Here is a 131,089-nt window from a genome sequence, read left to right as displayed (position 1 = left end):
TGGCTATAGTTTTAAATTCTGGACTGTTTTAGACTTAACCACCTTAAATCACAGATACGTCCAAACTACATGTACGCCAATAACGTGTACGGTGTTGAACAAATCGTCATAACTCCCCTTATTGTTAGGTGCTAGCCGAGATATGGATTAATATCTGCTAATAACTAGATGATAACAAGTAATATTTTGCTGTTCGTATATAATGTTGTCATTAAACAAGCTTGTCCTTCATGGAGCGTTTTATTGAGTTTATAAAAAAGATGCAGACTGAAAAACGGAAAACATTTCTAAATTTGGCATGGTCTGTCGGCCCTTTCTGTCACAGGCGTATAACATTCAAGTCGCACGGACCCGATATGGAATCACTTGCCTCAATCAAAAAGTACCGAAAAAATAAAGCTTGAACATAATACTGTTGATAAAATTAGTATTTCCCAATTTTATATTTTATCTTGCCAATATCTACAAACATTTTTTCAAAAACAAAAAATTCATCTAAAAAGTACGTGTGATTGAGCGGTTTTACGCGATACATAGCATTAATCGATGGTCAGTTTTTAACAATTTTCTCTCACACAAACTGGCATAAACATATTGATACGAAGGATAAGTCATGAAATAACCTGAACTATTACTACACAAAAATGATCCTTCATAACATACCATAATAACAATACAGTACAACGACAGCCATAAATCAAACATGATGCAATCCACGTAAAATTGATCGCTTCCCTCGACTTGACGTTGATTCGGTTTTCACAAAGTCTACCTAGTGTCGAAACCGTATCGGCGAGATTTTATCCAGAACTCACCAGGATAATTGGGTCATCTCAATTTTACAGATTAAACGCAAATCTCTACACTACTTACGCAAAAATGTCAAAGAAACACTGTTTACAGTGATTTCCCCTTTTGACTATATTCAAAAATTACATTAATTCCGCAATATAAATCTTGACGACGACAGATTATAAAACTATTTATAGTAAGCGGGATTTTCCCCGGATATTCTTTTTCTAAAAGTTACATGTATTGAAGCACACGTGTCCGTCGGCCGATTATTTTTCTATAGAGGCCCGCAATGTTTATAGCAAAAATTGTTAGTATTAATTGACTAGGACATCTTAAAGAGGTGACACTGTCATAATCACTGAGGACCTAAAGTATCAATGCGTATGTGTTATCATGCCGATAATAACATGTATACTCTCTACTTGTAGTCGGACGATGAAACATGTACATGAACAAAGTGCCCTTCGTTTCAGAATGCCGGACACGATTGCGAAGTTTCCTGGAACACACAAAAACAAAACATACATTGTACCCTCATATGCCGTAACCTAAGTCGTAAATATTAATTTGTTATCAATCGCCATTAGAACTAACACAGCAGCCCGACAGTCTTCCATAATAGTACATAAGCTTCAGTGGACACTCCATTGCCGTGTAAATTAAAAAAACATTGATACGATATATATACACCATACGCATAATTTTGTGGATGTGGAACACTAGAAATTAACTTCAAATACTGACTATGGATATCTTTATCTTTATTTTGAATATTAATAGATTTTTGTTTGATATTTAGAAAAATTACTGAATTTACCTCTATAATGGGAAATAAAACATTCATACAAGTGTCAATGACAACAATATATTAGATAATTCTATAATGTTATTTAAGTATCCATACACCTATTTGTATAACGCTCTTTGTTCTGGGATTCTCTGTGTTTGCGCATATATATTTTTTTTATAAAATATGATTTTTTTTCCAAATTTTACTATAATGAATTTGTTCTCACATACAAACTCAGAAATGTCCTCCATGAGAGGAGGTCAAACTAATTAAATCAGTACAGTTAGCAAAAAAATAGTCTAGTAGACATGATAAAAAAAAACTATAAGAGAAAGAAAACAAAGGCAATCTATAGTTTTTTTATCTAGTTTAGAGTGGGCGATCCGGACACTAACACCAAAGTTCTACTACATTTTTTCTACAATTCTCAAAAAAGTGTTTCCAATTTGGATAGATCATGTTAACTTATGTATTGAGAATGTTGCAGAGATACAATCATTTAAAGTATAATGACACCTTTCATATACATACCGCTATACATGTACTTCATGTATTTGTACAGATACTAAATTCATGTGTCAATAAAATTCTGGCTGTTAATCTCAATCAAAAAGAGTTTTACCAATGCAATGTTAGCTATTTGCAACTAAAAAACATCAAAAATGCAGATTGTCTGATCTTACAAAGAAGATCATCTGAAATCTTTATACATTCATCTTCTTTATACTGGCATATTGCATTTACATTTAATCCAAATTTTGGTTTTTCTTCTGGTGGAAGTGACAGGGCAACCTTGTAGCATAGATAACATAATTTATAAACAGATTTTGCCTGTAAAGTTATTTCAGCTTCAATTGACCCACAAGATGCAAAATATTTTGCTTTGTGATAAGTGAGAGAGTTACTTATTGATATTTGTCTCAGAAGAAAGATTAGGCTATAATTGTACATATATGATCACACAAATGTCGGGAATTAAATTTTAAAATTACAATTTGGAAATGGAGATTGTATTTTTAACATAACCCGGGTAGTGAGGACTCTAGCTTTTTTTCTTCATGGTCTTTCCTGCTTTCATTATTAACATAATCATATCTGAATTTTTGAATTGTTTCTTGTCTTTGAAATAATAGCATGTTTGTTTTATCTTATGCAAATCATTTTGGTAAAAAAGAAGCATATGTCCAGAAAACAATGTTTCAGATACATTGTTTACATGATTTATTCATAGCTATATCAAATGTTAGTGAAAAAGAAGTCAGTTCTTTCGGAATTGTTATCAACACATGTATGACTACATATAGACCAACATTACGTGTCATAGACAATGACCAAAACATGTCTAACAGTATATGTAAGACACTGCTGTTTTTTGTCTACAATATGAATAAGACATTAGTACAAGCTATGCACATGCTTATGTAGATCTACTGTATATGGACGCAAGACATAACATTCATATATGGCAAAGAAGATGAATCATATATGTACGACACTGTAGCGTATCAATTTATGTGTAGACTCAACAGCAGTTTATCTACAATATGGTCAAGGCATAAAACATACTACAAGGTATATAAACACAGTGATAACTAGCAAAGATGAGTCAGTAACATGAACAACACATTTATCTGTTTTTGTAAACTGCAGATTCTCCTACAATATGGTCGGTACATTAAAACTCACATAAATCTGTTTGACACTGCTGGGAGTATCTACAATATGGTCAAGGCATTAGCCTTATACATGTGTAGTACACAGCAGTGTATTACTACAATATGGTCAGTAACATAGCACACATTTATCTGTTGACAATGCAATTGTTATCTTCAATTTGGTCAAGTACATATGACATATACATAGTGTAGTCATTGACAGTGCATCCTACACAATCTCAGAATTTTGGTAAATACTTTTATAACCAGACACATTGTTATAGACACGGCATTGTACATGTATCTACTCTTTTGTCAATACATAATTTAACACATATAACGATATGCAATAGTATTGTTGACATGGCATTTGTATAACCAATATGGTCAAGAGATAACACACTATATATATGTAGACCACCACAGTGTGCTACAATTTGGTCAAGAAATAATCACTTATACATGTATGTACATGTCTGTACTGCAGTTTAATCTTGCAATATAGTTCAGAGTCCATTAACGAACAAGCTATGTTGCTTTTCACGTATTCCGCTAAACCTTCCCATATTATTAGGTCTTTTTTTTTTATATCTTGCTCAAATATTTAGACAAAATAAAATATTTTATAAAGCTTAACAATATAACAGGTTTTAGCGAACTACATTACATTGGTATCGTAACACATATGGAACAAGGTATACAATCAACCATATACACATAAATGTACGATTCATTTTGTTTGCTAATGAATATTGTTGTATTTGGGCGAAAAGTGAGGGGCTATCTTCCATAATACATTTATAGTATCTTAGAGGTTGTCTTTTTGTGGTCACCAAGCAACTAGTAGAACTGGACATAGAACACACAAATGATGATTGGTTAATAGAGATGGTTTGTATTTCCTATCCATATATAGAATATGTATAATTGCGTTTATGTCAACCCCTAAAAATAAATAAAAAATGCAAAATTATCTATGAGATACATGTACATGTAGCATTACAAATATGTTTTGTCAAGAAAAAACAAAGCTGTCTGACGTGTCTTTTAGCTCTGTATTCATTTATTATCTTGATGGATATTTGATACTTTTGTGGTGGATAAACTATGAATCTGGCATTTTACAATGTTGGTAAGTTACAAAATTACTGCAGTATACTCTGAGAGTATACCGCATTGCATTCTGATTTGTGTTACAGATTTTTATTTAGATTTATTATCTAAACAGTCTCGATAAAGATTTTGTAAGCCAGCTTGACTACATATGGAAATACAGATTATGAATGTAAGTTTTTTGGCGTTCAAAAAATTGAAAATGATCTGAGTATGAATATAAAAATTTAATTATTATAAAACAGTAACATGTCAAACTACAACGATTTTGCAAAACACATTACCTTTTCTTTTTTCGATTATTTTAGTCAATCTGGAAGACCCGTGAAAAATGGTTCAAACAGTGTAAAATTCTGCATTTTTTCCGTAGTTTCATTATTTGGTTAGCCTTGGTAAACATTTTTATCTGCAAAGGGATTAATGATTTGATACCAATTCTGGCCACGTTTCTCTCTCTTTTGAAATTGACATAACGAAAGGCGTAAGTAGATTCGACCATGCCTGTTAAATATTAGAACAAACTTTCTCAAGATGAAGCAACTGGACAGGTGAAACACTAAGTTTAAAAGCATTTTCAAAATTCATTGTTTTTTATTTTGTTGGTATCCCATGTTATTATTCAAACTTAAATTGAAATAATGGCATACGGATAAAATTTTTTATCCATTCTGCGCAATAATATACTTTCTTGTTAGGTTGATCAATTGAAATATAAATAAGGAAGCCATGCAGGCTAAAATATTGAATAAATAAACTATTTTCGTGATTACCAAATAAAAATTGATCACAGGGGTTTCGAGATCCAAAACAACTTGGGTAAAGTACAATTTACCGTCAATTAGTCCCATCATCCGGTGATTATGACGTCATCATTTGACATGATTTTGTGACGTCATTATCAACAAAAGGTGGGACTAATCGACGGTAAATCGTAAATCCACGTCGTTTTGAGATCTCGAAAGCCCCCGTCCTTATATATATATCCCAAGTTCGATTTCGTCTTTCATTTCCCCATAAATCAAAATTCCCATTAGCAAAATTGTGAAAATCCCTGCACTTGACCATTGCAGTCCCTATCTATCATTTATTTTCATATTTATTGTCACAAAGGTAAGTAACTCGTAACATTATCTATACCGTCTTGTCAGAATATACTTTCACAACCTCCAATCTAGGGTAAGTGTAGTCCGCTAAACCTGCCTATATTATTAGGCTCCCCCCCCCCCCTAATATATAGACTAAATATTAATGGGGAAAAAATCCTAATAATATAGACAGGTTAAGCGGACTAGGTTCAGTAAAGTTATATGCTACACGGCGCCGGGCTTCATTAATGATAGTAGATCCTATACTGTTACATGTACGTACCCCTCTGGTCAGTATATATTCAGTGTATATTTCATTGTAGGTAAGTAAAGTTAAAATGATATGTACACAGGAACTAAAACGCCTCGCTAAGTGACATTTTTATCACCGCTGACCAATTCAACCCTGGACACTAAATTCCGGACCCAGTAATTACTCTCCACTGGACACGAGCCAGATCTAATGGCTATTTATATACTGACCGTGGCTAGTCTATTGCCTCGATTATAGTAGATGTTCTCAGTTCATTTCACATTCAATGCCGGACCAAATTAAGTATGTCTTTAAGGATAGCCCGGGAACACCAATGCTGTCCAATTCACAAATTAATCGACACTCTATACATTCTTTGTGAAAAAGTCACCGTCCCAAATCGACAATAAAGGCTCTATATACAGTAGTGGTCAAAAGATGACCATAGATCATCAAAGGGCTACACTGACCAATCACTGACCAATTATTGGGCAATGAAAATAAAGGTGTCAAAACCTGGACATGTCGACGCATGCTGAAAAAGAGCAGCTCTACGGGCAAGCAATCCTCGCATATTGCGTTCTACGTGTATAGTTACTTATAATTCAATTTAATTCTTTTATTACACTCATATACACATTGCGTATAACAAGAGGTCATACACTGATAATTCAGTTTTAAGGCATAACAGGTAAAATTAGATGTATTTTTTGCATAATGGCTTGTTATAAATATAGTATATCATATAAGATCTAAATCCTTCTAACTCATTTATAATACACATCCTTACCGAAATTTGTGTCTTTATGAAACAATTACCTAATCCAAGAATATGACATGATAACGAGAATTATGTACATGTGTTAAGTGATATGTCTTCGATACTGGTATAATATGTGTTCGTGTCCTTTGCCTTTCACCACAGACCGTATACCTTTTTTCTCGACTGTCTTTAACTTTCGAGACAATGCTGACTTTTTTCCTCCATTGTCTTTTAACTTTCGAGACAGTGCTGACTTTTAATAAAACGACAGGTAATCGTCTGTATCTAAATCGTTTTAGAGAATGACAATTTAGGATGTTTTCTTCGCTGTCGTCTCGACTGGTCGTTCCTGTGGATTTATTCTGATGCAAAGCGATAGTAGGTACATAATATAGCGATAATAACAATCTTCTAGCTTGTTTAATAGGACAAATTCTCTTCTGACATCTTCACCAATCGTTTAGATACGTGTGGGACATCAATTAATGCAGCGACTTTGTATTCTGTCATTTTTAATGCGCCTCATATCAACATTTTATTTACATTTTTCTTATCGGTACACGTGTAAGTTCAGATAGAAAAAGAGCTGTCCAGGCTCATTAGATATAATATCAGTTTCTATCCCATTATAAATCCTTTGTGACATTTCTGTCCGTGAATAGTCGAATATTTGTGGCGGTAATGCGACATATGCATTGCGATTTTCGTTGTTAATACAAGATTCTTACATCGCAGTGGTTTCTCCGGCTTCTCACAATGCTTGATGTCTAATGTACAATTAATGTCCTTCGATTTGGTTAACATTGTGTTATATTAACCTGATACAATATACAAATGTTACATTGGTTGACTCTGATTAAGTGGATAAGTAACCAGAAAAATACACATATATACTGATAAACAATTATTTAAGTATCAGATGTTTTATATCTAATTTTAAGGCCCACTACCTTTCCAAAACAAAAAGAAAAAAATGTTATAACAATACAAACAAGAGCATTTATTTCATGGCCTAAGATAAGGTTACAACACCAAACAATTGCAATATTTTCTGCGTAATTTATGTAAACAACGAATATTTATTCGTCTGGTGCATTGAGAGTCAACTAGTGCGCGGTAATTAGGATGACAGCGGAAACATAAGACGACTCCCGATATAAATATCAACGGTAAGTTAAATAACATTTTCGAATCTACAAAATTATTAATCTTGTTTTACATTTATCATAAAGCCGTTTCGGAAAGGACGTGGGCGTTTCTATTAATCAAGTTACATGTCCGAATGATCGAGATTGTTCCCGAAGTTTGTATTGTCACTGGGAATGTGTATTCCCTGCGTAGTGCAATATCGTATGGTAATTTTTAGTTGAACTGTAATGTCTACGTAAATGCATAGCTATGTTATGCTGTGTTCGGGTTTGTTGTTATTCCTTTGTGTAGCTTTATTTAGAAATACATTGTTGTAGATTGCGTTCTCATATAATTTTAATATTCGACTGCTGCATTAGTTGAACAAGATTATAATTTGAGATCGAACAGCACAACTGGTTTTACCATTTTCAGTTTCCTACTAAATTAAAATAAATTTTAGTGTCAGCTCAGTTACGTGTTTTTTAAGTATTTGTATGTGTTGTGTTACTGTTTGCGCAATATATGAACATTAAAATTCCAATTTCAGTGCACATTTATTTATCGTTTATATGTAAACATATGTAGTTATAGATTATCCCCATATCCCGGGGTTATAGTCGTTAATTAGTGGGAACTGACAAAATTAAAATTAACCACCTTCACCTTATACGTTTTCATGATAATTACGTCATTAAGATCTCGTAGTAGCACCTGTTACAGTAGTTTCGTCACGTCGGTCGATACGTCATCACCTTTTGTCACAGCCTTGTTTGTTTCTCACACCTACGTGTGGCATACTACAATTATTAATAAGGTGTCGGGGATAAATATGGTGTCCGGGTTAAATTTGAAAGAGAAAATGCAAAATGATATTTGTTTATTATGAATAGTTTATTACAAATGTACTTATTACTTGACAGTCTAAATTTCTATAAGTAGTTCGAATTGAAAAGATTGCGTCTTACATTGAAATTAATTAATTTTCATCTATTGCAATTTTTGACAATAAATTCATCTCAAAAATTCCTTTTTATATTAAGGTTATCAATTAATAAATTATTCTATTTTTCCTTATTAGAGTACTTGACCTTGTATAAAATATTTTTCTCTTGAGGGCGAGATATGTACGAAAGCAATGTGGTTTTTTTAAGAATCACTCAATATTCAAGATCTTGAATCTTTAAATCTTGAAAATAAGAGTTACTACAATATCTAGATAAGTATATGTCTTTTATTTGTATATACATAATGTTCTTACAATACTAGCGAAACATTAACTGACCGATGATGTTCATCTTGACACGCGCATACAATATTCCACTTTCTGATTGCAAATCACACTTATTTAATTAAGTGAGCTTTGGAAAACATAAAAAAAGGTTTATATACCCAAGATTTTTTTTCCATTCGAGTGCAAAGATATAAAAATACGAAACTAAAGTTACAACTGAGATCAAATAATGAACAAATTATGATATGACAATACGTTTTATTTCTTAAAATCTATTTGAAATATTCAACAATCAAATATGATAAAAAATCACTCCGCATATTTTTTTCTGAAAGCTTTTGATTAAATTCAACATTTATTTGTTGTGATTTTATTGCAAGTTTTTAGATTTTTGTTACAATTGTCTTTAGATATAACGCGTTCACATATTTATTTAACAGCCAAAACCGGGTTAATAGCCAAATATCTCAGGATTTAATTTCATACATTTTATACATAAACACATATGAACCGCAATACGGGCTTATTCTACATAGTTGACACTTTGATATAAACATTTTATATATCAACATCTCAAACTCTGTATTACATAAATGTAGTAGTCGAGGAGTTAATTAGTAAATGTAGTAGTCGAGGAGTTAATTAGTGCCGTACCCGGGAAGCCTCGGGTCTTATTACCCTTATGTAGTGGACAAAGTCACACTTGGTTTGACGACTATGGAATAATTAATTACGGAAACGGAGTCGAGACAATGGTTCCGGACAGTACCCTGATGTTTTTCACACCATGGGTGTGACAATTGTCTAATTTTGTCACGCGCTGATCAGGAAATGACTGGTTTAGCATGAAAGCAAGGGATTAGCTGCTAAATTAACTTACCGACAGATTAACTTTTCGTATTTGAAATTACATTTTCACATTGCACATTTATTTATTCAAACATTTGCTTTCTTTCGAATAAAAGTGTTTACCTTGTGTAAGCGGGAATAGTTGGGATCTTTAATTACCTAACATGTTTAATTTTACTGTGAATTGAAAAAGAATTACAATTGGTAATTAATCAGCTCTGATTAACAGATTATGGAAAGATGTAAAAAAAACCAGCAGAAAATAATTTGATATAAATACAAATAATGTGTGTTAAAGATGCTCCACCGCTGACGTATGGCATGTTTCTCTATCAGAAACAGGAGCAGACGAATTAGTATTTTTCTTCAATACAACAGTTGCTAATTTTACACCACTACCATTATTGAAAAGTTTAAGCTTTTTATTCTCATTATAATTCAAGATAAAAATAGTATAAATAACTAATTGCATCCGAAAAAAATCAGTGGCACTATGTCCCATATGAAAGTACTGATTGCGCATGCACCAAAAGCAAATTTATTATCTAATAGTAATTTTTACGTTAATTCGACATATTAACATCTTAAATTATTTAATATAAACTACATGTATGTATCACATGGCTGTATCTTCTTTCAGTGCGAACACATTGGAAAGCTGTTGAATTCAAGTTGAAGCAAACTTTTTTTTATTTAGATTTGTCCCTCATTTGAAAATTATGGTAGGCATCTGAATCTGACAAAATTTTTTTTACAAAGCCATCAACGTACATAATATATATAACTTAAATATATACACTGTACGCTGTGCATACATCCGATTTACGTATTAACGTGTCCATAGTGTGAAATCGGTGTCAATGACTTTGGTTGGTAAGTAAAATAGTAAATAGTAGCTATCATAAAGCCCCTGGAATTATTCTCTTAATTATAACAAACAGAAACTAGTTCATGAGAAAAATCTCATTAAAAAGGGTGTCGACTATTTCGACAGAGTTAGGCGTGTTGGAAAGTGAACGAATTAATTCCCCTATAGAAAAATATACGTTCTTATTAATTCACGAGCTATAATTGAACTGTGAAATAGATTCAATAGTATCGTAAAATTGGCGAAGAAAAACAAATTAGCGGTTCGTCATTGTGGGTAACGTTATACATTACGGACAATAGCTTAACACCTAAAGCGGCTGTGAAATGCCAAGCAATTGTGTTGGCCACGCCCCTCCAACCATCCCCGGACCAATCAATAGAGCGACCCTGTTTAATTAACCGGGTCATGTGACTCGTGGCATCGCCCGGTACAGTCGTATAAATGTCATCTTATGTTCGGATAAACTCACTCTATCTTAGACTTCATGGAAATATCCTGACGTCCTGTCTTCAGATAAGCCATTGTCTTACATATTGGATAGTCATACTTGGACAGTTATCACGCAAAAACATTCTTCCGTATTAGACTCCGTACCTAAATTGTGACATCGCATATATATAGTGACATCTTTATTATGACATTTTTCATTATACTGGATTAGTTAAAAAGATTGTGATGATGATATTTCTTTCTGTTTGATTATACGTTTTAAAGTATAGTCTAATACACATTTAAAACAGAAACTTGATTGAAGTGAAGAAGACAATATGAACACCACAGCGGCTTACACCCCGTACCAATTCTCTCACGGATTCTGGCCATTTTCCGGATGCAACATGAAACCTTTGGAACTCCCGATCCACCCAGCTTTTATACATACACCGTATCCAAATTACAATACACAATGTGTAAATTCAGAAACATTGCCGGGCACGTTAGTCCGGAACAAATCTGACTCTTTTACTATAGACGCCATCCTGAGTCGGGATAGAGTGGACGATGTCCAACATTCTCCGGACGCAAAACCCGGACAATACTCACCGGAAAATCGTCATGGAAATAAAGACAGTTCGGCAGCGTCTCGGAGACACGCGCGTCTCCATGACAACTCCCATCCTTATCGGTCACCAAACGACAGAAACCTGGTCACTTCAGCTTCACATCCGATAAAGAAACAGCAACCCGTCAGCAACCCCGCCAAAGGTAAGGATAGTAGATCAAGTTAAGTCTGGTATGGTAATTTAGGTCGTTATTGGCATTTTCAACGAAGAAATAACGTTGGAATCAGTTCACCAAAATTGGTTGAAACAAATGAAACGGTGCCAACATTTAATCCTAATTACATATACTATCTGTCATTAAATATTGCATAAAAAACAATTATCATCTTTATTTGATCTTTGTGATATTATTTCGAAGCAAAGACAATGAATCACGAACGATACATACACAATGTATGTAATTTTTCAGGATTAATTAAGTAATAACATTTTTTTTTGGGGAAAGTGCGACAACTTGTGTCATATCCTTATTTTTACCATGAACAATAAAATTATAAGTAAATAACAATCAGAAACCAATGTCTTTTGTTTTCATCTTAAAATAATATGGTTTTAATTTATATAAATGAATTCTTTTGAGAAAATACAACTTGACTAATTACAAAAACATGTTTTTGCCAAGAATATTCCTCTGGCTCCTGGAAAATTATTCTATTGCGAAGAAATACTTCCTGTGATCGTTATGGTTAAACTAAACTACTGCTGAAAAAAAATTATATGAATTTGTATTCCATATGCTATAGAAACGATAAGATACATGTACAAACAAAGGTTGACATGATTTTTGTGCTCAAAATTCCCTGTATTATGTATAGTATTGTCCCTAAAATAATTTCAAATAATTTCCGAAAACTATTCATATATTCATAAACCGTGAATTATTTTGTATCGCCTTAAAATCTGTAATGAGTCTTAAATCTGTTTACAATTATAACCCGGACTCAACTTTACCTTTAGCAAGTCAGTTGGGAGGGTTGTAAGGCGGATTTTGTGAGATGTTAGGGTTCCAATAAATACATATATGATTAATACGTAAGACAAAATAAATTTGGCTGTGACATATGGATATTTGTCTGATCAATAGAAGTCTTAAATCCCAATTTCTTTACATCATACACAATCGGGATTGTGCGCGGTGTTTAATTAAGTCTAAAAAACATGTAAATTCTTTAGTCGTTCTCGTTTCATTGGATTCACATTATATGTAAAATGTCATTAAGTTAGAGATAATTAGTATAAATCCGTAAGAAAATTACAACCTAACTAGCTAATTAAATGATACCATTATAATTATGTGTAAAAGTTGCGCAATTGATAGTCAAATAAAATTAAAATTCAAATGGTGCAGGAATGTCTTTTCACAAAAACTAACGGTATTATTTATCTTAATAATACAGGGAGACCAACGAGATGAGTATAATAACGTTGAATGCATAAACTTTTGTAAATACATATACAAGTAACCGATGTTAAAGACGTGTAGCTTATAATTAGTTGTTCATTAAATTAATCTAACATGTCAAACAGTTAAATTTATATTGATCTTTAGTGGAACAGAATATAATTATTAATTTATTCCGTAATTACACGCTTAACAAAACAACATCATATATTACGACAATTTAATTAGCTTTTATTAAATTTTTAATATTTTTTATGAAGAAACTTTTTTTTTTCATTATGGATCAAATGTCCTTTTACACTCTATAAAGTTCGAATTATAGCTTAAGGGGACTACAAGTTATCTTAGGACTAAGGACATCAATCTCGCATGTATGAACTTCGCACATTCTGAAGTAATAAGTTTGGCACCACAATTAACCGTCACTAGTGCTAGCTGTTTGAGTAAGTATACTTGGAGTTGGTATCCGGACTTTTGATAAGCTTGAGCTAGATTTTTCATCGTTCGTTTCGAAATGTTGTTGGACCGTTCTCATTTATGCATATCTGTAATTTTTGCAGTTTGTGTTTGGCTGTTTAGGGAATACTTAGTGAATTCGGCGATAAAACGTGAATAGCGAAAGAATAAGCATGCTGGGATTTGTTTTGTTTAATCAAAATCCATACAAAGGGAAACAATATCCACATACCTTGTTAAGAAAAATGGTTTGATTCACATATGTCAGTATATGAAAAAATTAGCATTTAACTTGAAAAACTCACATATTTAAAAAAATACAAACCAATGGTTTTTTCGTCGTTTATCAGATGCTACACCGCTAAGCGCATAAATTGCAAAAAATGACAATAATTGGTGTTTAATCGTGTATATATATGTCAAATTAACACAAAAAATAACACAATATTATTCTTAGTTTGCCTTAGGCTAATTTTTCATTAAATATAGGATATAGTGCCCAAGGAATTTTTTCGGGATTTGGCAATAATTTTTTCCGCGTTTATGGCTATTAAGTAAATAGAGAAAATATTTGAAGATTTCTGTAAAAATGTCCACTACAATAATCCTTATTTAATCTGAAACATCCAGTGTTTATAAAAGAATTGTGTGTTCAAATAAAATTTTGTAGTTGTTCTCAATCACCGCAAATAAAAAAAAAAACACCACAACAGTATTTTTTTTTTTAGCTTAAAATATTCTTTGCCGGATTTACGATTAATCGTAAAGTTATCAGGGGTTGACGGTTGACAGTAAATTACACCCGTAAAGATCTCGATTTTGTGTAGAAATGGCTGACAATAGATACATAAGAAATACAATTTACCGCAGTATATCTCTGGGCCAGTAATTAAAGACTACACTGACCCCCTGCGAGGATAAACAGATCACAATAATTCCGGAACAACGGGACGCCGGCCCTTTCAGAATTTAATATGTCATTTGTAAAGCGGGTGTTGTTGGGCCACCCACCCTTCTCAGGACCAGAGAAGTGCCAATAGCTATTTATTGTGTCAGAGCAGTAGCGGGGTGCCCACGGGATCCAGATTAATAAGTAAACCAGTATCATGCTTCATGTTTGCACTAGTTTATACAGGGTAAATCAAGAATAGCGAAATAAATAAATAGAAAAACTTGACCTTTTGATAGGACCCTTTCTACGATGTAAACTGAAATATATCTAATGCTTTTCTCGTTATTGTAAATTGTATATTTGTCAAAAAATCAATAATGGGAACTATTTTTTTTAAATCAATTAATTCATTGATATAATATTTTGTTGTTGCATCAGAGTATATCTTATGTAACTGCATATTGAGGACTTACACGTGTAACATACATTATATCCCCGGAATATTGCAGAATGGATTCAACTGATAGGAATGTAGTAACTCTTTGATATGTTAATTAAACATTTTAATGAAAACACACGCAAAAAGAAAATAACCCCGACCAACCATTGTTCAATAGAAAACAGATTTGCTCTGGATGACAACCAATGGTTGATTACGTTGAGCATGCCGATGGGAACTCGACGGATACCCGTAGTGACCCTCATTGCTTGCTCACTTTATTTGGTGTGAAATGAAATCGAGTGTCATTTAATTTCGGATTGAATTAATCAATTTTGTAATTATTCCGAGATGTAAGGTCCCGTAACAAACCCCTTAGAGCACTACTTCTCAACGCGCAGGTGTGGGGTCGCGATCGGGCGATTCTCTCTTTATTAGTACGCACAGTTTATATGTGAATAGAAAACTTCGATGAGAGAACATTCACACCTGTAAATAATACATGTGTAGGACATTTCGCGGATTGTCGTAATCACAAAAATTAAACAAATAAAAAAAGGCGCTAGAAATGAAATACATGTAAGGTTATATTGAAATTATGACTTCATCGTGATTCAGGGTGGTTTATTCAAATGCCATGTTAAACATTTTATTTCTAATTCCAGGAGAGAAAGTTCAAAGATTTAATTTCACATATCAGAGGATAATAGCAATTAACAAATAACTGCACCGTATGATGCGCATAGTTTTTTATAGCAAATAATAAATTATACATATATATCAACTTGAAGCAATACATTGCTTTTTTATTCATCGGAATCTTCAGACAAAGCCCAAAACTACTTTTCACGAAAATATAATATCCCATATCACTGTATATGTATCATGGCTTAAACTCTACCCATTGATTCTACACATTGATCCAGGATAGTCTATTCCGGTATATATCCTTTATTTGTCTCTCTAAAACTACTATAGGTTTCTCGAACAAGATAGAGTACTACTACTGCAGCTCTAAAACATATGTTCATACACTGTAACACCTTGCACACATGGACGCCGTCCTTGCACGACCCTGGCTGTTAATAGGACATTAATGTTATAACAAACCAAACCATTATCAGATGTCTGAGGACGTTCTGAATCAGCGTCCAGCTCGACAATAATGTCATACTCACTCATTACTTATACAACAACAGATCAAAATCATCTGCATGCAAAAATAAACTCATTACAGCAAGCAAGAGGTCGCTTTTCTTGAAATATTGACATTATTTAATTTCTTTCATAAATAATTCATAAGAAATATTGGATTTACGTTTTTTTCTTCATTTTATTCTTTGCACATGTCACGAAAAATATCGCGAGACAATGGAACGATTGTATCTTAGAGAAGTGTCATTAAAAACAAGAGAAAGACAATTTACGTATCTCAAGACTGAACATTTTGTATGAGATAACTCGCTGGACATTACAGTATTCTGATATAGTTTATCCTCTGGAAAACAAAGTTGATATTTTCTTATCCCAATTCAGTTTAATATGCAAGCCGAAGTCGATTTTAACATATTGAAGTTTATTATCGTCAAAATGTTAGACATCCTCTAAAATGAATGATTTTAGATAACCCAAATGTGTCTACAGTTTGCAGAAGGCGGTCTTAATTTGATGTGTAATTTCATAAAACAAATTACATTGTATACACTTCTATAAGGATAAAATGAAATAGTCTAAAATTTAGTTATTACAATAAAAATGTCGTTGTCTGTATGCATTATATACTACTTGGCACCTTTGACGTTTGTCAATGTGAAGTTGGCAAGTGTTATCTCTACCAGAGTTTCCGCTATCACAAAAGGACACATTTGAGTTTTCCAGTCTTGCATTAAAACACATTAATACCATCTGCGTTGATAGGAACTTATTCAGCAAAATATAAGCAGAGCAAGTAATTAACACTCATTTACATCTGTTAATAACTTTGCTATTTTTCTTTAACAATTAATTGTAATAAATTATATTTTTTTGACAATAAAATAGCTTGAAACGAGATGAAATGTTCCAACGTAGGACGTCATCGATAACCCGACGACATCATGATATCGTTCTACTAGATTTTATTTTCTGATTCATTTCAATATTAGCGTTGCTGTTTGTTTAAACAAAACTTAATATCACTGATTTATTCCCACGATATTTAAGCCAGGCCATGTAATATTCACACGAAAATTGTCTTTATTTTTATGGATCCGTGGTGAGTGAAAAGTTTTTTTTCATAAATAGGTGTTTTTGTATTTTACAAATTAAATAAGTACATTATGTACATTTCTCAGCACTCTATTTAGCAAAGTGACACAGGGAAAACGTCATTCTGTGTTCGTACCATATAATTTTCACTTTACTTAACTTCATTATTGGTTGAAAAACATAAAAAGGATTTTATTTTCTTTGGATATTCGTAAAGGTTATTTTTTTGTAATAGACAATTTATTTCTGTAAAACCTATACAGAAAGCAATGCGATAAATATATGGTTGCATCGACATGGTTGTTCGACAAATACCCAACATTGTATTGTATTTATATCTTGTTACGAAAAGACACCCCATGATTCTGTCATTTGTAGAATAGAACATTGACACGAGTGGCATTTAAGTATTTACAAAAACACAAAGAAAGCTATTCATAGACATCTGCGAACACTTTGAGTTATAATTGTAGGTGAAAATATTGACAGATATGTACTGGAGAGGGCACTTATTGCTAAAATGCCGGATAAAGCTCCTCAATGGAAAGTAAACACGAAATACATATAATTATTCAACTATAGACCCGTAATTATATTTGTAATTATATTAAAATCCCACACTAACGTGCATGAAATCTCTTTATTGAACATACCGCATAATGATACATTCCGGATAACGATGACCGGACACCAGCGGATTTTTACTCTATTCCCAAACCCGCGATAAAAACACGTGCTATGTTGGAACTTTGATTCATTCATATTTGATCAATACGTTATAGAATAGGTCCATGGTTTGTAATGAGGGACCCGTATAATTAGTTAGATCATAAAAACGCTTTTGAGAGCAAATAGGCGTGGTGGGGTGGGGCTGAACATTTAACAGCAGAGACAGAAAAGGCCTCGCTAATACATTTTCAGGTGTTCTGTGGACAATTCTTTACAAATGGACAGAGTTTATTTGAAGACTATATTGTCAATCTTTTTATCCAGTGTGAGCAGACCGGATACAATAAAACTACAATGTGTAATAAGTGTGGTTTTAATAAATCTATGATAATAGCTCAACGAGTGAAGTGGCGAAAATTGAAAAGCGCTTCATTGTTCTCTCGGCATTGTAGATACTCATTATAGCATCATTGATTCACGGCGTCGGTAATGTGTAACTGTTTTTGTTTCACTACGAGCACTAATGTGTTTTGTATTTGGCTAATTGTTTAAAAAAAGAGCAAATATCAGCGTTTTAAAACGTGTTAATACAGACACACGAGCATCTACACGTGCTTAAGGGCTATGTCAGCGCTTTCTGATACATGTACAATGTACTTTCAAGGCAAATTTAATATTAAACTTCATATTTCAATTTCAGGTAAAATATGAAATATGGACACATAACATTCTTAAACACAATATAAGCGAAGTAGCATTTTACTAATGTACCATCAATATCATCCTTCTAACCGATTGTTTTATTGTTTTCCCAGATAAACCGGAAGCCACCAAGGAATCCAATCTAAAAACGGACTGGAAAACCGGAAAGGGCAAACGTATCCGGACAATCTTTACACCTGACCAGCTGGAGAGAATGGAGGCGGAGTTTGAAAAACAGCAATACATGGTCGGCACTGAACGGTGAGTGAGAAATGTCATATTAGAATTATTTTGTTCGACTATTAAAAGTACTTTATTATATAAAGCTAAACACAAATAAAGACTACTAACATTCAGTACAATTTTGTAATGGAAACTAATTTTATTGATGGGACTATTTTCTATCAGAAATTACAGCGCTATACTAACCGCAGATAAATAACTTAGCCAAATTAAGTATTTTTGCGAGTTTGGCCAAAAAACAACTTGTTTACTAAACATGAAATATAATCAAAATAGTTGTAGAATACCGTTAAATATTTAAAACCAATTAGTACTGAGGTTTTAAGTATTTGATTAATTGTCAAATCATGTACATTTGGAAAATTTATAATCATTCCTACATTTATCTATTGTTCTTGGTTATACTTCATCCTGGTTTGACTATAACCGTTCCATGTTGTCATTACAGGTATTACCTAGCCTGTTCTCTCAGTCTGACAGAGGCCCAGGTCAAGGTCTGGTTCCAGAACAGACGTATCAAATGGAGGAAGATGAACTTGGAGAAACAGCAAGCCAAGTTGGCGTCGTTTGACTTATTTCGGGGTGTGGATGTTGAGACAGACTCAATCGGCAGCGACGAAGAGGATAATAGGCTCCACGATAGTCAATGACCTTTAACCTTCAACCTCTGAAATTATATTATCGTGACAATGATCTCTGACCTCACTATGGATATAGGTTGTAAACTTCATCAGTAACACAGTACCATGGCTGTTGTTGTCGTGACTACCAGTTCAGTATGTTAACATTTGCTACAGAAGAAAACGTTGTTTAACGATTTTATAAATGTAGAGCTTAATTCCCGTCAGTCCGCAACTGTGTACATGGACATTGACGTTGGCCGTGACCCATGAACACTACGTCGAAGACGACGTAAACGTAGTACTAAAGGATACAACACATACAGATTCCAACGTTTAAAGTATCTGTGGGGACTGGGTTCGAATCTGTCCCCATGTTGTATCCGGTGTCTGTGGTATAGAAACATTTGTGTGTGTTTGGAAGGAGCAATACTGATACTCCTAAATTAACGCATAGTGCTGCAATAAAACTACAACAAAGAGACGCTTACATTTATTGATGTTTATTGTGTATAGATTATTGTAATTATATATTTATGAAAAAATACTTCATATTTGTTGTCTTTATTTTGCATTTTGTCCAAATGACCTCTTGCTCAAGGCAAAATAAAACTGCGACATACATGCATAGTACCAACATAAGATAAATCAAACGTCGATGTTATTTTAATTCTTTAGTCATTTATTGAACACTGTCGATTTCATATTTCATTAGCATACTGTTGCGTTTAAAACTAGATAGATACCAAATCATCATAAATGTAAGCACCAGAGCACGAAAAGAATTAAATGGTGTATTCCGCAATGCTTCGTAACTATTTACAAAAACGGTATGAGAAAATTACGAAATTTATAACTCCGTTTCACAAACTAAAGGTGTTTATAAGTCTAAATTTTCTGATAATTTACGAAAGTCAGATCCTCCTTCCCACTTACATATATTTCCGGTGTATAACTCTCCAACGTAGATGTAAAACAAAGGTACTAAGATGTGCAAAAGGCTTTCAGCTTCGTAAGCAAATATAGAAATATATACAGATCCTAATTCGAACGTCTTATATTTATCTGCATTTTGCTCCAGCTTAGCGCTCAGCATTGATTGATACGATTGGCTAGCCATTTGTCTGTAAATTGTGACAGGCCTGGATGTGCTGATCGGTGTCTCCGTCACTATGTTTCACCGAGATAGCACTATAATAGTTCCGCTATCACATGGAGACACAACACTGATATAGCGCAGTCATAACACATCGCACAATATCATGTTATATTAAGCTTATTGCCAGAGGTACCGAACAGCACGTCCCATCTACTGGTGACATATATACTGGGCCATAAAATGCGACTCAGCCAGAGAAATTAACCCAAGGCTTTCTTCATAGGGCGAACACAACTAAGAGCTGGTTAGAAAAAGACAAGTACGAAAATTTAGTCAACTCTTATAAACATGTAATAGGACAGCAGATGTGATGTGCAGGGCAACTGCAGAAGTCTGAAAAAATACCACATTTATCAACAAAATACCAATCTCAATGTACAAAACAATTGTCTTAAAGATGCGTCATAGCCGACAAAACATAAATTACACTCATAATATGAACAATAATTGATGTTTAATAGTCATACATATTTATGACTAATTCACACAAAAACAAAAATAGAAATAATTTATTATGCTTTTGGTTCATAGATATAGTGCCACATAATTTTTTGGGATGCAATTAATGACTTTTAATATTTTTATCTTGAAATAAAATTTAAAGCTCAAACTTTTCAATGGTGGTAATGGTGTAAATAAAGTAACTTTTGTAACTGAAGATAAATACTAATTTATCTGCTCTTGTTTTTTTCCTGAGAAAAAATACTATTTGTCAGCGGGTGAGAATCTTTAAATTAGTTTCCAAACAAGTGTTTGTGGATTTAAAGTGATTTTGTATATTTATCAGGTTGCTCCAACACAGCCTTATTATTACTGCAAATATCCACGATACATGTACATGTAAAATCTATATTTGTTTCATACATATTTCGCAATAGGTTTTCATTCTTTTATATATCAGAGAATTTATTTCTACATATATTATGAGACGGTATATTAAAGCTTGAGTCGCTACAAACAAATAAATACACAAAGTTACCTTTTGGTCCAAAAATATTTGAGAAGAAATATAATAGTTGTTTGGGGTTTCTTTGTTTATAAACAAATAGTCACTGTAAATATGTGCTATGGGTCTAGGCCCTACAGGTAGGGCATAAGAATTGTACCTGCTGCCCCTATTGCATAATCGTAAAAGGCGACTAAATTTAGGATCTCATCTTTTCTCTTCTTCATAACTAACTTTGTCATTCCTAAAGTTTACCTGCCTCACTTTTGGCCTGCTGATGAGTGTTTGCCCCTGTGTTGCAGGCTCTGGGTTCTGTTCCCTGGCTGAGACACACCAAAGTCTATAAAAGTGGTAGTTTCCGCTCCTGCTTAGGCTAGCGCAGGGCGACTGGTTCACCCGTTGTCAGTATAATGTGACCGGGTGGGGTATTTTGCTTGGTGTCTTCGGTAGCACACTTCAGTGGGATATTTTGCTTGGTGTCTTTGGCAGCGTGCTTCAATGATATAGCACTACAACAAGAGGCACAAGGGCCTTAACGGTCATCTGAATACCTTGCCAATAATCATATAGGAAATTAATAAGATATAGTGTCATGGTAGCCATCTTCGATTTGGGACCAATCAGAGATGTAACAACCCTTTATCTGGACCATGTCAGGATCATTTCATGCAAGTTTCAGCCAAATAGCACCGGTAGAACTTGAAAAGAAGTTCAAAATGTGTTTTCAAGATGGCGACTGTGGTGGCCATCTTGGATGTCGGATCGACCCAAATAATAACAACACTTTGTCGTGACCATGTCAGGATCTTTTCATGCAAGTTTCAGCCAAATCGCACCGGTAGAACTTGAAAAGAAGTTCAAAATATGTTTTCAAGATGGCGTCTGTGGGGACAATCTTGGATTTCAGATCGACCCGAAAAATAACAACACTTTGTCGGGACCATGTCAGGATCATTTCAAGCAAGTTTCAGCCAAATGGCACCAGTAGAACACGACAAGAAGTTCAAAATGTGTTTTCAAAAGGGCGGCTGTGGCGGCTATCTTGGATTTCGGATCGACCCGAAAAATAACAACACTTTGTATTGACCATGTTAGGATCATTTCATGCAAGTTTCAGCCAAATCGCACCGGTAGAACTTGTAAAGAAGTTCAAAATGGGAAAAGTTGGCGGACGGTGGACGACGACGGACGAAACATGACGACTACAGGTCACCCTGACCCTTCGGGGTAGATGACCTAAAAAGGGCAAGAGTTTCACAATACAAGAAGATACAACACGAATATAAAGCCATCTCCCAAAACACGCATAGCACAATACATACACGCTACACACCACGATAATTGGTGCATTTGTGGAAGCGCTATGAATAGAATAAAATATTTTTCCTTTCACATTTCCTTTCAATGTTAACCAGTAATTACTAATTTGATTTTTTTCAAACAAATTACTTTGATTTATAAGCGATTAAAATCCTTCACTGCAACAGCAATAACCCTCTCACTTTCTTAACACTGATTTTATCTCTTTTTACATGACATAATACTCAATACGACTTAGTCGTTAGAGCAACTATCAATGGGTGAATTAATAAACATTACAATCCCAGTTAATTACTGGTATTTAACATGCATTGGTATCATAACGATAGCGTTATAAAGGCCATGTTACCAGTTGCTAAAAGTGTGATTTGGATGGTCAATAAAGAGAAACATATAAACGATTTCAATTAAATCTTTTATCAGCCATTCGAAACCAGCGGCGGACAATAACGTCCGTTGATGTTTATAAATGTTTCGTAAATAAGTACAAGCAAAGACACACAATCTAATTAAGACAGCGCGTGAAGATGTAAACATGTTCTCCTCCTCTCCATAGTGACAGCTTCTCTAGTTAGATCTTGTGTAGGAAACAATAATGTCTCCCTCTGTCGTGTGTTGTTTTGTCTCCTTCCATTCTAGACTGGGATAAATTAATACACCATATAACGTTTTAATGATAGATACTCAATATCGCGAGACTTCTGCTTCATAATGATGAGGGTGTATTAAAGTGCCGACACTCTTAGCCTTGTAACAACACAATACTGCCTCGTCCTCACACCAATAATGTCAGAAAAAAACTCTCCTATAATACCAACACTGACACTAGAATGTGATTTAGTGCGGCCATCCTTTCATTTAAATTGTGAAATATTCTCATCACATTTCCATATTTGACTGAGACCGTGCGCGTGCTAACGTTCCTGTTTAATGCAGTTGAAATTATTAATTATATCATTTACATATCTCCCCTCACTAACTTATACGGGATCTTGTCTAATACAGTTGGCCATATTGATTTTGAGTTCCCTAACGATAAAAATAAAGTACAGCCTCTACCAGCAAGTTTATAAATAAATTAACCGCTTAATTGATTTGGACTCGTGTTTGAATGTCTGTCAGAATTGTACAGATTAGGGGGTGACCACTCATGGCTTCATTCTGGCTGGAAACGCCATACATGAGCGCCTTAGTCTTGGAGCGGGTACTGGACAGGAAACTCCGGATTTTTCTATGGAGTGTCGGAATGAGTTTTATACACACTTTACCTCTTTTATCTAGGTTCTAATGTCAGCCAAATGATGCTCATTGAAAATGAAATCAATTAAAGATGGAAAGGAATGCAGGCTGTGGAAATTACCTCGGTTAATAGAAAGGTTTCACTACACGGATGAATTGTGTAATTCATAAAATGAATCAGGATTAAGGAGTAGAGCCACATTGTTTACTTCTTATTGTCATTATTAAGAAGCGACTCTATGCTGTCGGTTGCAAACTACAGTATGTTTACATAGAAGGATATGATGTGTCGACATCCATGTGGTACAACACTTCATAAAAGTTTGAACAAAATTGATCAAAAAACTAATAACTTAATGGCCATTTTATGAAACCGGCGGCCATGGCATCTAATTTCAGCAAAAAATTGCGTACACATCTGTACAGTCTCCAACGTTGTTGTCATGTTTAGGAAGACTTCTGTGGACAAAATGCTTTTGTTTGTTTGTGTGATTTATTAACGACCTAATAACAACCAGGGTCATATAAAGACGGCCTAAAAATGTGTTTATTGACAGAACAGACAAACGGATTCCAGTGCAACCCCTAACACCGTTGCATGAGTTAAAATATATTTAGAAAGACAGATAGACAAACGAAATCCAATATAACAGGTACAATGTAACTTCTAAAATCTACGATACACCTTAAAACGTATACACGAATACTTACTTCAGCGTGTGTCAAAACTAAACATTCCCACTCAACCACCAAAAATCTATTGATAAACAACGACATGCTATGGTCAAGCAGTTTTTTGTACGGCTTCTATTTTGTCACAGTTGGATGGTGATTTCTTGAAATGATCAAAATCATTTCCAAGGTCTGCTGGAAATCTGTAATTTTCGGGCTGCCTGCTCACTACACAGTCAAGCGATGGGCTGAACAATGTATATTCTTTTTGCCTAAAACTGAACAATATATGATAAACAATGGTTTCGTAAAATTTAGTCAGATAACTAAAAGTCTTAATTCATGTATTTGTTCTCTTTTGAATTAGACTTTTGTCGAAGATTAGCTATAAGTTACAACAAGGAAATAATGTATTCTTCCTAACGTATTCCTTGACACCGCCTCACGTTTTGCCTTTAGTTGAGCGCTCGCCGCTGTGTGGTAGGCTCTAGGTTCTGTCCCCTGGCCGAGACACACCAAAGTCTATACAAGAGGCCCTTGGGCCTGAACGGTCAACTGAGTTCAGATACAGAATGAAACAAAGACATATAAACACTATATATTGGTCCATCAGGTCCATTGATTTTAAAAAAATGACTTTTTGACTTTTGGCACCACCCCTCTGGCCCCTGGGGATCGGTCAGGACCAATATGGATATGGCGTTAAAATGCTCTCTCAGGCTAATAATTAATAATTTTAACCCAGTTTGACTAATTTCCTATGAAAATTAAGCAAATGATATTCATAAATGTGTTTTTCCTATATAAACTATAGTAAATTTGACCCCCTCCCCAGGGGAAAATTGGAGATCCCAGGGCCATGAAATTCACAATTTTTTTAAAGGGCCTTAAGACCTTCCAACCTATCAAGAGTTTCTGGTTCCATCAAATCTGTGAATACAGAAGAAGATTTTTAAAATTTTAACCATTTTGACCCCTTTTGGACCCGCCCCTCTGGCCCCTGGGAGTCGGCCAGGATTTATTTGATTAATTTACGTCCTATTTACAGCTATGGTCATGTAAGGACGGCCTCCTATGTATGCGGTGTGTTACGTGTTTGTTGTGAGTTTTTTTTTTTTTTGGAGACTGCGGTATATTCATGTTGTGTCTTCTTGTATAGTGGAACTGTTGCCTTTTTTATAGTGCTATATCACTGAAGCATGCCGCCGAAGACACCAAGCAACACACCTCAACCGATCACATTATACTGACAACGGGCGAACCAGTCGTCCAACTCCCTGTATGCAGAGCGCTAAGCAGGAGCAGAATCTACCACTTTTAAAGACTTCGGCGTGTCTCGACCAGGGGACAGAACCCAGAGCTTTCTTCATAGGGGCGAACGCTCAACTCAAGGCCAAAAGTGAGGCGGTGCCAAGGGAGGCATTAGGAAAGATAAAGTCAGTTACGAAAAAGAGAAAAGATAAGATTCTAAATTTAACCGTCTTTTACGATCATACAATTAGGGGCAGCAGGTACAATTCTAACGCTCTACCTGCAGGACCAATATGGATATGGTGTTAAAATGCTATTTCAGGCAAATAATTATAACCCAGTTTGACGCATTTCCTATGAATAGGGGTAATTTTGACAACATTTGACTAATTTCCTAATATAAATGACAAAAAAATGCTCAAAAATGTGTTTTCCCTATATAAACTATAGTAAACTTAATCCCCTACCCAGGGGTAAACCTGAGACCCAAGTGTCATATAATTCACAATTTTTGTAGCGGGCCTTGAGACCTTTCTATCTATGAATAGTATTTGATTCTACCACATCTGTGAGTGGAGATTTTTGAAATTTTCGTCAATTTTACCCTTTCTGCCCCTCCCACAGCCCCCTTGCAGGTGGGGGTCATATAATTCACAATTTTGATTGACCTTATGCTTTAAACATTTGTGCAAAATTTCATTGAAATTGCTTCAGCTGTTTTGGAGAAGTCGAAAATGTCAATTGTTTACGGACACACAACGCACAACGCATGACGACGGACAAAATGCGATTAGAATGGTCACTCGAGACTTTGTCTCAGGTGAACTAAAAAGTGGTAGTTTCTATTCCTGCTTAGCGTTCATCATACAGGGTGTAGGACGACTGGTTCGCCCGTTGTTCCACTATACAAGAAGAAAGAACAGTCCTTACATGACCATAGCTGTTAAAAGGACGTTAATTAATCAAACAAACAAACTTTACAGATTCATTCGGATTAAGGTACAAACTTGGAGTCTTTATTATTTAAGGAAATGTGTCGGATTCTTGGTTCAGAAAAGACGCGTACGACTCCCATGCATCCTCAATCTGATGGTTTAGTGGAACGGGCAAATTGAACATTACAAAATATGATTGCATCATTTGTTTCAAGTAGCCGAGAAAAATTAAGACAAGCATTTACCTGTTTTTACTATGGCTTACAATTCTGCAATTCACCAAAGAACTGGATATTCACCAAGTGCATTGATGTTCGCCAATAGATCTGATACTTGGAACTCCAAACTCGAATCAAGTTCACGCAACTGATTTTGGTTACGACTTTTAACAGAAGATTATGCTTGTAAGAACTTAGCTAAAGTAAGTGGTATACGGAAGAGAAAATCGATCATAAACCATATAAAAATTCATACTCTGAAGGTGATTTGGTATAGCCATATGCACTTCAGTTGAAACGACAGAGAAGTCTTAAGTTGTCTCTTCTGTGCTTGGGTCCTTTCACTGTAAAAAAAAGATACTGAATAATGTGGTATATAGAATTCAGTTAGTCTAAACCAAAAATAGTACATCCCGATAGGTTGAAACCGTACCAGGGAAGTCACACTGTATCGCGAAACAGGTCAGCCTCTGAAACAGACGATAAGACATAGACAGTTGATATAAAACATGCATGTATACCTTGCCGGGTCATGATAAAAAACAAATGTTATTATTTCTTACAGTACACCTGTGCCATTTACATGAATATCAAGTTCGAGAAAATGTGCCGATCTTAACGACATGTACAGGGGAAACTTCTCTTACCAGTGTCTGAAGTCCTTGTCCTTATTCAGCAGAAGGAATTTTAAGCATGGATGCAAGGATTTGAGAAAAATCCCTTCAGTAGCATTTACTAAGAAAAAGCGGTAACAAACTATTTTGTTGACCGATCAGTCCCAAAATTAAATATACACAACTAGGGTCCTAGGGTAACCTACATATGGAATTTGAAAAAGATCCCTTAAGCGCTTTTTGAGAAATAGCGGTAACAAGAATGGTTAACGGACGGAAGGACGGGCAGACGACGGACCAAGGACGAAAGGCGATTTGAATAGCCCACCATCATCATGATGGTGGGCTAAGAAGGGGACGTCCTTCAGAAATTAATTTTTATTATCGATGGACGCATTAGATAATTCCTACTAGAACGAATACCCCTCAGGACAACCATTTGCCCGTCTGTCGTTCAGATAAAGTTATATTTGATAACCGAGTTGTCGTCTAAGTTAAAGGAGTATACAGGATAAAGATCGACGACTCTTAAACTACTGGATTAATTGTAATTATTTTTTATACAATGTAAATGTGAGTTATCTTTATCTGAATATATAAAAGTGATAGTTTCTGCTCCTGCTTAGCGCTCAGCATACAGGGTGTAGGACGACTGGTTCGCCCGTTGCTAGTATAATGTGACCGGGTGGGGTGTGTTGCTTGGTGTCTTCGGCGTCATGCTCCAGTAACATAGCACTATAAAAAGGGCAACAGTTTCACTATACAAGAAGACAGAACAGTCCTTACATGACCATATCTGTTAAAAGGACGTTAATTAATCAAACAAACTTTACAGATTCATTCGGATTAAGGTACAAACTTTGAGTCTTTATTATGTAATTATTTTTTTAAACAAATGTAGATGTGAGTTATCTATACCCACCTTTTTCAGAGTCCCTTTGTTACACAACAATCGATCGACTACTCCCAATACAGTTATAATTGCGATTATAATATTTGAAAACATCACATTTTATAGCTCTGGATTTATGAATCAAATGATCATATTTGAATGCTTTCATCATTTTCTACATATACAAAATTAATAGTTCAAGAATGAGACATTAAGCTGCCAGCTGACTTGAATGGTGTTAACTAGCCTAATGTTTTGTCACGCGCCAAATTCTTACAACAGTTCATAAGTCCAATGCCATATTCGAATACCTTAAATCTTAAATGATTTTGATATCTTTTCCTATTTAAAAATACTGTTTTTTGAAGTTAACATAACTTCAATGCAATTAGTATCCAGGCAGTTGCTTTCATGATTATCTTATGCAGTTTAAAATCTACATTGCTGTGGGGTTAAAAAACGCTTTTGTTAAACCAAATACTTGAGCAACCCGTGCATCTCATCTCGCGCCTTTCCTTATAAAATACCAACCAAGAGCGGCTCTGATACCATTTTATCGCTGAACGTCTAATCTATTCTCCTTTTTCTTCTCACTTCGTGCAGCGTCTGTTGCAGGGCAGCGGAAAAAGTTTTAGATGTTCTAGTCCGTCGGACAAGTGCTCAAATTTACTGGTCCAAATGACATTTTCACTTGTCCGCAATATTTGTCAGATAAATAACTAAAAATAGGTATATGTGACTGTCTATGCATATGCTACATATTAACATGTAGCCGTTTTAGATGTATCCAGTTTACAAGACCGACAAAATAATACCAAAATAATTTTGTGTGGAAGTGTTATAGAAAAGACATCTTTAAAAAGGTGGATATTTAAACTTACTTTCCAGTTTAGTAAGTATTTTATTTTTTAACTCCATTATCTTAACATTATCAGCTGAAACATCTGAAACAGACTGAGCTCTTCCTGCTCACCTGGACCATACGACCATACGCCGCTTCACAGGCGGTATGGGAGGCCCACATCCATGTTTAATCGCAGTGCGTGTCACCAATCTCTTACACTGTTGACACATGTTCTGTGTTGCTCTACATGGCTCCTCTGAGGTGATTCAAATGTTCACAATGGCCACAAAGGTATCTCTGGACCTGTAGTGACAGAATAGAAAGCTAAAGTAAGTATTTTATAGTGCAAGTATTCCTTGGATATAATAATTTCAAATATAATTATAAGGTATAATATCTCATAATAACAATTTGGGTTTGTTATCTCCCTTGGATAGTTTGAGTAAGTTATGATGAACCACTTTAACTTTACACTGTGAGTCTTTCTTCTTTATAACAAATAATTAATTCTTTGTGTTGCAGGTAGAATTTTAGAATTGTACCTGCTGCCCCTATTGCATTAAAGGCGACTAAATTTAGGATATTATCTTTTCTCTTCTTTCTACCTTACGTACTTTATTCTTCCTAATGTCTCCTTCGGCACCACATCACTTTTGGCCTTCTGTTGAGCGCTCGCCCGTGTGAGGTAGGCTCTGGGTTATGTCCCTTGGCCGAGACACACCAACGTCTACAAAAGTAATAGTCTCTGCTCCTGCTTAGCGCTATGCATTAAAGGTGGGACAACTGATTCGCCCGTTGTCAGCATAATGCGACCAGGTGGGGCGTGTTGCTTGGTGTCTTCGACTGCATGCTTCAGTGATATAGCACTATATAGAAACCGCATACATGGAAGGTCGTCCTTACATGACCCTGGCTGTTAATAGGACGTTAAAATAGTCCCAAAACAAACAATTGGTGTTAAGATGTCCTGTATTCAAACTGAAATAATCAAAGGTTAAACCTATTGATATATCTCATTTATGTTCCCTAAAATCAATCCTAGTATCCAGAAATGTTGCGGTGTGATCCAAATCATCGTTAACCTTGTGACGTGGCTGTTGAGACAATATCCTTGAACATTCTTTATTGACATGAACTATTAAAATTAAGATTAGCAGTTCAATGTATCTTGGCTGTAAATATGACGATTACAGAATCAAACAAACAAACAGGTCAATGTAAAGTATTGATATTGAACGTTAGATCATTGTATACATTTCCGGTGGCTGTAACTTACGCATCTCTGAGCTGACCTATGGAAATCATCAATATTGAATATTGACTCTCTGCAGTTGGTGTGTACCTACAAAATTGTACGTCTTCTATCATCTATTGCAAAATATTTCATTTTGATAACAATTAATTTTTTATTATTCTTGTCAGCTCGTCAACATTTTGAGGCCCTGCAGGTAAGGCGTTAGAATTGTACCTGCTGCCCCTTATTGCATGATCTTAAAATGTGGTTAAATTGAGAATCTTATCTTTTCTCTTCTTCGTAACTGACTTTATCTTTCCTAATGCCGCCCTTGGCACCGCTTCACTTTTGGCCTTAAGTTGAGCGTTCGCCCCTGTGAGGAAGGCTTCGGGTTCTGTCCCCTGGCCGTGACACACCAAAGTCTATAAAAGTGGTAGTTTCTGCTCCTGCTTAGCGCTCTGCATACAGGGAGTGGGACGACTGGTTCGCCCGTTGTCAGTATAATGTGACCGGGTGGGGTGTGTTGCTTGGTGTCTTCGGCGGCATGCTTAAGTGATATAGCACTATAAAAAGGGCAACAGTTCCACTATACAAGAAGACACAACATGAATATACCGCAGTCTCTCAAAACACACACCTCGCACAACATACACGCACCATACCACATACATGAGAGGCCGTCCTTTTTATGACCATAGCTGTTAATAGGACGTTAATCAAACAAACAATAAGTATTAATAAGGTGTGTCTCAAGGTGATGTAATTATAGGAAATGTGAATTTACTGGGTTAACATTATTAAATACTTATCAAAGATGCTCCTAATTATCTTAGCATAAAAAAATATCTATCAATGGACAAAATCGGTGTTAATTTTTTTTGTATATATTGAGATTAAGTGGCCAGTGTCTTAAAATATATATAAGCTGTATTTTGACGAGGGTTAAGTCTTTCTGTCCGAGCCAAAATACAGCTTATATTTTAAGATACTGACCCTGTATTATTTTTATCCCGCAACAACACCAAAAATGCATATGATATTTATATTTAGCAATTTTACATTTATTAACATTTTCGTATATTACAATGTTCAACAAACATGTCCCACTTTCAAACAATAGATCAACCAAAGGAGGTCGACGGAATCAGCCCACGTGAAAAAATACAGCTGTTTTCCGTCGGCGCCGAATTCAGCAAAAATATATGTGGTAGGTGCATTCCGACAATGCAAGTGCTGGTTGCAGGATAAAAATGCATGGGTCACAGGGATCTAAGATTCCGTTTTTATCAATGTATGGACCCACCAGAGTACCTAAAGACCATTAATTGTTAATGGGGTCTAGATAAAAAAATCTGTAAAAATTGTCATCTATATAATACTATAAACCAGAAGGGTGAAAAGCTCCCTCAGACAACATAATCTACACCACCTAGCTTTAACAATTAATGTTTAGTTAGTCGTCACAAAAACAGTTACTTCCGCTGGAAAGAGCGATACAATTTCTTACACAACTATACAAGGTGCCGTCACTAAAACTGTGTCTCTATGAAGTGTGGGTTACGCCTAAGATAATGGTGATTGGACGCAAACAATTTTAATTGCTTTTATATCAAAGTAAAATAAGTAGCTCAAACTTTTCAAAGATGGTAATAGTGTATGAAACTTTTGTTACTGAAGAAAAACACTTAATTTATATGCTGCTGTTTTTAATACATAAACATTACTGTACCATACAAACCTTTTTTGATAACGTTAAAACTTTGTGGATATGGTTCAATTTTGTAACATAATTAAACTAAGAATATATTTCGGTCATTTTAGGAACCGTTTGACACTATTGCGAATAGCACTTATTCCAAAAAAAATTATAAAGAGAAAGATATGTATCACAACTTCAAAACAATACGTGTTGTAAAGAAGTTCGTTTAATATCTGTATTTTATATGGCGCATTTAAATTAAAAGAGTTTGACTTTGATGTATAGAGAAATTTTTCGAAAATAACATTTGTTTATAGAGAAAATGGATAGTTCAAATTTAAGGAAGCTTTAACAGAAGATGCATAGCAACATTAATTATTACTTCATAAAAACAAAATTTAAAATATTCAGAGCAGATATTGGCATAAGATGAGACTTGCAACTTAAACCGCGTTTATTCACCATCGAAAATTTACAGATCGACTTGACAAATGAAGTTTCTACGTTCCTCGCAGTTATCGTCAGACCAAGTGAAGTTTCTGTGGATGTCAATCAGAGCACAATGTTCACGGTTCAGGGCGTTATCTGGCTCATTAGGTCCCCAGTTTGCGTAGTTTAGACTGCCCTGCTGGGGTAACCACGTCCATTCCCCTTCTACCGCTAGGTCAGAGAGTCCGAGCCAAAACTGACCAGGCCAGTAATTTCCTAATGCGAAAAGCAAAGTATAGATACATTCTTTCCTATGTTTAATGTGAAACACTTTTAACGTTATTGAACATCAGTACAATTTAAAAGTTATCTTTATTTGAATGATCATTATAACTAATTGGGACATGCAATATAGCCGGTTATTTTAAGAAATTTTGTTTGCAAACTGTTTTACACACAATATAAGGCTAACAGTGTTACACACACAATTGAAGCTAACAGTTTTACACACACAATATAAGACTAACAGTTTTACACACACAATATAAGACTAACAGTTTTACACACACAATATAAGACTAACAGTTTTACACACACAATATAAGGTTAACAGTTTTACACACACAATATAAGCTAACTGTTTTACACACATATAAGTTTTTTACACACAACAATATAAGGCTAACAGTTTTACACACACAATATAAAGGTAACAGTTTTACACACACAATATAAGGCTAACGTTTTACACCACAATTAACAACAGTTTTACACACACAATATAAAGCTACCAGTTTAACACACACAATATGAAGCTAACAGTTTTACACACACAATATAAGACTAACAGTTTTACACACACAATATAAGCTACCAGTTTAACACACACAATATAAGGCTAACATTTTTACACACACAATATAAGGCTAACAGTTTTACACACACAATATAAAGCTAACAGTTTTACACACACAATATAAAGCTATCAGTTTTACACGCACAATATAAAGCTTACAGTTTTACACACACAATATAAAGCTACCAGTGTTACAAACAATATAAGGCTAACAGTTTTACACACTACAAAACGATTGGTTTAATACACATTGTCGTTGGCCATGCAGGTAGGGCGTTAGAATTGTACCTGCTGCCCCTATTGCATGATCGTTAGAGGCGACTAAATTTAGGATCTTATCTTTTCTTTTCTTCCTAGCTGACTTTATCTTTCCTAATGCTTCCCTTGGCACCGCCTCACTTTTGGCCTTGAGTTGAGCGTTCGCCCCTGTGAGGAAGGCTCTGGGTTCTGTCCCCTGGTCGAGACACACCAAAGTCTATAAAAGTGGTAGTTTCTGCTCCTGCTTAGCGCTCAGCATACAAGGAGTTGGACGACTGGTTCGCCCGTTGTCAGTATAATGTGACCGGGTGGGGTGTGTTGCTTGGTGTCTTCGGCGGCATGCTTCAGTGATATAGCACTATAAAAAGGGCAACAGTTCCACTATACAAGAAGACACAACATGAATATACCACAGTCTCCCAAAACACACACCTCGCACAAAATACACGCAACACACCGTATACATAGGAGGCCGTCCTTACATGACCATAGCTGTTAATAGGACGTTAATTAATCAAACAAACAAACAAAACGCAACCTTTTTATCCTATCAAAAGATACGGTCACTTTTGCCATCAAAAGAAAGAATGTTCACCCATTTTTTTTTCTACAGTAATAAACTGAAGACATATGTTGACGGAAAAGGCTGAAAATATTTTTAAAGCCACTGAAAACCATTTCTCAAACAACGAATAAAGATAAAACAACTATTGATAATAATACTGATTTTAAATAATAAGAAATACTCGTTTCTGTTCCTCTATGCATTTAGGGGTCGCGTTGAAACATTGTTGACCACGATTGTTGATAGGACATTAATTTAATCAAACCAACAAACTGAAGAGATTTTAATAAGTACATAAAATATAGAATGAGTGTTAACCATTGTTTGGCTTCCAGTGACAAATGACAATGCATTCTCAATTCAACGGATATGCCAGGATATGTGTGTGAATTTTTGGTACTTTCTGCAATCACATTTTTTAAAAATTATTTGAGGTTTTGAAAAAATAAAAACATACAAAATAACTGAACAAAGAACATCTTACCAACTGTAATATCCCATTCACCACTGGAACCGAACCCTGTAGCAACTGCTACATAATTGACCTCATGAGGGGCGGTATCATTCCACATCATGAACTGACTCTTCCCGACGATGTTGCCATGGCCTACACGGATGATATTATTCGCCCAACTGACCCAGAATGGTCGATACTGACTGCAAGAAAGTGGGTGTGGTATGCGGTTCTGGGTGTCCATGTGTGCGCATTGTTTACAATCACGGATGACTGACTGCTGATCACTCCACCCTCCAATCACAATCTCGTACGTGTTTCTGGAGTCCACGCCTTTGTCCTGTGATAGGGCAATGTGGGCATCATGGCACGCCTTAACATTGAAGGTGAAGGATGTATGTCCCGTCACGTCCATCCCGAGGTCATGTAGATAGTGATAGTGATAGTCGTTCGCTGTGGTCACGTGGATGCTCGACTCTTTGTGGAAAAAATGTGAGAAATACATTCATTAATTGCATTATTAACAAGAGATCTCAGAGGGTGCCTACCAAAGAATGATATATGTCTGATAATGGTAGGAGGAGTCTTTTCAACTATCAATATCCAAAATGGCTAAATGTCGGCCACCAGATCGGTCCAAAAATGTCATATTCACAACTATGACCTATGTGGAGCCTTCATATGAATTTTGAGAAAGATCCTTCAGTAGTTTCTGTTAAATAGCGGGAACAAACTTCAACTACGAAAATCCAAGATGACTGTTTGTCGGCCATCTTGTTTACCGATCGGACCCAAATGCTGTTTGCACAAGTAAGGGCCTCAGGAAACTTACATATGAAAGGACTAGGTACAGTATGGTAAGGGTCTTAAGTAGCCGCAAAATCCGCTATTTTTCAAAGTCTGTTATTTTATGATGTGAATCTTGCATTTCTTATATTAACTACATACCAGACATATTTGATAGTGCTACATATATTACCGGACACTTTTCCTCTCACTCAAACTCCTTAATCATGTACGAGCAAGCCAGAGCTCACATTCTAACGAAGTTGGTATTACCGGACAGCGACTGATTTGAGAAGCTAAAAATAACAAGATTTTTATTGGATATCAGTATGGCATTCTAACAAAAGAAAAGAACCGGAATTTCACAGCATTATATTTCCGGACACCAGTCATGTGTTTCCGGACATGTTAATCAATCGTTCAAAATATGTATATCATTCGGTGAATATGGAGAGTTAATTTGTATATTAAAAAACATACATTTGACTTATACATGCATGTAGATGAAATTTTTGTTTTACAGAAAAGGGTGATTAATTGTCTGCTCACGGGGCAACTGATTTTTATCTTGACTAACATGGTACTGTACCGCAGAGGTTAGCATAAAACAGTAATATTGAGAAAACGAAATACCACAGGTTTGAACGATAATATTAATGTTGGTATATTTTGTGGTGTATATATTATTCAAAATAAATAAGTCAATACTAAATTGGTGCTATAAATCATTGCTGCTCAGCAACGCAAATTACGGGAAATAGCCTATACATTCGTGCATTAGGCAACACATATCCCGAGTTTGAAGCCACATTATGTTTTGGTCGTAGTTTGATTGTTGAAAATACCCGGGAAATCTCAAGCTACTGTCAAGTGACTGGGGCATATTTCGTATGTGCATAATTATCTAAATTTTCGAGATTGACAATATCAAAAACCAGAAGTGATCAACTTAAATTCGGCGAATGAAAATGGAAATCGAGCACCCGAAGTAATTCGGATTTGATGTCCATTTAAAAATTACAACTAATTAGGTATTGTAAGTTTATATTTTTTTCATTTCCCTCTTCAATGCCATTTCCTTCTTAATTTGATCTTTCCTGTCTTTCTTCTCCTTTATTTCCCTCTTTTCTTCAAGAATTTCTTCACTTGTTAACAGCCGATGTGCTGTATTGCGGGTTTTTTTTGACGAGGTACCTGAGGTACAGTTGGAGGAATAATATTCCATAATAATATTCCAAATATTATACGCCAACGGCACTGCTTCCAATTGGTTCGATGAATGCAAACCTAAAAGAAATTTGGGATTTTCTATAACGGGAGATGAATTTGAAATGGCGGCGGATGGAGGTGGAGACACTGAGATGGCTGCGGATGGAAGTGGAGACACTGAGATGGCTGCGGATGGAAGTGGAGACACTGAGATGGCTGCGGATTGAGATGTAGACACTGAAATGGATGCGAATGGATCAATATCGAGCATTGCTAAAGATACTGAAGTGGCTGCGGGAATAAGCCTTTGTTCCGCAGGTTTCGAGGGTGCAAGTGCAAGTGATACCTCAGAAATAGCATTTGGATTGTACGTGAAAATCCCACAAGCCTTGAATCCGTTAGTGATGTTACTGTGTGTGAATGCCGACTCCCAAGCAGATTTCAAAAGCTCAGGGAAACTCCACTTCGAAACTGAATTCAAAGGTTTCTGACTTAAGTATTCAGAACATGCTTGATTGTACGCTGTACTGAACGGCCCAAACACAGATCTGTCGAGGGGTTGGAGAATATGCGTTGTGTGCGGAGCAGACACATAATATGGATATTGTTTTCTCGCGCAAGTTCTAGAATAGCCAAGCCTGACTCGTGTTATGAGTGACCATCAAGTATTAATAGTTGTGGTTGTTTTACGCCGCAGTTCTTCAAAAACACGCTCCGAAACCACTTCTCTCCGATCTCATCGTTCATCCATCCGTTTTCTCGCGTTGTCCAGACCGATCCAACGTGTTGAGCACTGGTATTGAAACCATGGTGGGATGCAGAGGTTTTGTCTTTTATTACTGGCATAGGCGGCATGGAATCGCCAGCGGCGTTGACACAAGCCATTATCGAAACATTTGTACGGGTGTTGCCCGTTCTCCCTACAACATTCTTTGACCCCCTATCGACGATAACTTTTACAGGTGTGTGTTTGAACGAACGAACCGTTTCATCGCAGTTCCAAATACTTTCAGAGCCAACATTTAATTGTTTGAGTTGCTCTCCTTGTGCTGACATATATTTCTCTACAACCGTAGGATTTAACATCCTTGCCCTAGAAGATGATAACTTCTCATTGCGCCTGATGACCAGTTCTGGGTAGCGCTTTTAAGGCTTTGCCACCATTGGTTCGACGGAGTAGTTCTTTTAAATGGGGTCACCCTCAAACGACAGCAAAGGTCTCCCGTCCTCGTTAGCAACTGCTTCCGTGTTACTCCCATGCCCTGTCTTGCGGCTTCCTTTACATTTGCAACAATCTTTGTTTCAACTTCTTCTGGGAGTTCTGGTCGCCTCTCCGGTTTTGGATGCTCCCCGTACTTTTCATTTATTCGCTCATGGATTGTTGACTTCGGCACCTTTAATGCTTCTTCTGCTTTGCGCACCGATATACCCGCCGACTTCACAGCGTCCACTGCGTTCTGAACAGTCACTTGATCGTATTGCAGTCTTTTCTTTACATTTTTTGACATCTGAAATAAAGTTATTACATTGTAAAAATATCGTATACATGTACAACTACATTATGTATACAAATATGAGGCGCAAAATATATGAAAACCGATTTTTGCATACGCCAATCTCGTTTTTTGTGCTTGTAAACAATTAACATATATTAACATATGCAAATATCAATTTATGCATACGTATAATTTAAAATTGATATCTAGGCCCTATTTCTGCATACGTTAAATGTGTTATATACATATTAAAAAAATCGTACAGTAACATTTTTTTCTATATGTAACGTTTGATTTGTGGGTATTCAAAAATAAATAATGTATATTTAGAAAAAAGAATACATATTAAACGGATTGTCATACATAGATCTATATATTCGTAAGTTTAAGAAGTCAATCGTAATTTGGTATCCTTTAACTTCTTTTTTTCTTGCGAAAAAATGAAAAAAAAAATAAGCGTACTTTTCATATTATCTTGAAGTGTCGGTATTAAATGCTTCAAAAATAATGGTAATGTATTACCGAACATTACATATTTTGTCATTTATTACATAAGTTTATTAACTTCTTTGTTTTTGTTGTTTTTTAATGAAAACATTAATATAATTCTTCAGTAAACAATACTATAAGGTTTACATGATTATTAATTACATACCTTTTAACTGATAAGAGTCAACACCAACTTCAACTTGGACCGACCTTGAATTTCCCGGTTTGGTACTTTCTTATATCAAGTGACCGTTCGAATCCGCATTTTAACATTATTTGCTTTAGTTATTGGAATCGCCTTCAGAAAAGACAAGCACTCGGAAGATTCCGGAAATAATAAACGTCCCCAACGTGTTTTGATGCAAGACAATACGGCATGAATAAGGAACAAAAAGAGAAATTGGAAAAAAAACTTGAATAGGCGTTGTCCGGTAATATATGAATTTCCCCAAATAGCAGTTCTAGTTGCAATGGCAACCATGTTTATTATACATAAAATATGCAAAATGTGAAAAATTCATCAAAATTGGCTTTTTTATGCGCTCTATTGTTTTTGAAAGAAAAACTATCAAAAATATGCCAAACTTGATCAAATTTTCTAAATTTGCATAATTTATGCAAAGTTACCATGGTTATATAGCAAAAACATAGTTTCTGTCAACAAAAATATCATTTTTATCAGGGGCGCATTCAATATTTCAAACGCAGCATCTTAATTTCTAAATACATGTGTACTTCATTTCAAATTCTGTAGATTTAAGGGCCTAAAAGAGCCATTACCATATCTAGATCCCTTTTGTACTTTCTGAGAAATAGTGGTATTAAGGATTATTAACGGAAGGACGGGTGGTCCAAGAAAGCCAACAAGCCGTGAATAGCCTAAGATCTTCAAATAGTGGGCTAAAAGTAAGAAATAAGAGAGTTAAATGCTAAAATAAAGTTGAAAAATCAATCATTTTAAAACCATTAACAATGTGGGTTTTTTTTCAATACCAAAACCCGACCGTACCGTTGTAATGTTGCTGCAGATAATTAGCCAAGAGAGTCTGTTGCTCGACCGTCTCGATGTAGGCAAGGTGTCCATGTTCAATGTTACAGTAACCCTGTAAACAAATGTTAGCTGTTAAGTTCAGTAACAATCTAACTGTAGAAGAACAGGGGGAAATGATTCCTGTCGAGTGCTCTGACCGGGAATCGGACCTGGGTCTCAATCCAATGTGAAAATCTACGGCTCTACCGACTGCGACAAAGAAGCATGCTCAGTCGGCTAAGTGACCGTATTTAACACTATGTACAAACCACACCGACCTGCTCCTTTTACACTTCTGCTTCTGGTTTTTCTTTCTTGAGAAAACTTTAAGGAATTACAATCTTCCGTGATCGGTAAACCAACGTCGAGAGTAATTGGAATAAAAATGTTTAAACACAAGTAAAGTAGACCAATAACACTCAAATTGTTTCATTAAATATCCGTTTAAGTCCATATGGGGCATTTACCAGTTCCTGAACGCTGGTCGGGGGTTTATCTTTGGGTACTCCGGTTTCCCTCCTCATCAAACCTGGCACGTCCTTACATGTAATAGGTTAGTAAATGTCCATATCTTAATATTATAGTTTTATACATACCAATGCGCCAGCCCATGTGGCCTCTGTATTGGATACGTAGAAACAACCATCGGTATTACTACTGAAGCCTGGGGGACAACCGTCTGAAAATATGACAGACACACGAGTGATTCTAGATAGGAAAACCGGAAGTTGATTCCGTCGATTGTGTGTTTTATTTTATTTTATTTTTAAAATAAAAACTCCGTTTTACTAAGTAAATCATAATATCAACTTGTATTTCTGTTTCCACTACTAGCTGGGCTTTCATTGGTTATTCATTCGTAAATTTTGTGTAACATATTACATGTGCATACACCACATTTGCCGAAATCCTCATTACTGTCCATAATATGCAAAACAAAACCAGTTTCTACTCAAGCTTGTGTTTTGTAAATATTGAGTGAAACGACCTGTTGTTGTCATTAATTGTCCGGGCTAGATATCATTTTTGGTGTTTTGCAGTGTATCAGCAAGATGCAATATACAATGGCGCAATGTTCCCACAGGTACACATGTACAAAGAAATTCATCAGGAACATAGTCTCCTCCCGAAACATGCACCTCGCACAACATACACGCAACACACCGCATACATGGGAGGCCGTCCTTACATGACCATAGCTGTTAATAGGACGTTAATTAATAAAAAAAAAACACACAAAAAAATACCTCCAAAAACATACTAGCGCTTGGCCATCACATCAAAATTAAAATGTACTTTGCAATCATTTTGGCTATTGAATAGTGCGTTGAAAAGGACAACAGTTCCACTATACAAGAAGACACAACACGAACATACCACTGTCTCCCAAGTCACGCACCTCACACAACATACACGCATTACATCGCAGGCATGGGAGGCCGTCCTTACATGACCATAGCTGTTAATAGGACGTTAATGAATCAAACAAACAAACAAAAAAATTGAAAGTATTTACAATGCCCTCACTAGTATTTCTAGTAACCCTGTAGTGATTGGGAGTAGGGGGAGAGGAGTTACCAGCAAAATCTTCAAACAGTACCATTTTAATTTTTGGAAATACAAAAATATACGTTTAACAATCAAATTCTGATTTTTGTTGTGTTTATTACGTTTTTGTTTTCTAAGTTCTAAGTAGTAAACACATATCATGTCAATTCTTTATCTGTGCAAAATGAAAAATCTATGCATTAATAAATATCTATATGTTACTATAAGTCTAGAATACAGTGCCAGTTATCTAAATCATGTGTAAACTTGGAGTTTTTGGTCTGCTATGACGGCTTGTCAGACGAAGAGAGAGATTAACTGGCACGAAACTAAGTTAATATGTTATTGGATTAATACCTGGTCGGATACATTGCTGCTTCAATCTAGTCTCTCAGACGCTTGACACTACATATATGGGAGGCAGTTCTAAAATGAACCTGACTATTATTAGGACGTTAATTTATCGAACAAAACAAACTGCATCAATCTTTCTTTCGTTAAAGGTATAATGTCGCCGTATCGGGCTAGTATGTGAACAATGTTCATCTTCCTCTGTCAACTGTCAGAATTGGGGAATCAAGTGAACGAGTGTCAAACTCATTTACTTGGATAATTTCGGCCATTCAGAATCTAAAATATATTTAGAAATTGTTTTTTCTCTGGGTTGTAAGAGTTGAGGATATTCCTGCCATACGTCCCGTCCTTTAAGAATACAAGACGGTAAACGCCATATCCGTGTCAGTCCCCGAAATTTCCGCGGCTCGGAGAGCAACAAAGTTGGTATGCCTTGATTATACAAGACATGCGTTCTCTCTTGCCTCCTAAGTACGTGTGCCGGATAGTGCCAAGAACAGGTGCGTGTTTTGGGTGACTACGGTATGTTCGTGTCGTGTCTTCTTGTATAGTGGTTAGATTGAAGTGAAGTCACAAAATAACTGGAGAAAATGACGGCCTCCCTTGAATTTTGCAGTACACATTTCGATGTAGTTATATCATAAATGGTACCTTAAAGTGTTTATTTAATATGAGATTTATGACAATCTTAATTAAGATTTAATTGTTGCTTGCCAAGGCTCGCAATGATAAAAACTTGTTTCATGAAATCTCATATGAAATAACACGCATTTAAGATCCTTCATGTAACATACATAAGAATTGAAAGTTTTCTAATCTCTCATTAATTGTGGAAGTAGGTTCCCATCATTCTTCGGCACCCTCCCAATCTCACTAACAATTTCTCACCTATGGTACCCTAGTTTCCACGGTATTTCTTTGATTTCCTCCCACATCAGTTATGTTCATTTGTAGCTAGACACATCAAAATATAACCCTGTGAGAAAGGCTTTGAGATCTGGCCGAGACACCGTAGTCTATAAAAGTGGTAGTTATTGCTTCTGATTAGCGCTCAGCATACAGGGAGTGGGACGACTGGTTCTCCCCTTGTTAGTATAATGTGACCAGGTGGGGTGTGTTGCTTGGTATCTACGGCAGTATGCTTCAGTAGTTTCACTATACAAGAAGACACAACTCGAATATACCACAGTCTCCCAAAACATGCACCACGCACCTCATACACGAAACATAACGCATATATGTAAGACCGTCCTTACATGACTGGTTGCTAATAGGATGTTAGGGGTTCTGTCCCCTTGTCGATACAGACCACAATGTGTAAGAGTGGTAGTTTTTGTTCCTGCTTAAGCTGAGTGGTACGACTGGTTTGCATGTTGTCAGTATAACGTAATATACGAGTAAGCCAAGTACATACTGTGTGATATATCGATAACCCAATAGCCTTGCAGGATGCGTGATATTGGAATGCACTTTTCACGAACACAACAACTGTCAAATGCTGACATGTGTACGTAAAGCCTACAATACCATTACATGTATGAAGAGTATATGATAAATAAAATAAACACTTGTAAACCTGTAATTAAAGCACCAGTGAGTCTATGATTAAAACTTTATAATAAAAAATTGCATATTTGTGAATATTGTAAAGTTATTTCCCAACAGAGTTTCATTGGAAAGAACATTACTGTACCTGTATGACTTTGACATTGAATGACACTTTCGGCAATAGGATAACATCATAAAAAGACAGCAAATAACTTGGTACTGAGTCTGTAGAATAATGACTTACCCTGCGCCCAAGCTGAGAGAATCCCCGTCAGAACTAAAGCTAGCGATGTGCAAGAACAAGGTGCCATTTTGAGTGTTCTGGTACCAAGTAGCTACATAGTATCACCTGTATGAACGAAATTCATTTAAATCGCAGACATTCTTCTAAATGAAGTTGCTGTTAATCCTTTTTCTTATAATCATGGAAATCTGTCGAGTTTTAATATTTTATTGATGAAAAGAATTAATTAAAAACTTTATTATCAGATAAGAAAATAGTCACCATGGTCAAAAGCAACGCAAAGTGTCATCTGTACATATTCCCAGACTAAATCATTCCCGGTAGTCGTAGGAGTAGGTCAGTCCCTGTACGCTTCCTATCGTATATATGTTTAGCGAGTTTGAGTGAGAGGTCGGTTGATTAAATTAACGCCCTATAAACAGTTAGGGTCATGTAAGAAAAGAAAGGCCTCTGAGTATGTAATTTGTTGCGTGTATGCAGTGCGAGATGCGTGTTCTTGAAGTCTATGGTGTATTCGTATTGTGTCTTCTTGTATAGTAGAATTATTATTGCCCTTTTATAGTGCTATATCACCGAAGCATGCCACCGAAGATACCAAGCAACACACCGTACCCGGTCACATTATACTGACAACGGGCGAACCAGTCGCCCTACTCCCTGTATGTTGAGCGCTAAGCAGGAGCAGAAACTACCACTTTTTTAGTCTTTGGTGTGTCTCGGCCAGGGTACAAAACCCAGAGCCCACCTCACATGGGCGAGCGCTCAACAAAAGGCCAAACGTGAGGTGTTGTCAAGAGAGACGTTAGAAAGTAGAATAAATGTATGTATCTAATGTGTTGCGTGTGTGAAGTGCAATGTGCGTATTCTGGGAGACGGGGGGGGGGGGGGGGGGGGTTCGTGTTGTGTCTTCTAGCAGTAAAGGAACTCTTGTCCTTTTATGGTGCTATCTCACTGAAGCATGCCGCCGAAGACACCAAACAATTACGTCCTACTCTGTCAGAATATACTCAACGACGGACGAACCAGTCGTCCTACTCTAATTTAAGGATGTCATACGAAAAAACGTTCCTTCAGAAGAAAAACCTTGGAGGAAAATGGTCAGTTTAAAAGAAGTAAATAGTCATGAATAAGAATAAAGTAAATGAGTCTATCAAATGTATTAAAATAACTGATCAGTCGCCAGGCAGTATACATGTATATATCTACGCTGCGGCGACAGCCTTCATTCTAATACCTTGCGGTTATTTGTGGTTCTTAATTAATGCAAATAATAAACTAGCATTAGTCGTTTCTTTCAGTGTCATAAAAGCAACTATGGCATATTAGTCAACCATCAGATGGTAGGCTATTCAAATCACCTTTCGTCCATGGTCAACTTTATGTGGTAGTACGCTGAAGTAATTGCTTGTTTGTGTTTATTTTATTTTTGTGCACACGGGAACTTTTTGTGCTTTGGAATTTTTTGTCCCTTTTTTGGTAAGATTTATTTAATACGACTTATTGTCTTCGGTCGTACGTGATATTTGTGTCCATGTCCAGTACAAAACCCTATTGTTTCTTCCTGTTTTTCTATGTTCTGTCAATTAAACTATAAACATGTATCAAGCGTGATGTCATATTCTTGATTTTTTATCCCCCGCAAAACGCGTTTGCAGGGGATATTGTTTGCCGGAGGCCGTCCGTCCGAGATCCTTTTCCGGGTTATAACTCGAAAAACGTTTTTTGCCTTTTGCTATTGCAGGCCTTCCATGTTAGGTGTTTTTCTGTTACCATGGAAACTTAGTCAAAAATACCAAATTGTTGTTTCCTTTTGTTTCAGGACTATAACTCCAAAAAGGTTCAACGCAGCTCCATGAAACTCTCTGTATACATCAGAAAATTGCCCTAGTTGTGCCTTTTGCCGGACCTTTAATTTTTTTTTTTTTTTTTTTTTTGTTACCATGGAAACTCAGTCAAATATAACAAATTACAATTTCTTTTCCTTGATGTTTTTTAATTTTTTTTAAAATTTTTTTAACATTTAACATAGTTCGACTTTTACGTTGACAATCATTTGACACTGTTAATTTGAGCACTTAAAGTTATATGTGCCGTAGTTTTCATACTCACCGATCAAGTATAGCTTCTTATATTGTATTCACCACCAAAATTTATCAACATTTTGAGAATTACAATACTTAAAATGTAAAGGATTTAATTTTACAAGTACAAGAGTTGAAAATGATTTTTGACAATACTGCCAGAAATCATTATATCTACATCTACAGTACAGTGAAATAAGTACATACAGTCAGACCTTGAAGCCAAGTTGTGGTCTACAATTTCATTCAACATTTTACAGTGTTATATATAATTTACATGTAAAAGTGATTTCTGCAAGTATGTGTCCATCTAAACATACATAAGGCATACAAAATTAATCAAACCTGATTGATTTCAATACTAGTAGATAACTGAAGAAACAATAACATATCAAACTGTTCGCCCAGTTACGGCACATATAACTTTAAGAATCATTGTGGCTTATCTCGTTGTAGTAAAGATTTAACAATTCTGTTTTGTGCCTTTCAATTTCCAGTTACTACATAAATCTTGGTAAGTATTAATATACACGGGGTACTTGACATTACAATTGCTACTTGTTTTGAAATTTCAGATTTTATTTCAGATGTTTTGGATTTGTGTTCCTTATTTTCTTTCTTAAATTTTCATATGTGACTTCTTATTTAATTGTGTGTGTATTGTACCTTCGAGGACTTGAAAGATACATTCTTTGGATTTTTGATGAGTCAGCTGTTACTCTGTTTTGCACATATTTTACTGGATTTACGTATGTATCAGGCATTTCACTTGTTACACATCATGGAAGGACTTTCCGGAGCAGAGACCCAAAAGCAATTGGAATATTTTGAGCAGGCAGATAAATCTAAAGCCAAAGACTGACACCATTGATGATGTTAAATGATTCATGGTAAGAAGGAGGGAAAGATGGGTGTGCTTTCGCCGCCTGCTATATCTGATTATAAACATATTTTCCCAAAATTACCCAACTATTCTGGAGGTAAGAAGAATGTTGGTAATGATGTCAGGAGGAGTGATGTGAGATATATCTCGAGGCAAGGGTATTCTCCACAGACCATTGGACAAGATGTCATGAGTTCATCAAAAGGAGAGGCGCTGTGAGTTTGGTCTAGGGTTTGACCAGACACTGATGTTACTATTGACAAGATGGATAACATCTATGGTAATGTCCAGCACTCCAAGGTGATCTATGCAAAATTCGTCAGTTTCAAGCAAGAATCTGATGAGATTCTCTCAACATTGAGTTGTAGACTGTAGATCTGCTGACAAAGGCTTTTTGCTTCTTTTGTGGCGTATGATTGTGACATCATCTATCGTTAATGATCTTATAATGTGGATGCTGCATGATGATCGTCATCCATCTCTGCCAAAGCCAGAAGAACATCTTGTCCCAGACGACGTTATTAAAGCTCTACCAGTCCAGGTGCAAACACCCTGTGTAGAGAGTGTGTCGATGTCAGCTGACGTCTTACAGTCGATCATGGACGAACCTGAGGTCACAGACACAAAGATGGTATCTGAGGAGCAACGAAATGATCCTGATATTTCTCTTTGAATCCCGTGAGTTCGTAACGGTATGAAAACCACACAAAGACAATGTGCCATGTTCCAGGACCCATTCGGTTTGAAGAAACAACTTTGACAAGCTAAAGTATGATGATGAGGTTCTCACCGTAAATGGAAAGGAAATAAAACAATTTCTGCTTTCCCGCGCCAAGATACCGACAGTACTGACCACGATCAATAACAAGTTGGGTCATCTTGGACGTGATAAGACTTTATCACTACTGCAAGACAGGTTAATCTGGGTTGGAATGATGCGAGACACAGATGATTGGATCAAGGCTTGTTGGCGTTGTATTCTTGGCAAGTCGCCTACCAACAGCGGTGCACCTCTTGTGTAACATCAACCCATGTCAGCCTCTGTATAGCTTGTGTACATGTTTTTTTTTGTGTGCTTGGAAACCTCGAAATGTGGATTCAACGATGTCCTGGTCATCACGGACCATTTTGCAAAATATGCACTGGCTATTCCGACCAAGAGTACCACTGCCAAAGCCACAGCAGGCAGATGCTTTCTTGAACCACTTTGTGGTCCATTATGGGCTTCCCAAGAGGATTCATTTCGACCGTGGTCCTAATTTTTAGAGTAAGCTACTGGAGGAAATGTGCAAGGCCACTGGGATCGCGAAGTCTCACACCACCCCTTACCATCCGATGGGAAATGAACTTTACTGTCGTTTTAATAGGACTTGGATCAACATGCTCCGGACTTTAGAGGATGCTCAGAAAAAAAGACTGGAAGGTACACATAGCATCGCTGGTTCATGCGTATAACTAGTTAACATACAAGACTGGAATCCACTGGACAGTCGCCATACCTTATCTTCGACAGGTATCCGCGTCTATATCTGTAAATTCTAAAGCGTTTGGTCTTTTAAAGTACATTATCTGCTACTTTTGCAATATTTGAAATATTGGCTATAGTATATAGTAAGACAAACTTTAGGTTAGTACATTATATAAGTTGAAATGATTTAGCCAGCATTACCATTTTTGCACTTTTGAGATGTAAAAATTTATGTAAAATGTGAACCTAAAAAATATCAGTTTATGTTTAACATCTTAAAGGATTACTCTTTCTTTGATATTAATGTATGGCCGATAATACATCAAAAACTAGGTACCAACCTGTCAAGTTGACTGATCGTGCAAATTTGAAGTGTTTTCTATGTCTAGGTATTTGACCAAACATCCATTTTGGAAATCAATATTTCAGAAAATAGAATTGAAAATGTTTCCAAATGTATTACACAATATTTTTGTTTGTTTGCATATTTTGCACTTGTTGTTTTGATAATTTGTTGTACAAACGGTTTAAATATGCATAGCACTCATTATTTAGTAGTAAAAAGTCCATATCACATAAATTGGCTGAATACCAAAATATGGCAAAGAGAATAAATCTGCAAGACAAATACCTTAAAGATGCTCCACCGTCGACAGAGCATAAACGATACTCATCATTTGAATAAAAACTGATGTTTAATCGTTTTTATATATGTCTAATTAACACAAAGAAAACATGAAATAATTTATTTTGCTTTTGGTGCGTGTACAATCAGTACTTTATTCCATATAGGACATAGTGCCACGGAATTTTTTTCGGGATGCAATTAATTATTTTTCATAATTTTAAATCAAAGTAAAGTTTGAAGCTCAAACTTTTCAATGGTGGTAATGGTGTAAAGTTAGTAACTTTTGTAACTGAAGAAAAATACTAAATCGTCTGGACCTGTTTTTGATAGTGAAAAAATACCATTTGTCAGCGGTGGAGCACTTTAACCATCGATTATGTTTTATTCGATTGTCTTAATTTTTGTCGTAAATCAATCAGAACTGTGATGATTTTCAGCTATAAAATTGAAATTGGACTTTTATTTCATTGCGTCATCTTATTGAAAATTATGTAACCTCACCAGGTTCCATTATGGAAAAATAAACAAAAATTACCTATTCAAATATTTGATAAAAAAAACCCCTCTAATCTCACTTTACTTTAAAAAGAAAGCTTCATTATGGTGGTAATATCTGCCAAAACATTTTTGCAATTTGATTAGTCACACATAAAAAAGATATTTACATTTTTGATATTTCAATTTAGGGACTTGGCCAATTTGAGAAGTTTAGACAAATTGGCACTAAATGAGGATTTGATCGACCTCACGTCTTTTATATTTGGGGATATCTTGATATAGTTGTCTCTTTTAGGTTAGAATAGCCTACATAGAAAATAAATTACATGTTACTATTTAAACACTTGAGACGGTATTAACTGAATAATTCTTGAATGAAAACAAATATTATTCAATTTGGACTTTAAAATAGCCAAAAGGCCAACAGACCAACTTTCAGTATCCATTTCATCTCAGCTAGTGAAAGTAAATGTTTTGATTGATTTATATGTACTTGTAAAGCCTTTAACCAACAAATTTTATTTCCAAAGATTCCACCAAACTGAGTATCAATGGTGTTGTTGACTATTATCGTTTTTTATCTTAAAAATCCATCAAAAGCTGATTTGGCTTACAAGGACATAATTATGCAATTTTCGTGTTGTCACCTTTTTTTTCCTGTGTTGATTTCAACTAATGTTGTTTTTGGCAATCTATGCTGCCCTCATAACGTTCTTATATCCCTACTTTTCTGATTTTTTTTTTTTCGTGAGGGGGGGGGGGGTCAACAAAAACAATTTCACATTTTTTTCAATTTGTGACGACTTTTTTTTAATTCGTACATGAAGGGATTTACTCAGAGGCGGGAAAGCAATATTTTATATATAGATGTAATAAAAAGGGGACCAAAATATAAATTAGTATAAATTAAGATGACATGTGATCACATATTTAAATAGTCTCAAATAGTCAAATACTATTATCAAATTTATGATTCATTTCTTACTGACAACTACAAACAATGCGTACGTGCAAGGACGTAGGACCCTTCTACGTGTAACAGGACCCTTTGTATTTATGGAATCTGATTTTTGGTCACAATTTAAATATTTGGCAATGGACTTTAGATATTCCTACATGTACCTATGTACATAGACTATATCATTAATAATGTCAGTAAATATTTATGACTTATCAAAAGATATATACAAATATTAATCGTATCACATTTATAATGACGTTTATGCTATTGTTGAACATGAGTCATGTCTGTCAATATTATCACGTAGGCGGTGACAAGGTAGTATATAGAGGATTCCCTTCTAAAAATAACCGATTAGCTTGGTCACGTGACATAAACCAAAGCGATCATCTTGTCAGTGAAAACCCATAGCCGAGGAATCCCCAATCATCATACTAACCTCGGGGGTTGGGATATTTTAGAGAGAACCAATACAATATTCAAATGTTCGCCGATAAAATGTGGAAGTTACGGGAGTTAACAGATAAGGTGTAAGTACATATTTTGCTATTTTATATCGCTTGTCTAACGGATGTCACGGCAGGCCTTGACCTTCCACGTCGACACCGGCTTCCGCTTTGACGTTTCGATGTCAATATTTATTTTTTCGTAAATAAATGATTTTGCCTATTTATGTAGACAATTTTACTCGGTTTAAATGGAACATTGTTTCTTAATATATCTGACAATGTAAAGAAATTGTTGGCATTAGTTTAATCGACGTAGTTGATCGATTCTCTGTTGAAAGGGTGGTGGGGGAGTGTCAACACCTCTGATTTTTTTGGAATGTGAAATATGTTTGAACCGTCTCTGCCACGTATTAGTCTTTGAATTAAAGTATGAAACATGGAAATGATAAATATGATGTGTGCATATTGTTACAATATTGTGACAGTGAATAAGATAAATCCATTAGTCGATAAATTAATGTGCACCCCTCCCTCTTTCCATCAATATCTCTAGATCTGCATCCTAACATTTTGCCATACCAGATCGAATAGTTCAAAATAGGCCCCCTTCCATACTGTACTCGTAAACAAAGTTCAAACAATTTACGATTTACATGATCAGCAATACGGATAACTAAAAAAGTATTTGTAGAATTAATTGAATAATTTTGCAGTGTAGCTTGTTCAATGTTCATACATTTGTAGTGTCCGCGGGGTGAGGTCTCTTTTCTTGTTAACATATTACTAACTTTATTAACATATAATTACAAATTCATTTTAAGACTGCTCACTACATGTTCATTGTAAATTTGAAGTTAATTATGGATGTACACGTTGTAATATTTACAGTAAACAGTTTATAAAAAAAACTTGCACATGTATGCATTTAAATCAGTGACCGATTCATGCAGAGAATTTATAAGATCTATCTGCAACAGGTTCTCAAATTTCTTAGGGGGTTTCTGTGCGTACAAAAGTTGGAGAAATAGTGAAAGTGCATGCTTTTTAAAGAAAATTAATTGTCAGGATTGGTGATGTGGCTTCTCTGGAACCTCTAAAAAAAACCTCTTGATCTATGCCACATATATACTAGTATTGGTGACTTTAAAATTAAAGATATATGAACAGCACTAATACGGCAGTTTCAAGGTCCCAAAAAGACATGGGTAAATCGTGGTTTAATCCCACCTTCAAGTGCTCGTGATTGTGACTTGATTTTTGTGATGTCATAATCACTGGAACTTGGGATTCAATGTTTTTCCTGCCGAAATAAGGCCCCGTTCCCAATCATATTTTTTGTTATTTTTTCCCAAATCTATGTCTAAATTTCCCAAATCAGTGAGTTGACGCATATTTTGTGCGGCGAAACTAAAAAATTCTGTAAATCCCAAGTCTGAACGTTGTATTTTAATATCCATTTGTACACTTGATTCTTAGAAAATCATATTAATTGTCCTTTTCTTCCTTTTCCAAAATTTCCATAAACACCGTTTAAATTTTTTCATTCCTACTTTTGTCGCACAAAATTTCCCAATTTTCACCAGGTGGCAATTTCCCAAAATACCCAGGAAAAACACTGGGATCATAATCAGTGTTAAATTGTATTTTACGAACATCATTTTGGGATCTTGAAACCCCTGTATAATGTACCAATTCTGTACGAATCAAGACCAGTAATTCTATCTTAAAGCACCATTGTAGTGAAGAATTATTTGAAGCTATATATCAGTATGATTTTAAAATTTTTCAGCACCAATGTGGTGATGAACTACTCCGAGGTGGAGACGAAGGTGAGAGAGGCCACAAGTGACGAGGCCTGGGGACCTCATGGTACACTGATGCAGGAAATCGCACGCTACACATTCACATATGAACACTTTCCTGAGGTAATGGGTATGCTGTGGAAACGAATGCTGCATGACAACAAGAAAAACTGGAGAAGGGTGTACAAGGTGTGATTATGATTTTATGTTAAACATACTTTAAGATGCCTAGATAATTATGTCATTACTGTCATGATCACTGCATTGATATTTTTCCGACATTACTCCAAGATTAATTTCAAAAATCTGTCAGTTCATATGTTCAAACATTAATTATTCTTTCATGATAGTAAGGTAATGCATATGGTTGACCTTTTGAACCATTTTGCAAGAATGAGAAACATTTATGATGAAATGATTATTAAGAATCGGAATCATAACGTCAATTTCATTTGATTATTTCCTGTTTTTGCATATATTACAGAGTTTTCTTCCCAATTGATTGCAGCATCATTATTCCATGAGAAAAACTTGCACTGCATTCTTGGAAAAGAATATCATGTTTGTTGTTGTAATCACATGACGTAGGAAATCAAATACTATTGCACTTTAACATTGTTATCATATACCAAGCTTAGCTCTTTGTAATGTTTTATTAGCTTATAATTATAAACATATGATAAAAGCTATCATGCCTGTCCTAGCTGTTTGTTTATCTATACTGATATGATCTGTACCGGTTTGAAGATGTGGTGATTTGACTTGTTGGTTTTAATTGCAGTCGTTACTGTTACTTACCTACCTACTAAAGAATGGGTCTGAGCGTGTTGTTACCAGCTCAAGGGAGCACCTTTATGACCTCCGAAGTCTAGAGAGCTACACATTTACAGATGAACACGGAAAGGACCAGGGATTAAATGGTGATTAGGATATATTATATATGATATGAAGATATTTTGATTCATCTGTTTTTACAATTTAATCAAAACTGATTCAGAGATTTCCTTATGGGCATTGGTCTGGTAGTTTATAGGAGGAGAAGTCTGCACTTTGGCACCAATTTTTCAATAAAAAACAACTATATTTTTGTTTTTGTTTTGAAGTAATTGTAATAAAGTGACTGTAATTCAGAATATAGTCTTTTTGTTTCGAGAAATTAAGGCCTAGATTAGTATATTATGTGAGCAGTAGTTGACTGTTAATTTTATAAAAATACATTTCAGTGCTTGATTGTCAGATAGAGAGAGAAACATCTGTGATTGTATACATACAGACTAATCTATATATTTCTGTTACTTTTCTTCTGTTTTTTAGCTCACCTGACCCGAAGGGCCGGTGAGCTTATGTCATGGCGCGGCGTCCGTCGTCCGTCCGTCCGTCCGTCCGTCCGTCCGTCCCGTCCGTCCGTCAACAATCGATTTCTTTAAATCCATAACCGTCTGAGTCGCATGGATTCAAACCAAATTTGACTGGTAGCATCCTTATGGGCTACTAACTGAAAATTGTACAAATGATGGGGCTGACCCCCCGGGGGCCTGAGGGGCGGGGCCAAAAGGGGTCAATTTGGCTATTTCCATATAAACGACTTCTTCTCTGAAACCAAGCATGGGATAGCACCGATAATGCAATGGTAGCATCCTTATAGGGTGGGGATTCAAAATTGTACAAATGATGGGGCTGACCCCCCGGGGGCCTGAGGGGCGGGGTCAAATGGGGTCAATTTGGCTATTTCCATATAAACGACTTCTTCTCTGAAACTAAGCATGAGATAGCACCCATAATGCAATGGTAGCATCCTTATAGGGTGGGGGATTCAAAATTATGCAAATGATAGGGCTGACCCCCCGGGGGCCTGAGGGGCGGAGTCAAAAGGGGTTAATTTGGCTATTTTCATATAAATGACTTCTTCTCTGCAACTTAGCATGGTATAGCACCCCATTATGCAATGGTAGCATCCTTATAGGGTGGGGATACCAAATTGTGCAAATGATGGGGCTGACCCCCCGGGGGCCCTGAGGGGCGGGGTCAAAAGGGGTCAATTTGACTATTTCCATATAAACGACTTCTTCTCTGCAACTAAGAATGGAAGAGCACTTATAATGCAATGGTAGCATCCTAATAGGGTTGGGATTTGAAATTGTACAAATGATAGGGCTGACCCCCGGGGCCTTAAACGGCAATAGATGCGAGGTCAAAAAGGTCAATTAGGCTACTATTTTCATATAAATTATTTTGTCTCTGAACCTATGTATTGGATAGCATATTTGTATGGTATCAATAGCATCATTGTATGGTTGTGATTCAAAATTAAACTTTGGGAGTCAATTTTGCTTATTTTTCTAATTGTCAGAGTATTGTGATAATTACTAACAAAAAACCAGGTGAGCGATACAGGCCCTCTGGGCCTCTTGTTTTATGATATAGATATTTATCAAATGTTATATAGGTCAATAAATTGATATTATCCATTGCAGTGAGACAAAAGACACAAGAACTTATAGAATTCATTCAGAATGATGAGAAATTAAGAGAGGAAAGAAAGAAGGCGAAAAAGAATAAGGACAAATATGTTGGAGTAGCTGGAGAAGGTTCGCTGGGGAGTAGATACAGTAAGTAACATTAGTAACATCCTTGATACTCCAGGGGTTACTGTCACTGTCATTATATCCACTCTTTAACAATATTTCATAATGAAACTGAAGGCAGTTTAGAAGAAAAAACCAGACCAGTCACAGACCTGCAGAGATTTCTTTTAAAGATTACTGAGAAAGCTACGTCCAACTTTAATGCAACACAGTCAACCAGTGTACTGCTCTTCAATTCTTCCATCAGAGGAAGTCTCTGCAGGCTTGTGTTTGGTCAGGTTTTTTTTCTTCTGAACTGTCTGCAGTTTTACGGACAATTAAAAAGGTTTGAGATAGAATGTGATATTTCTGTTGTGTAAATTGAATTGTCTATCTGTTACAGGTGACCGATATGACGAGGAACCATCGAGGCGTGACCGAATGGATGAAATTGAAGAGTGGGATAGCGGTCGAAAGACAATGGCTGGGGAAGCTGTAGATAAAGTGAAAGGATTGTGGAACAAAGTGCAAGGACGTAAAGGGCCAGACGATGTAGTGGATTACAGGTAAATAAGGGGCGGCTGTTAAGGTGTCGGCGCAACATTCATTTATTAAGTTACTTTATCAGAACCCAAAATGTAAGGTGCACAATATTCAGACTGCTGTATTTCATCCCTCTAACTTTCGTTGATTGTATTAGTAATATGATTCACCATCTTAGTACAGAAACTTAGTTTTTCCAATTCAATACATATATGATCATATATGTGAAGGAAAGCCATAGACACATACATGTACATGTATACAGATTTCACATTTCATAATTAAGAACAGCGCTGTTTATCATATTTAACATTTCAGTTGGAAACCTATAAGATACTGGTGATTTTCAATGCATAAAATCACCACATTTTGTGAAATATTCATTAATTCTAGTTCAAGCAAGATTCCTGCAGCCCGCAGAAGCAGTTTAACAGACTTTAGGTGAGAGTTTAGCCTGGTCAACTGGACCAAGCCTTGGAGCATGGCATACTTTGGTGTTGTATTAGTTTTCAGTTCCCTCGGCATAGATTGTAATATGTTATATGATATTATAAATCTCATTATCCTTATATTCAGTTTGAAATGGCACTCCTGGGATTAATTGACAAAGAATTTATCTTGACATGCTGAAATATTTAGAGGATTATAAAAAAAAATGATACTTGATTCTGTTATAACTTGTGTTTTACTCAAGGCAACAAATATAAGAATAACAGGTGGAAATCTCAAATCTAAACATTTCAACAATTTCAATTTGTTACACATTATACAATGTACATATTATAGTTTAATTAAGACAGTAATAATAGCTATATAGGTTAAAGGTCATAAAGTGTTGAGAAGGTCATAGGTCATCAGTGGTGAGAACTGTCGCCTGATGTTTGGAGTTTGAAACCAGGAAAGATAATACTGTAAGCAGATAGTTACAAGTACTTGTTTCGGCCTTATTGGCTGTCGGACATATCAAAGATACAGCTGAAAACAAAAGGAAGCAACTCTGGTCAAAGGGAAATAACTCGGTGGAATAATCATTAATTTGAATCTAAACAGATTTAACTTAACTGCATGCTGCATCATGACATGGAGCCTTTTCACAATAAATAATTTAAAACTTGAGGAACATTTTTAGCTCACCCTGGCCCGAAGGGCCGGTGAGCTTATGTCATGGCGCGGCGTCCGGCGTCCGTCGTCGTCCGTCGTCCGTCCGTCCGTCCGTCCGTCCGTCCGTCCGTCCGTCCGTCCGTCCGTCGTCCGTCTGTCCGTCAACATTTCCTTTAAATCGCTACTAGTCATAGAGTTCTGCATGGATTGTAACCAATTTGGCCACAAACATCCTTGGGGGAGGGGGAACAGAACTTGTATAAATTTTGGCTCTGACACCCCGGGGGCAGGAGGGGCGGGGCCCAATAGGGGAAATATAGGTAAATCCTTTAAAATCGCTACTTGTAATAGAGTTCTGAATGGAATGTAACAAAATTTGGCCACAAAACATCCTTGGGGGAAGGGGAACAGAACTTGTATAAATTTTGGCTCTGACCCCCCGGGGAAGGAGGGGCGGAGCCCAATAGGGGAAATAGAGGTAAATCCTTTAAATCGCTACTAGTCATAGAGGTCTACATGGATTGTAACTAAATTTTGCCACAAACATCCTTGGGGGAAGGGGAACAGAACTTGTATAAATTTTGGCTCTGACCCCCCGGGGGCAGGAGGGGCGGGGCCCAATAGGGGAAATATAGGTAAATCCTTTAAATCGCTACTTGTCATAGAGTTCTGAATGGAATGTAACAAAATTTGGCCACAAACATCCTTGGGGGAAGGGGAACAGAACTTGTATACATTTTGGCTCTGACCCCCCGGGGGCAGGAGGGGCGGGGCCCAATATGGGAAATAGAGGTAAATCCTTTAAATCGCTACTTGTCATAGAGTTCTACATGGATTGTAACCAAATTTGGCCACAAACATCCGTGGGGGAAGGAGAACAGAACTTGTATAAATTTTGGCTCTGACCCCCAGGGGGCAGGAGGGGCAGGGCCCAATAGGGGAAATAGAGGTAAATTCTATCAATCGCTACTTGTCATAGAGTTCTGAATGGAATGTAACAAAATTTGGCCACAAACATCCTTGGGGGAAGGGGAACAGAACTTGTATACATTTTGGCTCTGACCCCCCGGGGGCAGGAGGGGCGGGGCCCAATATTGGAAATAGAGGTAAATCCTTTAAATCGCTACTTGTCATAGAGTTCTACATGGATTGTAACCAAATTTGGCCACAAACATCCGTGGGGGAAGGAGAACAGAACTTGTATAAATTTTGGCTCTGACCCCCAGGGGGCAGGAGGGGCAGGGCCAATAGGGGAAATAGAGTTAAAATTTTATCAATCGCACTACTTGTCCCAATTAAACATGGTTTTTAACCAAATTTTCCGAAATATCCGTAGGGAAAATTGTATTAATGTTTCTTGACCCCCAGGGGGCAGGAGCCTGAATTGTGGGTAACATCCTTTTAAATCACTTGTTATAATAGTGTTTTGGATTGTAAGAGTTCATAGGTCATCAGGAATGGAGAACTGTTGAATTTTTGAGGAAAAAGATAATACTGTTAAGCAGAGTTTTAAAAGTACTTGTTTCGTACTTATTGAGTGTCGGATGAATATCACCAGATTTGGCCAGAAGTATCGTAGAATAAAAAAGGGAAGTAAAAATTTTGGGCTCTGGGTCTCTGGGCAGGAGGGAAAGGGCCCAATAGGGGAATAATAGGTAAAATTACTTTAATCAAGATCCACTTGTATGATTGAACTAAATTTGGCCCACCAATACACTTGGTATACATAGGGAACAGAACTTGTATAAATTTTGGCATGGGGGCTGGAGGGGTGTTTTTTCCTACATAGGAACTTTGAATATTTAAAAACTTGAATTCAGGGCATAAGTTAACTTTGACGGTAGAGTTATTCACTAAGTTATATGTTGTATTATTAGCTTGTTTACACATGTTTTTGTTCTTTTCTCATTTGCATTATTAATATAACTTACAGTAGTCTATGCATATCAGTTTACTGTAATAATATATTTCCATTTCATATAATATAATTACTGCACCATTATATATATATAAATATAATAATTGTAACACCATTGCATTGCTACTGATATTAACTATATATTACAAAATATAATTAACAATTGGTATATTGGACTAATATGCATGCTGATGACACGTTGAAAATATTAACAAAAAATAAAATTACAATCATTGCCATTTCTACATGAATGTATTACAAAATCACATTGCTAACTACATGTCTGACATTCATTTAACATGATTTATATCTAGAATTAGTTGTAAAGTGGCATTCCATTTTTCATTCCAGTGTTTTTGATAAATAATAGTATAACACATTACAGTATTAATTTTACCAGTACAGTTTTAATTTTACCAGTCATTAGTATAACACATTACAGTATTAATTTTACCGTCTAGTATAATCAGTATTATTACAGTATAACACATTACAGTATTAATTTTACCAGTCATTAGTATAACACATTACAGTATTAATTTTACCAGTCATTAGTATAACACATTACAGTATTAATTTTACCAGTCATTAGTATAACACATTACAGTATTAATTTTACCAGTCATTAGTATAACACATTACAGTATTAATTTTACCAGTCATTAGTATAACACATTACAGTATTAATTTTACCAGTCATTAGTATAACACATTACAGTATTAATTTTACCAGTCATTTTACCTGAATACCGTAATTATAACAAATTTAACATAATATTGGTCTGTCAGCCTTTAAAACATAGTTGTCACCTTGTGAGTGAGTATTAAGCACAGTAAATTAGAGGTTACACAAATGTTTTATCTTTTTGTTGCACTAACAACTTGTGTGCTAATAACATTGTTTAAAACAAGGAGATAATCAGATAATCTTTGTGTTTGTAGTACAGGAACATTGCTGTCTTTGGACTGTGAAAATCTTTCATACCCAATATGTATAATAGACTAAAGCTGAGAATAGCTGATTTGACAAGATTAAAGAAAAATGTATCTGAAAAATGCCAGTAATTGTCCATGTAGATAAAATCTGTGAAGGTCGTTTTTTCTGAAAATTAAGGTACATTGGTGTATCTATGAAATATCAAATGATGCTTTAGTATTATAATGATTGACTTTCCTTACTTTCAAGTTGTGGTGTATTAGATGCAAGTACTTAAAAGAAATGGAATTTAAAAAAAAAAAAGTTATATATATACATGTACGAGAGAATTTATTAAAAAAAACAATACACTAATATAATGTGTTTTCAATATGACCTTGAATATCATTGTGTAATCTTCAGATACACTGCAGTCGTACATACCCGGTAATGCTTTTTTAATACCTGTATCATAACCATTACTAACAAACTGGGACTTTTGAAAATGTTCTGCATGAAATGAGGGCACACCGTATATAATGCTGTCCTTTGGACTTTGACCTGGATACTGTTTGGTACTGTCTTGGCATCCAATGTGGGCATGTCTTCATATAAAGAATAAATATAAATTTTCAGCAGAAGAATAAAGTACATTTATACCTTATCTATTTGCTTGTTATGACATATCAAGATAGGAACAGTTGTCTCCCTTGTTTGATTGCATGTTGATAAACACATTTCACTATGAGATATATTAGGGTTCTCGTTAAATAATTTGATATACCATTCGCCTAAAGGCTTGTAGCATATATCAATTTATTGAACTTGTTTAATAAATTTCAAATGATGTAGCCTCGAGTGTAAGATTCTATTTATCACATAACTAGTATTTATGGAAATATAGACAAAACTTTCAATTCAATTTTGTTTCAAGGGTGGCAAAATCAGACTCAGAATTTGACGTTTCCGTCTACCGAGACAAAATTTTGTACGACATCATATTTTGATTATGACGTCATTATTACCTGTGATGTCACAATAGTGTTACACATTTGTCTTACAATATTTACGACATAGCCACGATGGCTGCATGGACGAACCAGTTATCAGATAAATTGATATAAATATTGATACAGGCTGTGTGATCATGATCATTGATCAACATCCAGTAATATAAGTGAACAAGAAAGAAAAAATTAGATTTTGCAGAAATCTTTCATGACCAGATTTCAATTACAACAAAAACTGAATTTATTGAACCGAATCACCTTACAAGAAATTCATGTTTCAGCAATGTTTGTTAATTTGATTATAAACTTTAAGGTAGAAGAAAATAGAAAAATTAAAGTAAGTAGCATGTAGGTCTTAACAGACACCCATGGTATGAGGAGCTAGGTCAAAATAGGCCAAATTATCTTTTATTGAAAAACCAGGGTTTTCAGTGTTTTTTTTTCTATGTCTCCTATTTGATGTTAAGTTTCATGCTTGTCTGAGTAAGCTGGGGTCTTTTTCTTTTCCTGTAATTTTCCAGTATAAACTCCTTGTAACCCCACATACTCACTCAAAAGTACATCAGATCATTTATTTCTGTTTATCTCATTATTTTTATCAAAAGGAATGATTAACACTTGTATCATCTAATATAGACTTATTAAATATATAATTTGTATTCATGTATTTAAAACATAATAATAATCGACATGGAGAACACTGTTTTGAGCGGAGCCTGCTATTGCCTCACAACCTGTACTTTTTGCTAAACCACAAATATGAAAAGCATAAAATGTATACGTTTTTAAGTACAATTTTGATTTTTGTGTTTTCAGTGATGAGCCAGAAAACCGATCAAATAACGACCAAGATGATTTCGATTTTAAAGACGATGATGAGGAATACACTTCCGTAGAACGCACACACACTACACGTACAGAAAAAATCACACACAACCGAAGGTCAAGGTCAGCAAAAAAACTTGACCTTGGTGCAGCATCAACATATGGTAAAGACAAAGACTCAATTGTAAGTATCGCCTTTATATGATACACAGAAAATAATCAGGAATTATTGAGGCAACGTTAACAGTAAAGACTGTATTGGGGTTTATTAATGTATTCAATTGCCTTACATTGCCCTGTCAGGTAGAGAAACCGTTGTATAAACTTACCGAAGATTTGATTGTTGTTCACTAAAAATAAAAGAAGAAAAAAACAATGGGAAAGACATTGTAAAGTATTTACAAATCAAAACCATAAATGACATTACACGGATAAGTGTTATTGGATTAATTCAGTATTTCCAATATAGTTGTAATTATTCAAGGGGTTAGTACATGAATGTACTGTGATGAAAATAATTTTACAAATTTGATGTAATTATTCAAGGGGTTAGTACATTAATGTACTGTGATGAAAATAATTTTACAAATTTGAATAATCATGAACAAGTGGAAGAAATGACAAGAAAGATAAAAAAATAAATATTTAGTATTTATTATATTTATTTTATTTATATTTATTCCAACTTTGCATATTACCAAGTTATCTCTCTTGTGGGAAGGTATTAATTGTGACTTCATTATTTTATGATTAAATCTTTTGTCTTTTTCTGTTAAAATATGATGTTACGATCACAAACACCTGATGTCACAATCAATATCTACCCACAAGAAATATATCTGTAATGTGCAAACACAGATGAATTGACAAGAAAATTCTCCCTGCTAATACTAAAAGAAAATTACAAAAAGGGTCTCCTCTAGAAAGAAAAAGATATATATGATGTTATATTGTGTTGTGATATCAAAATCTCTTTCATTTTGTACACTCCGAAACAATTCTTCTCTTCTAAAATTCCCTTGACATCACAGATGAATTAACTGATATGACATTGTTTATATGCTGATTTTTTTTTCAGTCTCAAGTCAGTAGTAGTAATAGTTTAGCCAACAATGGTCCAAGTCTCATCGACATGGGACTAGGAGGGGCAGATAACTCCCAGGAAAACGCAGACTTTGCTGACTTCAAGTCTGCCAACTCAAACGGAGATTTCAACCCGAGAGGTGCTACGTCACCACAAGGTATAGTATATATATCCTTTATTAGAATTATGACAATGGATTCTCTGGTCAGAATTAGAAAATACTTCAAGACATGTTATTATCCAGACTAGAAATGTCACATTAAAGATTAGATATATAAGTTTCAAATTAAACTATAATATGAACAAATTGAGCTTATTTTCATGATATATATGACATTGTGTAGGTGCATATTGAACTTCTTTGGTAATATGATTCTTTGAAATCAATTAAAATCACAATCTATGTTTTCTCTTGGATTCTTGCAACATTTAAGCATATTAAAACATATGCAAAATCCTTATGCAGCAAAATGCTTGTGTAATTCTGGTGTACGAGGTTATATTCTATTTTTAGGTACAGCTACAGGAGATTTTGCTGATTTCTCACAATTTCAAAGTAACACAAGCACAGCATCAACAGGGTAAGTAACAAGTTTAGGACAGTTGTTTGTGGTTTACATCTTATCAACTGTGAAGGTCAGTTCAGCACCAATACCGGTACCACTTTTGAAAAAAATTAGCAGATCATTTTACTGAAAGATAAAAACACCAAAAATAATTAATTGCATCCCAAAAAAATTCCATGCCACTTTATCCTATATGGAATGAAGATTGTTTGAGCAGTCATCAAAAGCAAAATAAATTATTTTCTATTATGTTTTTTGTGTTAATTAGACACATATAAAGACGATTGAACATCAATTATTTTTCAAATTATGAGTATCGTTTATGCTCTGTCGGCAGTGGAGCGTCTTTAGAAACAAAAACACAAAAAATATTTGCCTACCGTCAGTCTTTGGCAGCTGTTCCATTTGAGATTTGAACATATCAGAACACCGTAACCTCTGGTGCCCCTTCAAAACAATCGGGGCGGAGTATCATCAATTATCCTTAATTCAGGAAATCTCTTGACACAAAATTTCTGGTATGGAGACATTAAAAATCTTAGAAACATTTTCTTATTAACTGCAGGTTAACCAATTTCAATACCACTAATTTATTGTTTACCATTTCCAGTAACAATACCGAGTTTGCAGATTTCACAGCGTTTAACGCGGGGAGTGGGTCTGCTGCTCCAGTACCCACAGTAAAGGCTGGGGATGATAATCTATTTGATATGTTTGGCGGAGCTAGTGGGGCCATGCCAGCTCAGCCAACACAGCCAAATGTCCCTATGCAACCGTTGGCATCACAACCTGTCACACCGATGGGTGGAAACATGATGCAACAACCGATGTCACAACCGATGGCACAACCGATGGCACAACCGATGACATCGATGGGGAACTTTTCTGGTCAACCCATGATGATGGGGATGGCCCCAGCCTCACAGGTTCCTATGCAAGGGAATGCAGTAAGTAGGGTCGGCTTTTACTAGGATTTGTAATAGAGAATCTGGCATTTATAACTATTCAAAAGCTATTCTATACCACTAAAAATAGTATTGTGTATATAAAGTACAAGCAATTAACTAGAAGATGTCAGGACCATGGTATCATTTTGATTTATCCATTATTCAGTTTGAATTTTCCTAATTTATTTATTTGAGTCCAACAAAATGTTTAAAATCTAACGGCTTATTCCATGCAATTATGAGTTTGATATACATTATGTCAAGATTCAATTGTAGAAAGTATGTAACGGTATAAACTTGGCTTACAGATGAATATAATTGTAGAAAGTATGTAACGGTATAAACTTGGCTTACAGATGAATATGACTCCAGCCATGCAGCCTACAGGCATGATACCCGCTGCCAACATGTACGGAGGCATGCCAAATATGGGCATGCAGCAGGTATGCACAAATCTAGGCATACATAAACAAAAGTATTACATAAACATCCATGTCCAATATGAACAACTTTCAAGAATAAAGTTCAAAAATGTGCCATAGGGTATGATTGAAATAAGTTGTCATGTGGACTGACAGCTGAAGATCTAACAACAATTGTGAAATTATATACATACTTTGAAATGATCATGGAGTTTAGTTTGCCCATAATATAAAAAAATTGTCTCAAAGGTCTATAAGAACAGACTTATATTCAGTGATGACAGGGGAATGGGATTGTCAGAATTCCATGCTTGTAAACTCAATAAAAATTCAGAGACACATGGTATTTTCCCTAGTTCCCCCATGATGGTTTCTGTTGAAGCAGTCTGATAGTGGTTTGTCGTCATAAAGAACAAATCCCTGTACTGTAACTATGCTGTTGTAGACATGGCAATCATGATTGTTGTCTAATGAAGTGGTAACCAGCTTCTTCCAGGAAACCATGCATGCTATGTAATGTTATGTAAATGAAGTGATAACCCAACTACTAAATCCTTATTTGATGTGTCAGGTTGCCAGAGGTGTACCAGGTAACTTAGGTAAATTGTATTTCACATGTTTCTTATTTACAGCCAATGATGCAGGGTAATATGATGGCACCAGGACTCCAGCCAATGGGAAGAGGCTACCCATCTGGCATGGGTATGTCATCAACAGGCTCCATCAAGGTAGGTGGTTTGTGATTGGTTGGTTTACTAACATTGCACCAATGGAATGCTGCTCCAGGTTGGTATGGGTTTTTGCACTGGTTTGACACTCTGCTATTAAGGATCCTTGCTGGTTATATGCATTGTAGTTTTACTTGAAGGTTGTGGAGAAGGAAAGGTTTACTTAGCTATGCAAACAGGTACAAAGTCCATCAAATGATTTGTGTATTTGTCAATATTCTTATTTAAAAAAAAAATGATGATGAAGGCATATATGTATATATAGCCATATTGACAATCCGCTGCCTCTTGTTTTTACACAAAAATGGTTTAATTTATCAAATTATCATAGTCGAAGTGGAATTAAAAGCAAAAAGCTATGATAATTAATTGAATGGAAGACAAATCATACAGTGTTGATGACTACCTGTTGATCCTGCTACTGTTTATATATACCTGCCCACTGAGATATGTAATCACCTATTGTATATAAACCTTGTGAAAGGTGCTGGTGTTGGACTGTTTGTAGTTGACTGATGTCTACCCAGCTTTAAGCATGTAGTCACTGTTTGTTATCAAAGAAACGTGTATGTACAGGATTTGTTGAAATTACTATATATATGGTGCTGTATTCATTAAGTACCTGTTGAATTAATCTTATAATACCTGTAATGTTACATTGTGTCAATAGTATTAATGATTTTAATACAACATCATGTATACAATTGTACACAAAAATACTGTGACGTAATTAATGTTATTAGTGATACAAGACAAAAACTGAAAAGTCAATCTGACAAGTGTACAACATTTTATATCATGTTAAAGGGCCACTACCTTTCCAAAACGGCTTTTAATTTTTAAAATAGGAATGTAAAACGAGATCAATAATTTTGTAGAGTCGCAGAAGTTATTAACTATACGTTTACTAGCACACTTATCATCACCTTCAGAACTGTTTAATTAGAATAAATAAAATGTTAATTTTCATAACGCGGGTCGTTTTATGTTTCCCGCCGTCGTCCTAAATGCCGCGCGGTAGTTGACTATCACTGCGCCAGACAGCAAAACAGCGAAATGAATCTCCACTGTTATCGTTCATTAGACAGGAAATCTTGCATATGTTTAGTGTTGTAACCTCATCTTAAGCCATCGATATATATTTTCTTTTGTTATTAATGTTTTAAGAAACCTTTAAATTTTGCTCCGGAAAGGAAGTGGGCCTTTAAAAATCAAACGATTACTGCCATGTTCCACACAGACACAAAAAATATACATCAATCTTCTTAGGTAAAACGCTACTATGTTACCTAGAAGGTTTGATGGGTTTTTTTAAAGTTTTGTTTTAAAATTGTGTTGTACAGATAATTACTTATAAAAGTGGAAACTGATTTGAATCTAGACTGTTATACGTAACAAAATGTAAATATTGAGAACAATTGCTGGATACCCATGGAATGCTGCATGTTTTTGTGCCTATTCGCAGCATCTTGACCATGCCGTCTAAAGCTGGCTGTAGTTTGTCAATTAATTTCATAATGCAATGTTTCAAGAATTATTCCAAACGACCCTTCACATGTCAATACAGTCGGTGGAAGGCTTTCTCAAAGCTTCTCCAGTTAACTCACTTCTCTTCATCATTTTGAATCCTTCTACTGATACTGCAGTAAAAGGAAATGACTCTAAATATTGAGACAAATCATAGTCACCAAAATTCAGATATAAAAATATCTGGTACCAGAATTTGGCAGAATATATATATGACCATATGCATCACTGGCAGGAAAATATTATGAATATTACAGTAAGATGGACATCATATTGTGGAGGCAGTTATCTCCCTTTATGCCTGTATATAACTGCTCTGTGTACACATTTGTTACCATGACATGTGTATTTGTAGATGCTAGTTTTTGTACTCCAAACATGAGTTATGAAAGCTATTTTAGTTGTGTTGTAATCTTTTTTCCCCTTATCGTGTTTTGTTGTTTTTTCCCCCCACAATTACATTGTATTGACATTGCCTTGTGTTGAGGCTAAGGTTAGAGATTGGTTGAGGTGTATGTTTGTATATGTACCAGTATATATATCTGCCTATAGTGGGGCTGCCACAACAGCATGGTGGATGGAATCGTACAGTGGGCCTCTTTTTACTCAGATTTGTAGTTGGTGTTACCATGGTAATTACAAATTGATACAAATTGATACTAATTGATTATAGATTATATCTATTTGTCTAATTTTCGTCGAGAAGTTTCTATTTGTATACATGTATATGACTGTTTAAATTGAATTTATAAGATTTTGTCAAGGATATTAATCTGGATAAGGAGAGGCCCAATGTACCGTGTTTGCTACGAAGAAGATTACAGTTCACTTTTGAAACAGGTGCTCCTTTTTCCGCATGTATATAATCATATGCACTCCTGATGCTAGCTCAGTATATAGGCTATTTCAATTAATATACATGTATCTATCACACCCAGGATTCCTCTACAGTATTCCACATTTCAACAAGATTGCTAATGCATTAGCTTGTTTTTGTTTTATCCTATTAACAGCCAGGGTCATTTAAGGGCATGTCAGGTTAGCAGCCAGAGTACCTGGAGAAAAGGTTGATCTATCTGGCTTAAGTATAGATTTCAGGGTCCTGGCTTGGGTTTGGTTGATATTGTTCATGCATTTTTGAAGTTCTTAGAGAATGACTAAATATTTCATTATTGGAAACCAATAAATCTCATTCAATTGGCATGTGCAAACATGTATGTGTTTTTGATGATTCATATGTTCTTAAAGATTCAATTAATTAGTACATGTTTTTATAAACAAACATCATGTTACACCAAGCTTTTTTTCACAAATTGTTGTAGAGTCCATTATTTTTGGTTATTTTATTTCTTCATATTTTATTGTATTATTTCACACTTACAAAAAGCAGTCAACCTGTTGTATATTTTTAAGTTCTGTATATCTTTGCTATTGTAAACTTGTCATATGTAATCTGTAATTTGGTTTATTTTAAGTTTACCTTATTATTTATGGGTTCCTTCTGTTATATTATCATTGTAATTTTTGTTTCTTTTTTCCTTCAATATGCTATATCATTTGTGTGATAGTATCATTATATTATAGAATTGTAATATATTTAAATATATATATATTTATATCAATTAGAATCTTGCATTGCTTGGTTGATTCCTTAACTCATACACCCGTGAAGACACATTTAGGCTCTTAGATCAAAGGCTAGACCAGTCCATTTTGAAATTTCAGGGGTGAATAAGTTGAGCACTTTCAATTACTACTTTTGGAAGTAAGACGTACTGTCTAATTTCTCTTCAGTATTTATAGTATATAAATGCATATAAACTTTGTTATGACATGCATTAGCTATATAGTATTATTCTTCTTTTAAAAAAATCACAAAATCACAGATTTAATGATATAGCATATTGTAAAGTTGTGTGCCAGACAGGCGATGATACAGTGTTACGGTGTGTTGTTTGTCGTGTTGTGAGCTAACCTTAAGTTGCTGTGTCACTTTTCACAGTCAGTCTCCAAGGAGGCAACCTTGTCTAGTACAACCATCTCAGCTACCACCCACTCACAAACCACAGTCACCCCTAAGGTGGGTACTTCCTCTTTTACCATCCCTAATCACAGTCGCTGAGGAGTCGAGGTAATCATAGACTTCCAGGAAATGTGCTAGGCTTACAACTGTCCTGGTGATGTACTTGTGATTGATATTTTGTCGTTGCAAATTATAGAGTTATCTGCCCTTAATGTAAGAGTTTATGTGCAAAAATTGCTGTTTTATCTGGAAAAAATAAGATTACCCTACATGACACAATGATCAAAACTGATTTGCAAGGGCAGATAACTCTGTAACATGCAAATACAGAATATTTAAAAATCCCTGAAAATTGCTGATTGATATATTCATTTAAAGATAATGTCAAAAGTTTCTAATTATTCCCTAATACTTAGTATGAGTGCCAAGTAGATTTTGAATTGAATCCTACCTAGTTACAGAACTGAATGCTTCAAATCTTTGCAAGCAATTAAAATGCAAGGTCTCAAAATTTTAATTGTGTCATTCCAGGATAGTTGTTGAATATCTGGAACATCTAGAAAACATATATGGAAGTCTAAAAACAAATTATATTAAAATTACAATGTAGCATATCATAAAGTGTTTTTGAAGAACATTGTACTTTGAAATCTAGATGTGTTTTGTATAAAATGTATAAACAGAAAATAATTTTCTTTCTAATTTTTAACTCATCTATCTTAACACCAAAATTCTGAAAATATACTACTAATTAGCGTGTTATAATAAGTATACATTTATCTTTTTCATATTTTGTATACCATATACTATAAGTGCATATTACAGAGTTATTGTCCTTACAAGGATAAGTATTGATTGTGACGTCTTGTGTTTGCAAGCATAGCATCATACTTTTCAGAGAAAATGATGTTAATTTTGCTCAAAAAAATAACGACGTCACAATGGACACCTACCTGCAAGGGAGGTAATTCTGTAACATGTAAAGACAGAATGAAAATGATGTATATATGTTGTAATTGGATGTTCTACCTAAAGAGTGGATCTTGTTTCTCATTATCATGATACATGTATCGTCTCTCCATGCTTCTCTCTGTGTGTACATTTATAGTCTACTAAAGGTGTATCCTAATTCTAGTGTTTAAAGGCCCACTACCTTTCCGAAACGACTTTTAGTTCTTAAAATGGGAATGTAAAATGAGATCAATTATTTTGTAGAGTCCCGAAAGTTATTAACTAACAGCTGCTAACACACTATCATCACCTTCCGAACAGTTTAGTTAGAATAAATAAAATGTTAATTTTCATAACGCAGGTCATTTTATTTTTCTTGCTGTTGTCCTAAACACCGCATGGCAGTTGACTATCACTGCGTCAGACGGCAAAACAGAGAACGTTAGAAATCTTGCATATATTTGGTGTCGTAACCTCATCTTAGGCCATCGATGTATATTCTTTTGTTATTAGTGTTTTTAAGAAACCTTTAGATTTTATTCTGGAAAGGGAGTGGGCCTTTAATAATGATACAGGATTAAATAGATAAGCATACTCATGATATTGAATCGGTTATCTGTAATCATAACTTAGTTACAGGATTTCAATGTGGAAACACTAATTGCAAAAATTGTATGTGACAATTTGGTTTATTGTTCAAGACAGGATTTAAAAGCTAGTTGTACTGTATGATTTAATTAATTGGTTTGGTTGTCGTTGAGAGATCAAATTGATATATGTAGCTTACCTGAGAGATCAAATAGATATATGTAGCTTACCTGAGAGATCAAATTGATATATGTAGCTTACCTGGGTATGTACAGAGTATATATTGTAGTTCAAAATGACTTATGTTAACCTCTTTAATGTTGTGAGAGGTTGAACACAAATTCAGATGTTTCACGAATAATTGTAAAAACAAATGCACGATTGTAAGTAAGAACACTTGATCATGAAATAATGATCATGATGATGCAAAATGTTGTTTTCACAAAAGTAAAGTGGGTTACAGTATTAAGTGGATTCGACTGTAATGTTTAAATTGCTTGGACAAATAACACATTATTATCTTGACCAAATGTTACTGCTTTCTGTACAATAAATCTATATATGTGAAGGATTGGTAGAAATTTAAGTTGTGCAATAAGGTTTATGTCTAGTTATGCTGTGATGATTTATAGGTTTTAGTTCTTCTTACAATGAGGGTAATGGGGATAATGATGGAATATTGAGCATAACAATTAAATTCTATGTTCGTTTGTGTAGAAGGATGCCAACACATGGTCCAAAGACGCCAGCAAAGTCAACATTAGTCTGGACGCCCTCAGCCCCGTCAACAAATTCCAGAAACAACAGCAGCCCACCATGAACCAGCTACAACAGCAAGGTAGATACTCTTTAATTCAGTCAATCTTTTGTGTTACATCAAATACATTTACTTTATTCTATCTGATACAGAGTTATCTGCCCTATAGGGTAGACATTATAGATTAACATGATGAGGTCCTATGCAGATAAAATGGGAATGGCGTCCCTCTGTATAATTTGAATAGACTTCCCAAAAACTGTTTCCGTGTTTAAAAAGGATACAGGGACAGTGTTAACACAAACCCTGAATTTTGACCTAAATATTAAAAGAAATAACAAAAATGTTTACTTTAAACAGCGTTATCACAAATCCGGAATTTTTAACCTAAATATTTAAAGAAAGAAAAAAATATTTAATTTAAAAAATTATGACCTTGTGCTTGAACACATACATGACATCACAAACACTACCTGCATGTACCTGTAATATGGGCAGTTATAATTAACAAAGCCTTCATTGTTCAAATGCGAAATAGAATTTAGATGTCTTCATTCAAATTTTGTGTACAAGTTATTTCAGGAAACTTATTCTGTTACATAATATTTTGATTGTACTTAGATATTAACCTTTAGTTTCTCACAGATTTAAAGAAATAGTTAATTGATCTTTGTATTTAGATATTCATTATGGCATGGGTTCACTACAAGCTTAGGTTACAAACAAAAGTATTCCTATTTCATTATTCTAATGATAACGAAATAGAGATGAATAAATTGTTATGATAGAGTTGGTCAATTTTATCCTGCAGCAAATATTTACATCGTTGTTATACATATATATGTTTTTGTATTTGGCACAGATAGAAAATAGCTGCATAATAATTAGAATTTAAGCATGTAAGCCAATTTGTTTACCTTCATATGAAGCCAACATTACTGGCATGTCTAAACTTAAACAGGTCGTAGAATGTTGCAGGATAAAGTTGTGCAGTCATGATCCGTGTCATAAAATGAAGTTATATATTTGGCTTGGGACAGAGAGACAAAATACAGCTTATACTTTAAGACACTAAATATTCTCTCTATAAATATACACTACTACTGTAGACAAAGAGATCAGTGTTAATGCTAGCAAAATGTTTATACAGTATAAAGTGACATATGATTTATATACATCGATACAAGTTACTTCTTATCTGCATCAACTAATCATGAAAAATTGGCATGTTCTTAACAAATGTATAAGATGCATTTTATTAGATACATTAATATTTCTGTATGATAGAATGACTTAATAGAACATAACACACAGTGGTTTAATCAATTCAAACTGATTTATTAAAGAACAGTAATTTATTTATAGAACAATGATTTATTTAAAAGACCAGTTATTTAATAAATAGAATAGTGATTCAATTAATAGTACAGTGATTTATTTAATAGAACAGTGATTTGATTTGTAAATCAGTAATTAAGATAGTGATTTAATTAATGGAACAATGATTTAGTTAATAGATGAATTATTTAATCAATGATGATAATGATTCCATGTTTACTGATATAAAAATAATTCCTCCTTTGCTGGCCTACAGACGGTGATGGTAAATATTAACACCACCAGTGTGAGAGTTATCTCCCTTTATTGTTACCATACACAAATGACAGTGTAGTTGTGTTTAACTGATATAACATTATATAGATAAACTAGGACCAGTTGTGTTAAATTTCTGGAGAAGTTTAAATCAATTTTTATTTGTGTCTTATAAAAACACACACATTTCAAACGTTTGTATTTATCAAGCACTCTTTGTTTAAAAGTTTTACATTACATGGGTACATATAATTTCAACAATTTGCTAACTTTGAAACAGGTGGGTGTTTTTTTCCGCTATTCTCCAAAGTATTTAGTTTGTCTTATATTCAGCATTCAACAATCAAACTTTCACAATTAATTATTTTATGGATCTCTCCCTTTTTTTCCACTTCAATTTTCTTTTAAATCCTGACAAAAAGTTGGAGATAATTTGATCATGCTTTAAGACTGATGCATTGATATGGCTATTGTTTTGATGGGTGATTTATTAGGCTTGTAGAAGGTAGTAGTGCTAATATTTCCCTGATCTTTTATAAAGGCTTAAACCCCATGGTTTGGAGTCCAGAAATGAACCCTGGTCTTGTTTACATTTCCCCAGGTTGGTACGGCACAGAGACTACATTGCCTCTACTTATCAGAGTTGTCTTTCCTTTGCTTCCTAACTGCATTTTTTGATTTGATTTTTCTTTTTCTCTTAATTTTGTTGTTTAGTTTGGTCATGGTAACATTTTTGAAATATAATCAAGTGAATGTCTTTCTATATACACTATATGTATTATAGAGACCTAAGTTGTTCTAAACTCATTTTATCTTCATTGGTTTCTATTTCATCATAATTTTATCTTATTCTGTTAAGCATGTTCTAAAGACATTGTGAAAATGCTGAAAATAAAAATAAAAATACCAAGAATACCCGTAAACATGAGGATAGATATGTTACTATGTAAATTTATGTTTTGCCCCCTTTGAATGATATACTCATGGTCAGCTTTATAAACAGATATCATCTTGATATAATAATGAATAACTATTGATGCTCTACACAGATCGTCCTAATAAAGTTTTTTTGCTTTACTAAAAATAGGGGAGATAATTTGGGTTATCACACTTCATTTCCATGCAGCAATAACTGCTTCAAAGTTGTGTACAAATGCTTGTTAAACTGATGTCGTAATTATCGATGATGATTACATGAAACTTTTGCAACCCTGCACAGAGTCTGACCTGTCAGCTTTTTTGCTATCGGGTACATAAAAAACTGGGGTGATAAATTAAGTTTGCCACACTTAATTCCCATTCAATAACTGCAGCAAGGTTGTGACAATGGAGTTTTGTCAGACTTCATAGCAATCTTAAAAATGTTCAGGCTCTAACAGCCAATATTTATATATGCTACATGTTCATCATTTGCAGTATTCTATATACAGAATGATGTCCCTGTCTTTTTGTTGATTTCCATTCTTCATCATTTCTATGAAACAGAACAAATTTTCCTCAAACTTGGTAGAAAGTGCATTTGTCACTTTTGCTTACATATACATACCAGTATGTAAAATCAATTTGCAAATCTGAGTGATAATGGGAAATTTAAAATAGGCATATAGCCAAAGAAACCCTCATCTTAGAGAGTGGAGCAATGACCCCTTCATTTATCATTCTAACTTAGCTCAAAACTGATAACGGATGGCCTAACCATCCGAAACAATAAGTCATTTTTGTATGAATCCTTGGTGTTGATGCACCATCCCATTTCTATTTTTGTCATTCATCTTGAAACTGTTTACCGCCACAAATAAGTTATACATAATACATAAGTTATGCTAAACATCATATCTCATCTTGAAACTGTTTACCGCCACAAATAAGTTATACATAATACATAAGTTATGCTAAACATCATATCGTCTTTTTTAATATAGAGTAACTAAAGGCCTTTTATCTATAGACATGAATACCTATATCAGAGTTTCAATTTCAATTTCAAAATTTTTTATTTTAAAATATTATTTGAAAAAGGATTTAACAGCAGGCATGGTCTATATAAGTTCTCTCCCTAAGTAACAACTAGTACATAGCAATATATATAAGATATATAAGTTAAGATACACAGTGTTGGTTATAACAGAGTTGAACTTTTGTTGTGTCAGTATACATTGCATCCAGGTAATATTATCTATAACCACAAGAAATACGTGCCATAAATCATTATCATATTATTTTTCATAGACTTAACATAATTGTGCACATATTTGAACTTCACAGAAAATTTAAATTGCTGGACTTACACCTAAGCGTTAAAGTCTTTTCCAAAAGCAAGAAAGTTGAGTCTAGTATAATAATATGTTATGATTTTATGGCAGCTATATTATAATCTGATCAATTTTGTTTTGAAAATGTGCTTCTGCCTTCACTGGTCTTGAGATTGAGCAATAAGCTAAATGACTACAAGTTGATAGCAAATGAAGTTTCTGTAAGATGCTCCATCGCTGACAAATGGTATTTTTTCACTATCAAAAACAGGAGCAGACGATTTAGTATTTTTCTTCAGTTACAAAAGTTACTTACTTTACACCATTACCGCCATTGAAAAGTTTGAGCTTCAAATTTTACTTCAAGTTAAAAATATGAAAAATAATTAATTGCATCCCGAAAAAATTCTGTGTCATTATATCCTATATGGAAGGAAGTACTGATTGCACATGCACCAAAGGGGAAATAAATTATTTTATATTATTTTTGTGTTAATTAGACATATATATACACACTATCAAACAATAATTATTCTTCAACTGAGGAATATCATTTATGCTCTGTCGGCGATGGAGCATCTTTAACTCAAATCATGACAATATCAATTCATGTAGACCTGATCATGATAAGATCCTTCTTTATACTACATAGTGTATTTTATTGTTATAATCAAATGATACATTAAGGATAACAGAATAACCGATAACTCATTCACCCCAAAGACACCTGTAGGTTCTCTTAAATAAAAAACTAGACCAGTCCATTATGGAATTTAAGGGGAAAATGGGTTAATGAAGTATGACCAATCTTCTTTATTGAAGTACATGTAGATTGTTTTAGGAAGGCCTTTAGTTTCCCAGTAAAGATTTATAGATGCACTTTCGTGTTACTTAATTTGAAGTTTGATTTCCTTACCGTAGTTTACATCTGTTGTGTATCAAAAACACTACATTGTTCACTAGTTAGTTGTACAAGCTTGCCTAGGTATTGTAGAGATTGGAACACATGTAGTGTAAAAGCTGGTGATTTGATTTTGTACTTTATGGAGTTGCCTGCAGAAGATGTGTATATATATACTAATGCATGTTTGAACGTAGAAAGCCTACGGCTATGACAGCATATGTTACACTTTTATCTATTATTGTTATATAATGGATGTTGTATGTAAAGTTCAGTGCTCTCAGCATTTTTCTATCTATTTTTATACAAACTTTTATGCACCAGATGTATTTTGAAAATATAAGTTAACAATACTTGCTAAAAAGTTGACACATAAAAAACAAAATGCATGTTTAAAGCTTATTTGTTTCCTAAATCAGTAATGATTAAGTCATTTAGTATTTTGATATTGAATAAAACAATTACTAGTTAATTAATTAGTGAATGGTGCCTGAATATACGTAATGAAATAACCATAACTTTAAAACAACTAACACCTGTATGAAGTAAGAAAAACTGATTGATTAACTAATTGTACTGTCCAAGGGAGTTAACTCCATTACCCTTACCTTTACTAATTGCACATTGCATGTTGCAGGCATGAACAACCAGATGGCAGGACTGACCCAAGGCATGTCTGGAATGAGTGTAGGCCAGCCCCAGGGGCAGGTCATGGGTAGTGGTCAGCCGATGATGGGCCAGGGAATGGGTACGCACCATTGTATACTGTTAAAATATACCTGTGCTTTTTATTTTCCTTTACCAAACCTATGTTTTCCTTCAAGAATTTTTGGTTATTTTCAGGAAAAGACTGTTAATTTTAAAGGGACAATTCACTCATGCTAAATCTTTTACATAACCAAATGCAAAAAATGGCATAAATGTATTGTTCTACATTTCTTATGAAACATATAACATAAGATATTGACAAATCCCACGTCATTGTTTAGTATTTTAATTGATACCGTTGTTATTACAAATCGTTGATCAATACGATTAAGCAGGTACAATATGTACGCTGTACCAATATCCGAGCCAAAGTCACGCACGTGAAACAAATGAACTACATAACCACTGTGGAGGTGATATAATGATTTTTTAAGCAAAACAATTCACCTAATAAGGTAAACACACTTCTGTCAGAGCGATTTGAGCAGTTCTAGACAAAAGTAGCATTACTCTACGAGCAAGGGACTGGGTTCGGCATACAAGATATTCGACCACAATGTGTAATGGCGGACAGTGAGTGAGTTTGAACATTTCACACGCATTTCACCACCATGGGATTTTCTGACATATCACAGTAAAACCGACTGATCTAATTTCCATTAGAACTGGGGGTTTTCTGATATATATACAAATTTTAATGTTATCGTAGAATGAATTGTCCCTTTAATGTACATTATACTAGAGGTAAATATTTACCTACAATGTGTAAAACAACTGATTTTTGTGTGCAATTAAATTTCGCAGACAAGAAAAAATCATGAAAAGGAATTGCCAATACAGTACAGTAAACCCATACAACTCTTAATCATGAGCAAATGCTGTGTAAAAATAATTAGGCTTGAAAACACTAAATCAAATTGTTGCAAAAAATTAGTTGGTTTGCAGTAATAGACTGATTTCTGAGTATCATTTTTTGTCTGTGATTGTCTGTGTACACCATGTATACATAATTGTTTTCTGTTGTGTTACAGGAATGGCTGTAAATATGCAGGGGGGGATGGGGATGATGGGATCCATGAACATGCAGTCCTCCATGATGGGACAGTCTTCATTCCAACAACGAACGGACCAGGCCTTCAGCGCGTTTGGAAATATAAAGAAATAACCTCTGTAATTACTGTTATAATTGTTAAAAGTTTATTATGGACCAAGACATTCTGGAGTATCACTGTGATATTTCTCTGTGTGTATTGTGGAACAAAGGACGAGATATTGACATGTCAAAACAGGTTTGTGAAGAAAAAAAGGAGATTTGTCGGAAAATGTTCCGTAGAAATGTTAAGAAGAATTTTCATACTGTGTTCACGATGCAGACCAAACTGTAGTGTGTGATACCCAACCAAAGAGGTATCATCAGTTATAGGATTTTACAGAACACTCAATTTGAAATATGTGACAATCATTCCGCCCGTTAAATGTCACCTGAACATGGCACCGGGTCTGATATTTCCATGTGGAAGGCCAGACTTAAGCTTCTACTAGCATGTCTGCCATATTGTCTGGATAAATAACTTGGATTAACTAGCATAGACCATGCACTCATTATTTGTACCTAGAGTATGAAGTATATCGGACAAAGGTAATCCTCCTAAACTTGGAGTGTGACTTTATCTATACAGCTGCATATATTGGGTGTATCGGAGTCTAGTAGGGGTGGGGATGAGGGGGAGGGGGCTGTAGAGCTTTCAGTGGGGAGGGACACAGGCTATACATGTAGTGGGGCTGGAAAGGGGTATCTAAAAAAATATATAAAAAGGGGTAAAAGTTCCTATAATTATCTATAGAGAGTAACATAATGTGCTATTGTGATCAAACAGATTATCAAGGAAACAGACTTATCTTCATTTGTGATATGCTGAATATATACAGTATTTGGGTCAAGGGAATCAATTGTTTCATATCTTTTATTCAAGTCACTATGTGATAAGTGTAAAAGACTATGTTGCTATCAGATCATTTGCCATTATCTGAAAGTATTTCAGAAAAAATAGAACACCACACATTCTAACTGTTGTTTTCTGTATATAAGTAATTAGAATATTAAGTGTGCAAGTTATGTTAAAATAACATGTTTTACTTAATGACATGGGGTATTTATGGATATATATGGTCAGAGATTTTTATCACCCTGTGTCATGTCTGAGTATGTAACCAACTAATGCATCGCATCAAGTGATATGGGATAATTTATATTTTGAACAGATTTTTATGTTGAAACAGTTGAATTTATTTGTTAAAAAAATTATTTTTTCTACATGAAATGTAACTTAGCAGCCATTGAGAGCATGTGAATTACCTAATGTAGACAATGTGTATTGTTCTGTTTATGGTGTCCAGCTTGCTAGGTGCAGCAGTAATGATGGACCTCAGAACTCGTTTGGAGTCCATAACAATACACCTTAAAGTCATTGCTTTTGTTGTTATAAATGTTAATTCTGTAGGTTTCTAAGTTAAATTTAGATTGTTGCTTAATAAATTCTTTCTCTGCATGGAATATCATAAAAAAGTATGTAAATGTGTAATACTGTATCAAGACCATGTATCAAGATGAAAGTCAATATTTACAAAGATTCAAAAGTAAATAATATTTCCCCAACAACGATCACCGTCACCAAAAGTCCTTAGGCTTAGTATAAATGTACATAGAAGGGGCTAGTGTCAACAATATTCCTTAACTGAGGAAACTCCCTAAAGTTATTAGGGAAGCATGTGAAGGACAGTTCATTACCTTAAGTTTTAACTTAAGAATTTTTTAACTTTGGTAATGCTTTACATTCTATAGGAAAAACTTTACATCCTGTAGGAAAAACCAGTTCAGGAGTATCCTTAAAGTTAAGGAAAGTTGAGGAAACTGGGTCAGGTAATGTTGGTTGGATGTAGGTCATTTTGGACCAAGTGTCTATCCTGTTCTCCATGTATACATTAGTAGAGACAAGTGCTATGTGAGCTTATTAGGCTATGTGTGTTGTCTATGTAACACTAGCACTGAACCAGAACTTAGGGATCTGAAGTAATTGTTGTTATTTAAGTGAACTAGAGCATATTATTTAGAGTTTTCTGTAGTAGTGGTATTTACATATATTATGTTAATGTATATATAGTTTTAGTTTGATCAGGACAAATTAAAGTGGTCCTGAGTGATCTCTCAAGATTTGTAAATATATGTATGTATATGGAGATAATATGTTTGTATTATAGATGATGTAGCTTAGGATAATAAAAAGATTTGTAGGTTAATTCAGAGATATTAGTACTTAATTAATGAACCTTAAAATAATAGTGTTTCTACAACTTTACAGAATTGTTATGCTGGAATTGCTTTTGATGTTCAAAATTGATACACAAATCAGTTTAAAAATACACCAGTATTATAAAAAAAAAATTGAGAATAAGAATATGTTAGTCTATTTATCTTTTCTTTTGCTAGTTATCTGCCCTTATGAACTTGATCATTCAAAGAATAAATAACTTGTATCTCAAGAGATATCTGCCCTTATCAATTGATATTGATTAGCCAAAAGAGTCTGTAATTCATATATGAAGAGTTATCTGCCCTTATGAGAATCGTGCAAAGAGTATATAACTTGCATCAAGAGTTATCTGCCTTGATGAGTATTGATCATACAAAGATAGGATAAGAGTTATCTGCCCTTTTGAATAGGTATTGATCATGATCATTCCATAATAATAAGTCAAACGTGCTGTTGTACCCAGACTGATTAGGATCCTGTGTTCAGTAGACTAGTCAGCGACCAGTTATATATACCTCTGTCTCACTGTGCAATAGGTGTGCGGATCAGGCCCCTGTGTAATCTTGTTTACTGCCTACAATTCAGAGCCAAGTGAGAGGAAAATCAATTGGATTGAATAGAATTAGTTTTATTGCTAAATTTCATAAAGTTTTAAAACTTAGTTGCTGGATGTAACTGCATGCTTTAATCATGGGGGTCCCTGACTGTATCACCACATTATTCACCACCATTCTTATCTAGTGTAAAACTATTAGTATTATCAAGACATTATGTGACACAGAACTAATTTTCAAGAAGCAGTTTCAAGATGAAAATTTATTTATTAGCTTTATCAAATAATACTAAGATGATAGAGAATGGAGATAGATGACTAATTTAGCGATCCAATCATGAAAATTCTCTGCAAGATTCCTTTATTTGTTGTTATAAGGTTATGAGACAGTTTTTGATTTGAGGTAAAGTATTAATCTCTTTTATTACATAACTGACACGACGGTTGCTGATTTAAGTTAAATATTAGTTAATTACTTATCATTGTGAAGTGACAGTTTCTAATGTTTAAATTTAGTACACCTCTAATTTGTCGTACAGGGGTACATCTACTGTGTACCTTCGAGTTTCATAGGGTACATATACCATATACCTTCATCAACTTTGTACCTTCGAATTTCTTAGGGTTCATATACTGTGTACCTTAGAGTTTCTTAGGGTACATATATTGTGTACCTTCGAGTTTCATAGGGTACATATACTATGTACCTTCATCAACTTGGTACCTTCGAATTTCTTAGGGTACATATACCTTCATCAACTTGGTACCTTAGAGTTTCTTAGGGTACATATACTGTTTTCCTTCGAGTTTCTTAAGAGTACATATACTGTGTACATTAGAGTTTCTTTATAGAGGTACATCTACGTACCTGAGAGTTACTGTAACATTAAAACGGCCTCTTAGTTTGTGATATTATGTAGAGGTTGACTGAAGATCTAGATCACCTATGTATATATACTTACATACTGTCGTTGTTATAACACTGTGCTGTTACTGGTAACACATTCATGTGTGAATGAATAAATGTATGCAGAAAACTGAATATTTTATTTGTGTGATTTTATAAACAAGAAGCATTGCCGGTTACCTGTATTTTCAGGTGAATTTCAAGTATAGCGAAAATAGACGACACGCACGTTTGTTCAAAGGAATCACCTTTTATCCTATTTCAATGTTAAAAGGGTCTTATGCCTTGAAACATCTTGATGATATTGGATATTTATGGTGTCCTTGCCAAGACATCATTGCAATGTTTCAGCAAGAAAAAAGAAAAAAACACTGTTTAAAGTATAGGAAAATTCTCACGTCTGTAAAATCACAGCTTAAAGTAAAGAAATGGTAAGCACACGACTACCAAGTACATAAACGTCACTCAGTAAGACTACATGTATCCCAGCTAACTTGTATCCATTACCAGTGGTTATGAAAGTTTGCTGCATTACCATTCACGGTGTCCCTTATATTTGTGTCTATGAATAATGTACTTCCGTTTCAAAGACTTCATAAGACATTGAGAATAATGCTTAATTATCTTTTTGTGTTAATTGCGGTGGAGCATCTTTAATAAGTGATATTGTTGCAAAACATTAAAGATGTTACACCTCTGACGATGTATGCTTTATCTTTCAAAACAGGACTAGACAAAACAGTATCGTTCTTCAGTTATTGTTCAAATGATGAGTATCGTTTACAATGTATTCTGTCCACGGTGGGACATCTTTAACACCGACGTTAAATCGCTACCACGAACTAGCGACATTGTTGCGAAACATTAAAGATGCTATACCGCTAACAAATGGTATTTTTCTCTATCAAAAATAGGAGAAGACGAATTAGTATTATTCTTCACTTATTGTTTAAAAGATAGGTAGCCTATTCTTTATTCTCTGTCGGCGATGGGACGTCTATAAACACGCACTCGTTACCATGAACAATGTTGTGCATGCTATCAGTTATTAAATATATTGGTCTTTTCCCAAGCAAAGTTGAGACAACCTTGTGGACATTTTGTGATGATACAGTTACCATGTATACAATCTCAGCCTTTCCCTAGATACTATACATTAGCCATCGTGGGGACACTCGCCGGCCTTCTGACCGAATTGTTGGTAATCACCAATACACAATCGGGTGATCAGTGGTAATTTCTTGACAATTAAGATTCACATATAGCGTTAATTGTCATTGGGGCGTATTGTTTTTCTAACTTGATTAATATTATCGGTTTGGTATGGTGATTTGAGTTTATTGAGATTTCCCCAGGGTTGCCGTACACGTGTATATGCCGTTACTGTTTCTCACATAGTTGACGAAGTGTTGATACTTACTAGTTTGTGGTCACTTGGCCGTCCACGTGGATTTTCTTGAGGTTCTTCGATTTCTTGCAACAGCAAGACCCCACAAGAGCTGTCAATTCGGCCATACATATATTATTATATTATAAACATCTATATGGTAATGTCTAAATTCATACCATTTATTTCGTAAAAATATATGTTTGTCTATGAAGGAACTTGGACATAACAATGTAGTGTGAATTAGTTGAATTCGTTAAAGGCCCACTACCTTTCCGAAACGGCTTTTAATTTTAAAATGGGAATGTAAAACAAGATCGATAATTTGTAGAGTCCTAAAAATTATTAACTTACCGTTAATACTACATTTATCATCACCTTCTGAACGATTTGATTAAAATAAATAAAATGTTTATTTTCATAACGCGGGTCGTATTATGTTTCCCGCCGTCGTCCTAAATACCGCGCGGTAGTTGACTATTACTGCGCCAGACGGCAAAACAGCGAATTGACTCTCTACGGTTTTCATATATTACGCAGGCAATCTTGCATATGTTTGGTGTCGTAACCTTATTTTAGATCATCGGTATGCATTTTCTGGTGTTATTAATGTTTTTTAAGAAACCTTTATATTTTGCTCCGGAAAGGTAATGGGCCATTAAATTGCTCATAAGCCGACTACGGTTGTCCTTGGCTGACGTCCTTTATAATTGTATTACGATTCACTATCAATGCCACGAGTTATAATTGTACATAAATCATGGGCGTTAATCCATGCATCTGTCACTTAATCTAAATTCATGCTTTATTTTGTCAATTAATCAAGACAGAGAATTAAAGAGTTATTTGAATTTACCCCGGTTAAATTAATTCGGCAAAACACGATTATATCTCTTGCTTGGCCGTCCATACACAAATTCAACACAATAGTTTCTGTCATTTCTCATTAAGACTGGCATTCTCAAGGAATTATCAGATTTTATCATTCAAAAGTTTACAATAATTGATTTAGTGAAATATTTTAGCAGAGTCGTTTATACAATCTGATTAATATACCAAAACTTTCTCTCGCTTTCTTCGATTAACTCCCCCCCCCTCCAACCTTTTCCACCACTCCAGCGTATAGTTGCGTACGCTTGTTAGGTTATAACCTCTTCCCCAGTTACTCGTGTTAGCTGTAGGGCCGCGGTGGCCGAGTGGTTAAGATGTCCCGACATATAACATGTACCACAAGCCTTCTCCGCCAACAAACCTGGCACATCCTTACATGACCCTGGCTGTTAATAGGACGTTAAACTAATAAAACCAAGCTTCCCCGTACCAGTAGATGAATAGTACAAGTACCTCCATCATTTCCTACATTAGAAGACTTAATTCCATTCTTCACGTACTAAATTGACTGATTTAATGAATATAACTTCATTTCTGGAAGCGGAAGCTGGCGATAATGATAAGGATCACATTGGAGTAACTTTGCTAGCTGTTGAATGGACTACACTTATAATATAGAGCTTCTAGAGTTAATCCCCACGACTAATGTTCACAATAAATACCACCACGTAAAAAGTGAAAGGGGACGTCCATAGGGGTTAATAAATGTCAGTCCAATTACAGGGGTTTATTAGGAGTAGATATATAGTAGACCCCAGGGACGTGGGTATGAGGGTAGCTGCAATATTGTAGCTCAAAAGACTTTAAGACAAATAATGGTGTCGTCTTTAAAGCTACAATTGGTGCCTATTACTGCTAATGGAGCAAAGTAATGATCGTGCAAACCATTATTAAAATGTCTGTATAAATGTTGTCCTACTTGTTTTATATCACTTTTATATCTACTAAGCAATAAACTGGCCCATTAAAATATCAAATTCACAGCGAGCCCTTATTTTTTTCACATATAAATATGATGGCCTTTTCGAAGGAAAATTACACGACAGGTCTAAAAATTATGAATTTGAAGTCTTATGGGCGGTGAAGTAGATATTAAGATTGGTCGTTATGTTTCTTTTGAAAAAAAAAGATATAAAAATGCATGTATACGCTTACAATAATTGAAAACCTACAACAAAGTATAGAAAATTGCGCCCGAGTGATTTTCGGAGGCAGTGCTCCACTAGGACACATAGGGACCATTTCGTACCCGACCGAAAGGTATAATAGGCCGGGTACGTATATTCGTTCTAGTATGAGGGCTGATTTCACCTCTATCGTATCTATGTTGATGTGATCTAACAGTGTATGATACATTGGAAACATCTTTATATGTTCTAAAAGGTGTAGCATGGTATCAATGTGGTAATAACTAACTCGAAGAAACTATTTTTCTGATAAATGACTAGTTTATGGGGAACTGTGAAACGGCCATAGAAGACCACATTTCATGAACTCAGATTGTGTCCATTCAAGGATATTTTAATCGTTAGTTAAACTACCCATATTTTGCGAAGTTATAAATGGAAGACGTTGAGACTATATTATAACTTTATTGTAGAGCTATCAAGATCGTCTTGAAGACAAAAAGTGATTTTTAAATCGTTCTGAACATGAAAAACTATAAAAATCCCACTGTTGCCAAAATCAACCTTATTCAATGCATATCTACCCATGAGTAGATGTGACTAACAATAATGGTCTTAATCAGAATAACATAACACAATAATAGTTCCACACATATCCAGACTGCACTTTAGATTGAGTATTAATCCTTAGTGATGAGTTGATCCCCACCATCATGCTGACCCAGTGACGTCAAAACTGTATCCACTTTACTCGGGGGACAGCAAGTTAGGACTTTTATCCTGGATTGATTCGGTTAAGCGCGAGCATTGTCGTATCAAAAAGGGTCTGGTAGCACTGTCTTCTATATAGACCACCCAACAAGTATTCTGGATCGCAGGTGGGACTAGCTTGTACAATTTATTGTATGATGTTTTATCAATAATACGTTGTCCATGTTCTACTGATACAACTGATATTTCAGTGGATTATTTACATTTATACAAAGGTAGTGTTCACATACACATGGATGGTTTGTGTCGTTTTGTTCAATTCTTCAGAAGCATTTTCAAGCCAATCAATCGTTGTGGGTTTTTTTTTGTTTTTTTTTTGTTCTCGCTATGTAATCACGTATTCAATACACAAGAAAAAGAACTATTTTGAGAAGACTGCAAATAAGTAAACCAGCAAAACAATGTCTTTTGTCTAGTTTTTCATTACAGAACTTTCATCAAATGTGTGTTGATGACAGTGCCTATTGTGTGGTTCTATCCCCTGGCCGAGACACACTAAAGTCTATAAAAGTGGTAGTTTCTACTCCTGCTTAGCGCTCAGCATACAGGGAGTGGGACGACTGGTTCGCCCATTGTCAGTATAATGTGACCGGTTGAGGTGTGTTGCTTGATGTCTTCGGCAGCATGCTTCAGTGATATAGCACTGTAAAAAGGGCAATAGTTCCACTATACAAGAAGACACAACACGAATATACCGCAGTCTCCCAAAACACACACCCGCACTTCATGCTGGCAACACACTGCATACATGGGGGGCCGTTTTACATGATCCTGGCTGTTAATAGAACGTTAAAAAAACAATGTTCAGACCAATCGTTCCTCTTTTTTCTTAGGGTACTAGCTTTGTTCTTACTGTGAATCACGTATATTTCAAGAAGTTAGAAAGCTTAAAAATGCACGAAAAGAAAAAAAAATTATCCTCGAGCGCGTAGGGACTCTAAATTGTACCCTTTTGTAAAGTCGAAACCGATCAAACAAATGCTCTTTTACCTGCTTTAGACGATGGTAAACATAACGGCATGGTTATTTGGTGACACAAAAGATTGACACGGCACTGCTTTAAAGGTCTCAAAGCACGGCCATTTTTGTAGAAATAGAATTATTCATTTTGAGTTCTATTCTGGTATGTGTATGTTTTAGAAACAGTATTATATGTTTCCACATTCCTATTCTTCTTCTATTTGAAACAGACATTCTGGTCGCATCCGCTTCAAATTTTTGGTATAATTTGTATTTATAAGATTGAGCGTGTGCGTGTGCTCTGCTTTTCAGTGCTTTCTGCCCAGTATATAGAGCTAGAGTTGAACATGCTTCCTCAATTACATTGCACAGTCAAACCTGCCTATGAAAACCACATTAGGGACATCAGAATGTGGTTTTTATAGCCAAGTGATCTCTACAAACAGGTCATATCATGTTGGAATGGACCATTATTGAACCTAAGAATGTATTTTTATTAAATGCATAGGTGGTAGCTATGGCAGGTTTGACTGTCCGTGGATTTTAAAATGCGATTTTTGTGATATTTTCTTTTCTATCATTTACTGTCGATCTCTGTCCGAACGTTGCCCTTGACCCCTGCCTCACTTGTGGCCTTTGCTTGAGCGTATATTTCCATGACAACGACTGTCTTTGGCAGCATGTTTCAGTAAAATATCACTATAGAATGGGCATCGGCATCAGTAGGCACGGACATACCGCAATCTTCCGAACCACATCGACCATGCAGGTAGGGCGTTAGAGTTGTACCTGCTGCCCCTATTGCATTTTTTCTTCCTTACGTATTCCTTGACACTGCCTAACGTTTGGTTGACATTGTGCTGGCCCCTCGCCCCACCCCCAAATGTGAGGAAGGCTCTGTATTATGTCCCTTGGCCGAGACGCACCATAGTCTTTAAAGTGGTAATTTCAAATCCTTGCTTAGCGCTCAAAGCGAGTGGGACGACTGGTTCGCCCATTGTCAGTATAATGTGACCAGATGGGATGTGTTGCTTTGTGTCTTCGGCGGCATCCTTCAGTGGTATAGCACTATTAAAGAGGAAGAGTTCCACTAGAGGACACAGCTCGAATTCGATAAACCGCAGTCTCCCTGAGCACGCACGTCACATTTCACATACGCAGGACATCACATACATCGTCGTCCTCAAATAACCCTGGCAGAACGTAAATGAAATTAAACAAACCAAAATTCATTCGTACTCACCGCACGTAGCAATGTGGTTCTTAAGCTTGAACCTTTTCAGATTGTACATTTAAAACAAAACTATTTATAGTTTACCAAAAGAGGATGACCTACTGAGCTTGTTGGGATATGGTGTCAAGCTTCATCAAGAAAAGCTCACGGAATTCCAAAAATCCTACATAATCTATATACAGTGTTAGCGAAGGTGATGTCTAGACTGCTTTAAAATCAGTTTTATTTGTTTAATTGAAAACTAGAAGAGTACGTTAGATGCAAAGCGGGGCGGACATAGATAACACTGTACGACCTCCATTTGATCTGAGGTATAGATGAAAGAAATATTATTATACAGTATTCATTTCAGACATTTTTTTTCGTTGTCAATCATCACTGTTTCAATAGTTGACAACTTTCACTGTATTACATTATCGCCGATCCATCTCTGTGTTCCTTGTCCATATCTACCCATCTCCTTTGATGTACAACAGACAATAAATCATACAAATGATCTTATCTTTTATCAGAACACTATCATGTTCTGAGGTACAAGACTATTGTATTTGGATAAGTTGTGTAAATCATAACACACTTAACATTTTCTTGTTAGTATTCTCAGATCACTTTACAAGCTTACACTATGCTTTGATATCTTTTCCCATAAATTTACGGCTATCGATACCTTCTGATACTTTGTACGACTATTTCCCCCCAGTGAATAGGCTTTGCCAATTATCACAGCCATATCTGCGGTCGCCATTCACGCCTAGCCTAGCCACAGAAATGCCAAGGTTACAACATCGACATACTGACTGAATGCATCCGACACCGTTATTGACAATCACCAGTTATTTACACCAGTTTGTTTATGGTTATAGAAAAACCTATACTATATCTATAGCACTTAATAAATAGAATATTTCCATTCTAAAACAATAGGAAGTGTTAAGTACTGTACACCATAAAATATTCGTGCCTACTTTCTCTCGTGGATTGGAGTTTTGATATCATTTTATGGGTATAAATATATGGGGCTAGCCGATGGACAAAACTATCTAAACAAAATTCGGTTTTTTTAATATTCATGGTTTCACAGCAACATTTATATAGCATAACATTAAACCAAGATTTATTATCCAAAGGTAGCTACCCAACACCTTTGCCCTATTTTTAGATAGAATATAACACCTTCAGATGTCTGATTCCACGTTCATTATTTGCAAAATGCAAAATTCAATGAATGATCTTCTTTTCGATAATGACCATCAATGGTCAGTTGGGTGATTATGTAAAAAACACGCTCCAATAACGACAAAGGTACTTGTAATCTAAGAATAACCTTTCTAATATGCCATATGTTGCTTACAACTCTTGGTTGAGAGTTTTGGGAGGTTGCGGTATATTTGGTGTCGTGTTGCCTTGTAAAAGTCGAAACCATTTATAGTGATATCTCACTGAAACATACTGCCAAAACAAGACAAGCCTATCAATACAACCTAGGTTGGGGGTTTTGTTAATATAATTTGTTGGCGATAACATTTCACGTTATTGCACTGATCACTAAACTGTCGCACGAAGCTATTGTTAGAGTCGACACAAGGAAATACCTGCCAATTTGATTGTACTTTGGTTCTCGTTTGTCGACATTAAGCACTTAGCAGTCATCTTTTTCATTCTGTCAAAATGAAAGGGTATGTTTGGCAATATAATGTTTGTAAAAGTAAAATTGTGCTTTATCTTTGTTCTTAATTCTGCATGGTTTTTTTAATTCTTACTGTCTCCCTTGACTCGGCCTTGACTTGGGGGGGTTGCCATGTGAAGAAGACTCTGGGATCTGTCACATGGCCAGGATACATCCAGGGCTCAATATGTTTGATTTTCTCCTGCATAGCGTTCATAATATGAGCATGACAACAGGTTTACCCGCTGTGAGAGCAATGTAACCAGATGGGGTACTCTGTTTTGTGTTTTTGACACTACGCTTTAGTGAGATGGGCAAACCTTCTACCATTACAATGAGAGTAACGATACATCTCAGTAAGTTCCTATCTAGTACACGTAACAAATCACACACATGGAAGGTCGTCCTTCAATTACTAACAGGTTGATAAGAAACAAATGGTATATGTAGAATGTCTAAAAAAGCTTGAAAACTAACACGAATAAGAAGAATTGTAAGCACAAATTCCTGGTGGAATATTTTTTACTTTATGCTAGCCCGAGAAACTCTGTCCCTGACACCAGACTTAAACATTATGACAGGTAGATATCTGGTATACCAAGCAGTGTCGGCTTATTCCACGTTTTAATACAGCAATGCGCTCTGGCCCTACACCAGACATCTATCTGTCACAATGTCTAAGTCTGGTGTCAGTGCCAGAGTATCTGGGGCTTACTTGATGTATAATACGACATTAGCAAAATTATTTGTGTTTGGTGACAGCTATTATGTAAATATTATGTAAGAAAGACAAGGCAAATTGAAATCTAAGTGTTAAAAACATTTTTTGACGGCACAAGGCAGAAGTGAGTGGGAAAGTGATGTCTTTTGTAATCAGTCTCTGAACTGTTATATATTTTATGTATATGTGAAAAGGGAAATTAAAGTTGTTTCAAATGAAAAACATGTTGATAAGAGTTAAGCAAAATAAAACCAAAACAAATGAAACAAGCAATATATGTTTTATAATCTCAATCTGTGGTGGAATTACCCACGGCTAGGAAAGTACTGAAATTGTGTAAGTGGTTTCTCTAACTTTCGTCCGCCACCATCCTAAAATATTTACAGCTGTAATTTGGACGCAAACCTACGTTCATGATATTATTCATGTCTACACTATAATCACTGTATCTATTACACTACTTTTACCATTTAAAATATTTTGATGTTTTTACATGCATGTTTATAATTCTAAATTAACCTGTATACCATTTTGATGTTTCCATCAGATAAACAACGTAAGCCTTCGACGATAGCATCTGTACATCTGATAGCAACCGACCGAGGGGATTATTATTATAAGATATTATTAGGCATCGGGTGTTTTTGTATTAGTTAATATTTGTCACAATCTTTAAGATGTGATTTTATTAGTTCTATTTGTGTCTTAATTTAGGAACATATTGCCTCGAAAATTGACAATATTTTTGTCGACGCTGTTGAAATAACAGTTATACATGTACTTAGCTGCGATGAAATGCACCCATCTGAATCAACATAAACCTGTATTTGGAACACCTGTATGTTAACCTGGTAAGTTATTACCAACATAAAAACAATCACATGCACGTGTAATGGCCATAAACAATACCCGTAAACATTGAAATCACTCTATTAATTCATGTTTCCATACGCCAATAATTAAAGGTATTACGTAAATGGGACTGTTTTAATTAAAACTACTTCCTTGTAACATCAATCTGTAGATGTTTTATGACTTATTAATCAGGAGTATATGAAAGTAGGACGGTTAAGGCGTCGTCTACCTGGTTTCCATGGTAATTCTGATTGGAGTCTTTTTAGTCTGCTTTATTTAGATTTTCGTGACTCTTATATCAGCGATAAATACAAATCAGTTTACTCAATATAATTTGATTGAGTGGTTTACTGGTTAAACCATCCGCCTTTCACCTTCCCGGCCGGGGTTCTATCTATAATGTAAATTATGTGATATTTTTTAAGCAGGAATGTAATAAAAAAAATTATTCATCTTCAAAGTGTTCATTGTACAAGTTTGTTGGTCAAAATTTCTGCCTACAACCTACAATCTAATAAAACCAATTGGTGTCACAAATTTAAAAGAAATAACAAAAATACGACTGTCATTTCACATATTAAATATTGAAACGAGAAGGTATAACAATTTAGAAAGAGATGAAAGAACATGCAGGTATTGTAATGTTAAGTCATTGAAGATGAATTTCATTTTATTTTAAAATGTGAATGTTATCTAACTTTAAGAAAGTGTTTTATTAAGAATTATTATTTCATTAGACCGAATATGTATACCTTTATTCAACTTTTAGAAACAGATAACAAAAAAAGTTATCAAATTTAGCAAAATACATTAAATTATGTAATAAAATAAGAAATAACATGTTATAAGCTAAAATTAACATAATCACTCGTCTTATGTATACTTAAGAGGGTTGTTGTGTGTCAGTGTACATGTATGTATGGTGAGAGTGTGTGTTTTGCATGGATGTAAGTGTGTATTCTGTGTATTGTGTTTGTATATATGTTTTGTTTCAAATCGATGCGCCGAAAGGCTCAAGGTATTGGAAGAATTTAATTTAATCCCCAGCACGGACGTGAAAATGTCAGGGCTCACCTGTCCGATCACGAAGGTTTTCTCCGGGCCCTCCGGTTTCCTCCGCTCTAAGACCCATTGCGCGCTTTCATCTGGGCCTTTGAAAGCAATTTGCGGTAAAGCTAGTATATTAAAGCAGTTTGTAAGTTATATAACTTGTTTCGGAATCAATTTACAATAAATACAGTTTATAATATATATCTTACATACGTATGCAGCTTTGTAAGTGGATTCAATTTCAATTCAATTACGTGTACCATATGTTCGTTTTTACATTACAATGCATCAGGAACTATATATAGCGCTAAAGACCTTTAGTGGGACATCCCACCCTATTATATCATGGAGGAGTAAGTTTTTTCCTGTCTTTTCGCCTCCTTCCTCCAGGTCTAAAATTGAATCCTATATATATGATGTTAAAGTCTATTAGCGAGTTGGAGGCAGGATATTGAGGGTTTATAGTCTAAAGGTGATGATTCTACGCTATCTAACGCCATTTGTTTTATTTTCCTCTAGAATCTCACATGAACGAATAGATAGCTCTCACGGACAGATTTCTGATTCGGTTTGGTTTATTAGTTTAACGTCCTATTAACAGCCAGGGTCATTTAAGGACGGCGTTGTGTGAATGTCTATGTTTTGGGAGGCTGAGGTATATTCGTGCTGTGTCTCTTTGTAATAGTGAAATTCTTGCCAGTTTTATAGTGCTATCTTACTGAAGCCAGATTCTACATTATGATTTATATATATCATTGTTTGTTTAATTTGTTTGATTAATGAATGTCCTATTAACAGCCAGGATTATACAAGGACGGCAATCCATGTATGCGGCGTGTAATGTGTATGAAGTGCGTGGTGCGGGTTTTGGGAGACTGCGGTATGTTCGTGTTGTGTCTTCATGTATAGTGGAACTGTTGTCTTTTTCATAGTGCTATATCACTGAAGCATGCTGCTGAAGACACCATGCAACGCATATTTATATCGTGGTGTTTATTAGTAAAGATGATTTCCTTAACAGTAAAATTATTGTGTTAAATTCAGTAGGCAGTTAAGGTTAAGGCTTCACATGCCCTTTTTCACAACCTTTAAACACCATTCTTCGCCTTTTTCGTTTTCAAAAGAAACAAAACCATACAAAATGAATGTTATTTTGGTATTTTGCACACATTCAATCATTGGACACTGGTTTTGTTACGAATATAGTTAAGGCTGTATAACAATCTTAATTATGCACAGAAGTAAATCTACACTCCCAGGTTGATATCCCTGCTTTAGGTCTGCCCGGCTCAATGACATCCCGAAATTAAAAATAGACTATATACTATTTCAGATACTTTCATAATCTAAGAAACTGCATCCTGAATTTCCGCCCGGTTTGAAGACTCTACTGTATATATCTCCACTGTGTAGACCTTTCGTCTCCTGTCGTATACCCTTGTGTGAATTACTATGAACATGACACTTACGACGTTTAGAACAGACGCGATGACGCAAATGTAACAGAACCATAGCATGGAGACCTCCTGAATGAGTTGACCCAAGACAGGCGGGGTAAAGAGAGCAAATACCAATCCGATCACAAGAAGGTAACAGGAGACTTTCCCGTCGATACGTATCAGATACGAATTCATCCAACTTAAGGTTGTCGGCCAGATGATACTGGTAGCTAAACCAGTTATACTGGCCGATATCCACATCCCGATGTCGGCAAAAATATAGGCACTCGCCGTCAAACAAATAAAACCTAGAGTATTGAGAATACTTGCTAATAACAAAAACGTGTGAGGGCGCATCGTACGTACCAGAAATAAACCTGCAAATTTACCGCCAAGACTTGAAAACGAGAAGGCAGATGTTATCATTGCCCCTGAGGTTTTTTTCCAGTTCAGATGCAGAACACAAAATAGGGTCAAATATTGAGGGTAACAAAGGTCAATTATAGAGAAAATTCCCGTAAATACTCCTATATTTAACAACTGCAGATATTTAACATTTGGTGACAGACTGGATTGTAATTCGGGCATCTTATTCTGTTGTCTACCTGAGGAATATACACTTTTGGTCGTTGTTAACAGTAACACAAATGAAATGGAAACCAGTATCATTATTCCTGAAGAAATGGAGTAGGCTTTGTAGAGTTCAGAGTCTGGATCATGTGGAGGGCTGGGATGTGCAACGGAATCATTAGATGTGATAAGGTGGTTGTCTGTGTTGTTTTGGTTCTCGTCGAGGAGTTGCTGGTTTTCCTGTAGGAATGGCGCTGTTCCAAAGGGTGCCAATGCATAGGCAATATCTAAGAATGCGAACACCATCAGGACATAGGCCCGTCCTCTTGATGTTGATCCCCAAAGCTGTATCGCCACTGTGTTGACAGCTTACAAAAGAAGAACATTGAAATTTGTTTAATCACGGATGCATTAATTAAATTAAATTAAATTTCACCAAAAGTGATCAGTAAAACAATTATTATTTGAATAAATATCTGATTTTAAATGATGTTATCACTTTCATTTTAATCAAAAGTAATAAAGTGGAATAAAACTCGTTGATAGAATTCATAATTCATTACTGGCGTTAATTTTGTCAGTTTGAGATAAAGATCAATCATCTTTCGATATTCAAATATTCAATTATTTCAGATGGTTAACGTAAGTTTTAATACAAACTTACTTCAAATTAAGCTATACTGTATTTGCCATAATGTTCATACCGTCATATCATGAAGAAGTTATAATATGTTATTCAGCACCATTTGGTTTCATATTTTGATATTTTGAAATTTCTGTAGGTAAATATGTTTTAATATTACATAGAAGTGTTGCCAAAAAGTAATAAATTTTACAATGTCAAACAAACAATGGAAACAATGGCCAAACTCATTTCACATTTTAAATGATGTAAGAACTTAATATTTTAGAGACTTCTTACATAGGTTTTCAATTTAGCATACATAAACACTTAGTAAACGTTTTACATTGAGTAAATTCTGTATTGTACTCATGTGAATAAAACATCATATATCTTTGTCCTAAGCTTATAATCATTTTACAGCCCTTTTCACCGAATAAGTGTTTCAATATATTACTTTATAAAGCAACATGTACATATTTTCGACAAGTTAACTTGGCTAAATCACGTATAATTACCTATGTTGAGAACACCTATCAGTGTCCCGTGTAAGGAATGCACAGCCAGCATTAGTTCATACACAGAACACCAGGGAATGACAGCCACAACGCCACTATCGATTGTCAACGACACGACGATCAGGAGGTATCTGTTGGTCTTAGAATGCAGAAATCCACCCAACACCGACCCCACCAAACGTCCAGAAAAGTACGAGGTTACAATCGCTGAACCCTTCTCCAGGTCAACATCGACGATTTCGATAAGATCTGGAAACATGGGCCTCAGCTGACCTTGGTTATAGCCCTTTAAATGAAGAATTCCAAGAAAATAATTACAAGCACTGCATGGTATTTCGTTATACGTTCTTGCAACATATTGCAGTAAATTTTACTTTACATAGCATAGATATGGTTGCTTTCTGGCCTTGCACGAGAGGGAATTTCCGCCTAACTCAAACGCAGCAGTATGTCCGGGATCGTCAGTCCTGTCCTGCAAAGTAGGGCGTTGGAATCTTACCTGCTGCCAATATTGCATGATCGTAAAGGCGACTGAATTTAGGTTGTTCTCTTCTCTTCTCCCTAACGTCTCCCTTGACACCGCCTCACATTTGGCTTTCTATTGAGCGTCCGCCACTGTGATAGTCTCTGGATTCTGTCCCCTGACCGCGACACACCGGTAGTGGTAGTTTCTGCTCATGCTTATCGACTGGTTCGCCCGCTGTTAGTATGATGTAACCTGGTTGAGTGGTGCTTGGTGTCTGCGACAGCATGATTCAGTGATATAGTACTATAAAATGGCAATGGCAATCGGAGCTAACACTGTTTAATTAACAAGAGGCATAAAGAAAAAGTAAATAATTTAAAAAGAAGGAACTCCCAAGGTTAGTCAGCGATTGGATTTTTTTCTCAATTTTCCATCATATTTTCTTTCATAACATCTCCATTGGCAGCCTCATTTTGGCGTTTGACTGAGCAGTTCGACCCCTTACTTAGATGCAATAGTAAATCAAAGTCATTGTCACCAATATATCTTACATGGAATGAAATGTAATTTGATTTTGTTCTCTCGTTGTCAGTATAATGTGACAGGGTGATGTGTATTGCTTGGTGTCATCGGCGGCATGCTTCAGTGATCTAGCACTATAAAAAGGGTTCCACTATACAAGAATATATGATTACACCGCAGTTTCACAAAACACGCACCTCGCACTCCACATATGCTACACATCCATGGAAGGCCATCGTTAAATGATCCAGGCTGTTAGTAGGATATTAACATAAATCATGTAGCCATCTGTGACGAGGTGTGAGGAGCTCTCGTTGTCTACGTAGTACACTTCAGCGGGTTTGGTTTTATTAGTATAACGTCCTATAAACAGCCAGGGTCATGTAAGAACGTGCCAGGTTTGTTGGTGGAGGAAACTCGGAGTACCCGGAGAAAAAACACCGACCAGCGGTCAGTACCTAGCAACTGCCCAATATGGGATTCGAACTCGCGACCCAGAGGTGGAGGTCTTGTGGTAATATGTCGAGACATCTTAACGACTTGGTCAACACGGCACCCACTTCAGCGGAAAACAGTATAATACGGTTATAACGAACCTCTGGAAACTTTAAAAAAATGCTTCGTTAGAAGCATAGACCCTACAGGTAGGGCGTAAGAATTGTACCTGCTGCCCCTATTTGCATGGTCGTACCTGCAAAAGGCGACTAAATTTATGATATTATCTTTTCTTTCTTCCTAATTTACTTTATCCTTCATAATGCCTCCCTTGGCACCGCCTCACTTTGGCATTGAGTTGAGCGTTCGCCCTGTGAGGTAGGCTCCGGGTTCTGTCCCCTGGCCGAGACACACCAAAGTCTATAATAGTGGTAGTTTCTGCTCCTGCTTAGCGCTCACCATGCCGGGAGTGGGACGAATGGTTCACCCGTTGTCAGTATAATGTGACCGGATTGGGTGTGTTGCTTTGTGTCTTCGGCGGCATGCTTCTGTGATATAGCACTATAAAAAGGGCAAAGGTTCCAATTTACAAGAGACACATCACGAACATACCGCAGTCTCCCAAAACACGCACCTCACAGTAGATACACGCAACACATCGCATACATGGGAGGCCGTCCATGCATGACCCTGGCTGTTAGTAGGACGTTAATCAACCAAAAGAACAAAAGTTCGTGATAGTTTGTGACAGATAATGCAGATAAATTATGGGAAACTTGACCGGAAATGAAAAATACTGCGTTATCACAATGAATTCACCTTAAGCCTGTTTTACTGATGTGTACTGTAATGTTAACATTATTACCATCTACCACAAGGTTACACGGACAAATCATGAGTTAACCGCGACCTTCCATTACACATACACAATACAAAACGTATACAAAACGAGTCTAAAATCATTTGATTTGTCGATTGAACTTTACCTAATATATAACCGTAATGAAAACATTACTTACCACCATCATCATTGCTGTAATGATCAAGATACTGGTCACGACCTTGACCCGGATATGCTTGTTCTGTTTGACCTCCGTGAAAAGTGAAGGCTTTTTGTACTTGTCTTGAATGTTGCAATGTATTCCATTGACCGATGTACCAGTGTCCATGGATTCGTTAGAACCATACTGATAATTAGGAGTAGCCCCATGACGTACTGGGTCTTCAGTAATGGTGTTTTTCATTAGCGAGGTCGTGTTGATCAACAGAAATTACATAAGATACACAAGGGATATATTATGTATGAATTGGCTGTTCACCTACAAGGTATGTGGCATTTTTAAAGCTGAACTCTACGGAATTCAGTTCGCGTACTAGGTTGAGGTATACATCAGCCAGAGGGCACATACTGTATAACTTTAAGGCCATCTTAAATATTCCGATATTTACATATCCAGTCCTCAAAAAATCACTTAACAGCATATTTTAAAAGTGGATTTTACGATCAAAGCCATTTATTGAGCTTATTCAATGTCACTTTTATGCTAAGTTTTTAAAAATGAAAATGAATGCAGCTATTGAAACTAATATATTAAAAATGCCTATGGATTCAGATTTTGAAAGTAATATATTTAAATGGAACTGGGTGTGTCTTTTGACAGAAATTGGTTCCAAATTATTATTACGTTCGAAAAAAATGAAGATTCGACGATGGGGTAATTTAAATAGATGTATCAATAGACATAATAGCTGAAATACAAAAGAGAAAATGTGGATGTTGGTAATAATTCACCATTAAGAGACAGGAGTTCTTCAATGATCTTTATCTGACGTAGTGAAAACTACTTACTTATATTATCTAAAATAATCCATTGACACAAAACTGCGGATAAAATGAATGAAGTGTACTGAAAATGGAATAACTATAGTTTTTTAATGAGATGTAATGATGAGGATTTATATCGATATCAAAAATATGGTGACATACACCGAACGACGATGAGTTTAGGATGAGCTTGAATAGGTGTTTTTAACGTTTACACGTTTAAAATAGCTCGGAAGTCTCCCAACTGTTCCAATCTGTACGGGTATTGCCGATGTTGGCCACGTGATAAGACTCGGAAGGTTTCAATCTATACAGGTAACGCCGATGTCTGTCACATGATGCAACACGCGGTCGGTTTGGCATGGCGTTGTCTGTGGCGGTTCTTTCAACACGTGTGATATTTCATTCGACATTTACTACTATGTCAATGGCATATTGGTGCTTTTATGGATCTGAACCATCATAAAAAACATCCATATTCACACATTGTATGTTTTATGAGTTTGTGATGGTGAAAATTACAAGATCTTAGAAATACAGCTTTAATGTATTTGCACATACGAACCTTACAAAAGCTGGTAAATATAGAAAGTTTAAATCTTGAGGGATGGAGAAAAATATTAGAACACTTAAAATACATTGTCTATACCATAGATACAGCAGAGACCATACAACTTTAAGAAGATATAACACAAGCTTGTGCCGTTTTTTTCAGTGAAAAACGACATCAATTTTTACGTTATGCGTCGGTAAAATAATTTTTAAGCAATGACAATTCTTATTACAAGCCAGATTGGATTTTATCAGTACACCTTTGTCGACAGCATAATAACGACGTTGACTTGTTAAAGAGTAAATGTGTTGGGGTTTTTTTCACCCAAAATTACCTTTTCTCTTGAAGAGAACAATATAAAGGTACTATAAGGAATAAGGAATACATATTTGTTTTTTTATATTCACTTTTAATAAAAATGCATGTACAAGCATGGTTTCATGCTTTTGATTGAAGCCAATATTCTAAACAATTTTGTTTTTATAAATGTTTTTCTACATGTTTACGGATACATTCACAAACGCTATATATCAAAGGTTCTAGGATATGGTCTCAAACTGTAGCGGTATGCTTCAGTGATATGACACTATAAAAAGGCAACAGTTCCACTATACAAGAAGACACAACATACATATACCGCAGTCTCCCAAAACACGCACTCAGAACAACATACACGCGACATACCGCATATATGGGAGGCCGTCCTTACATGACCATAGCTGTTAATAGGACGTTAATTAATCAAACAAACAATTTTCTAAGTCCTGTAAACAGCCAGGGTCATTTCAGGACGGCCTCCCGTGGATGTGGTGTCCTGATTGTGTGAAGTGGGGGTGTGTGTTTTAGGAGACTGTGGTATATACGTGTGTTTTCTGGAAAACCGTTTTATCACGGATGGAAGTCATGATCAAAAGTCTATAAAGAATAATTATGACGACAAATAAGCATAGAGTGGAGGAAACAAATGTTTTATCAGTTACCTATTCAATGTTAATTATGAAAGAGCATTGCATTTTAAAGCTAAAATTAAAGACAAGAAAAACGCTCTTTTATCCAATAGAAATGTTTCTTTTATTTTAAGAAATACATAGATTCAAATACATTGAATGATGTTTTATTTCCGTGTTGCTGCAAGAATAAAACTACAATTTGTTATTAAAAGTCGCTAAGCTTCGATACTGCACGGAGTTTTAAACTCCGAATGAAGATACAACGTGTGTAAAATATCGCTTTTAACCATAGGAGATATTCTAAATTATTTTTGGAAATGATACTTGCAAATCTAAATCTTTTACACGATTAGAATTATACTACAGAAAGCTACAGTGAGTAGGTTTGTTGTTGAGAGACTTTGTAAAAGTTATCAATTACGGAATTACACGATTTGATATTTTTAAGGTTCACATCCTATCCAAAGGAAAATAAAACATAATACCTCCTCTTAATTAGTACACGCTTTGTAGATGTTCCATGATATGGTAATATAGAGAATCTATTTATGTACTTTATAATAATCACTAATGTTGGTGAAAATGAAAAGCATTTTAAACATCGTGCTGGTCTTATTTCCGTTTGATAATTTATGTTGCGTATATATATACTACCGCTTCGAAACGATGCAAATTCGCCTACAAAGCCTTATTAGATTTAATACTTTAAAATGGTTATTCAGACGTTTACCATTTTCTTTCATCAAAAGAGTTGAGTAATATTTGCCATGGAATAATGGGATTTTTTATATTGAAAAACCCAAACGTATTGTCTTGAAGAAGTACAGGTATACAGCGTTAAGAAAATATATCAGTTTTTTGTAAGTGATATTTCTATACAAACGCAAGGAAGCTTATTACATGTAGTTCCCGCCTGGTAAACGACAAGACGATAATTTAAGGATTTAAGGCATCATTGGATTTATTTTAGGATCAAATGGTCATTTTAGTTCAGGTTATGTTGTTTGGTTCTTGGTTGGCAAAAGTTCCACTATACAAGAAGACACAACATGAATATACCGAAGGCTCCCAAAACACGCATCTCGCACAACATACACGAAATATACCGCATACATGGGAGGCCGTCCTTACATGACCATAGTTGTTAATTAAACAAACAAACAAATAGTTCAGTTGTTTTAAAGTAGCTTGGTCACTTTAATAATAACAATCATCAATTTTTATTTCAAAAGTGAAAAATTAACTCAATATCAACGTATATGTCAAAAGGTTCAATATTTCTTTTCATGTTTTAGGTGCAGTGAAATCGACCTGTGTACCACTGTATAAAAACTACATCACCTGCATAATAAGACCACTTTGTAAGGTCACAAATGACGATACAATGTGACCTGTGTATAAAGAAACCTTTACAATAGAAACAACTTCTCGCTAGTCTTTTGGGTGGTCTAAATAGTCTATATATTTCACCTTGAATACATTTGATGCGCGTTAACGTAAAACGCAGCGTACTTAGCTGTATGTTCTTACACCAATCTATACACTTTTATGCATATGCAGGAGAAAATTAAATATTTCTTATAATTTGAGAATAAATTCTTTTAGTTAATTGACTAACAACGTCTGTAATTTATCATTGTGACGTCACATTTCAGTCGTATGGAAAACAACATGCAAAAGAAATGAATTAGATTGTATCAAGTTTGATAACAAAAAGTCAACACATCAAATGATTTCCTTAAATAGGAGCAAATTCCATATAAATGATTCCACTGGTAGTTATTGTGCGTAACTGGATCATGTGGGCAACGAAAGGTCAAATTACAACGGGGTCAACAACACAATAAATTCGAGTTGAAATGTAGCAACCGTTACTGAAGGGCACCATCATACAATAAAATATTCATCTTTAAAATACTCAATGTCATCGCCACATCATTTGAATTTTAAATTTGGGAATAATTAATTGTGAGCAAATGTTCATTCATTTCTCAGCTCTTTCGTCACGACTATCCATGTTCGTGTCAATTAAAACTGTAAACAAAGTGCGTCAACGCATATTATTAAGGATCCGGAACAAATTGTGGTCGTGTCTAATCCTTATCATCGGAAGCGTCAAATCAGTTCCGGTACTACTTTTTATCCATTGACCTATATTAGTATAGGTTTACCAGTTTTAGTGTCTGGTTTATGAATCTGATCATGTTATGTTCAAAATTTACCAATCTTTAAAACAAATCGGTACTGAAATCATGACATCTGAGATCCTTTCGGGTGCACACTTTCTACCTTGGATCTTTGAATGTCCGTTATCCAATATTCCACAGCATGTTATTTGAATTTCATGATCGATGTCGACAACTGACAAAAATAGCTACGTTGAACCTTTGAACCTTAAAGGATGAAGAGATGATTACTTTTTGGTGGTCTTTGTGGATCCAGAATCGCCATCCAAATCTACTTCATGATTAATAGTGAAATCATTTTACCTACTGCTTTATCGTCGATGTAAAAGATAACACTCTTTTGTCCCAGATTTAACTTTTTAGGCTTTACTCTATGTCTTCGATCTTACTTCACTGGCAAAGTCCCAAACATAACATTTTCTCAGACACGTTTACTGAACGCTTCCTTAGTTGACCGCGATATATTCTGTCTATTTCGAATATTTTCGCAAAGACTTTCCTTTGTCAGAACTGATATCGACCTCACTGTCTCGCTGGTAATGAAATCCAAAATATAAAAGACGACTTTGACCGGTTATACAGAATAACGACACCTAATTGTTTTCAAACATTACGTTAGAGAATTCTGTGGAGACGAAGTTTTGTGAATTGACTAAAGGCGTTTGATCCCTGACACAGAATGGGTAGGAGTCTCTATGTACACTGGTATTAGAAGTAATCCGAATGGAACTGAAGGTAGCACTCGACCGAATAACACTGGTGATGGTCTTCGAACGTCGAAATACATCATGGCGGATGAGCATCCCATCCACATCAATGCCCGGATGTACACGTCTCGATCTCTTGCAGCAGCTGAAGCATGACTTGACTTCCGCTCGGAAGCTCTCGTTTAGCCAGCAGTACACGAATGGGTTATAACACGTACTACTGATTGCAATCCAATGAAATACGAAAAACGTTGTACTATCGTATGTAAACGTCCGAGTATCCGGGTGGAACTTTGTCAAGATATGATACAAGTTCAAAGGCATCCAACACAGTGCAAACACAATCACAACAGTCACGAGAAGTTTGATGCTTTTGCGCTTTGCTCTTGCCTGAGACATCTGTTGCGTTCGCGTGACGGCTCCGAGCTGCACGCGTTTCCATAAACGCATTACAATTCGGCCGTATGCCACAGCTATTATGCTTAGTGGTATTATATACTGCAGTACAACGGTTATCAGGGTAAGATATTTGGCGAAAGCTTCCTGTGGTTCAGGGAAGTGAGGGCTACACCGGTCCACTCTCTTCACCATCATACTCGTGCTTTGAACTTTATTGAAAATACCATATGGTAAGGAAAAGAAAATGGCGATCAACCAAATGATTACAAGAACTACCAAGCCCATCTGTTTGGTCATTCGCGGCCGTAGAGGTTTCAGCAAAACGTTCTGTCGGTCAAGGGCAATGGCGGTTAAAGTAAAGGTCGACACGTACACGGACACCATAAGTGAGAAATTCACAAAATGACAAAGAACATCACCGAAGGGCCAATCGTCTAATAGATGCTTGGCAATGTTGAATGGAACATTGAAAAGTGTTAAAAGTAAATCTGACATAGCCATGTTAGCGATAAAAAAGTTTGTCACCGTATACATCCGTCGATTTCTCAAAATCACGTAACAAACAATACTATTTCCAAAAAACGAAATGATGATAAGAATACCATACGCAAACGCCATAACGAGTTTCCCAAACACATGATCAGTTTGTTGTTGTACCCATGGCGTAGCCGTCGTGTTAGCAAAATCGAACTCCGTAGTTCGGTTCTTGAACATCTGCATGAACCGATGAAGAGATGGTAAATGATGTTCCAACATGGTTGATTTTTAATATGTTTATTGATTTTCAGAAATTCGATATATAATCAACCAATTGTTGATCAAAACCAAACGAAAGGTTTTTATCGTATCGTCATCTTTTTGAAATCCTGACACCAAACTGATTGTCCTCGCAGTGCAATTGTTTTGATAAGTAGTCCTGCATAACTCATACGATCACCACACTGAAGAATGTTCCTGGAAATACAAAAGAGGAAATAGTTAACCATGTATATATGCAGTTCTTATGACAAACGACAGGAATCAATATTAACCGACATTTTTATATGATCAAACACTAGGTAATATTACAAAAAGGCAGACACAGACACACGCCTGATTGACGTATTCTGATCTGATCATCATATCGATAGTTAATTGTGTTTGAAAACCTTCAGCCGATGTCACATTTGTCTGAATGGTTCAAACGAGGGTGAATCGGACTGACAGACGGTGATCTGGGAACAGTGGACAGCTTAATGTTTGGCAACTAAAATGTCTCCAGAGACTAATTATTCCGACTACACGGTTGATTCTATAAAAAGTTATCCTGTCAGTTTCTTTTTACCGAGTTTATTAAATTATTGAGAAATGTATGCAATGACCACTGATGACGTGGTACACCGTACTGGATGCCCCTTTAGCAAAACCAAGGCAACGCATTATGTCGAGAAAGATAAATGAAAGGATGTAAGTTTAAACTATTGTTCGTGAGATATTTGGTCTACAAAATCTATATAGAGTTTTGTAGACAATCGTCTAGCACATTATGAAATGATTGTCTGCAAAACTTTGATATCTACATAGATCAACAATCCCATTAAAAGGTTATTTATATCATCAACTATCAACAATTAAATTTTTCGGAGAAGGGGATCTTTGCATTGAAATTTTCAAGTTAGATCTGGAAAACTGGTTATCAACGACAATATACTCCACAAGATGACACTCATTTTGACGGTGATCAGTTCAGGTTACCTTGTCAACATTAGTGACGTCATAATGGTCATACATTTTGGTTGTCATTTATACTCTCATAGACTTCATTTTGGTTTTGTTAGGTTACTAGTATATAGCAGTATGACAGTGTAAATAAAATTACTTGATGGCTGTAAATGTTAAGATGGAATCATCATTTTAGATGACGGCCTTTTTAACCGACGTAAAATTTATTCTCTGAATAATTATGCAATTTCAACTATTGAAGAAATATTTTTTGGAACAATGAAAGTATTTAGAAAAGAACTTCTTACCAAGAATATTATAGTGCAGTTTTTCATTCTCGATTTCACCATTTATCCACTAAAACATGAAAACCAATGCTGTCATTTTGGTTTCTAGTCGAAACACATGACGAAAGTTATTATTACAATCAGAAACTCCTTTCGATCACGTGACTGCGACAGGAAGTTAAAGTACAACATTTTAAATGGAGAAAATGGCATTAAATTTTAAAACCGAACAATAACAATAGAATAAATACGTTGAATCATCGATTCATGTTTAAGTTTGAGATAGATACATGTCTGGATGTTACATTATAACATTGGTTTGAAGGCAATGATGAAAGTTTATAACCTTAATGTTAATTTTTTTTTCATTTTGTTCAATTTCTTTAAAAATATTTAAGAGACAAATACATAACTCACATTTGTTGTTGAATTGAATGTTCACCCCTCGTGAGGTGCCATTTGACTTATAGAAATTACAATATCACGATGATAGGTTTTGTTCTTCCTTTATGCGTTGAACGACTGGTTAGTTTTTTCTTGGTTAGTAAACACGATTAGATGGGGTTGCTCGATATAACTCAGGGAATAGCATAAACTGTTACCAAAGTAGTCCGATGATACACGTTATATGTAATGAAAATTGTTGATCTTGAACATAATAGCTATCAAAATAAAACAAAAGCAATCAGTCAGTTAGTTTGTTTTCACCCGCATCCAGAGGTCAACACTGTTTTGATCCATGTCGTATACAGATGTATGCAGTTTTATGCCTTCCTAGCATAACAAATTCCATGAGAGCAACCGTGGATGCCTATCGCCACATGCTTTCCTAGAAAGCTTATTGTTCCGCATCAGGATTCGTCCAAATACCCTTAGTCCCAGGTATACAATCAAGTTAGTATTACTTCTTACTACATTCACCTGACTACTACACTTTATTATATACGTACAATTGTATGGTAACACTTATAGCTTGGTTTTCTTCTTCTTTATTTTCTAACCAAACTGAAGCGACGATGGCCGAATTGTTAAAGTGGATAGTTGGACAAAGAAAACCAGTCTAAATGCGTTCATTGGCCTTCCAAAAGTGCTCACATATTAATACGACGGTCAAGTTCTGCTTACGTTTCCCAGTTCTGACCATTAAAGTAAAGAAAAGTTGAAAGCATTGAAAGCGAGGCTGCGTGGAAATGTAACCACGGACATGGTCAGCCGGGAGGACGATTTAGGATTCCTATACTTTAAATTAATTTCTTCGTACACAGACAGATTTTGACGAGAGAATTTATTTTTCTATTTCATCCTTGCCCGGCTGTTCACTTTAAGATGTTCAGACAAAATACTACTATCCCCCCTCCCCTCCCCAACATCTGGGTCACGAGTTCCAGTCTTTCTTCGGGTACTTTGTCTTTGCTCCACTATCTAAATCTAGCGTCATTAATTGACCTGGCTGTCAGAGGGACGTTAAACTGATCACCCAAACCAAACTTAATTACTTTCAGCTTAACCTATTATATGTTTAGCCTTATTTATCGAAATAAACCTCTCCCTTGTCTTGTCTCGTAAATCAAATGTAATGTTTAGACTAATAAATTTGGCATTGCCATTTTTTCAATTGTAGTGTTATGAAAATACTTTTCATAAGTAACAAATGAATAATGAATGTTGGTGAGATTGATTAAATCTTTATCATTAATTTATAATTAATAAATTCTACAAAATACGTTTTGAATTGTTTTCTTCATTTCGCTGAATGAACGAAACACTTCTGCTTCGGGGTCTTTCCATCAAACGTATCAAGGACAAGGAGTACATAGTGTAGATTTAATGTCACATGGAATTGTATCTCATTTTGTTGGCCTTGCAATTTACATTTATGCTGTTGGCAAATTTACACAAGTTTCTTTAAGATCTAATTATTTGATGAAACAAAACCTTACCAGCTTAAGATGATACATTTAATGCATCTATGTAATGTTTACACCCCAGGTTGCATGACATAATGTATATATTGCTTAGATAGGAACGTTGATTAGGGATATTAAATCACGTTTGCATGGGGATGTCAGCGTCCTTTTATTGAGCTTCAAGCTACGTATTTAGAGCTTTAAATACCCACCTCTCTGACTGAAATTATTTGTCATCTTAGACAAAGTGTAGAAGGGAATGGGTTGGAAATGACATGAAAACGGCAAATGGATTGCTAAAACATTTCAGGAATATGGGATGGGGAAGGGACTATGGTACAGGCATGCCAAGTGGATTTTCACGTTCTCATCATTATCCTGGAATTGTTACATCAACAGGATTCAAGCTCGTGTCTTGAAAAAGTGCGAACTGGGGCGGATAATCTACACGCAAGAATTCGATACCATACAGAATAAGATGAAGTGACAGCCCGAATCTAAGCGATAACCGGAAAGTGTAGACTAATCTAAAAACAAGATTTGTCGACAGCGAGTATTCGGTAAACATTCAAATTTAGAAGTCGGACAAGTTTGTATCAGTAAAGTTGTCTGATTTTGTTAAGATTCGTTAAAGCTATGTTCAAACTTAGATGATCGATATTGATTTAATTTGATATTTTGCGATTGTGCTCTGAAAATAAACATTGAGGTGGTAGGTTGATGACAGTCTCGTTTCCATGTAAACCATACAAGGCCAGGGGAGTTAGCGGTCTGAAGCGAAGCAGTACGCTGGCAGGTTTGATCAAGCGGACGCGGTGATAGTTGAAATGATTACCGAGTAATTTACAGGCTATATTACATTACTCAGATCGAATCTTGCGGTCCGGAAAAAGCCTGATGACCTTTCACGAGTCGTCCAGCGGCCAACAGGTTGTAGGGTATCTGTAGATACAGCGTCAGGATTCATCAGGTTAAGCTGATTCCCTAAGACACCATCGGATTGTAACAATATTATTGCTACTTATCGCGTCATCAAGATCGTAATTCAGGCAAGTTTCTCTCGGGGGAAATGTTTAAATGGCCAAAAAGACTCAATGATCTCTAGATCGAACATAAGTGTTGGCGGATGTCACTATTTGTAACACACAGATTGATATATGTTAGGCTTTCGACCCGTGATTGTGGTCATTTATAGAATTGTTTTCATTTATATTATTGCTGTGTTTTTTCATTGGCTAATAAAATTATAACAAATATACGAAATCGAACCATCGTGTTAAATCGATAAAATCGACATTAACGAATTGATTTCATATTCGTCGTTTGCTAAGTATTTCTCACATGAAACGTACCGAGCAACTGGCTATGTTAATGGGGCGAAAATTTCGGGATTATGACTTCAAATAATCGCGGCCAAAATTGTGTTCTGAAAAACTGCGGAAATATTATCTCCACAAAAATTATCGGCTGAACAGTTGCGAAAGAAATCATTTGTTGGTAATGTTCTTCAAACTATTTCAGAGAGTCAATCGTATTGTTGGTGCGGTGCATGCTGAATTTAATGCGATCGTTTTATTTCACATATGTATATACAATGTATACTGACTATCAAGTGGTACACATAGATCTCATGGTACCCTAGAGAATACTTTGTCCTATACCAAAGGTCATTTACTTTCAGTCTTTTAAAGACAGTTTTCATAAATTCGTCTTTCCCTTTTCTATTGATCATTAACCTCACAAGGTCGTTTTAAGATCAAAGAAATTTTCAAGAAAAAATGTTGATAACTAATGAAACAAAAACTAACAATCAAAGTCGATATTATTTCATGTCTTTCTCAGCACATTCTTCCAATACTTTACAGATTGACACCTGAGGCAACAATGAAATCTCTATGTAGGGTTCATCAAACTCAAGCTTCCGACAGACTGTCTCCTTTTTCTCTCATAAAACGTAATGTCGGTAAAACAAAACAAAATATTATTTCATAAAAGAACTTTGTTTTTCTTTCCCTTTTAGGTATTTTGCTAATGAGACAAAAGGAAAGTACCAATACCTAAAAGTTCATAGCGTTCAAATATTTCTTCACTTGTTTTTTTTCTTATCAGGATTCAATATTCTGATGTCTCAGCAATCATTAGTTCTTTATCACCAGATATAAATCCTTGTCTTCTTTTCATTAAACAAAGATTACTTCGTTACTTCCTACACACCTTCAAGATATATATCTTAATGTTGTTTGCAGAGTGCGGAGGGTGTTTTTCAGTAATTGTCATAATGACTGTGGAGATAATTTTTCAGAGTTTTCAAAAATACAATCGATATTCATTATGTAATTAAAATGCATTTTACATATTGTTTTTACTCCTTTATATCAATTACTTTAGACGAGGATATCGATTTCGTCTGTGTAATTTATCGGAAACCCTTTATCAGTTATGATAAGCAGACTATATATATAGATAATGACCAAAACAAACACTATCCATGCAAGAGAAGTGCAATTCATCAAATAATGTACGAGAATTTGGGAAACAGCTGAATTTTAACATTAATGAACCCAATTATCCGAAAACAAGTTTTATTGACCTTTTCCAGTTCTACATGTGTGAAAATGAACTTAATGTGTAAACTTCGATTCACTAAACGTTATTTGGAATAATACATATGATTTCCAATATACTTTTATTTAAAATAAAACTAAATATCACTAACTTTTGGGGTTGTCTTCAGGGAAATCTGTATATAGAAGATAACAATTACTCGACACCTCTCATCAGTTCATGCATTCCAGGTTTATAGACAAAAGGTGTCACGTGATGTGTACGTAACAAGTCCCTGGAACACTAGAGGTGCCGAAGCTTGTACAGAATGTCATTCATTCACGCTCATAACACATGATAAACGAGCTTTGAAAGCAAATTTGCAATTAAATGAAAATATTTTTAACATCAAGACAACCACAAATCATTTGTGCTGTGATAGCATTTCGCCCGGATTATAAGCTGAAATGGAAGCGAGTACCACGTACAATTGTAATGGGTGTCTTTGGATACCGGATGGATTTATTGTTCTTGTAAAGTTTTATCAAGTGTGTGCTATTTAAATCGCTATAACGAAGCCTAGTGCAGTGCATGCATACATCTTGTAGACTAATTAATAAGACTTTTGGTAGTAGTGGTATCATTTAAACTAACTCTATCTTCAGAGAATATATTGTTTTCAAAACAAATAGATTTCCTTGATATCATCCGATCGTAATAACGGTATTGAATTTATAAATCTTTAATTGTCGGTAAAGAAGTGAACCCATTGGAAAGACAAACCGCAAGAAACAATTTGTAGATAAGATACATTTATTTATAGAAATTAATTAATGGCGTTTTCTCACTTGTGTTTTAAGAAAAAATATTCTACTCCATAATGATGAAATCATAAACACAGTAACGGATGTTAAACTGAACTTATTAGAACGATGTTTTTGCAATTTTCCATTAAACAAATGTCATGACAAAACATATATGACACAATCCATGTTGCATCAATATATTAACATTAGATGGAACACTTCCTCCTATTGATTGTTTTCTACAGATTTTTCCTCCAATATCTCTTTTGTTCGGTTATTATCGTCAAAACCAAGACTTGATTTGTCTGTTTGTTTGGATACGTCCTATTAATAGCTAGGTTCTTGTAAGGACGGCCTTTCATGTAAGCGGTGTGTAGCGTGTGTGAATAGCGAGGTGTGTGTTTTGGGAGACTACGGTAAAATCGTTGTCGTGTCTTCTTGTAGAGTGGAATTCTTGCCATCGTCCTGAAACTAAAGCATGCTGCCGAAGACACCAGCAACATGTCCAACCCGGTCACATTATACTGACAACAGGCGAATCAGTCGTCTTACTCACTGTATGGTAAGCACAAAGAGTAGCAGAAACTACGACTTTTCCATACTTGTGTCTCGGCCAGGGGACAGAACCTAGAGCCTTCCTCACAGTGGGTTGTTTCGAGGTTACAGCTGGACAGGGTATTGGCCACGGAATGTCTGATGGATATTATCTATAAATCGGAGTGCTTTGTCTTAAGGAACATCTGGCTCTTTGTGTACGTTATAATAGTGGCACAATTCTAATTCTATAATATATTTACCATTAATCAATGAATATCGAGTTCAAACTACTGGGGTTACTTTATTTAATAGTTCTATGATATAATATTATCTTTTTGTCCTTGCAGGAACAAAAACTATTGTTGGGATTATTATCTAGTATTGCCATTAGAAAACTGAAATTTAAAGGATCAAGTTCAGGTTAAATTTACAATAAAGAAGATCGCAAGTAAATATTCCCAATGTCTGGGGCTGATATTTTGTTCTGTGCATATTTGATTCATTAGACTTGTAATCAGTTCCTTTTCAAAAATCCATTGACAACAGATATCATTTTGTAATGCGCACCAATCCCTGAAAAAAATTGTCGCTTGACAATTGAATTGGATGTTTATAAAAAAGGTAATCCATTTAGATTGCAATTATAAAATAACACACACGAATTCAAATGCAATATCCTTTTAGCTTTCTCATAAATGTCAGACCATTTCTTTATCATTACAAACCAACGCTAATTAACATTAAAAAGGCATGATAGCACAGTTATAAAGATATATTTTTAGATTTTAATAAGGCTTGTTTTTCCTGCAGTCGTGACTTTGTTCCTTTTTATTACTATCTCTTATGTCTAATGAAGTTCAAAATTTTAGAAAAAGTATGAAAATCAACAAAACATCTTGAAATGGGGTGTCATTTAATATAACTCGTGAAAACGATAGACTATATCCTTATCACACAGCTTTTACATAGTTTTCTCTTATACCTACACGTGTAATACTGGCTGGTCTAGGGCAATATACTCATGTCGGCTGTGGCTACCTCTAATACCTACACGTGTAATACTGGCTGGTCTAGGGCAATATACTCATGTCGGCTGTGGCTACCTCTAATACCTACACGTGTAATACTGGCTGGTCTCTAATACCTACACGTGTAATACTGGCTGGTCTCCAATACCTACACGTGTAATACTGTCTGGTCTTGGGCAATATACCCATACCTACATGTGTAATACTGGCTGGTCTAGAGCAATATGCTCATGCTTACACGTGTAATACTGACTGGTATATGGCAATATACTCATTCCTACACGTGTAATACTGGCTGGTCTAGGGCAATAGACACCTACACGTGTAATACTGGCTGGTCTAGGGCAATATACTCATACCTACACGTGTAATACTGGCAGGTCTAGGGCAATAGACACCTACACGTGTAATACTGGCTGGTCTAGGGCAATATACTCATACCTTCACGTGTAATACTGGCACGTGTAATACTGGCAGGTCTAGGGCAATAGACACCTACACGTGTAATACTGGCTGGTCTAGGGCAATATACTCATACCTTCACGTGTAATACTGGCTGGTCTAGGGCAATATACAGTCTAAATTCGTTTTAAATTCTTTAATGTACGGTGAAGGATTTACTATTTCTTTTCTAGTCTGTAAACTGAAACGCCGGGTTTCGCCGCCCACTATATTATGAAATGTGGTATTATATTACCAAAGACACCGAACAGCACACCCCACCCAATCACTTTATAATGACAACGGACACACCAGTCGTAGTGACGCGCATTAATTTTAACACGCGCATTAAAAGGGACGTTCATGCATAATCACAGCTGTTGATGGGACACAACACACTATTAGGTATTTTCAAACATTTAATAAAAACATCCAGCTTAGATTTAAGAGTACACACACTTGGGAATTAATTCGAGGGACATTATCACCTTTCTACGGCTACAAATTACTTGATAATGAGAGTGTAAATGGAGAAAGCTGCACAGTTCCAATGGGATTCCTACAGAATTGAAGTTGAGCAACATATCCTAATGTAGCAGTTTAAAATACCTGTCAGCACAGAGCTTGTCTTTATCAGTGTGTGGATAATGATGTATTGAAGAATCCTCCATTCTCGTTATTGATAGTATCATAAAGCGCCAGTAATAGACCAGAAAATACAATTATACCGTTTTCCGGAGCGGAAAAGAACGAAATTCGACCATATTAATGTGCCAAGAAAGTCACGCATGAGCAATGAGTTTTTAAAACGTTTTGCCGGATTAACAACTATCTATTTTCTTAGGACAAGGTGTCGCATACATCCATTAGTCAACTTCCGGTTCTTTCAATCATTAATGTACGCCTAGATGAGACAAATCTGTTTTCTAACATAAAACATTGATCTATCATTTCCGGGATTCAGCGAGAAAGCCAAGTTAATAATTATACCTCGCACTATACAGGAAACATATATCAGATGGGATGGCATCCCTCCCCCCAATCAACACTCCTCATCTACCTCTCTTACACCCCGACGGTTCCCTTGTGTAACTGATGCAGTCCACGATACTACTAATCTTCTTCATTACTCATCGACTCTCATCTAAAATAAATGACAAATCGATAATACTAATTCATCGACGTATCGACACGCTGTTATGTACTTTAGTTACACATAGACACTTGTGTAACTGTTTTCAGTCTTCGACCTTCTATCACTCCTTTACTTATAAACCAGCATTCATATTATACAAAGGACTCGTCGACATTTACACTTATCAATGCCTAATATACCGAGGCTCGCACATCGCCTCTTGGTCTTCGGGTGAGCGCACCTGTGCGGTAGGCTCTTAATTTTGTTCCCTGGCTGGCCGAGACACGCCATAGTCTATATAATATGTAACAAGTTGGGTGTGTTGCTCGGTGTCTTCAACAGCATGATTCAGTGAGATAGCACTATAAAAAGAGCAAGATTTCCACAAAGATCAAGCACGAATATCTCTAATACATAACACTCTGCAAACACAGTTAATAGGATGTTAATGTAATCAACCGACCAAAGTTTATTGCCCTTCTCACTAACCTTACTCATTATCGCTACTGTCGATCCATTAAGTTATATATACCGTGACCATCTCCCTTGCATTATTCCTTCTCTTTCGACACCCAGTTACGTATATCTTTCATATTCATTACCAAACCTCTAGTCTTCCTCCCCCACTCAACCTTATCTGATGTATCGCCCTAACACATCGACACACTTATCCAATGCCTAACTCACTCATTAAATTCCATTGTGCTCCTCTCTAGTTAATTCAGCCCCCACCCCCGAAAACGTATAATGGATTGTTCCAGACTTTGAATCGGAATAGTTCCAATGCGTCTACAGGAGTGAATAAGTTAATACAATCACATAAAACCAACTTTCTTCCCACAGTTTGGCATAACTCCTAAAACTAAATGAAAATTCTGTTTGACGATTTACTAATTAACCAGAACGTGACTTGAAATCCGATAAGAAAATATAAAACTCGAGAAACAGTTACCATGATGGCAGCAGCAATGCATACACTTCTTTTCTCAAATACGATACTCAGTTGATTATTCGAGCCGTTAACACCTTCGCGTTCGCATCGGTACATTTGTACCGATATGACTTTGATAACGTCATCGACCAAGTTCGAAGGCGTCAGATTAACCTTTATATTCCCCGTAGAAACGAGATATTTATATCATCAGAATCAGTGATTTCTCTATTTTATGTTCATATAAATTTCACAAGTTGATTTGCTAGAATGAAATAGTCCGCTGTAAGTTTCCGTCCAAAAAACGTTCGTTAAAAAGTGCCGAAAATGCCGTTATATTTGCCAACGTTATTCGTGAATAAACCGCTCAGAAAGTAAATATGAAATATTGCAGTGTTGAAATGACATATATCACTGAAAAGCTTAGATTGCAAGCAAGAAAAAGGTGTTATTCATATGTCTTTCTTTTATTATTTTACAGAAAATTTTCTCAAATGAAAAACATAGGCGATGTTTTTCGTTAGAAATTAGCGTTTTATGTATTCAGAGCTGGAAAATATATATCAGTTAAGATTATAACTTCATGAAAATACAGTGTGTTAATGCCACAGATAAAACCCTTTACAAATCAGCTTTAGATTTGAAAATTGCTTTTCTTGAAACGAAATTATCGCGATTTTACTTTACCCTACTCAAACGAAAATTCGCGACGTTACTTACAAATGTGTAGCATTGTGACGTAATGTTTCATTTACGTTTATCATAACGTTATGATCATGATCCTGGAGAAGCACATCGGTTGATTGATCTTAATCAAATATATATATATATAATGCTGCTGAAGATTACAGATATAGAATTTAACGAAACTACTCAAAATACTCTATGTAATTTGCTAGTGTGAGATCTGAAAACATCATCGCCTTCATATTATGGGATGCTAAATGCGAGATTACGGTGATTCTGACCTCGGACGGTCAACGTTGCGTCTTCGGAAACTCCTTTAGAATGACTCTCGACTGTTCGATGGAATCCTTAAACTCCTTTTGGCAATTATTACCACTGAAAAAAATCCTTAAAGTTGTATGGTCTATCACTTTCGCTCTTTTTGTCATAGTAAAAACTGTATAGGTGCTATACACATTTTTCTCCGTCTGTCCGAGGTTTAAACTTTCTAATTTTACCACTTTTTATAAAGTTGCAGCAATGGGAGTATTTTAATTACAAAAGTAAAAAAATCTTTTTAACGTGTACACGTAAAAAATAGGCTCGAAAGATACCGAATAATTCCGAACTCTTCCGAACATCGTCGCGACAATCTCGAAGTAATACGAGAGTTGTGAAACCAAGAGAAATGTCAACAATTTTTCGTAAACAAAACACGTGGTCGACCTCAGCAGACTGGATGTACAAAGAAATTAATGCTAAAACATTACGATTTTTGATACACACAATATTGAATTACGGCAATATGTGAATGAGATGTTTCAAATTATCGCTTTGTGGACATAAACCAGCACGATTTGCTCATATTAGCCAGAAGGAAAACGTAAACAAACACATGTGGGCTTACGCTAGTTACCTGGATCTCCACGTGCAGGACGTGTTGACGCCAGTCACGTGATACGATTCGGAATTCCGACAAAACTCGAAGGTACTGAATATGGCGGAGATTGGAGGTGTTTTATTCAAAACCAGGAATATATTATCCCTAGATTTCGGCTCTCTTATAGGCCGACATATGCTTTTGGGGAGCTCAATCATCAAGTTACATGTCCATGTTCAAATATCAAATGTTAAAACGACATATCGTTACAGTGAAAATTACCAGAAATACAACTTTAAGCTAAAGCATCTGTGAAAGTACTTCAAATTTTGTACACGTATAGAAAAATCAATCTAGAGTATTGTCCCTTGAGCGTCCATAGAAACGATGCATAATAAACTCTCATCAATTTTTGAAGCATTATCAATTAATGTTAGGTTTAGACGTCGTTGAAACCAGTTCAATCATCAAACATTTTACGAAACGGATAAATTTCAACTTGTTTACTTAAATATGTGAAATAGCGGGACTAGTAGCAAGTACATGTGCAGCACACGTAGGTAATACGTGTACAGTGTACATGTACGTAGTTGAGACGGGTAAGTCGTGATAGCCATAGTTATATTGTACGTACGTGTACATGTACATGTAGACCTCGTGCACAAATTAACAGGAGCTCTGGATCCGTTTTGAAATAAACTTAGGATAGGGTGAATATAGAACTATTCGTAATAGATTGACATACGAACTATTTGTAATACACGTTTTGGTCGGTAAAATCAAATCGCCTTTTTTGTGAGTGACGACCGGTGCATTATAATCATGTGTATATACATTGTTCATATATGCATATACGTTATAATGCTCTCTTAATTTGTTTGCATTAAAATGTTGACTATAGTATCAGAATCAGAGCCTATAATCCGATGACGACATATAAACTGTTTTCAAGATAAATTAGATACTATTTATATTGTAATATTATTGGAAAATTGAAAGTTATAGGATTTGAAAAAAATGTAGTTATACAGATTATATATACTAGTAATCTTGTGCACAGGAACCTGGCACGAAAATGTTTAACCAACAGTATATACATATTATAGTATCTATACTATATATATGTATACTGTTGGTTAAGCATTGAACGTCTTTCAGTTGGCATTCAATGCCAATGATATATATAAAGAATTTGAAACAATGTTAGATGTATATCACTACCTACCATTTGTCTTTAAAGAACCATAAACTAAATGCTGAAATAAATTACCCATTTTAACACATGTATGCAGATAGAATTTTCTATCAGTTTGATATTATTAAGTGTCGATTATAAGAACATGTGTAATTGAGGTCGTTCCAAAGTGTGTTTTTCCCCGTACGATTATATTACATAGATCATGTACTTTAACAAAATATTATTTGAGAGGCAAGTTATGGGAAGGGCCTAATATTAATCAAGTTTAAAGTATTACCTCTTAGCCACATATACACCCTAGCCGTCTCCGGGGATCGAAACGAATGGGCAAATGTTACTGTATCCTACTACCAGTGTAAATCATCAGGTTATATTCCACGTCATGTTTTTATTATGTATGTGAAAATCATAAATACCTTACACTTGGCTCAAACTAATCTGTAATGTTGGTTTGGATAAATAAGGTTTAATGTCCTATTGTTAGGTATTGAAATGATATGTACAATGTTCACTAAAAAATTACGTCAATTGCGAAGAAAGTTGTGCAACTCATACAAAACATTTACAATAACCAGAAATTAAGGGCTTCTGAAACTTTGCTATATCGATGTATATGGGGAGATTATCAGTTAAAAGCAAAACGCCCTAGTATAAAATTGTTGTAAGGATAGGTTGTGGTTAACTTTTTTTTTTAATTTAAGAGTACAATCTTTATCATTAACTTCTTAGTCTTCTAATAGTTTATCAGCGATAACTAGTTAATTAATTAATGGTTTCTAGTCAATTAGTTAATTTGTTATAATTATTCAGCACTAATTGAGATATCATAGAGATCATGTAGCCGGGTCATGTTGTAAATCGTAAATACGTGGTCCTCAATTAATACATAACTTTACCTTAATTAGCATTTGAAAAAAAAAGATGAATATCATTTTAGCGTAATAAAACATGTTTCATGTTCCTCATAAACCAGAGGGGTCTCGACGTTTTTTTTTGTATGCTGGTCCGTAAACCATCTGTTACTAGTTAAGGTCTGTGGAATAATTAGAAGCCCTTTTAGTGCCTTACATTAAAGGGAGCGATTCTCTTGTTTAAGAAAACCTGCCATATAACCAAGAATGCTGTTTAAGATTGGATAATAACACACAAAAATGCTGACTTATATAAAACATGGGGAGAGTATATAGGTCAAAACGGCAGTGTCGGTGAGAATACTACAAAGATATGGGGACTTTTGGTATGGAATATGCCACAAATTAAGAGCACTTATGTTTTGAATGTTAACAAGACTCCCAAAGGCATTATAAATCACTTGGCAACTTTAAAAATGTGAACTAGTTTTTAAGACAATTTGCGTTTACGTAATGTCTACGTTAAAACGTTTTTTGTTGTTCACTTTGTACTGTTTCTTGCCGAAGCAATACAGTTTACCATGAGGTACTCTACAGACAAATATCCATATAAAGTTGGTGTCCCCTATATGTGTAGTGCTGTCTCCCTAAGGTACCATCAGTACACCTTTGTCGCCAATACTATACCTGCAATAGCCTAGCTAACCAGAATTTACGATTTGTATCATGTCTCTCCCTCTTCTCTCTATATATACTCTGAAATGATTTGAAACTTTGCTCACAAAATCTGAATATAATTTCGAAGCTTATAAAAATAAAAACACCGCAGACCCTGTCATGATAAATCAAATTCCTTGCTCTTTTTATGTCTGGTGATGTTTATCAAGGTCAGAATCATTGCTCAGCTGCTTAAGGAGGTCGACAGAACACTAGGCAACTATCATATGTAAGACTTCTCTATTTCCTCTTCACAATTACGGAAGCCACGGAAAGGAAATAATCTTGTTACTTATAATTACCTTCCCGGTAAACCTAGATATTAGAAAGGAGTGCTAGAAAAGGCAGCTACCGTGTCAGGTCTGGAAAAAATCAAATTAAAGAAGTGGTGGGAAGTCCTCATGGTATCAATATGCGGGTATAGCTATTCTTTTAAAGTATATTTCATATGTGAATAATGATTGATTTTTGTGAATTGGAAGAGTCTTATGACAGTAAGAAATAACTGCTGTAAAAATGCTAGGAACATGAAATTAAAAAAATGACAGTACCTCCATGTTACATAAGTATAATACCTTAGCTGTTGACGGGACAAGCATTTCAGCCGGAAGCCAATGCTTTATAGCAATAGGGGTCAGAGCAAATCGTCATTGACTTTGGTATTTTATGGAAGCGATATTTCTAAGTCAGATGGGTGAAATATACAATAAGAAATGACAACTTAAGGCAGTCATATATTGCTATTTAAGTGTTCAAATTCAAATACTTTAAAAGAAATTATGTTTCTATAATGATAAATTCGCTGGGCAAGGGAATACAAAATCCCTTTCGCATATAAAATTGCATTATAATAAAATGTATTAGTATCTTAATGATAATGCCGTGGCCCACTTTTTGTGTGCTATTAGAATTCATGAATGAAGAGGAATTTCGAAAATTATTGCCGTATGAGTTTAAATCGCCGTGAAAATTTTATTGGACATGAAAACACAAAATTAAGTCACCAGGAAAATCTGTTGTTTTAAACAATACAACATTTTATATACCAAGGCAAAAAAATGAACGAACAAACTAAAGCGCAGTTGGTCTCGAAAGTCGCAAACTCAACGTTTTCATTTGATGTGTATGTTTACTAGAAACATTAATCAAGTATTTGTTCTTTATTCCTATCAAGGGGTCGATTTAAAAAAAAATAACTCTCAGAAATTCTACGCCTAACCTCTGTATTTCAATGTCCGTTAGATGTTTGTATGTGGTTGGAATAATTAACAGTAAATAAGCGTGCTGTTGATCCTGATCGAATAATGCAGGAACAATCGTGTGACTGATATATCGACATGGGGTTGCTGAATAGATTCACTCTCAGCTTCTGTCTTTTATCATGTTAAATGCATTACAATGAAGTCTCTCTCAGGCTCTCTCCTCCACTCCATTTATAGCTCAATCGTTTGTCGACAGTCAGAACGGTCCAAGCAGGAACATCGCTGAATTACTTTTACAAATTGTATCATACATGTACACCAAAAATGCAACAATTTAGGTACGTTTCTAATACACGTAGTTCTAGCTGAATTTGGTATACCGATATATACCCAAATACTGCATTCAAATTGAGTTATCTAATTTTGGTTATTTATTAATTTATTTATTTTGAAGAATAAAAAAACCCATTAAAACAATACTTATTGTACACTTCTTGTACCTTATTTAGTATACCTCCATTTTTTATACCTTTATGTTAAGATACACAGTTGACCAAATTCGTTCACTTTTCTTTCATCAATCTAGTATTTTAAAAAACACAGGATGTTGGTACCGCCATCACGTTATTGGCATTGTTTAATGACGCAAATAGAATTCCAAGATGTCACTTTCTGTCGTAATATCCAGATTTTGGGAAGATTTATTGGAATTATAATAGAACGAGAATGTGCACAGATTAAATCAGGCAGTCATTATGCCATTGATTACAAACACAACTGCGGATTGGTGCTTCTTCTACCAAATTTGTCTTAATTTGGTTTCGAAAACGATTTACACACAAATGAATGTTATTGTTAATTAATTGGTCATTATTTAATGGCCATTTACATGGTACAGATATATGGTACGGTTATGTAAAACGTTTTTTTTCAAAATGGAAATTCAGTATGATACCCAAACCGAATAATGCAGTCACTAACATTGGGGTGTAAGGTTTCCAACTGTCACATGGTTACAACACGTGGTCGTACAATAATGCCTCGTTATGTGTGTCAATCAGTGAAACTGGAACTAAAACAGCTGTCAGCAATATGATACGGTGTAATAACGGTGTGGTAACGTAATTGTCACTTTTAAATTTTATCGTTAAATTCAGACTTGTCTGTCTATCAAAAGTATATACAGTCATTATCATATATGAATATTTATAGGTACTTTGTTATTATTTTGTCTGTTTCTAAAATACATGGATACTATTGCAGATGTAACAGAAGTTGACAAAGTGAAAATATTTTACAGTAAACTGACCTATTTTCATGTGCGTTTAAATTTGCTAGGGATTACAGTGTTGAAAATGAATCTCAGCGAAAACTTTTCCTTTGTTAGCAGATTTAGAGCTTTTAAACATTAAACCGCGAAGCTAAATCTCCTTGAAAACGCAAAATTAGGTCTCCGTAAAAATCAGCTGATTTACAGTAGTCAGAAATCAGTCATCGGCCTATCAGCACCAATGGCCATTCAAAGGCGACCCCCAGGCGATATTATTGCGTGTCGTGAGTGTGTGAATCGGGACTCATCCCCATTGTATGGCCCGATACTACTGTTAGTTATCGTCGTGTAGCAATAAGCGGAGAAAAAGAATCACTGTTTGGAAATCGACAATACCAATATTTAGTATACTATGGTTTCTCCTTACCTACTCGGTTAACATAAATCAGTTTTATATTATGATTATATACATAAACAGTTTATAGAACCATTTATTGCCTAGTCACTTAGTTATCAAGCATTTTCATGTCCGAGATTTACCGAATCTATAATAACTAGGCCTAAGGTATCAATTTTGCTAAGTAATTATCATTCAAGTAGTCGAATGTCTGGCTAGCCCATTGTCAATATAATTTGACCTATTAGGCGATGCTTCTGTGGTCAAGAGTATCATAATCTGATACGAACGATATTGACCAATGTACGAGTGCGAACGTAAATTGCTTGAAAGCGCGATCGTCATTGACGGATGTCTTTTGCAGCTGGGTTAGGCGATTATTTAAATGAGGTCCATACCATCACAAGATAGGGAATGATCATTGTTAAACAATTAACAAAATCATATAAACTTCGAATGGAAAATAAAAATTGATCACTAGCGTGCCTCCGTAACAATTTTGAAATCTTCTTTAAAGTTATAGAGAAATATATGCCCTGAAACCAGGCCCCATTACAGAATTAGCAAATCGCAGTTGGAATTCCTGGCAAAAAAATATTTGAAGATTTTTTTCGTGATCCTGAAGCCTGGCTTCATTTGACATTGCAAATTCCAACAAATAACAATGCGGAGAAAACGTGACTGGTTTATGAGTGACAGCACTTAAAGTGTTCTATTTGATACAATCTAGATTAAGTAGAAACAATGGACACGTGGCAGTGACACACATCTGTCAATGTAGGTGTCGTTTGCCTAATTTACAGTGTAATGATATGTAGTTTGTCGTGTCACAACATGTTGTTTAAACACTCCACCAGTATCGGGTGCGAATAATATGCAATAAATTAAAAATATCATATTGCACATACATATTCATCTTCATATGATATATTTGGTGTAAAGTAATACGTTTACTGTTTTGAAACTAGGTCTTCTGCTGATATATGGTACCAACGCCGCAACGTTTGGTCAATTACGAAATCAGAAGTTGTTTTCGCCTTTCAAAACAAAGACATTCACAGATAATACATGTTATGACGAAAATTAGTTATGTCCCCATGGCTGAAAATTCCGAACATGATATGAAACGTAATTAAACGTGTAAACCGTGGGTATGAAGTGGGAGTAACCATATCTTTACCTCAAGGGACCTCCGACGTGTCGTTCTTTTCCCTTGTTTTATCAGGTCCTAACGTCGTGATTTTACGCACAAGATAGTGACGTCAAAATTAGATTAGGGAATCTTCCGTTTCAATTACACATCGAAATGGCGTCTCTCCAAATCGGATAATAGAGTAACAAACCTGAAGGCCGACACACGTGACCAAAGTCGTTTTTATTTGATGTGGCCGTCGACACATAGGCGATGGCTTCCATATTTGTTAACATGTGAACAGTAGAGGGAGTATATGGTGATATTAAATGTTGTTATTTATACATCAAGCATTGTGCTCATAATTTTGTTTACAACACTGGCTCTAAAACGTAAGCTATCATCAAATCTTATTTGTACAGGTTCCTGTCAGTTCAGTAACGTGATCTCGACATTGATTTTGATTTAAAAGTGAAAAATCGATGAAAATGACACATTTAGAATAACATTAATATAGTTTTATTAGAAAACCAACACTTAAGATCATCGTCACTATACTGGAAAAAAGGCAATCTCTCGAATGGAACGTAACGTAATGCACACTAGCAAATCGTGGACAATTTGTATTTTGACAGACATGTTTGATCATATTAACAAGTAAAGGTGGAAGGTCATTTTGTCTTTCTTGAATATTTATTTGATTAAAGTCCAATGAACATTATTTACCACTACGATGGTCTACCGTGAACGTGGCATGTTACGTGTGTGGAGTGCGTTTATTTGTTTGTTTTACTGTAACAGCCAATCGACATCCAAGGTCATTAAGGGTCATACTAACTCCTGCAATGTTAAGACATTTCAAACAAACCTCAAAGAATAATTTAATCCTATTAACAGCCAGTGTTATGTAGGACGACATATCATGTATGTGTAGCGTGTATGTGGTGTGCGGTGAGTTTTTTTGGAGACTGCGGTATGTTCGTGTTGTGTCTTCGTGCATAGTGAAACTATTGTCCATTTTATAGTGCTATGTCACTGAAGCATGCTGCCGAAGACACCAAGTAACATCCCATCCCGGTCATATTATACCGACAACGGACGACATCAAAAGGAGGTAGCATGTCGGAGACGTCAAAGGGTTTATTTTAAAATCCGCACAGTGTTATAATATGTACTCTACTGTGAGAGGAGAATCACATACATGGCATGTAGGATCATCCTCTGTTACTTTGGTAAGATATTTATTACCAGTTCACTTGTGCCAATATAGCTAGGAATCCAGGGAAATTTAATTGGTTTTAGTTTGGTGAAGTGGTTGGATGTTTTGGGAGAATGCAGTATGTTAGTCTTTGTAGTAGTGGAAATGTTTCTCTTTTGATAGTGCGTTGTTGAAAAAATCGGGATTGGGATGTACGGTAATTCAGATAGGAAATGTATTTTTTCAATGTTTTCAATAATTTAATCGGTTATATCTGGCGATTGTCATCGATGGGAAATGAAAACATTTATTTTTTCGCGTATTGTTCTATCACGCAATGGTCCAGCCGCCATTCTATAGATATTTACTATTGTTTTAACAGATAAATATTAACCAAGGAAAACATTGGTCCATTTGGTATCGTGTTATCTCATATTGCATTTGTCTTTCTTTTATCGATAGAAAATGTCTCATTTGTTGTTTTCATTTTGTGTTTTTTTTAACATACTTTTATTATATAGATTATATATCGTGTTTACACAAGGGTTATTTGTCTTTAACACGATAAAAATAGTTCTATCACGCAATGTTTATAGTTAGCCGCCATTCTATAGATATTTACTATTGTTTTAAACAGATAAATATTACCCAAGGAAAACATTACTCTATTGTTATGTATTAGACTTCATTTGTCGTATCGTGTTTATCTCCATATCTTGTTATACGTTTTTGTCTTTGACGACAGGTGTTTCGATAGTTATTACAGAATTTTGTGTCAGAAAACAATAAAATCTCACTTAGTAGACGTATATTTATTTCTTTCATTTCTGTTCTGTGAAAGTATCTTATCCAAAACACGGAAAATATAGACCGTTTGACAAGTGTTGTAGTCTAGTTATCATGTCGAGCCGTTACAGGATTGAAGGTGAACATGAATTATTAGAAGAAACCCGTCTATATAGCACGTAAGGGGGTAAGATTCTTAAGTTGTCAAACACGAGGTTTGCCGAGTGTTTGACAGCTTAAGAATCTTATCCCGAAGGTTGAGATCTCCTGTCTTACCCCAAAGAGGGTGAATGATTCTTTTTCTCTTACCCCATGCACCACTTTGTGTCTCTAATAAACGTGTCACTTATGCAAGCGAAGATGACGTGACCTCAATGAGTCGCCGTCTTCGCCGTCTTTGTGACGTCATTCCATTGTTACCGCGACGTCATGATACTGTTGTCGTGACGTCATACCATTGTTTGGCACGTGCAGAGATCCCATGTAGCTTGTCTTTACCCTAGGGTGAGATAGAAAAATCTCACATCGGTAAAACTGTGGATATACCTGTCTTGGGTAAGAGAAAGAATAAAACACACCTTGGCATCTTATTTATTCTATAAAAAATCTGCAATATGTATACGTGTAACTTACCTAAATATTTCATGAGAAACATTTTAATTGTAACACTACTGTATATGAAGCAAATTGGTAAAAAAGAAATTTAAACTAAGTTATTTGTAATTTGCTTTCTACAAACACGTTTATTTTTAGTCTAACCAATAGCTCAACAGGACAGAACCCATATCCCTGTTCACATTGGCGATTCAGTCTAGAATAATATGCAAGGGAAGGGTCGCCGACCGTTAAGGCAGATCACCCCACAAATGATATCGCTTTATAGTCGTCATCAGGATGTAAATGGGGGGCATACTTTTACCATGATTTTCATCTGCTAATCCTCCGGTTTCGATTGGGTATAAAATCTAAAGGGCAGCTGTCACTCCACAGGAGATGTATATCACAGAGGAACCATTGATTCCTGTTTTCTAGTTCAGTCTCTTCTTCTCTTTTTATCCGAATCGTAGTAGCTTTTACATTATAGAGTTCTCTGACACATGTCACAACGAAAAAAACATTAGCCATCGAGTTTCAATGCAAACATCCTCGATACTACAGGGGTTACTGTCACTGAAGTTATATCTTCCACTGGACTATCTCAAAGGAAAAATGGAGCCAGTAAAGGAGAAAAAGCTGACAAAACACCGGTCTGTAAGAGATTTCCTTTGAAGATTACAGAGAGTAACGCCCAACTTCAAAGCAATCTTTAATGTGCATCAAAGGATCTAATTACCTTTGCCTTCTGTAGCCTTTAGTTTAACTTTGACATAGTGCAGGGGTAGATATACGTCAGTGATAGTAACCCCTGGAGTATCGAGGATGCAATGGTTTTAACATTTTAAGGTGTTTTCAGAAAATTTTATTGTATTTCGCAATTTTGGAAGTCTTTTTCATTTTACATTTCTTTTTATTCTCATTAGAAATTCTCCAAATTAAAATAGAAAAAAAAATCACTTAGCGATATGAAACCTAAAACTAAATGAATAACATTAAATAACAAGAAGAATACCTTTGAATAAGTTTTACTGATAATTTAATGTTCTTTTTGGGTAAACACATCCCGTTGAACCTTACGCATAAAAAACAATAGCCGAGGTAATTCTAATCCCAGTGACATTTGATTGTTGCCTGTACTTAAGATTCCTTATTGCCATGTAAAGCACTTAACGATAAGGATATAATACCTATCTGGACTGACACTTGAGCCTTTAATCGTCCCGATGGGACCTTGGCTGTCGAGGTTCTTTACTCCTACTAGCCGTGCACTAAGCCTTTGACATTCAAGGAAATTCAGTTTTCTTATCGTCCCCTATAATGCTATCGACATTCTAAAATTACAGTATTTGTTAATCATTAATTTATCTTGACGTAATAGAAAATCAAGTGGCAGTTTGATGACTGCTTTTTTTATCTTGAACGTTTCTTTCATGTTCCTTTTTTATAAGAAATGAAATCACAATTTGAAATTCAATTAATCTAGGATGGTTTTATCAGTACACGAACTCTATTTTCCTCCTTTTAAATCAATATTTTCTTTTCTCTGTGTTATCACGGGAAAAGGTTACAACTATTAGAAAACAATGAATTACAAAGATTCATCGAAATTGCAATGGAAACATGAGTCGTTGTTTCGAAAAAGTAGAGTTACCATAACTACAGCCGGCATACAAACGTAAGTGAACGAAAAACTTATTATTTATATGTTATAATTTCTAAAAAATATTGTAAATCAAAATATGTCGGAAAAGTCAAATTTCAAGTAACGGGGATAGAGGTCGTTTTAATGCAGTTATTATGTCAACTATATTCTTTTCTAATAATAAATTACGTTTTTGATTTTTATTTTTGCATTGTATCCATTTAAAGTGCGATTGGTGAAGATCAAGACAGGCTTTCGATGACGGATCTGGTCGGGTACTCAGGAGAAAAGACACGATTAGTATTTGGCACGTTCTATAAGGAATACTCGCTTCAACTTATGTTCTTATGTTACTACTTCAAATTGTGCATGATATAAAAGGCAACTTAATTCAAACTGTTTTCTAAAAGAGTTTTATAATGTCTTGTTGGTACCGCAACATGTTTGCTTTTGTTGCGAGTTTAATTTTTGAGGAGTCTCCCAGATACAATAGATTTTTAAAATGATAGTTTCTATATACATTGTATATAGACATGTAACGGGTCGATACGTTTGCTTCTTGTCATTATACACACTGTAACAGCATGGGGTGTGCTGCTCTTTATACCTTGAAAGTATCAATGCAAGATGGTCCTTAGTGTCTACTTTTCAAGGTGACATGGCGTTAACATATCAGAAAGTCCCAAACACATATACTCATCTCAAGCATAACAATAACACGTATATGCAATATAAAGTCAAACTCACGACCCAATTAAAATTGTCTGTACAATGTCGGTTACACCCCAACGCCATGTTCCTATCTTATGTCAATCAAAAAAATACCCAACCAACCAAATATATACACTAAGGTACGTTAGATTAAATTATGTATCCCCAGAGAAAAAAATCAACTTCAACCCAATTGTGTCGAAGAACAATGAAAAAAAATCCGAAAGTTGAAACCCTTTATACATTGTATACTTCATCTTGTTAAATCGTGGTCTAGTCATGAAATTTGTCGATACGAACGTATCTGGTATGATTATATCATAACAATATATATGGGATAAATTCACTGTTTTGCATAACATATTTTTAAGAAAGTATTGCGTTTGTGATACATAAGTTGAAATACAAAAACACTTTGTAGGTAGGACATCAACTTCATGCTAAAAAATGTTTCAGATAGCTTTTATTAAATTTATTTAAGTCATAATGATATGAATAATCTTTAGAAATATGCGCAAGCGATATAAGTTTTTGGAAATAATGACTAATGTTTTATTACTTTTAATTACAAAAATGCACGTATCTAAGTGTATAGTATTCAGTCCAAATTTCAACAAATAAGATCGTAAACTTTGTTATATGCGTAAACCCTTTGAGCAAAGCTAAAATGTAAAAGTTTAAACAGATCGCACGGAAAGGTAAACAAAACCAGATGTCATAGGAAACATGTTCAAGCGAAGCAAAGGAAGCAAATAAACACAAGTATATACATACATAACTTATTATAATATTAGGCCAAACATGTGTCAAAAAGGCGGTTAAATAAACTGCAATCTTTAAATTATATATCAGAAGTTCATCAAACATTTTTCAGAAATCCTTACTGCATTAAAATTTCACTAAGAATTCAGGTCAAATTTCATTGAAACAAGACGATGTTTCTTGAAGCAAACGACCATTTTACCATAACGAAGCAAATTATATCAACCTGTATCAATAATTCATTTCTTGTTCGCCTGAGAATGCTTTTCAACTAACATTTGCTTAGGTCACGATACACAATTGTACCGATCTTAAACAATATACATAACAATGTACATATATACTTACTTTTGTTGATGGTGTTGTCGCATTCCTGTTATGCAGAATGCATATATTTCCATAGAGAATGTCACAGAAATGCATTTTCTGTTTAATGTATGTAAAAGCCCGCATATGGTGTAACTCTTAGTATGTTTTCTGACACTGTTAGAAATTTCTTTTGCAAAACGTCAATTTTTGTTTGGAAACACTTCCTCAAAGTAACACGTGATACACTGAATAAACTTGAAAAATGTATTATATGGCAGACAGGAACATGACATCGATATCAAAACCGGTAGTGCAACTACTATTGGTGACAGGGAAGAGGCAGTAACGTCTAATATTCCCGCTATTAATCTGCTCCAGCACTGGCGGGATGGTACACACTGGTATTCCCGCGCTAGTGATAGCTACAGCATCTGGAGGCACAGGGGCCTATAATGGTACAGTGCATATATACATTACTAGCTATTGTTGAACACAGTTGCAGGTGATAGCCGAAATGGAAAATAAACAGAGAAGGTATGTTATTGTCATTAAGTCAGGTACACGTGTATTGTGTGTTGGTCTGTGCAGGTTACACTTGGGTTGATAGCGTTCCTTGCTCTTGCCGTGTGCCTCTCGAGTATATAAATATTTAACGTTTCCAATATATTGACAAACCATCTCAAACAAACATCAATTATTTATCATCAAAACACAAACACTTGTATGAGTGGAAGCTTCTGTAGTGAATGTTTTGGGTTTGTGTGGTTTATTATGACAAACGTCCTATCATTAACAGCCAGGGCCATTTAAGGATGGCCTTCCATGTATACAAAGTGTTGCGGCGTGTGAATGTCTGTATGTTGTGGGAGGGTGCGATATATTCGTGTTGTGTCTCTTTGTGATAACGGAATTATTATTATGTAGTGCTATCTTACCGCAGCATGCCACCGTAGACATTGACCACTTTTGGTATGTGAAAACTTCCATACGTCCGAGTTATTTACATTCATGAGAAAGTACATCTGCATCATGGTTATTATATGTCCATTATCAACTATTTTCCTGAAGTCGATTTGCAAAAATCAAAATTTCAAACCTATGAAGGTCAAATCTGTTATAGAATTCAAACTGAGTTTGTCTTTCCTTTGTATATGTTCAGTATTGTACAATATTTTCATTCATAGTTGTACCGGGATTCTGTTTCCTGCATACTTGTTTCCTGCCTATCATAGAATGTGTATTAATTACTTATTCGATATACATCAATTACGTAATAAAATAAAGATTATTAATGCAAATGTGCTTTTGAAACTTATATTTCCTCATTGATTTTCAACTAGTGACGTTTCAGATCGACCGCTTCTTTTACCGATCTGTTGCACAGCAAATGTGAAATTTGAAAGACTCTGGTAGGTTCGTGTTGAGATTAATTGCAATGGTGGAAATGAAATTCTTGTCCAGTTTACAGTGGTATCTTTTATACTTACTACCCAGGATACTGGCTGTTAATTAGACGTAAATATAATAAATCAAACTAAACCAAAGACACTGAACACCATTCTTCATCCGGTCACATTAAGCTGACAATAGCAAACCAGTCGTTCCACTTCCTCAGGTCTATACCAGGGTAGGCATAATCTTTTTAATAGACTCTGATGTGTCCCGGTTTGGGAATAGAAAGGGGGCAAGAAAGTCATTAATAGCAATTTTTTTGGCAATACTTCGATGAGGTTTGGTTTGGGTCTTTATTGCTTAACATCATGTTAAGAGATAAGGCTAATTATATAGGGTATTCCCTGTATGCGGTAAGGATACGTATATATACTGCATGTAATATGAAAGACAGAACATTCGGTTGGAATCTTCTGGCTTTAAAGTGCCATCTCATCCAGGCTGTAATCGCCAATTAGCTGACACCGACCCGGTTATGGTGCGACAACGATGCTATACATATAAAACTATATATTTTGCAATTGGTTAATCGCAAAAATATAAATAAAAGATACGTGAAACACTTATTCTAAGATTTCAGATCGTCTTCGGCGTCATGCTTCAGTGATATAGTACTATAAAAAGAGATCCATTATACAAGAAGACACAATACGAATATACCGCAATCTCCAAAAACACATACCACGCACTTCAAACACGCAAGGCAGTCATACCACGAACTCTATATAACAAATTTATATAAAAAAGTATCCCGAATGAGATAAAAATAACAACACTTTAAAAACATTTCGAAGGACAGAGCCTTTGTATCACGTACATTTACTGTATAGATGAAACAAAATAAACCGTTTTTGAAAACGAACCATCATCGACTGTTTTTGGTCACCATGACATTTACAAGTTATTTCCCGTGTCGACAATCACAATTGTACCGCTGTCTACGGGAGGGCTGAAAAACAGTGGATGCAAGCTAGCTGCATGCGATGACGATAGTCTACTCCCTTAATGGTGCATATCTACATCGTACATAGACATCGCGACTGATGTCAGCGGAGACTACCAGGTTGTGGGTCTCTGCTCCAAGTCTCTGAAGACTGAGCTTCTCTCGAAGATATGTTTTTGTATTG

General features: G+C 35.3%; 5 protein-coding genes across 8 annotated transcripts; 2 read left to right on the top strand and 3 right to left on the bottom strand.

Moving 5' to 3' along the window:
- Positions 1 to 11,053: 11,053 nt before the first annotated feature.
- LOC138335753 (homeobox protein notochord-like) lies at positions 11,054 to 19,814 on the top strand. Its single transcript, XM_069284916.1, has 3 exons — positions 11,054 to 11,739; positions 18,518 to 18,665; positions 19,096 to 19,814. Exons 1-3 carry the CDS (start codon positions 11,304 to 11,306, stop codon positions 19,295 to 19,297), a joined length of 786 nt encoding a protein of 261 aa, XP_069141017.1. The 5' UTR covers positions 11,054 to 11,303; the 3' UTR covers positions 19,298 to 19,814.
- A 12,912-nt stretch (positions 19,815 to 32,726) lies between these two features.
- Positions 32,727 to 43,881, bottom strand: LOC138334996 (C3 and PZP-like alpha-2-macroglobulin domain-containing protein 8). Its single transcript, XM_069283890.1, has 6 exons — positions 43,818 to 43,881; positions 43,557 to 43,661; positions 40,459 to 40,541; positions 39,842 to 39,935; positions 34,883 to 35,329; positions 32,727 to 32,995 (listed from the first exon to the last, which is right to left on the bottom strand). The coding sequence occupies exons 2-6, from the start codon at positions 43,621 to 43,623 to the stop codon at positions 32,763 to 32,765; spliced, it is 924 nt and encodes a 307-aa protein (XP_069139991.1). The 5' UTR covers positions 43,624 to 43,661; positions 43,818 to 43,881; the 3' UTR covers positions 32,727 to 32,762.
- A 6,537-nt stretch (positions 43,882 to 50,418) lies between these two features.
- LOC138334995 (clathrin interactor 1-like) lies at positions 50,419 to 77,552 on the top strand. 4 transcript variants are annotated; one of them, XM_069283886.1, is made up of 17 exons: positions 50,419 to 50,605; positions 52,314 to 52,515; positions 53,108 to 53,246; positions 54,801 to 54,935; positions 55,294 to 55,456; positions 55,827 to 55,874; positions 61,195 to 61,387; positions 62,282 to 62,444; positions 62,802 to 62,868; positions 63,464 to 63,800; positions 64,157 to 64,243; positions 64,855 to 64,950; positions 68,480 to 68,557; positions 70,757 to 70,877; positions 72,931 to 72,990; positions 76,180 to 76,290; positions 77,282 to 77,552. In XM_069283886.1, the coding sequence occupies exons 1-17, from the start codon at positions 50,559 to 50,561 to the stop codon at positions 77,413 to 77,415; spliced, it is 2,181 nt and encodes a 726-aa protein (XP_069139987.1). In that variant the 5' UTR covers positions 50,419 to 50,558; the 3' UTR covers positions 77,416 to 77,552. The 4 variants fall into 4 exon arrangements, with proteins under 4 accessions (XP_069139987.1, XP_069139990.1, XP_069139988.1 ...); XM_069283887.1 differs by lacking the exon at positions 72,931 to 72,990 and having other exon boundaries at positions 50,420 to 50,605; XM_069283889.1 differs by lacking the exons at positions 72,931 to 72,990; positions 76,180 to 76,290.
- Positions 77,553 to 93,029: 15,477 nt separating this feature from the next.
- Positions 93,030 to 97,499, bottom strand: LOC138334472 (sodium-dependent glucose transporter 1-like). The gene is made up of 4 exons (XM_069283130.1): positions 97,275 to 97,499; positions 94,833 to 95,118; positions 93,728 to 94,060; positions 93,030 to 93,430 (listed from the first exon to the last, which is right to left on the bottom strand). Exons 1-4 carry the CDS (start codon positions 97,497 to 97,499, stop codon positions 93,030 to 93,032), a joined length of 1,245 nt encoding a protein of 414 aa, XP_069139231.1.
- A 1,915-nt stretch (positions 97,500 to 99,414) lies between these two features.
- Positions 99,415 to 128,992, bottom strand: LOC138334994 (G-protein coupled receptor 83-like). Its single transcript, XM_069283885.1, has 2 exons — positions 128,550 to 128,992; positions 99,415 to 103,829 (listed from the first exon to the last, which is right to left on the bottom strand). Exon 2 carries the CDS (start codon positions 103,629 to 103,631, stop codon positions 102,363 to 102,365), a length of 1,269 nt encoding a protein of 422 aa, XP_069139986.1. The 5' UTR covers positions 103,632 to 103,829; positions 128,550 to 128,992; the 3' UTR covers positions 99,415 to 102,362.
- Between the last annotated feature and the right edge of the window lie 2,097 nt (positions 128,993 to 131,089).

The sequence above is a fragment of the Argopecten irradians genome, chromosome 11, assembly GCF_041381155.1.
Source record: "Argopecten irradians isolate NY chromosome 11, Ai_NY, whole genome shotgun sequence".
In the NCBI taxonomy this organism is placed as follows: domain Eukaryota; kingdom Metazoa; phylum Mollusca; class Bivalvia; order Pectinida; family Pectinidae; genus Argopecten; species Argopecten irradians.
Note: the sequence above shows the minus strand (reverse complement) of the source record. Positions and strands in the feature narration are given on the sequence as shown.

Bases quoted from the DNA above. Each gene is read 5' to 3' on its own strand.
- LOC138335753 (XM_069284916.1), top strand. From the start codon at position 11,304: ATGAACACCACAGCGGCTTACACCCCGTACCAATTCTCTCACGGATTC. The intron at 11,740-18,517 runs GTAAGGATAGTA...TTGTTTTCCCAG, and splicing joins CGTCAGCAACCCCGCCAAAG to ATAAACCGGAAGCCACCAAG. The intron at 18,666-19,095 runs GTGAGTGAGAAA...TTGTCATTACAG, and splicing joins TACATGGTCGGCACTGAACG to GTATTACCTAGCCTGTTCTC.
- LOC138334996 (XM_069283890.1), bottom strand. From the start codon at position 43,623: ATGGCACCTTGTTCTTGCACATCGCTAGCTTTAGTTCTGACGGGGATT. The intron at 39,936-40,458 runs GTATGTATAAAA...ATTTGTTTACAG, and splicing joins CCACATGGGCTGGCGCATTG to GGTTACTGTAACATTGAACA. The intron at 32,996-34,882 runs GTAAGATGTTCT...TTTTCGCATTAG, and splicing joins TGAATGGGATATTACAGTTG to GAAATTACTGGCCTGGTCAG.
- LOC138334995 (XM_069283886.1), top strand. From the start codon at position 50,559: ATGTTCGCCGATAAAATGTGGAAGTTACGGGAGTTAACAGATAAGGT. The intron at 61,388-62,281 runs GTAAGTATCGCC...TTTTTTTTTCAG, and splicing joins GTAAAGACAAAGACTCAATT to TCTCAAGTCAGTAGTAGTAA. The intron at 64,244-64,854 runs GTATGCACAAAT...TCTTATTTACAG, and splicing joins CAAATATGGGCATGCAGCAG to CCAATGATGCAGGGTAATAT.
- LOC138334472 (XM_069283130.1), bottom strand. From the start codon at position 97,499: ATGAAAAACACCATTACTGAAGACCCAGTACGTCATGGGGCTACTCCT. The intron at 95,119-97,274 runs GTAAGTAATGTT...CTTCATTTAAAG, and splicing joins TTACAGCAATGATGATGGTG to GGCTATAACCAAGGTCAGCT. The intron at 93,431-93,727 runs GTAGACAACAGA...TCAATACTCTAG, and splicing joins CAAAAGTGTATATTCCTCAG to GTTTTATTTGTTTGACGGCG.
- LOC138334994 (XM_069283885.1), bottom strand. From the start codon at position 103,631: ATGTTGGAACATCATTTACCATCTCTTCATCGGTTCATGCAGATGTTC.